The 144179-nt window shown below is 33.6% G+C and overlaps 2 protein-coding genes across 3 annotated transcripts; one reads left to right on the forward strand and one right to left on the reverse strand.

Annotated features, from left to right (window-relative positions):
- The first annotated feature begins 9675 nt into the window (after nucleotides 1-9675).
- Nucleotides 9676-104989, forward strand: LOC114336997 (tetratricopeptide repeat protein 5-like). Of its 2 annotated transcripts, none has more exons than XM_050651470.1 (8): nucleotides 9676-9835; nucleotides 35660-36010; nucleotides 48454-48696; nucleotides 53834-53887; nucleotides 55336-55521; nucleotides 75635-75810; nucleotides 76373-76517; nucleotides 99499-104989. In XM_050651470.1, the coding sequence occupies exons 1-8, from the start codon at nucleotides 9761-9763 to the stop codon at nucleotides 99616-99618; spliced, it is 1350 nt and encodes a 449-aa protein (XP_050507427.1). In that variant the 5' UTR covers nucleotides 9676-9760; the 3' UTR covers nucleotides 99619-104989. The 2 variants fall into 2 exon arrangements, with proteins under 2 accessions (XP_050507427.1, XP_050507428.1); XM_050651471.1 differs by lacking the exon at nucleotides 99499-104989 and adding an exon at nucleotides 82096-83286.
- On the reverse strand, nucleotides 80952-85278 carry LOC126885043 (uncharacterized). The gene is made up of 2 exons (XM_050651472.1): nucleotides 84469-85278; nucleotides 80952-82014 (listed from the first exon to the last, which is right to left on the reverse strand). The coding sequence occupies exons 1-2, from the start codon at nucleotides 84789-84791 to the stop codon at nucleotides 81132-81134; spliced, it is 1206 nt and encodes a 401-aa protein (XP_050507429.1). The 5' UTR covers nucleotides 84792-85278; the 3' UTR covers nucleotides 80952-81131.
- Nucleotides 104990-144179: the final 39190 nt, after the last annotated feature.

Here is a 144179-nt window from a genome sequence, read left to right on the forward strand (position 1 = left end):
GTTGTCATTATTTACAACATTGGAGATTTAAAAAAAAAAGTTATTTAATTGAACCGTATTTTACGGAAATTCTCAAATTAGTGATTTATTATTTTGATGATTACACACAGTTTACAATATAAATAACATTATTTTTTCCTTTATTTATGAAGGACATTTATTCATTTGACATACGGCGTTTTTGCAGGAATTTTTCATTAATTTATAGGAAAAACGATATTTATAGTAAGTAATAAACCAAAATAAAAAATGAACGAAAAATGGTGTTTACTTATAAAATCACACAACACAACTACATATTCGAAGGAACTTTAACCTATAAAAACCTACTGACAGCCAAGCGATAAAGTTTCCCGCAAAAACACTAATAGTCAACTATGGTTTTGAAGGGAATTGCGCTTTAGCCCAGTCGGGATAGCATTTGACCTTGGATTAGGAGCTGCTCCAAATTTTATTTTTCTAATCTTTAGGGAGGGTCAATATTAGTATAAATTTAAAATCTCGACTGAATTCCACCGTTGCGTTATCCGCCATCTTGATTTTAAACGAGAACCGTTTTTGCTCAATATCTCCGCCATTTTCAATTTTTTGACAAAAAGTGTAGAAACTGAAATTGTTGAAAATGCGATTTTCTGTAGTTTTATTTATTATAATTTTTTTCGTGCGGTCGATATTTTCCGAGTTATGAGGGGAAAATAGTGACAGTTGTAAGATAATTATTGAATTATTGAATTATCTCGTTTATTATTAGTTTTACAACAAATATACACCTATACAAAAATGAAGAGAATTAAATTTTGTATAATTTTGATGCCGTACATTTTTTTGATAAAATCAATATTTAAGGTAGTACGTATGTGGTAAAGGTGCGAGCGTAAGACCTGATTGATTTTGTAGCAATTGTTTTTGTTCAATATCTCCGCCATTTTCAACTTTTCGACAAAAAGTGTAAGAACTTAAATTGTTGCAATTACGAGTCACTACAATTTTTCGAGAGAACCAGTGGCGGGTATACAAGGGGGGAAATGGGAGAATTCCCCCCAACAGGGTCCAAAATTTAAAAAAAAATGTTGAAACATCACGATATATTAGCTGACATAAAACTTAAAATATCGACAGACAAATTCAACCAATCAAACCCGCTAGTTAATAAAATTAAGTGAACTTAATGCATATAATGTCTTATTATGTCTTTTATATACTTAGTTTGGTTGATGTTTCATTGGAAGTTTCAAAAATTGTATAAAATATAATTCTCTTTATTTTTGTTTATGTACAATTATGTCGTAAAGTTAATAATACATGAGACAATTCAATAATTATGCTTCCCCTCCGCTTCCATTATTTTCCCCCTTAACTCGGAGAATATTGATCGTATAAAAAAATTGTGCCAAATAAATTGTAGGAAATTGCATTTCCAACAATTTTCTTTCCCACCATTTAGGTTGAAAAGTTGAAAATGGCGGAGATATTAAGCAACAACAGTTCTCATTTAAAATCAATATGGCGGCTAATGCAACCGCGGAATTCAGTCGAGATTTTAGATTTACACTACTATTGATCTCTGCTAAAGGATAGAATTATAAAATTTGGGGCAGCTCGGAAACAAAATTAAATTCAATAATTATGCTTCCCCCACCACATTTTACTATTTTCCCATGTAACTCGGAAAATATCAACCGCATGAAAAAAATTGTTAAAAAGAAATTGTAGGAAATTTTATTTTGAACAATTTTAGTTGAAAATGGCGTAGATATTGAACAAAAACAATTGCTATAAAATCAATCCGGTCTTACGCTCGCGCCATTACCGCATACGTACTACCTTAAATATTAATTTTAGCAAAAAAATTAAAGAGATCAAAATTGTGTAGAATTTAATTCTCTTCATTTTTGTATAGGTACATATTTGTTGTAAAACTAATAATAAACGAGATAATTCAATAATTATGCTCCAACTCTCACTATTTTCCCCTCATAACTCGGAAAATATCTACCGCACAAAAAAAAATTATAAGTAATGAAATTATAGAAAATCGCATTTTCAACAATTTCAATTTCTACACTTTTTGTCCAAAAATTGAAAATGGCAGAGATATTGAGCAAAAACGGTTCTCGTTTAAAATCAAGATGGCGGCTAACGCAACGGTGGAATTCAGTCGAGATTTTAAATTTATACTAATATTGACCCTCCCTAAAGATTAGAAAAATAAAATTTGGGGCAGCTCCTAATGCAAGGTTAGGCCTGTTATTCGTCTAACCCGACTGGACTACTTGACATATGGAGTTTATGCGGAATCGCCTATATTTTTGTCGCTTATATTTTGGACTACTGTGATTTTAATGGAAGTTTCTTACGCAAGGAACGTAGGTAATTAGTCCTTCAATCCATAGATGGCAAAGTCCATTTCAGAAAAAAAATGACAACTGGGGTTTTTGCAAAGAACGCCTCAATTATTAACATGCTAAATTACATATCCAATAATTTTTATCCATTAAACAGATCGGTGCAAATCGACCTTATATCGGATCCTTTACATATAAATCAATTCCATGACAGTGTAGTCAGCCTTCAATTACCTACTGTCAAAAATTAATAGACCAGACAATACAAATTAATGGTAAATACGTACATTTAATTATAAAAGGTTATCTAAAATCGTATTCATTTGGTGATGTTTTTTGTTAAAAAAGAAAAAATGGTACCTAAGTAGGTATACAAATAACTACTTCCTGGTACACTTAAGTAAATAAATTTATTTTAAAATTTTTATCCTTATCAAAATCGATTTATGTCACAGCTGATACCGCAACCAATGCATAATCTGGTGTATAATAAAAAATAATATAGGAAGCAGAAAGTAAAATACAAAACAGTGATAAGTCATAGATGGATAAGGATTTAAAATGTGGTTTCAGGTGTATTTTGCATTTCGATACTTAGTCCATCCACTCACGGTAAAATATTACAAAACCTCCAAATTTTAAAGAACCCTTGGATTTACATGGAATTTGACATAAACATGGCAAACATGTGTGCTTTTGTCCTGGGGGTGAGTTTCGCCCCTTCTTGGGGGTGGAAAAGTATACGTTCAAAATAAGTCTGGAAATGGATAAACTGACTAATTCTAAGTAACTTTTTTTTATATACTGTTTTTTTTACTAAGTCGACACTTTTAGAGTTATTTGCGAGTGAATATGTTCATTTTTCAACAAAAAAAAACACGTTTTTAGACGGTTTTCAGAATTAGTCATTTTACCCACTTCCGGACTTATTTTGAACGTATATTTTCTCAACCCCGAGAAGGGATGAAACCCCCCCAGGACAAAAGCACACATCGGCACAATATAACATTTTTTCTTTGACATGTTAGCTATGTGTGTGTATGCCAAATTTTATGTGAATCCAAGTAGTGCTGTCGCCAGGGGGGTACAACGGCCTCCTTTATTCAGATGGACTTACCAAAGTTTTTTTTATATATTTTGACCCGGAGAACACGAATATTTTGGGTAACAGTTGATCCGGATGTCGATAAAATTGTTATAAACAAAGAACTTAAGGAATGACATAATAGCGATTTTTCGCAAAACAAAACATTTTTTTGTATTTTTTGGGTCATTCTAAGCAAAAAATGTTCTTACAAGTTTTTTCGTATGGTGCATAGTTTTCAAGATAAACGCGGTTGAAATTTCAAAAAATCGAAAAATTGCAATTTTTGAACCCGAATAACTTTTGATTAAAAAATAAAATAGCAATTCTGCCTACCGCATTTGAAAGTTCAAGTCAAATTATACCGGTTTTGATTATTTCCATTGCTAAAAATTAAATTTTTTATTGTAAAACAAAGCTATAAACAAATAGTGTTTTCCGTGCCCAATGCATGCCTTTTAATGCATGCTACGTAGAAATTGACTGTTTGTAGGCGCGCCTACTCGTTCGATTTTAAATGAGAGATGCATTGAAAACATCACTCAAGCACTATGTGTTTATAGCTTTGTTTAACAATAAAAAAAATGAATTTTTAGCAATGCAAATAATCAAAACCGATATAATTATTTGACTTGAACTTTCAAAATTGCTATTTTATTTTTTAATCAAAAGTTATTCGGGGTCAAAAATTGCAATTTTTCGATTTTTTTAAAGTTCAACCGCGTTTATCTCGAAAATTATGCATCCTACTAAAAAACTTGTAAGAACATTGTTTGCTTAGAATGCCCCAAAAAAATATAAAAAAAATTGTTTTGTTTTGCGAAAAATCGCTGTTAGGTAATTCCTCAAGTTCTTTGTTTATAACAATCTTATCGACATTCGGATCAACTGTTACCCAAAAAAAATCATATTCTAAGGGTCAAAATACATAAAAAAACTTGGGTAAGTCCATCTGAATAAAGTAGGCCGTTGTATCCCCCCTGGCGACAGGACTAAAGGGGTTCTTTAAAATTCGGAGGTTTTGCAATATTTTATCGTGAGTGAATGGACTAAATGAGACATTGTAGAGGGTGTTGAATACTGTTATTATTATTAGTACCTATTTACAATTTATACAAATATTTAGCAGCCACAGATGTTCTTTTACATAAACAGGCTAATTAATAGTCGTATCATTTGTATTCAAATTTTTTTCAATACCTGAAAACTAATTTGAAAAAACCAAACAGGTTTTTTTTAAATATTTATGTTTATTTATTGTGTTAGAAAATAAATATACATATTTTTTAAATAGGAATAATAATTCAATATCATCTGTCAGTTACATTAAAAATGTAATCATGAGAGTTTTTTTCTAATAGGGGTATAATTTTGTATGAAGGTATAATATTCTTTTTTAATTTTGGATTTTTTATGCCCTAATTGTGCAGATATTAGAAATAGAAATATTATTGTATATAAATAAATAATACACATAAATTAAAATTATTATTCCGTGACATGAATTGGGTAAAATAGTATTTGGACCAAACAAAACAAACTGAAAATAATAATGTGTGTCAAAATGTAAGTAATAACTAATAATTCATAGGAAACAACAGTATTCGTGTGATAGCCCAGACAGAACTGCAATAGAAAGTAGTTTGAGCGTTGGCAAGGCGAAGAAATATCATGTATGAAAGACGTTCTGTGGGGTAAAAAACTAGGTCGCCTTTCAATGTCTTCTTGTAATAAAGGGTGCGGTTGTCAATAGCAAAATAAACCTTACCTTATCTGCTGGAATATGCCTGCTCGACATGGTCTCCGAATTCAGTCGATCCAAAATCCCTAGTACTTCTGATATGACTAGAACTAGAAAATGTCACAACACTAACTCCATGACACAAAACGGTGCACCAACACTTTCGGAATGGATGTTAGCTAAACATTTTCATTCATCACTTTTAACAATGGAACACACCTTAACAAAACAAATCAGCACTGTACACAGAAATATCTCAACACAGGGTGCAGCCACTTGACTAGGGGGTTGATAAAATAGTGAAAATACAACAATGCAGAGCAAGGCAGGCCAAAGTAGCCTCTCTCGCGGAGCTTGCGCCTTCACCTTCCGTTAGCGACTACTCGGTTGGCTGGTGCTTATTTGTGTTCATTTTTGTCTTAGCAGGCTGCCTTCATTCCAATTCTATTTAATAAAAACCGCAGTAACAGAGCGCCATCTATCGACCGATACTAAAACTAGAAATATCGAATAGGTTAGATTTACAGTTATTTACAGTACCAGGAATAGTTGTTAATTTATTTAGAATGAAATAAATTGAAGATTTGATTTTACAACCATAAAATTATATTGTTTTAACCATTTTAAATATTTTCAAAATTCATGAAAACTGACGGAACGAGCATTATCTAAAATATTTATATAGACAAATGACAAACTCAGTAAAGTTTATCATGGAGTTGCACTATTGCACCAGCGAGACATACAGTGTTGCGCGATTTTCTATAACTGATTGAAATGCAAGATTTATAATTTACTTTACATTATGATTGATTATAAAGAGGGTGACAGAAGTTAGAGTAAGTACGCGGACTTGTGGCTCGACGATCTTTTTCGCTCGTGTGTCACCTTAAATATAGTAGGCCTGGATCCCGCGTACCAAAAAAAGTTTATTAATAGCAAGCTAAATTTGTTAATGGCTTAACGTTGTCTAGTCAGACAAACTTTAATGCACGCGGGAACACTGGAACATGGGAAGTTTTAATTGTGGAACTGGTTACAGGTTTCGAACATCAGACTACGAAAACGTCCCATGTACCTATTTGGTCGGACAGAACTTCCAATTGATTTGTTACCCTTTCATTAAACGCTCATACAAAAATCAGACTGCTAACTGCTATTTACCACTAATATAATTCATGTCATTTGACATGTTCTACGTATCGGACTTAGTAAAATTCCCAATATATTTGTCGGACAAACCTTTTTTCATATAATATGTACCTATGTACCATCATGTACCTATTTTGTCGGACAGAACTTCCAATTGATTTGTTACCCTTTCATTAAACGCTCATACAAAAATCAGACTGCTATTTACCACTAATATAATTCATGTCATTTGACATGTTCTACGTATCGGACTTAGTAAAATTCCCAATATATTTGTCGGACAAACCTTTTTTCATATATTATATAAAGTTTGCTATTGAATAAACTTAAAAACAATCTGCTAGTTTTCACAATCATAAACTTGTCAGGATGACACGTTACACAATTAAAATCATGTTCTACAATTAAAACTTCCCCTGTTCCAGTGTTCCCTTACATCAAAGTTTCTCCGACTAGACATCGTTAAGCTATTAACAAATTTTCAGCATGCTATTAATGAGCTTTTTTTTGGTACACGAGATCCAAGCCTATAGTACCTTTCAAGATACTTTAGAAAACCGTATCTTAATCCTATTACCAAGTCATTTGTATTTGAGTAGTATTGTTAAATTTCGAGTAGTGAACATACTGAATAGCATACATGTTACCATACATTTGATGTATGATGTATGGAAACACTGAAACATGGGAATCTTTAATTGTGGAATGTGATAAACGTGTCATCCTGACAAGTTTATGATTGTGAAAAATAGCAGGCTGTTTTAAAGTTTATTCTATTCGAAACCTGTAAGATATAGACAGTTGCGAACCTCGGACTACGAAAACTTACCATCAATTTTGTCGGACAAAACTTCCAATTGATTTTTTTACCCTTTCATTAAACTCTCATGCAAATATCAAACTGCTATTTATCACCAACATAATTCCTGTCATTTGACATGTTCTACGTGTCGGACTGGTTAAAATGCCCAGCATCTTGTCGGACAAATATTTTTTCTATTAATAGGTAATCTTTTATTTGGTACCTACATACACGAGATCCAGGCCTATACATTTTATAAGCTTTGAAACGTAAAAAACTATTCTATATGCAAGGTTTTTCAACTCTTAAGTTGAGTATAGAGCTTCAGTGAAAAAGCGCCATCAGGTTACGTTTTGCGCTAAGGCCTTCAGCCAGTCCCGGATTAAGAATCATGAGGCCCCTAGGCAACCCAAGCTATGAGGCCCCTTAAGAAGCCTCCCGCCTTCTCCCTCCAAATACCACATAATATAACCTCTCCATTTCTGAGCGGTATTCCATAGATATAAGATATAACGGTGACAGTTTTTAAAAATTTTATTTTTGAAAATGACCGTTCGCCTGTTGCATTTATAATCATTAGTGTAAGCTAAGTCTTAAAAGCTACAGCACGACCAAAATTCACTTTGTATTTGAGATTTAGATGCGCACTGTTGTTGACGTTGAGTTTTTCCATATTTTTTTAAATTGTATTTGGTACCTTGCAGGTATTTTACTTGGCGAGACGTTACCAAAAACAATTCAAAAAAATTGGAAAAAACCGAACGTCAATATCAGTGCTCATCCAAATCTCAAAAATAAAATTTGGTCGTGCTGTACTGACACATTTGGAAGCGTCGATTCGATTTGTTCTCCCAACAATAAATAACCCAAAATTAATGTGAGGCAGGAATAAATTGTTTTCCCTGCAAGTCTTGGAGTTGGCTATAAAATATTTGAACTGCACTAGTTCATCTTCAATTTCAGGATGAGTATCATCAGGATAGTTTTCATGTAGATTTGAAGCACAGTCCTTTACTTGAGTATCACTCATGTTTGGAAAAACGCAAAACACCAAAACACTGAATTTACTGACTCATACAACGTTCATACGCTGTCAACCGACGACTTAGCTCAGCAATTAGTTTATCAAAAATTGGTAGATACGTCTTAACCTTTAACTTTTCTCCGTCACAAATAAATCATAACATGTGATCTGTCTTTAAAAAGACAACCATACATGCAATGGTGAAAGTAAAATTCTCGCGCTAGAAATTCCATAGTAAATCACGAGGGAAAACCAGGAAAAAACCTCGTGATAGTATCCCGACATCGTAAGTATTAGGTCTTTAGTTTACTCTCAAAACTAATACCAAATTCTCACTAAATATTTCCCATCAAAACTAGTTAATTGAAAAAAATGCCACAAGAAAATAGCTTCAGAACAACATTAAGTATTTATTTAATTCTATTTTTTTTTTCGTTTTGGGCTCTGCGAGGCCCCCTTTAGAGCCGAGGACCCTAGGCATCTGCCTACTTTGCCTAATGGTTAATCCGGCACTGCCTTCAGCTCATTCCAAGATTTTCCTTGACCTCTTAAATATCTCGTCCATGTTGGATCTTCTCCAAGTCTGTACTGGGCGACCTCTTTTTCTTTTCCCCTGGGGATTCCACTCTAGCCCATTCTCTACCGATCGAAGAGGATTGAATTCGGCTAGCAGCCATTTTGATGAACGGCACCTAATTGAAGTAACCGTATCACTCGCTGGCGCGTGAACGGCCGCGAATGGGCTAGGGAAGTCCTTGAAATACTGGAACTATTTTTTCGGAGTGTGTGACCGATGACCGATCCAACCCGACTTTCTGGACTTTTTTCATTTTCTACTCTCTCCTGTTGGGTTAAGTGTAGTAGATCTTCGTTTCATAAAATATGAATTCTTTCCTAGACGTTGTTAACAAAGACATATAACTCTCTAACTGCGTGTAGTGTACTGGTAACAAAGGACAACAATTTTCCTTTTCAAAATGTGTAGGAAAACTTAAAATGTAGTGATAAAAAGAAACAAATATTTTACATATAGGGCTTTTCATCGATTGTCATTTGTTTCGAGCTTCTGTCATGTGTCACATAATATTAATACATCTACGTCATACGTCTTTGGTTTGTATTATTGTAGATATCAATAACGTATGTCGTAGATATATTAATATTATGTGACACATGACAGAAGCTCGAAACAAATGACTGTGAATGAAAAGCCCTATTGGAATAAAAGTTTAATTTGCTTATAAATGTGGATTGCAACGTTGCAACGCGAATTATAAGTTGCATATATATGGCACAACTCCAAAATGTTCTTCGGCATATGATTTAATAAATTGTTCGTTTAAAATATTTTTTATCTACACTAGGATAATGTAAATATAGAAATAATCCACATCTTTTAAAAATATATTTCCAATTTTGAATTTGCTGAATTGCAATAAATCGAATAAGCTCCCGATTATAATCGTAAACAAATCGATTCCAATGTACCTGACCTGACATTGACACATCTCTGTCACCGAACCTAACCTTATTTAAAAAGAACAACAAAACAAGGAACTGTAAATTGAAATGAACTGAAGTTATTTTATTTTAAAAAATAATAGTATTTAAAATGGAGGCTTTAAATAATTGTGCTCCGAAATGTAATTGTGAACGTGAACATGAAGACGTGGTCCAATTTCTAAATGTATGTATACTTTCTGTATTTTTGGGATATATTTTGAGCAGGTGTTAGAAGGTGTAGGCCATGTATGCAACACACCTACTGAATTTATCTCTTTCTTGACCTTATTAGGAAAGGTTTTATTAAACGATACTTAAAACATTAAGTATCAATCAATGTATTTGTAGAGTTCATGATTTGTAAAATATTGTATTTTAACAATGAGAAAAATGGATTTACATTGTAGTATCTGTTTTATTACTTTACAGAAAAATGTTAAAAGAGATCTTGTTTGTTTTAACTACATTTTTTAACACATTAAAAATTTCTAAGGAACACAAAGTTTTCTTGTCATATGTCCATAAATTTTACTTGGATTTTAAAAATTGATATACGATTGTCATGTTATCACATTGATGGACAGAACGTCTATACACATAGACGTCTTATTTCCATTGATGTAATGTGACACAACATCTATAGACAACATTTTTAAAATAACTAGTTGTGACAAAAAATCGGTAGACATCAACTTTCGGATATAAACATTATACAAACACATAAGGTCCATGGTCGTCGTCCACATGTTGTTTCCATAAACTATAAACGCTACGAAAAAACGAAAATTGTAGATTGGCCCTTTTTACTAATCAGGGCAGTATAGTGCTGTTTACTCCTGGTCTGGTGCCTGGTGGAATTGTCATGAACTAAAATATTTGTCTAACAGTGTTAGATTATTAAAAGTTGTACAATACAGCCATTGTTTAATAATTGCAAAATGGATCCTAATTCGTGTGGGAAAAGAATACTTTGTATATCTAACTTAGTAGTAGTGAATATCTTGAAAAAAATTTCCAGGACATTTAATAAAAGCTGATCAAAGAGGTAGACACATGTCAATCAATAAAAGTCCTACTGAAACCATAAATAGTATACATCAACAAATAAATTATTCCTTCCAAAGTATGAGTCATTACTCCAGAGAAAGGAGTTAGAGAAAAATATTATCTGGACGCAGCACTTACAATAGAAAAGATGTATCAACTGTACATTGATGAATGCAATGAAAGACATGTGACATGTGGATCCAAAGCTAAGAACAAAGATGTGGTTGTATGCAGATATTTTTAATAAAATATAAAGGAAAAGATTCCTCTCATTGGCTGTATACCATAATTAAAAACTTACTAGGGAAGTAAAACTTCACTTGTAGGTAGATGGTATATAAATTTATTAAAATTTTTATCTAAAATGATCCAAATTGGATTGAAGTGGGTACCTCTATAGTACAAAAAAGAATGTGTGTGTACTTTGTACGCACGTAAGAAGTTATACTTCTATTATAATATAATTTCAGTGAAATAAATATACCTACTTACAATACAAAAAATTAACAGTAATTACCAAAAATGAACCAAAACTTAACAATGCCAAATATTAAAAAAAAAGAAAATAATATGAATCGTCCGGGATTTGAACCCGCAATCTCGCGATTTTTTGATCTCTGGTCCAATGCTCTACCAACAAGGCCATCAAGCCGCATGCTAGTTACCTTTCAGATATACATAATTATACATCACGGTGACAAGTAAAATATAAAAATAGATGTTTTATTATTTTACGCCCAAGGAAGACAAATCCAAAGACACAAAATTATAATAAAAAACCTTTTAAACCACCTTTTTCAAATTGCGCAAGTTGTATTATTAATATTAATGTTAATAAATGAAATATAAATATTTTGACGTTTCACAATTTGACAATTCACTTTTAACTGCAGTGCCTTAAAAATTTTAAAGCACTAGTGCCTTAAAGTAGCATTTTTCATTTTTAACGCTCCTATGGAGTCCTAAAAATTGCATTTTTAACACGTTTGTAGAAAAATATATTTAAAAACACTAATATATTCTTTCCACACCTTTTCTGGACTGATACATACATAAATTAAAACATTTTGAAGTATAACTTCAAAAATATAATATGAAAACTATTTAAAAAGGCAGTATAACTATTAACTAACCTTTGTTGTTTCTCTTCCCACAAATTTTAAAACGCAACAACCATACATAACCAAACCGTCAACCGTCCAAACCACAGCTGCGCTACAGTTGCCATATTGGATAATTTTTGACATGTCATTTGAACATCCAATCAGAACAAAGTTATAATGCGCATGCGCCGGGATCGTAGGTTTTAACATATAAAAATTCACCCTCATATCGCGCGTAAAGAAGTATAACTTCAAAAAACACACAAACATTTTCGAACTGATCATTCCATCATCAGGTAGAAACTTTAGATCCAAAGTAGTTGGAACTAGCTACATAGTTAGGTCAAAAGACCTTCATATTACAATAATTAGGCCATTTCGGCTATAACAATGTCGACAATAAGTCGATGTTTAAAGAATTTATAAATGTAGTGGTACTATAGTGTGGTCCTCATCTTGGCTTCAAACTGACAGACTGAAATATAACATTAAACGAATATTGACAAGACCTTCTATTTGACCTAGAAGGTCTTGTCAATATTCACCAAAATTCAAGAAAAATGTTTGCTTTCACCACTAACAAATAATTGCATTAGCCTCTACAAAAGGAATCTTTGGATATTAAATTTTACATTATATGATGAAGATTCTTCCTCTGCAGCATGTATGATGTGGGATGAATAGAAAGGGGCTTGTAGTGCAAACAATACCAGGTGGTCAGCTGGAGGACATCACTCTTTGGACCCATAATTATTATGGTCAAAACAAAAATATAAAAAATATAAGTCAAAACATAAATAAGTATTATAATGTGCTATTTTTGGATACTGCATAATATGCAGGGTACATATATTTATGTACCCTCAAATAAAGACGATCACACAAAAGTTTTTACTGAAAGGGCACACACATATGTATAAAAGCAGACAGTATTCACGCTTTGATCGAGAGAAAAAGAAAAAAACTCCAATTTAGACATTCTAACACCATGGGACTGGCAACAGCTATACTGCGGTGCAAAAAAATCGATCCACTAAAAATTTGGTCATTTTTGATGTTTCGAATTTCCTAAACCTGTTGTCCGATTTAAGTGATTCTTTTACCACGTTATAGCCTTATTCATTGACAATATCGCTGTAATAATATTGTTGCTAGACAAAACTGTCATTGTATACCGGGTGTACGAATCACACTGTGTTTTTTCTTAAAGTTCGCATTACTCTCTGGACTATTCTAGCTTTTATAAAGTACTGAAATTAAAATCAAACTATGGCCTCAGGTTTTCTTAACATTTTGTCTTTCGATTCATTCGCTTATGTTGGATAATAAAAAAGTTAGGTACTTTAACAACTGGCCATGTCCGTCATCAGTACAGGGTATTTCTAAATAAGTGCGACAAACTTTAAGGGGTAATTTTACATGAGAAAATAATGACAATTTGCTTTATAATCATATGTCCGCAAACGCTTCGTTTTCGAGATACAGGATGTTAAATTTTTTTTTTACAAACTGACGATTTACTTATTGCTTTAAAACCAGTTGAAATATGCAAATCAAATTTGGTGGGCTTTAAGACGTAGTTATTGCACATTTTTTGACATACAATTAAGAATTTAATATTTACCATTGGCGCGCAAAGGGGTATTATGACCGATAAAATTATCCGTACGCACGCCAATGGTGAATATAAAATTCTTAATTGTATGTCAAAAAATGTGCAAGAACTACGTCTTAAAACCCACCAAATTTGATTTGCATATATCAACTGGTTTTAAACCAATAAATAAATCGTCAGTTTGTAAAAAAAAAGTTGAACATCCCGTATCTCGGAAACGAAGCGTTTGCGGACTTATGATTATAAAGAAAATTTTCATTATTTTATCATGTAAAATAACCTCTTAAAGTTTGTCACACTTATTTAGAAACACCTTGTACTGATGACGAACATGGCCAGTTGTTAAAGTACCTAACTTTTTTATGATCCAACATAAGCGAATGAATCGAAAGACTAAATGTTAAGAAAACCTGAGGCTATAGTTGGGTTTTAATTTCAGTATTTTATAAATGCTAGAATAGTCCACAGCGCGATGCGAATTTTGAGAAAAAACACAGTTTGATTCGTACACCCGGTATACAATGACAGTTTAACTGTCTAGCAATAATATTATTACAGCGATATTGTCAATGAATAAGGTTATAACGTGGTAAAAAAATAACTTAAATCGGACAGTTTTAAGAAATTCACAACATCAAAGATGACCAAATTTTTAGTGGATCGATTTTTTGCACCGCAGTGTAGTTAGGCAAACATCAGATAAATACACAGTGCACAATATGGAACTTGCAGATATCAAAAACTTCAAAACGCTGTTGTTAGATAAGAAACTGTCACCTAATCCTCATTTTGTAAATAGAAAAAAAAATTGTGCTGGCCACAGTAAAAGTGTAGTAATTCTCATTATGAAGCCAATCTCTTACTTTTACAACAGTCCTGCATGTAACGCAATCAGGACCTGCAGCAGTGGTAAAACAAAAGAGAACAGGTTCCCTAGTTAAGATCAATATATTGATGTTGATTCAAAGTGCTTTCCATAAAAACGGGAATAGTTCAATGATGTGAGTGTGTGTGTTCACAAAGAGGGGATGGCATTAGATGAACTTTTTGCCACAGATATTTGGAAGTTGAAGATTGAAGATGTCATATTAAATTTTTATTTTAGAATCTTTAAAAAATTATATGATAATATCATTAATAGTTTTGGTGTTGAAGCTTAGTAGGTGTGAAATATTCAGCGGTAAACCTACATTCTGCTCCTGAAGTCTAGCAATTAGTGCTTTCGTATGGTATTTATTAAGTTCACAATTAAATATTATATAATTTAAATCTGCAGTATAGTAGTTATCTCATGAACAGAGAGAGTTGATACGCATTCCTATTTTAGCTAAATGTGCAGGAAAATTGCCATGGTTTAATCTTAAGCGACTTAGGGATGTGGATTAAAATCGAGTAACGTGATAATCAAATATATGTGGGATATTTTGCGGAAGTTGTGGGTATATGTAAGTGTATGAATTCCTCGAAGTTTGTACAAATTTAAGCCAAATAGTTTCCCATTTCTTTCTTAATTTTTTATGCAATTCTGGAATGTAGTCGCTGGAGATTTTTAAATCTACTATTTCATTTAAAGTTGCTGAATTCTTTGCAATTTCATCCACTATCTCATTTTCTTTGATTCCGGCATGCCCTTTTACCCAGATAAAGACCAAGTCACTGCTATTATTTTTATATCGAGCGATTGTCTTTTTAATATGGCATAACAAGTCATTGTTGTGTTCTTTTGGTTATTGGTTGTGATATTGCCTCAAGAGCAGATAAAGAATCTGATAGTATAACCGTGTCTCCAAAGTTCTGTTCAACCGCGTAAGTTAGAGCTCTTTCAATAGCATAAAGTTCGGCAGTAAAGATAGATGTAAATTTAGGTAGTCTAAAAGAATTACCACTTTTTATATTTACCCCAGGCTGTGGGTGAAAAAACGTGATATAATTCAGGAATTTTTGAAACCTATCAGGTGCTGTAAAGGACGATGCCAGGAATAACTTCTACTAAAATGTAACCAAAAATATTATGCGCTTTTTTTTATTGCGATTTTCATTTGTTAAATTTGCAATTTTTAATGATTTTTAATTTTGCAGCTTAGGATATTGATTTTAGAGAAAAACTTTTTAATAGAAAGTTGTAGTAAATTAAAAAAACCTACCATTTGAGGTACGGTAAGTTTAATTTCGTTAATTGGTTATTGCAAAACAGCCTGCGAAAGGTCCAAAATGGCCGTTTTTTACAATTGCATTATTTATTGTACAAATAATTTTTTTTTATTTTTTAAAGCTTTAAAATGAAGATCTTTCAATTCCAAACATAAAAAAAAATTGTAAAGCCAGATTAATGAATTTGTTGCTTAGATATTATAAATTGTTTATCTCAAGAGGTCAAATGTCGAACGCTATAACTTTTTGAAAAAAAAAAAAAAATCGTAGAAAGTTGGTGAAACATCCAATCTCCTTCTAAAGAGTTATATTTTCATATTCTGATGTAAATAAATGCGTAAAAAATTTTTAAACCTCTAATTTTTGGGTTTGAAAATAAGGGGGCAAATTTTGTTATAAACATTTAGAGCTGAAGCGGCCCTGAACATCCTATGAGTTTTTAACTTACAGATTATTGTTGCTAAAGATGAAACAAAGATTTATAAAAAATATAAAAATTTCTACGACCAACTGAAGCCGAGATAATTTTTGGGTTTGAAAATAAGGGGGCAAATTTCGTTATAAACATTTAGAGCTGAAGCGGCCCTGTACGTCCTATGAGTTTCTAACTTACTGATTATTGTTGCGGAAGACGAAACGAAGATTTATAAAAAAATTTAAAATTTCTACAACCAACTGAAGCCGAGATAATTGTTTTTTTTCTTAAATCGTAGTGCCTTTATTTATAACAATTAAGAAATTATTTTACAGTCATTGACTAAAGAAAGACTATGTTATCTTAAAATAAAAATTATTATAAAATATAATTACATTTAATTATTAAAAATTATTTTTAAAATCGGTGCTTTTGCGAGCGGCCGAATTTTGCAAATCGCCCGGCTCGCTTCAAATCCGCACGCTCGGAAAATTTTTACGTAACTTGTATTACATTTTGACCGAAAACAATTTAATTTTATTACCATTATAATATACAGTCTATTTACCACTGTATTTGTTTTTCTTGATACTCTTTTATATGTGAAATCCAAAACGAATAGTCACTACAAGAAGAAAAAGTTTTATATTGTATATTATAGTAAGAAGTAACATTATTATTATTATGTTTATATAATAATAAAAAAATTCAAAATATAGTTATATATTTCATATATCTGTATCATTTTTGTAATATTATTTCTTCAGAAATGAAATTTCACATATAAAAGTTTATCAAGAAAAACAAATACAGTGGTAAATAGACTGTATATTATAATGGTAATATTATTTAATTGTTTTCTGACAAAATTTAATACAAGTTACGTAAAAATTTTCCGAGCGCGCGGATTTGAAGCGAGCCGGGCGATTTGCAAAATTCGGCCGCTCGCAAAAGCACCGATTTTAAAAATAATTTTTAAAAATTCAATGTAATTATATTTTATATTAATTTTTATTTTAAGATAATATAAGTCTTTCTTTAGTCAATGACTGTAAAATAATTTCTTAATTGTTATAAATAAAGGCACTACGATTTAAGAAAAAAAAACAATTATCTCGGCTTCAGTTGGTTGTAGATTTTTTTTTATTTTTTTATAAATCTTCGTTTCGTCTTCAGCAACAATAATCTGTAAGTTAGAAACTCATAGGATGTACAGGGCCGCTTCAGCTCTAAATGTTTATAACGAAATTTGCCCCCTTATTTTCAAACCCAAAAATTAGAGGTTTAAAAATGTTTTACGCATTTATTTACATCAGAATATGAAAATATAACTCTATAGAAGCAGATTGGATGTTTCAACAACTCTCTACAATTTTTTTTCAAAAAATTATAGCCTTCGAAATTTGACCTCTTGAGATAAACAATTGATAATATCTAAGCAACAAATTTGTTAATCTGGCTTTACATTTTTTTTTATATTTGGAATTGAAATATCTTCATTTTAAAGCTTTAAAAAATAAAAAATAATTATTTGTACAATAAATAAAGCAATTGTAAAAAACGGCCATTTTGGACTTTCGCAGGCTGTTTTGCAATAACCAATTAACAAAATTAAACTTACTGTACATCAAACTGTAGGTTTTTTAATTTACTACAACTTTCTATTAAAAAGTTTTTCTCTAAAATCAATATCCTAAGCTGCAAAATTAAAAATCTTTAAAAATTGCAAATTTAACAAATGAAAATCGCAATTAAAAAAAAAGCGCACAATATTTTTGGTTACATTTTAGTAGAAGTTATTCCTGGCATCGTCCTTTACAACACCTGATAGGTTTCAAAAATTCCTGAATTATATCCTGAAATCGACCTATTTTTCACCCACAGCCTGGGGTAATTAGAAACATAATAAGCGCTATTGTCCTTTTCATGATCATTTTTCAGTGCGTAACAAATGATAGGAAAAAGGGTAAGTCCGTGATAATATACATTTACGACATTTATTCTAACATGACATTTTAGTTAAATCTGACAGTTGTCACATTTTATTTTCAATTTGGAATAAAAACAAATTAAATGTGTTTCTTGCATTTATAAAATGGTATTTTCTTTGATTTGTATAGTCTTATAAATTATACAGATTATATTTGTAATATTATTATCTAATTAAAAAAAAAATATTTTTTTATTATGGCACCATCTATCGACAACTAGAATAACTAGAACAAATGTTATAAAAATGTCACCGACGAAATGTAATCACCGACGTGCCTTTTTTTCTGTCACATACAATTTAATGCGTTAGAAAGAAATCGAAAAACTGTGACGCACTGAAAGATGATCATGAGAAAAAGAATACCTACACTATTACATGTTTTTGAACCATCTGTATAGATGTATTTATAGAAAATTCAGATAAAATTAATTTTATAAATTTATTGTTTTGGCATGGTAAGTTTCTGTATGTAGGTTTTATGATCTTTGGAAAGATTGCGATTTCCTCAATAGAAAGGTTATACAGCGTGTCTACTTAAGTTGGAAACATATGGAAAACTTTTTTATTATTAATTTTACGAAAAAAAGTTATTTTTATAAAAAGTTCTGCATGCCCCAAAATCTAAGATTCAATCATCAGATATCAAATTTTCTCAATATTATACGAGGTATGTCAAAAAATATGAATTTCGGTCAAGGGTAAAGTACCTTTATTTCTCTCAATATCGAAAATTCTTATGATAAAAAGTTGTTTGTAATTAAAAACTAAGATAAAATATGCAATTACATGCTTCTAATTGAAAAAAACTTTTTTTCTCAAATTTATGGATACCCAACATTGTTTTTAATTATTACAAATATGATAACTCGTTTATTATTCATTTTACGAAAAAAAGTTATTCTTCATAAAAAGCTTTGCATGGTCTAAAATCTAAGACACAACCATGATATATCAACTTTTATTAATTTTATACGAGGTGTGTCAAAAAATATGAATTCGCTCAAGATTATAGTACCTTTATATTTCACAATATTTCAATTAGAAGGATGTAATTGCATATTGAAACATAGTTATTAATTCTAAACAACTTTTTTAATAACCGTTTTCAATATTGTGAAAAATAAAGGTACTTTACTCTTGAGTGAAATTCATATTTTTTGACATACCTCGTATAAAATTAATAAAATGTGATATCTGATGATTGCATCTTCGGTCTTAGGACATACAGAGCTTTTCATAAAGAATACCTTTTTTTCGTAAAAGTAATAATAAAAGAGTTATCGTATGTGTAATAAATAAAAACGAAGTTAGTATCAATACATTTGAGAAAAATTTGGAAAATATTTTTTTCCAATTAGAAGCATGTAATTGCATATTTGATCTTAGTTTTTATTTCCAAACAACTTTTCATAATAAGAATTTTCGATATTGAGAGAAATAAAGGTACTTTACTCTTGAACGAAGTTCATATTTTTTGACATACCTCGTATAATATTGACAAAATTTGATATCTGATGATTGAATCTTAGGTTTTAGAGCATGCAGAACTTTTTGTAAAGAATAACTTTTTTTCGTAAAATGAATAACAAAAAAGTTTCCCATATGTTCCCAACTTAAGTAGACACGCTGTATATGGGTAATATTTGTTTAGTGTTATGCTAAAGTTGTTAGTTTCTAGATAAGCGTCTGTAAGAGGGGGAGAAGTTTTAATTCTCCAATAAGAATTTGTTAAGTTATATTCAGTGAGACTGTTAATTTTACTTAATAATTTATGTGAGTCGGAAGTCCTGGTCTTTAATAGAAACTTATTAGACAAGAATTCTCTTCTAAGGTTTAGAGAAGGTTCCTGAGCTTCTGCTAGAATTGCAGCACATGGCGTTGACTTAAACGCACTAATACATACATATACGTATTGCCTTATACTGAATATGATCGATTTTTGATAAATTAGATTTTGACGATGAACCATATAAAAAGCATCCATAATCAATGATTGACCGGATATACGATTTATAGAACATTAATGCTATCTTTGGGTCGGCACCCCATCTAGCTTTACATATGCAACGAAGCATGTTTAAACCTTTTCCGCATTTGTTGATAATGTGATTCACATGGAGTGTCCAGGTTAGTTTTTTGTCCAAAACCACGCCCAGATACTTATGGTGAGAGGATACATTAATATCAACATTACTTAAATTTATACTGGTAGGGGAACTTAACCTATGTCTAGTGAAAAAGGTGATGCTAGATTTCTAGGGGATAAGGTGAAATTAAAAGCCATAGACCATCTTTTTACACATTGCATTATCAGTTCCAAATCGCATAAACACTCATCATATGATTTACGGCTGCTATATATATATATATATATATATATATATATATATATATATATATATATATATATATATATATAGTCCTTTCTTTAACGGTAAAATATTGCAAAACCTCTAAATTTTAAAGAACCGCTTGGATTGACATGAAATTTGGCATACACATAGCTAACATGTCAAAGAAAAAAAGTGATATTGTGCCGATATGTGCTTTTGCCCTGGGGGTGGTTTTCACCCCCTCTTGGGGGTGAAAAAATATTCGTCCAAATTAAGTCAGGAAATGGATAAACTGGCTAATTTTAAGTAACTTTTGTTCTATAGAGTTTTTCACTAAGTCAATACTTTTCGAGTTATTTGGCAGTGAATATGTTCATTTTTTCAACAAAATAACGACGCTTTTAGACGGTTTTTCGCAAATAACTCAAATAGTAAGTATTTTGTCGAAAAACATTCTTAGCAAAAATATAGCCTATAAAAAATTTAAAAAAATGGTGTATATATAGTGTGACCCACTCCAATTCAGTCCAATTCGGGACAAGGCTGAAAAAAATACCAGAAATCCGGGACTTTTCAATAAAAATCGGGCCATTTTTTTTCAGAACTTCAATATCATCATTTTATTGATTATTTAACATTTTTATGTTGTCAATGATATTTTTGATAGGATTAAGCCACAATTGGCTGTAATAATTACATTTTTCTTAGTTTTTTTTAAATCCGGAAATCGTTCTCAAAAAAGGAAAAATCAACTGATGTTGAATTTTCATGTAAATAGGTATTATAACCTTAGGTTAGTATAAAAATGTAAGTGTCATACAATTGTGGCTTCTTCTTCTTTTGGTGCCTATCCGTATCGAATATTGGCGATCATTCTGCCTATAATTATTTTATTAACAGATGCTTTAAATAGATTAGTTGTTGTGGTGGAGAACCATTTCTTCTGGTTCTTTAACCATGATATTCTTCTTCTTGCTATACCTCGCTTTCCGAATACTTTGCCTTGAAAGATTATTTTCAGTAATCTGTATTTATTTCCGTTTCTCATTATGTGTCTGAGATATTCTAACTATCTCTTTTTAAATGTAAACATCACTTCTGTTTCTTTCCCCATTCTTCGTAGTACGGTCTTATTGGTTATCTTGTCCGTCTATGAAATCCTTAGGATTTGCCTGTATAGCCACATCTCGAAGGCTTCAAGTTTTTGATTGTGGATTAATCCCATCAAATTATAATTGTCAAAAATTCCACAAGAAAACAACTTCAGAACATTTTTGTGTTGATTACTTCTATCATATTTGTCGCACGACTTAATTATTTGCTTAACAATGAGAAGAAAACCTCGTAATTCTTAGAAAAATACATAATGTACTAAAAATTTCAAAATAAAATTATTTTACCAAAACGTTGAAAATTCGGATGGCCCGGAAGCCTTGTCCGAGACGCCGGGACACTACTTCGTAATTCGGGCCATGTCCCGGATTTTTCGGGCTAGTTGGTCACACTATGTATATATCACGTCTCTATACCTAGTAGAAGCAGAGTTATAGCTAATGAAAAATAGGTTCATATTCGTCAAATTCCAAATGGAATACTTTAACGTGAAATAACCAAAAATGAAGCACATTTCGGGGAAAACCCATTACAACTTATTTAAAGTGTTTAAAAAGAGTTTCATTTTTGTTTTATAAAAAAATTTCTAGCATCAAAAGTAAACAAGTTACGCTCAAAATAAAGTTAGTCCCTTTTTGTTTTGGTAAAAAAATCGAGAAAATCGCCCCCTAATTAGTATCTTAAGTGAACTTAATCGTTACGACTTCACAAGTTTTTTGATTCGTGTACGTATTGTTTATATGATCTGTAAGCTTCATCGGTTCAAAGTCCTTATTATTGAAAGGGCTGTAGTTAAAAGGGGTTGAACGAGTCACTGATCACGAATGTATGCAAATTTAGAAACACCAAATCTTAATCAATTTTTGTCTAACAGAAAAACAAAAAAATACATGATATTCAGAAAAGCAATGCTGACTTTTTTTTGGATTTCGAGATTTTTGGTATCTCTAACAATTTTGAAGTTATTTTGAAAAAAAGCATATTTTCAAAATTAAAATTTTTAAAAATTTTACTTTGAAACCAAATTTTTTCAAAAATAAGCACTTTGAATCGATGAAATTTACAGATCATATAAACACAACATAAGTAAAATAATTTGTGGAGCGGTAACAATTAATTTCATTTAAGTTGCTAATTAGGGGGTGGTCTTCCCGATTTTTTTTGCCAAAACAAAACGGACCAACTTTATTTTGAGCGTAACTTGCTTAAATTTAATGCTAGAAACTTTTTGTAAAAATAGAAATAAAGCTTTTTTTAAACACTTTAAAAAAGTTATAATGGGTTATCCCCAAAAAGTGCTTAATTTTTTGGATATTTCACGTCGAAATATTCTATTTGAAATTTGGTGAATATGAATCTATTTTTCATTGGATATAACTCTGGTTCTACGAGATCCAGAGACCTAACGCGTACACCCTTTTTTTAATTTTTTTATAGGCTATATTTCAAGGTCCTCTTCAATGTCTCACTTCATCTGCACATAATATAGAACTCCATTCCTGTAAGCCCCAATACGCAAGTTGTGCCCACCTTAATCTGAGTCTACGATTTGAATGATGTAACATAGGAGGACATCTCAATTGACATCAGATACAGTAATGCTGTGGTCATTTTCTAGGTCCACAGGGTTCATGTGTAGATGCACATTTTGACTAGCTGCTCGCCTGCTCACCACATACCAATACTGTGGAGAGATACCCATGAGAGAGATGAGAGATGCCCTCGATGTCTTTCAGCAACATTACCAAATTGTTCATATTGATGCCCCAATTGTGAAATCAAGTTCCGAGGCATGTCAAAATGACATGCAACATCAGCTTGTGAAGGTCCACAGCGCTTACCATTTGAACTTGTGTTAAGTGCAGACCGATACTCCATGTCTATTGTTGCATTTAATAATCTTGTTGTAATACAGTTTTAAAGTAAATCAGTACAGATAAGATCTTTAAAATTTGAAGCACTTTTTCGTTACAATTAGAAGCATTTATAATCCTATGAATTTGAGGTGCTGTCACTTTTGCCTTAAGGCTATGGGTACATAATTCGCAAATATTTTACGTGTATCCCTACCTTTTCTGTCTTTACACGGCAAATTACGTGTAGTAAAATTCACACTGGTGTGGATATGTAAACATTACTAGAATGTCATTCTACTTGAAAATGTCATAATTAATTTAAAGAGATGGCTTTTGAATGTTCTTGGATAACTGTTATTTTTATAATTGCAAATTATTAATTCAGTTAATAAATGTGATAATTTTTTCACTAACTATGTTTTCAGTGATTGTAATAATTTATTTGTACAACAAAAACTAATAATCAATCGAGAAAAGAGGAAAAGTGTTAAAGTGATTTTTTAATAATATGTTGTTATTTTGGAACGCTTACAATTTTGAACATCTCTAACAACAAAATACTTGGATCACAGGATATATCTGATGTATTCTCTGCTTGGATCTTCCACAACTAATACACAATAAATAACTTTTTATTAAGTTCACGTCTTAAATCAATTATTTATCAAATACACTATATATCAATAATATTTAATCAATTTCTCAAAATATTCCCGATGCAATGTCAAATATTTAAAATTGTCACTGATTGTCAGTGTCTGAGTGACAATATATGCTGACAATATTATATTCGGTTGAGTGCGTTGTAAGACAAAGACAGATTTGGAAAATATTACCACGGCATTGTGTTCATTTTTTTCAAATCCTGAAAAAACCAATAAATATTTTTGAAAAATTTAAACGCAGAATGAAAGACTAAATTATTACCGAGGGCCGAAAGTCCCTTAGAATAAATAAAAAGTTTATTTTGAATGAGATATTTGAAATTAAAAATCACACTAAATTTTCTCTTAGTTTTTTCACCCCTGTAACTTATTAAAATAAACATTATAGAAGTTCTCAGGGACTTTCGGCCCTTGCTAATAACGTAATATTTCATTCTGCGTTTAAATTTTTCAAAAAGACTTATTAGTTTTCTCAGGATTTGAAAAAAATGAATCCCCATTTGAATAGCATTGCAGCCGAAAATACGTACCGATCCTCTTAATAAAACAGTGTCATTGGCAGATTAACCTTCATGACTTGTAGAGAACAAGTTTTCAAATCGAAAGGTATGCATTAAGGGGGTAGGCGCAAAATCTTGGTCCAATGTTATTTAAATGCATTAATTTTTTTCGAATCCTGTGAAAACTAATAAGTATTTTTGAAAAATTTAAATGCAGAATGAAATACTACATTATTACCAAGGACCGAGACCGAAAGTCCTTAAAAACGTCTATAATAGGGGAGTGCAATTAGAACGAAAACAAACATGCATTGTTTCCGAAAAATTCAAACAAGCTTATATTTTTTTAAAACTTATTTTTGTTAGTTTATATACACATTATAGTAAAAAGTTCTACTCGCAGATTTGGCCGCTAATTGTTTATTAATTGTTTAAACAATAACAATTGTTTTGTATAAATAATTTTAAAAATATCGTTAAATTCATCATTTTGCTTTGATCAAACATGTTTCTATTTTGTTTTTGATTATGCTGAATCCGAATATGGCATTGCAATTTGAAAATTCTTATACAGAAGCTCTTATACAGTATGTCTGCGTAGCTAGGAACCACATGGAAAACTTTTTTATTATCTATTTTACGAAAAAAAGTTATTCTTCATAAATTGCTCTGGATAGTCAAAAATCTAAAATTCAACTATCAGATATCAAATTTTATCAAATTTATACGAGTTATGTCAAAAATATGAATTTCGTTAAAGAGTAAAGTACCTTTATATTCCAGAATATCAGAAAATACTATTATGAAAAGTTGTTTGAAATTAAAAACTATGTTTAAATACAATTACATCATTCTAATCGAAAAAATTTTTTTCAATTTTTTCTCAAATTACGGATACTCATCATCATTTTATTCCAATTATGATAACTATTTTATTATCACTTTTACGAAAAAAAGTTATTCTTCATAAAATGCTCTCACTGGTCTAAAACCTAAGATACAACCATCAGATATTAAACTTTTTTTATTTTATACGAGGTGTGTAAAAAATATGAATTTTTCTTAAGAGTTAAGTGCCTTTATTATTCACAATATTTTAATTAGAAGGATGTAATTGAACAACTAAAACAAATTTTTTAATTCCAAACAACTTTTCTTAATAACAATTTTCGATATTGTGAAATGTAACGGTACTTTACTCTTGAGAGAAATTCATATTTTTTACATACCTCGTATAAAATTAATTAAATTTGATATTTGATGATTGCATCTTAGATTATATACGATGCAGAGTATTTTATAAAGAATAACTTTTTTTCGTAAAACTGATAATAGAAAAGTTATCAATAGGTTCCAAGTTACGCAGACATACTGTATAAGAGCTAAAAAAATTTTTTTTGCTGAACATTTAATATTGTTGAAGCTTATTATTAAATGTATTTTAGGTTAGTTTTACAGAAAAAAGTTTTGATCACTTTGTATAAACATTTTTTTAGATGGTAATTTTCGGTTTTTGTATTACATTTTTGTTATCTTTCTTAATTTTCTCAAAAAGAAATAGTCTACTTCATTTCTAAAGTAAAATAATTTAGTGTATTTTAAAGATTACATCCTAAGCTTTAAAAAAGCACTTATAAAACTGTAATAGATCTATACAAACTTGAGTAATACCGTCTTAAAGTGGTGGTAATTCTGTAAAACTACGAAGATTTCAAAAATTACATTTTTTGAGACGTCATATCATTTGAATTAAATTTTTGAGATATTTTTTGAATGAAACATCATTTAGTAAGATCCTTTTCAAGGCTAGTTGTGCAAAATTGAGGGTTTTATAAGATAAATTGTATTAGTTACACATTTTTAAATCATTTTTAAACAAAATTCATGTAAGGCTCATTTTCCGCCCCCACCGTACTTATGCCCATACATTTTATTTCTTTTTATTATAATCATAAGATAGCTTAGTTATTCTTCTTTCATGTTCAATTTGTAAAATTTCATTTGATCCATTAGTTAAAGAATTACATTAAAATAAGTCAACCGTGCACTTCGCCGTACGCTAGTTTACAGTGAACCAATGTTTGTGAGAAGGGTGACTTTAGCGTTATAAATAAAAAATTATAGAAGTTACCGATTTAATTTTAGAAAATTCTTTATATAAGGTTTTTTTTGTAAAATTTCCTGAATTTTTCAATGGTCAAGTCAGTTTTTTTCTAAAATTTATATTTTCGGAGTTATTTAAAAAAACATCTAATTTCGCAGTTCATTTGTTTAATAAAAAATGAAGCACTCACTTCTCGAGTAGAACTTTTTGATATGTTGTTTATTAAACATTTCTTACTGAAATTACAAAAAGTTCTATGTTTGGAAAAGTATGCCAAGTATTTTAATATTTTACTTTATTAGTTTACTTTTATATATAACATAGGACTACTTAATTATGTACTACGATTAATCTCTTTTAAAAATCCTACCTATAATCTTATTTGATATTTATTTTATTTAATACCTCCCTGTGAAGATACCCACTGGTTGTTTCATATCTTGGGTAGATATTTCGGAGAAAGGTCACTTTCGCCACACACGGAGGCATCTTTGAAACACATGCCCTTCAATGTGTCATATGCGTTGATAATTTATTATCCCGACGCTTCGCTGGTCCCTTAGGAAGACAGCGGAAGAATTTGGCATGGCAGTACCAAGACACAAGTCGAGCGCGTTGCATCACCTCAATTCTTACGATAGAATACGCTTTCGTCGCGACCACGACCACAGCGACGCCAAGTTCAACATTACGTAGCATTCCCTAGGGACGCTCTTCAGCTAAACATTAAAGGTATGTGCCGATCTCTTGAATATTAATACAATTTATGAATATAGCCAGATTAATTTCTTCACATTTACGTACGAACACACATAATTTCTTCACGTTTTCATACTAAATGCATTATTTTATATCATATATTTACTTTTCATACTACAGTCCACTGCCTTGTTTTTAATACTTAATTAATTAAACCCAGCGGCCATAATTATCAATCAGAAGACATTAGACGCTTCATTTTGGTCATTTATCGAGCCAGGATTTTCATTTTTAATAATTTATTTCATCTTTTGTTTTACTTCACTAATATAATATCTTAATATCAATTAATCGGTCCTTCGAAAAATCAATTCATATTTAAATTACATAATTAAGTGTGTTCAAAGTGCACAACAATTTTAAATTTATTTCTTTACATATACAAAAGAAAACTTAGATTCATTTTTTTTTATTATTTAGTATACACAAACATTTCAAATTTCTATTAGTACATTTATCACTCATTGTTTGATAATATAATATTTTTTATTATTTATTGTGCCATATGATTTTATTATTGCGATTATTTTTTATTTTAATCTGCTATTAGACGCATACTTTTCTTACACGTTCTTCTTCTATTAGATTATTTAATATTCTATCTGTACCTACCTGTTTCGTTATCTTTATTTTGCTTATATCTTTGTTGTTATTTCTGCTATCGTTTACTATTGTTATAATATTATTATATTAGTTCTATTGGCAATAATATTATTACTTGTTTGCAATTATTCGAGTCTCACATCTAATAGTACGGGTGTCTTATCCACTTCTAGAGCATTTATTGTTCAAATTTTGACTGCATTGACGCTTTTACATACGTTCTTACTTCTCCTTATCTTGCAATGTCCAGCAAAGTAAATAAAGCCAATTTATCACGGCAAACGGCCTATTCCCGATTGAAGGAAGCTCATGAGGCCGGCATTCAAGCATCAAGGAATGATTCTCTTAAATCAATTTTTCTAGCGAGGGCAGAGGAAATCGATGCCATCTATCGAGATTTTCATACAGCTCACAATCTCATCATCGAAAAAATAACCGATGAGGAATTTCCGGAGCAGGATAAGATGAGGGTGGCCGCTGACCAGGCATACTATGGTGTAAAATCCATTAAAAGTGATCTTTCAATTAAAGATTCATCATCCTCGTCTTCCTCTATCTCTTCACATTCTAATCCGTCATCTATAAGACCTTCAGTTAGACTGCCCAAGCTTAATCTTCCGAATTTCTCCGGGAACTACCGAGATTGGCCGAGTTTTTTTGATTTATTCAATAGTTTAATCCACCACAATTCCGATTTGTCCGATGTGGAAAAGTTCCGTTTCCTCATCACATCAATTAGTCAGGAGCCTCTGGCTCTTATTAAAGGCATTCCTCTGACTGATGCAAATTATCAAATTGCTTATGACATCCTAGGAAAAAGGTATCAAAATAAACGAATTCTTGCTACTCAATATTATAATGACATTTTCAATGCTTCAGTGATTCAAGATTCCACCTCTTCTAATTTAAGAACTCTGTTAAATACATTCACGGAAAATGTTGCGGCTTTACGTGTCTTAGAATTCCCGGTTGAGCAATGGGATTTCTTATTATTCAATATGTTGTTGAACAAACTGGATACCAAAACCCGTACAGATTTCGAACTGGAAAATAGTCGGAACTGCGACCTCCCTACTTATAGGCAATTGACTTCATTCTTAGAAAGACAATGCATAGCTTTGGAGTCGGTTCAATTCAATTCATTAAACCTCTCTACGCACCCGAATCAGCCTCGATCATCTCGTCATTACTCGAATAAAAAATCGGTTACCTCAAACTTCGCCGGTGCCACCAATCAACCTAATCGAACTAATCAAGAGGTTAATTGTGCTTTGTGTTCTGGGCCTCATAGGTTATCTCAATGTCCGTCATTTTTGGATAAACGGCCTCAAGAGCGCTCCTCGTTAATTAAACGACATAATTGGTGTATAAACTGCTTGTCTCAAACTCATTTCACTTCGAATTGTATGTCGGTGTATAGGTGTAAGTATTGCCAATCAATGCATCATAGTCTTCTCCATTTTGACCGACAGTCTAATAATTCGCGCTCTCAACCGCTGCCTCAAACATCCTCATCGAGGGAGAACGTCAACCTTGTATTAGAGACGCCTGAAACCACTCAGCCTAGTTCTGTTCCGACGTCTCTAATGAATACTAACTTTTCTGCACAACCACGATTATCGTCCTCGTGTGTCTTGTTATCCACATGTCTAATACACGTCAAAGATGTCTACGGCGATTTTCAAACGATTCGTATCCTGTTAGATACAGGTTCCATGGCTAATTTCATTTCAGATAGTTGTGTTCGGCGCTTAGGTCTTTCCCGCAACAAGGTAACAATCCCCGTGGAAGGTCTAAATGGAATGTCGACGTGTGCAACTCAGGGTACTACGTTTTGTCTTATCAAACCGTGCGATCGTGACGGTCCGATCTTTTCGTTGGACGCCATAATTGTAAACAAGGTGTGTTCCAATCAACCCAAGGTACAAATAAATCCGCACGATCTCACTCATATTCGTGGCCTCAAACTAGCAGATCACACATTTTATCAACCAGGCCCTATAGACATGCTCATAGGTGCTGAATTGGTTCCTCTTTTCTTAAGATCTGGTCGAATTCTCGGCCAGCCCGATCAACCTGTGGCACTAGAAACTGTTTTCGGTTATGTGCTACAAGGGCGAGTCTCTACAGCTCTTCCTAACTGTCATTTCACGTCGTTGCATACGTCTGTGGATACAAGCATAGACATTCTTTTACAAAGGTTTTGGGAAGTCGAAAACATTTCTAAACCTGCTATTTTGTCCCCGGACGACAAAGCTTGCGAGGATATTTATAAATCTTTAACTTTCCGAGAGTCAACAGGCAGATTTTCTGTTCCTTTACCGTTTCGACAACTCAATCCTCGTTTTTACGATACTTATTCTCAGGCATATCGTCGTTTTTGTATGCTCGAGAATCGTTTCAGGAAAATCCCGAATCTCAAAGAGCAATATGTTGAGTTCATGAATGATTATATTACTTCCAGACATATGATACCTGTTCCTGAATCCGATTTTAAATCGCCCACGTCTTATTACTTTGCCCATCACGCAGTTTTCAAAAAACAAATTGTGAATTCATCACTTGTTTCCAAAATTCGTGTTGTCTTCGACGCCAGTCTACGTGACGTTCGAGGTGTGTCTCTCAATGACACTTTATATACCGGTCCTAAGCTTCAAAAGGACATCTCTTCTCTACTGCTTAATTTTCGATATTTTCGATATTGCTTCACTTGCGATATAAAGCAAATGTATCGACAAATTAATGTCAATAAAGAATTTTGGAATTATCAAAGAATTCTCTGGAGAGCAGATTCTTCTAAACCTCTTCAAGAATACTTCCTGCGCACAGTTACTTACGGTGTTTCTTCTTCACCCTATCTCGCTTTAAAAACTCTACAAGAGTTAGCCAACTCAGCAGAGTCGCGATTCCCTAATGCCTCACAAGCGTTAACGCGACATTTTTATATTGATGACGGTTTGTTAGGAAGTGACTCACTCTCATCTACTCGCTCCCTACAATTAGAGCTCATTCAATTGTTAAAGCTCGGTGGTTTTGAGCTAGGCAAATGGGCCAGCAACCATCCCAGTTTACTACAAGACTTTGGCTCAGATATTTTGACATCCTGCTCGTTTGACAAAGAGGAACCTTCCGTTATTAAGGTGCTAGGCCTAAAATGGGACCCTACGACCGACGTTTTCTCTTACTCTTACTGTCCTCTCGACAAAACATTGTTACTCTTCGCCGATGTTACCAGTTTTTATTGAAGGTATGCGAAGGTAAATAACTAGTTTTATTTTCTACCAAACAAAAAAATAATAATAAGAAATAAAAAAAATCGGAGAATTCACAAACTATTTATTCTTATTAACCAAAACTAAAATAATTCATATTAATCTTAATTGAAAATATAAAAAAACCCAAAAGGAAAAGGTAAAAAGCTCAACTAAAGTTTATATTTGCCTCTAAGAATATTCTTTTCAGCGTACACCCATATTATAATTCTTAAAACTATGTAATATTATATTTAGGTACTATTTACAAGAAAAAAAATACAAAACCAAGATATTTGTCAGACTGCTGTATGGTGTGGTGGCTTAGACAGGCAAAACAACGTTCTTTTAAGAGAAGTATTGGTTTAATCCTACCTTATGTTTTCTTTTGTCGATGTTATACACGTGGACGATGTCGTACGGCATTTACATACTTGGATACTTCACAGATATACAGGTTATATAAATATCGACCCTGGACAAGGGTGTTTCAAAAAAAACTCACAACATCAAAATGAATTGGAGAGAAAGAAAAATTGTTGGCCTTAAAGATAGCGTATGGCCAAAAAGAAAGGTCTTGGGGACCTAAATATCCAGATATTTTAAATCCTTGCTGAGCAAGACAATCGTCAACTTCATCAAATTGAATATTTCTTAATTAGTTATCTGGATTACTTCTGATTAAATATCCTCAAGGAGTTTCATAGGACAATACTAACTTGTCCTCATGAAGTGTAAATCAAAAGTGAGTAAGATATGACACTAGACAGGTAAAGACAAAGAGATGACACTTACTAGACAGGTAGCAATGTATACCTAAAGCCTACTTCATGCCTGATTTTCTATATGATTTCGGACTTAAAAATGGCTTGATAGCCGCTAATGTTCAAGACAATATAGAAGCCTGATTTTTATAATTGTTTAGGCCAGTACTTGTGACAATAAAGCAAAAATTATGACAATCTTATTTATAAGAATCGTTTCTAGTTGCTTAGCGACTTTTAACCCGTAACAACATGTACAAAGCGGGCTATTCTTTCGGAAATCAGTCGTATTTTTGATCCTCTGGGTTTTATATCTCCATGTCTTTTAATGGCCAAACGTTTGCTGCAACAATTGTGGCAATCAAACATATCTTGGGATGACGAACCACCCGAACAAATACAACGGGTATGGCATCAGTTCAAGACTGAGCTGCCAGACCTTGCGAACATTCAAATCCCTCGACATTTCGGTTTTAGTATATCTTCTGAAGTCGAGCTTCACGGATTCTGCGATGCGTCAGAGTTGGGATACGCGAGTGTTGTCTATTTCCGATTCATAACCCCTAATGGATTTAAAACTATACTTGTGTCAGCTAAATGTCGAGTGTCTCCTTTGAAGACACAATCTATTGCAAGATTGGAACTCTTGGCTGCCGTATTACTAGCCGATCTGGTCACATTTGTCAAAGAATCATTTAAACATATTTTCTGTTTTTCCGACCTTCATGCTTGGTCTGATTCCACGATTGCTCTTACTTGGGTTAATTCTTCTCCCCATAAATGGAAAACTTTTATTGCTAATCGTGTCAGACACATACAAGAACTGATACCATGTTCTTCTTGGCATTATGTGCCATCTAATCAAAACCCAGCAGATTGTGCTAGTCGTGGTTTGACTCCAACACAACTGTTACAGTTTTCACCTTGGTGGAGTGGTCCAGATTTTCTTTCAGAGTCAAAGGAATATTGGCCGTCTCAGACTAATTTCTGCTCTTCACACCCCACGGAAATCTTAGAGGAAAAGGTGCCCACGGTGTTGTCATTGATACCGGCCACTACAGAGAATATCGTCTCTACTTTACTTTCAAAATTTTCTTCCCTGATAAAAATTCAGAGAGTTATGGTGTACGTTTTAAAATTCCTGTCTAAACTGCCAGTGAAAACCAGTGCTGCCTCTTCAGATTTCCAGGTCTGTCCTTCAGAAATGGAATTTGCGTTACTATACATTGTTAGGCAGGTACAAGCTGACATTTTTTCGGATATTTTATTCAAAATTAGACAGAATTCGTTGTTACCCAAACCCTTTCGTAAACTCGCACCTTTTATTGATGAATACGGTCTTTTGAGAGTAGGGGGCCGATTACAAAAGTCTCAGCTAGCTTTCGATGTTAAACATCCTTTACTCTTACCTAAAACTCATCGTCTAACTGATTTAATCATAGAGCGGACTCATCGTACTCACCTGCATCCTGGTTTAAAGGCTATGCATTATTTGTTACTTCAGCGTTTTTGGATTTTGTCTCCTAAAAGTGCTATTTATCGCTGTTTGTCAAAGTGCATTCGTTGCTTTAGGTGTCGGCCAAAATCTTACAACCCCTTTATGGCAAATTTGCCAACGGTCCGAGTTACTCCATTGCGTGCTTTCTTGTCTGTTTGTGTTGATTTTGCAGGACCATTTTCTTTATTAATGTCGAAACATAGAGGTGCAAAAACATACAAAGGATACGTTTGTGTCTTTGTGTGTACTAGCACTAAGGCCATTCACTTGGAAGTGACTTCAAGTCTTAGTTCCGAGTCCTTTTTGGCAGCATTTCGTAGATTTGTATACGCGGTAAATGCCTAACAATTAGGAGTGATCAAGGTACGAATTTCAGAGGAGCCAGCAACGAAATCATTAAATTAGCTCACGCAGCTGCTGAGACTCTTTCGATTACGTGGGATTTTAATCCACCCGGGGCCCCTCATTTTAATGGATTAGCCGAGGCCGCCGTCAAATCATTTAAGAACCATTTGTATCGTGTTCTGGGTACACAGGTTTTAACCTATGAAGAGTTCTATACCCTTATGACTCAAATCGAGGCAGTCCTCAACTCTCGTCCTCTTTGTGCAGCCAGCTCTGACCCTAATGACTTACAGGCACTGACTCCTGGCCACTTTTTAATTTTTGAGCCCGTAGTGGATTCCGTTCCTGATCCCGATCTAAGTGCCTTAAAGATTAACCGTCTGAACCGGTGGCAATTAATCCAAAGGATTCGAGGAGACTTTTGGAAAAGATGGTCTAAAGAGTACATTCATTCTCTTCAAGAACGCTCTAAATGGAATAGTCTTACCCCTTCGCTTGTTAAAGGCTCTCTTGTTCTCATAAGAGATGAACAACATCCTCCTCTTCGCTGGCAACTAGCTCGAATAACTGAGTTGCATTGTGGCACCGACGGAATTGTACGCGTGGTTAGTCTGAGGACAGCCTCAGATGGCACCCTCCAACGTCCAGTGGTCAAAATATGTCCACTGCCTATTAATTAATAACTTTTGACCCTATTTTAGTATATTATCCTTAGATTTATAGTCTTTATACTTAGTTGTACTCGTTCTTAAAAACATTCGTTTTTAGAGGGGGAGAATGTTTGGAAAAGTATGCCAAGTATTTTAATATTTTACTTTATTAGTTTACTTTTATATATAACATAGGACTACTTAATTATGTACTACGATTAATCTCTTTTAAAAATCCTACCTATAATCTTATTTGATATTTATTTTATTTAATACCTCCCTGTGAAGATACCCACTGGTTGTTTCATATCTTGGGTAGATATTTCGGAGAAAGGTCACTTTCGCCACACACGGAGGCATCTTTGAAACACATGCCCTTCAATGTGTCATATGCGTTGATAATTTATTATCCCGACGCTTCGCTGGTCCCTTAGGAAGACAGCGGAAGAATTTGGCATGGCAGTACCAAGACACAAGTCGAGCGCGTTGCATCACCTCAATTCTTACGATAGAATACGCTTTCGTCGCGACCACGACCACAGCGACGCCAAGTTCAACATTACGTAGCATTCCCTAGGGACGCTCTTCAGCTAAACATTAAAGGTATGTGCCGATCTCTTGAATATTAATACAATTTATGAATATAGCCAGATTAATTTCTTCACATTTACGTACGAACACACATAATTTCTTCACGTTTTCATACTAAATGCATTATTTTATATCATATATTTACTTTTCATACTACAGTCCACTGCCTTGTTTTTAATACTTAATTAATTAAACCCAGCGGCCATAATTATCAATCAGAAGACATTAGACGCTTCATTCTATCTTGTTTGATTTTTTCCGAAGTGAAAATCTATATGCACTCCCCTATAAATCTATGTTTATTTTAATAAGCTACAGGGCTGAAAAAAAAAAGAGAAAATTGAGTGTGATTTTTAATTTCAATTATTTCATTCTTTATTCTAAGGAACTTTCGGTTCTCAGTAATATTGTAATCTTTCATTCTGTGTTTAAATTTTTTTAAAATATTTATTAGGTTTCTCAGGATTCGAAAAAAAAATGAATGCATGTAAATAGAATTGGACCAATATTTTATCCCCTACAAAAAAGTTTTTATTAAAAAAAGTGGAATAATAGTCCTTAAACATTTTGATGTGTGTATTTGTAATTTAGAAGTGCAGTCATGAATGAAGTGATAAAATGAATTATTTTCAAATGAATTTGTTATTTTCAGAATGAAACCGATTCCCTATATACATTCAGAGACAGATACTTTGAGACTCACAACATAGAAGAAGCTATCAAGAAGGAAGAGGAAACAGAAAAAATTCTAGCAGAAAAACTCAAAATATTTAAACAACATGAGCATTTAGTTTCAGATTTGAGTAGAGCCAAATATTGTTTCTTGAAAGGGAAACTACTGAATGTGGTTCCAAACTATAATAAAGAAGCCGAAAGTTTATTATCCAAAAGTATTAAGTTAGATCCTAAATTAGTTGATGCTTGGAATGAACTTGGAGAATGCTACTGGAAAAATGATGATTTGAAGAAAAGTATAAATTGCTTTGAGGGGGCCTTAAAAGAGGTTAGTACTTTATAAGTTTACTGTCATTTACTTCTTCTTCTTCTTCTTCTTGACTGACTTTACAACTCGGGGTGAGTCTTCGCCGCATCCACTATAGCCCTCCATCTTCTATGATCTTGTGCTTCCATTTTACATTGTTGTACCCCAATCCTAGATAAATCAGCTTCAACATCATCCTTCCAACTTTTTCTGGGATGGCCTACTGATCTTCTACCGTCTGGTCTCTCAGAAAATACTGTCTTTAACACTCTGTCTTCCTCTGATCTTACCACATGACCTGCCCATCTTATCCGTTTAGCTTTTATATGTCTGACAATGTTTTCAGTGCCATACAGAGTCGCCAATTCAGCATTACAGCTTTCTCCACTCTCTTGCCACTTCATCTCTTTGAGAGCCAAATATCATTCTGAGAACCTTCCTTTCAAATACCTGCTGTTTATTTATTTCCTGTTGATGTAGAATTTATGTTTCACTTCCATACACAGTAAGCGCCACACTACTAGATACAGGTAGGTATACAGTAGGTACTTAATTGCTATGCTTATGGGCTAATCCGGTACGTTCTCAGATGTGACTTTCATCTCAATCATCTCTGTCATGTTACTGTCAAGAAACTATTCAAAATAATTGTTTTTCCATAGAAAACATACATTAATTAATAGTATTGTTACTCTGTTTTAATAGTTATTTATGATATAAGTGTTAAAAGTACACGTTTAAGGCACGCATGTGAAAGTTTGCAGAATGAGCGAAAGCGAGTTCTGAAATTCACAGGAGTGCCTTAAAAATGTACTTTTTAACACGCATATCATACAATATTTTTTCTACAAACGTAATTACAGGACAATATCTACAAAAAATTTTACTTGAACTTGACTGACATTTTATTTTTATATTTTTTTGACATTACATCAAAATCGCCTATACGGTCAATACGAACTGCAGTGCCTTAAAAATTTTAAAACACTAGTGCCTTAAAGTAGCATTTTTAACGCTCGTAAGGAGTGCTAAAAATTGCATTTTTAACACGGTTGTAGAAAAAATAACTTTATTCAAACACCAAGAATATTACAATACTTTAAAACTTTTACAACTTCAACAAAATGACAACTAGAAGCGTCAAATACAGTTAATCTATTAATTGTTAACTTTCTATGTTAATATTCAGTTTCTATACATTTTCTGTCGTTCTAAACGTCACTAGACATAAAAATAAACATTGCAACAAGTGAAGGGTCCAGGACTGTAATAGCTCAATGTTCCTATGTGTCTAGTAGGGTGACGGTTACTGTATAACAACTGGGTGAATAATTGACATGTACAGTCTTAATTTAGATTTTCTTTTTAGCAGCTTAGATCTTAATGTCATTTATATATCTCCTAAATAGATAGCATGCACACAGAGGACAATGTTACATTTATTGTAATTGAAGGGCTAATGCAAATAAAAATATATTATGTCAAAACAGAAAATAGTAAAAATACTAGATTTATTGTAAAAGGTATATTTAAAATACCCTAAATATGGGTTACATTAAAACAGAACGTTTTCGGATTAAGAAATCCATCATCAGGCATGCTATTTTTTGGCTTTTTGGTAACACTGATGATGGATTTCTTAATCCGAAAACGTTCTGTTTTAATGTAACCCTTATTTAGGGAATTTTAATATACCTTTTACAATAAATCTAGTATTTTTGTGATTTATGGTATACAGCCAGCTACAGGAAGTTTATTTTCCTCGTGGATTTAGAAAATAGTAGTTTAAAATGAACCTGAGGAAAAATCTTAATACCTCAATCTTATAAAATATGAGCTGATCCTAAAACTGCTCTGTATCTGATTTTATCATGAAGGAGAGGATCAGGTATCTTGGCACAAGAAACATTACATCACAATCTGTTTTGTGATGTGGCTAATAAAGAGCTACTATTTGTTTACCCTTCTTTTCTTTCTAAAATCAGACAAAACTCGTTAGTCTCTGTTACTTGGTCATAAGACCTTATATTTTTTACCATAAACTCTAATGAGTCCTGTGGCCTCAACGAAGTTTAACAGTTTTCTTATTGGTAGAGTTATTATCTCTTCTGGTTCAAACATCAGTTGATTAGTGAATTTCTGCCTCACATCACTTAGCAACTTGTAATGGCATATGATGTGTGTGGCAATCTCTTCTTCTATTTCACACTTACTGCACCATGGTTCATTTATATTACCTAGTTTGTATAGATGGTTTCTTAAACGGCAATGTCCAGTCACCATTTCAGTGATTGTTTTGATCTCTTGTTTATTGAGGTTTATAATTTTTTTTATGTGAGTTTTTTTATCAATCATCATCATCCAGCCTCAAAAGTCCACTGCTGAACATAGGCCTCCTCCCCTCGTTTCCAACCCCATCTATCCTGCGCCGCCCTCATCCAGTTTTTATTTACCTTTCTTAAGTCGTCAGTCCATCTTGTAGGCGGTCGACCGACGCTTCTCTTGTCTTCTCTTGGCCTCCATTCCAATAACCTCTTCGTCCATCGCCCATCTGTCATTCTGGCTACGTGTCCTGCCCATCTCCACTTCAACCTGGCTATCCTCTCGATGACGTCAGTCACCTTTGTTCTTCTCCTGATTTCTTCGTTTCTGATTTTGTCTCGCAGAGTTATTCCTAACATTGACCGCTCCATTCTTCTCTGCGTGACTCTTAGTTTGGTAGCCGAGGCTTTAGTTAAGGTAAGTGTTTCTGATCCGTACGTCAAGACTGGGAGGACGCACTGATCGAATACCTTTCTCTTTAGACATGTGGGTAACTCACTTTTAAAAGTTTCTCTCAGTTTTCCAAATGCTGCCCACCCAAGACCGATTCTTCTCTTCAGCTCATGAGTCTGGTTATCCCTGCCAATCGTAATTTCATGTCCCAGGTATTTATATCTATCTACGAGTTCTATTTCCTTCCCACCAATACTGATGTTCTGGTTGGGTACCAAATTTGTCATTATTTTTGTATTCGAGATGTTTATATTTAAACCTACATTTTCTGTAGCTACAACGAGTTCTTGTACCATCTCTCTTGCCATACCTAGATCCTCAGCTACTATGACTATATCATCGGCGAAACGTAAGTTGTTTAGGTATTCTCCATCTATTTTTATTCCCTTTGTCATCCAATCCAAACTCTTGAAAGCATGTTCTAAGACCGTATTAAAAAGTTTAGGTGACATTGGGTCTCCTTGTCTAACCCCCCGTTCTATTTTTATGCGATTACTGTTAGTATGTAATTTGACAGTGGTTGTTGCCTGTAAGTATATTTTGTGTAATAATTTTGTATACCTATAATCTAGCCTGCATTCTTTAAGCGCCTGTAATATTTTGCTAAGTTCAACTGTGTCAAAGGCTTTATGAAAATCGATAAAAAGTAGAACTAGGGGTTTATTGTATTCCACTACTTTCTCTATCAGGGTTTTTATACTTTGTAGATGGTCATTTGTTCCGTAATTTTTTCGGAATCGCCTGTTCTCTTGGTTGATAAGTCTCTAACTTTCTATCCATTCTCTTAACTATTATTCGCGTAAATAACTTATATAAATGGCTGAGGAGGCTAATCGGTCTGTAATTCTCTAAATTGGCTTTGTCTCCTGCTTTGTGTAATAGAATCATAGTAGCGTTGTTCCAGTCTGTTGGAATATTGGCGTTGTGAAGGCAGATATTGAAAAGTTGTTTAATTTTTTCAAGTAGTATATTTCCTCCAATTTTTAGTGCTTCTGATACTATTCCATCTTCACCTGGGGTTCGATTATTTTTCATTTTCTTCAGAGCCTCTTTGATTTCTGATTTTGTTATATCGGGCATTAAATCCGATCCTTGATTTAATACCCCAGTTTTTACTGTAATTGGAGGTTGCGCATTGTCATCTTTTTTTCTTGATTTGTATAACTCTGTGTAGAACTCTTCGACTATTGTTAATATTTCATCTCTGTTTGTAGTTTCTTTTCCAGTTCTGTTTCTTAGTTTGTTGATTTCTATTTTTCCTTTTTGTACGCTTACGTTCTTCAAAACTTTCATGTTCTTATTTTGCTCTATTGCTTGTTTTGTTTTTTCTACATTGTAGTTTCTTATGTCTTTTCTTATTGACTTTGTGATAGTCTTATTTATTTGATTTAGCGCTTCTTTGCTGGAACTTGTATCTCCTTTCATCTGTCGTCTTAGTTCTATAAGGGTTTTAGTAGGTTGACTTAGTTTTTCATCTTTTTGGTTTGTTGGACAGTATTTAGTTTGAGCCTGTTGTATTGTGGTGATTATTTGCTTGTTCAGTATATTAATGTCTGTTGTTGTTGTATCTTTCAATGTATCATTAATATATTTTTCGAACTCCTGAATATTAGTTGGTTTTACCCATTTCTTTGTGTGTTTCTTATTTATCATTTTGAGTCTTTCCTTTTCGATCGATATCGTTATTTTAGCTCTTACTAACCTGTGATCACTGCTTGTGCTGAACTGGTTTAACACATTTACGTCTTTAAATAATTCTTTTTTATTTGTTAAGAAATAGTCGATTTCGTTCCTTGTTTTTCCATCTGGACTTTCCCAGGTCCATCTTCTGTGTTTTTTCTTTTTAAAGAAGCTGTTCATTTGATAGATATTGTTTTCCAAAAGAAAAGTTAACAGTTGTTTGCCTCTATCATTTCTGCCTTCGCTTCCAAAATTTCCCAATATTATTTCAGAGGGGTCTTCCTTGGTACCTATTTTGGCGTTGAAATCACCGCCTATTATTAAGAAGTGGCCAGGATTTTCCTTGATTGCACAGGATATTTGGTCGTAGAATATTTGGACTTCTTCATCTGAATGGCCTGTAGTAGGTGCGTATACTTGAATGAACTTTAGGATATATCTGGTGCTCATTTTGATGTTTAAGTAGACCACCCTTGTTGATATTTGGTTTATTGACACAATTCTGTTCGCAATTCTTTTGTGAACAAAGAAGCCGACTCCTCCGACTGTCGATTCCTCTTCTCCTTTGTAGTACCACAGATGGCCTGATGGGAGTGAGATAAGATTCTCTCCTTTTTTTCTAACTTCGCTGATACCCACAATATCCCAATTCACTTTTGAAAGTTCTTCCTCCATTTCTTCGAACCTTTCTTCGGTAGAGAGCGACCGAGCATTATATGTGGCGATGTTGAGGTTTATATTTTTGACGCACTTTGAATAGGGTTGGTTTACACTGGTCGGGTTTGTGGCATTTAAACACCGTGCTTGCCTTGCATGTTGGTGAGTATTCATATTTATTCCCACGAGTAGCTGGGGATCGTTGTCGATTCCTGTAGAGCCCCGCGTACAGGAACAAGGCTAATTTTCAATGGGATTTCGCCCGGTGTCCCAAGAGCATCGTTAGCGGCCGCGTGACGTGCGACCATTCAGTTTTTAGCACGATAGCTTCCACCTTAACTTACGGATTTTTTGCATCTGGTTTTCTCCATATTTTGTTGGGTAAGATGGGGAGGGAAAAAGGTGTATATGGGAAGAATCTGTAGTAGAAAAAAATATAGTGAAAAAATATAGTATTTTTATCAATACATATTCTTGATTATTTTTTAGTGTAGATTTGCCCTTGGGGGCTCTCCATTTCTTGTGATGATTCCTTATCAGCCATTTCTGAACCTCGTTTTTCGTAGCATCTTTAGTGATGACCAGAAAAGTTCTGGGCCTACAAAGGTTGTTTTGCCAACAGATCTGCTAGTTCATTCCCATGCACCCCTTCGTAACCTGGCACTCATAGGAGATCTTCGCAGTTCTTCACCAGTTTTGATTTGGTGAATGGGTTCTTTGAATTGGGTGAGTGGGCCAGAATAACCCTTGGCCTGTGTAAATGTTGATTCTCGTATCTTTAAAATCTCCGTATATGATTTCATTAATGCAGGCCGCCGGTACCCCGTCAAAATAGCCCCGTCAAAAAAGCTCCGACAAAATAGCCCCGACATAATATTCCGCACACAAAATAGCTCCGTCAAAATAGCCTGCAGACAAAATAGCCCCGAAAAACAATCACCCTTCAGCATTCATCATAAAATAATTCCTTAAAAAAAATTTTTTTTCGGAAATGGTAATTATCCTCTATTCAGATGTTTATCTTAACCACATTAAATAAAAATTGTCTTTTCAGAGAACTCGAGTCCTGTCTTTCCGGCCTCTTGGAAGTTTGAACATTTAAGTTAAGCGAAAATCAATGCTAATTTATGATATAAACATTTTTTTCTGTTTTCGGGCAACAGTAAAATGCATTTTAAATTAAATAAATTAAATACATTCTTCCTTTTTGTCAAATATTTTAAATTAAAAAAAGTTTTTGGACACCTTGTATAAATAATTATGTAGGTAATTGTTTATAAGAGGCTGTTTTAGCCGGGGCTATTTTAGCCGGGGCTGTTTTGACCGGGGCTATTTTGTGTGCGATCTATTTTGTCGGGCCTATTTTGTTTGCGGGCTTTTTTGTCGAGGCTATTTTGTGTTGGGGCTATTTTGACGGGGCTTTTTTGACGGGGCTGTTTTGACCGGGCTATTTTGACGGGTCACGCAGGCCGCCACATCAAAAACTTAACCTGTTCATCTTACAGTAAATATTAAAATATGCTTAGCTACTTTTCATTGTTCTATCTAGGTACATATTTTATATTTTAGTTTAGGCATTTCATTAATGCAGGCCACCACAGCAAAAACTTAACCTGTTTATCCTACAGTGAATATTAAAATATGCTTAGCTACTCTTCATTGTTCTATCTAGGTACATCTTTTATATTTTAGTTATATGCAATAAAGGTTATTTTATTGATTACTTCATATTCCTATTACGCAAAACAATATGTTATAACGCAAAAACAATACAATAAAAAACAAATATTTTTATTAATATTACAATTAGAACTCATCATCATCATCTTTGGTGATTTGTGGATCTTAGCCTGCTCCAAGATTTCTTTGGAACTAGCCACCTGTTGGGAACTGATGTTGAATAAATTAAACTTTCTTTATAGGGCCATCTAAAAATATTGCATGTTTCAAACTTAATATCTAATTAGAGATGAGATTTGAGTGTTCCTGCTTATTATGTTTTTATCAAAAATTCTTGATATTAAATTGTTTCTTTAAGTTGTCTGCTGTTTGCAATTCTACATACTAGGGCCATTCGTAAAATAAGATTCCCTTCGCCTCTGAGAAAGAAAACGACGTGCTGGAAAAAATCTGGCAACACTGCCTTACACATCAACTCTCCCACTCTCTTACCCCACCACTTTCGCCTCGCTACATTGCTCAGTGTCGTCATAGCAGCCTTCAAATATCAAGCTCCCGGTCGCTGTTACCGCTAAGGTCATTCGCAAAAAGGTTCCCCATGCCGCTGAGAAAGAGTGCCACGTGCTGGGAGAAATATGTCAACACTGCCTTACACACCAACTCTCCCTCTCTCTTTCTCCTGTCAATGTGAAATTCATGCTGTGATACGTTTTTTAAATGCGGAATGTATTTAACCTATGGAACCATCTTTGAAGGCTAGGCCGATACTGAGCAATGCAGCTTGGCGAAAGTGGTGGGGTAAGAGAAAGGGTCAGTTGATTTGTAATGCAGGGTTGCCATATTTCTTCCAGCACGTCGCATTCTTTCTCAGCGACATAGAGAATCTTATTTTACGAATAACCCTCGTATAATGATTTAAGTTCCACCCTGTAATGTTTTGCAGCAGTAAGTGTGCAGCAAAAAAATTGTATCAATGTCCATACATTTCTTTGATAACAACTATTCTCAGTTGTCCATTGGAAAAGCTGCATAGAAGTTGATATTTGTTAAATAGCTTGTTTCCTTAATTTTCTCAAACATCTTTTTAAAAATATGTAGATGTTAGTCCATTGAAATGCTACATTTAGGGTTGCATTTCTTAGAGCAGTCAATTTTATTTTTTTAATATGTAGGGGGGTTCAGTAGAAGCTTAAGTTCAAGTTGTTGGGGTTGCCACCCTTGTCCCCCGCCCGCCATATTGGAAAAAGGGGTGCAAAGTGCTTTCGCGCTGTATCTCCTAAACTAGCAATCCTACAGAAAATTTAATTACACATAAAATGTAGCAAATTAAATTTTCTACAATTTTATATCTATTACTTTTTATCGTCAAGTGACCAACAAAAAAGTTATAAACAAAAATAAGAGAACATTTTGTAAGAAGTTTCGTTTTGGAGGTTATAACTTTTTTCCGTTCATTTCACAATAAAATAACGTCACAGCGATTTTGTAGAGGATTTTTCAATGAACAAGTTTCACTATAAAGTTGTTTAATTTTATTTATTATCTAGGTTTTACAGCGCTCCAAACTTGACCAGATTCTCGAATTCTCATAGAAAAACAATACTTTTCTATCTATATATTAGGCGAGCGGCATCAACCGTTATGCCGACCACGAAAATCAAATTTAAGGTGAATGACCAATTTTGGTCTATTTTTATGTTTTCGAGGTTGCTGAATCCGAATATGAAGTTTATTTTTATCTAGAGTTGGTGAAACATGTTCAAAAATCAAATATTATACAAAAATGCCAAAAATAAATTTCGATTAATTTTCAAATTTACCTCGCTGTATCTTTGGTAGTTGTAAATATTTCCTTTTGAAAATTTTACTGTGTCATCTTTGAAGTATGTACATAACAATGAAATTTGTCCAAAATGTTTAAACACATTAAAAAAGGAGTTGTTAATTATTAAACATTTTGTCATCATATTTCGTTAGTTTCATGTTTACTTAAAAAAATTGAGTGACAAACTTTTTAGTTTATAATTTTAACCAACACAATACTAAAAAATAATGCATGAAGAAGTTTTTTGGAAAATTTTAAGTCAAAATATACAATAGGAAAAATGTTATGTTACTTTATAGACAAGCGGCTCACCCCAAAAAACGCTTATATCTCGAGATACTGACCACGGTGTGGTGAATGGCTAATTTTGATTATACTTTATGATTTTGATATCAAAAATCGTTTTTTGCTCTTCTTAAGAAATTTGCATTTTGCGGTTGCGTCATTCTTCTTCTGAACCGGCGAATTTGTCCTCAAACAACTTCTTGGGCCTTTTCTATATATGCTTAGGGTTATAAGTTTTATAGTGGGGAGAAAGGTCAAAAACAGAATAATAATAGCATAGGAATGTTAAAATCATAATAAATTGTATGAATAAAAAATATATATAGATAGAAAAGTAAGCCTATAACTTTTGTTTTTATTGTATCCCTATGAGCATTCGAGAATCTGGTCAAGTTTGGAGCGCTGTAAAACCTTTATAAATAAATAGAATTAAACAACTTTATAGTGGAAATTGTTCGCTGAAAAACCCTCTACAAAATTGCTATAATGTTATTTTATTTTAAAATGAACTGAAAAAAAGTTATAAGCTCCAAAAGGAAACTTGTTAAAAAATTTTTACATATATTTTTGTTTATATCTTTTTTGTTGGTCACTTGACAATAAAAAGTAATAGAAACAAAATTGAAGAAAATTTAATTTGCTATATTTTATGTTTAATTAGATTTTCTCTAGGGTTGGTAGTTAACGAGATATAGCGCGAAACCCCTTTGCACCCCATTTCTAAGATGGCGGCCGGGGGAAAAGGGTGGCAACCCCAAAAACTCGAACTTAAGTTTCTACTGATGCGCCCTATACATTAAAGAAATAAAATTGACTCCTCTAACAAATACAAGGTACGGCTTAAAAAATGTAACATTTTAATGGACTATGTCTAGAAAATAAATAATAATCCAAGTATCCACAACTATCCACATACTAAATCAGGGGTGGGCAAATACTTTTAAGCGCGGGCCAAAATGAAATTTTCAAAATGTTTCCCGAGTGTATGTACGCTGTGTAAACTGAGTATGTACGCTGTGCATATTCGAATTTTTTTGCTGTAATTTTTTCCCTGTCCAAGAATTTTTTTTGACAAATACTATAAGTATCATTTTAAAGCAGTTGTACAAGGAAATTTTACTTTAATAGATAATTGTAATAGAATAGAATAGAATAGAAATATGCTTTATTGCCATGAAAAATTTTACAATTTTATCGACAAAGCTTATAAATAGTAAAAAAAAAACAAAACAGTAACAATCCAATTTACTAAAATTACATAAATCGTCAATAAGTTAAATAAAATAAATAAATAAATCGAAGGTAAAACAGAAATAATCAATTGCAAAAATTTAAATAAATTGCAAATCCATAGTCTACCTAATAATTAATAAAAAAGGTTTAAAAGTTAAAAAGTTAAGCTGCTGCATATGACACCCAAATATAGATAAAAAAATAATAAAAATATGTACTACTTGTGCAAAGGGTACTGTAATTTCTTAGTTATTGACTAAAATAATCTTCTACTGAATAATATGGTCTTTCAGACAGGTAGGCTTTTGTCAGTTTACGGAATTTGGGAAAAGATGGTGCAGATTTTAGTTGTAGGGGGAGATGGTTGTACATTTTTTTTGCGGAATATAATATCGATTTCTTTACTAACTCCGAGGACGGGGTCGGCAAATAGACGTCAAACGTAGAATTTCTCGTGAAGTAGTGATGATTAGGTCTTGGTGGAAAGACATGTAGATGTTTACGAATTAAGCAAACAGTTTCTAAAATATACAAAGATGGAAGGGTTAAAATTCCGTGATCTTTGAAGTAACTTCTGCAGTGTGTTGTTCTTCTGAGGCCAAACAGATATCTTATAGCTCTTTTTTGTAATTTGAAAATAACATCGAATTGGGCAGCTGTACCAGAACCCCAAAAAGGAAGACCATAACGAAGATGTGACTCGAACAAAGAAAAATATGTTATTTTGGAAGATGCTAAATTGAGTTCATTCGAAACAGATCTTATAGCATAGCAGGCTGAAGAGAGTTTCTTCCGTAACAAATCGATATGGAGGGACCATTTAAGGTTGCTGTCTAAAAAAATGCCAAGAAATTTTACAGAATCAACGGTACTGATCTGGCTGTTATTAAGAGGTAAGGGTTGAAGAGCTCCTTTATAAGACAATGCTACTGTTTTATCTACGTTAAACGAGAGTAAATTTGAGTCAGACCAGGTTTTTATTGTAAGTAGATCAGAAGTTATAGTAGCATGAAGAGTTGCAATATTTGAGTTGCTCCAAGTGATACTGGTATCATCAGCAAAAAGAAAGATGTTTCCATCGATTTTTAAATTAGTGATGTCATTAATAAAGATAAGGAAAAGTAGAGGACCCAATACTGAACTTTGAGGTACCCCACATACAATAATAAATTGTCTTACTTGGGTATATGTACATGCGAACAATTTGTGCCCTGTAAAATATGTCAGTAATTTTTAAAGAAATATGTTCCATTATATTACTCGTAACCAGGATCCCGATAAAAAATAAAGATATTGAACAAGTGAACAAAATAAAATACTTACGAATCTGGATTAGGGAATATCTAAATTCCAAATTATACATTCGGTCAAGAAAAAAACAGCCTTTTTGAAGATGAGAAAATTTCTGAGTAACCAAAGACTCAATCTGCAAATCCGATATGGTAAAATGTTATATCCACTCTATTCTTCTTTATGGTGCCGAAGATTCTGAGTAACCAAAGACTCAATCTGCAAATCCGATATGGTAAAATGTTATATCCACTCTATTCTTCTTTATGGTGCCGAAGATTGGACTGTTAATGTTAACTTAATGAGTAAGTTGGAAGCTTTTGAGTTGTGGCTTTTTAGGAGATTTTTGAAAATACCATCAGGAACCAATCATATGACCAACGAAATGGTGTTGCACAGAATGGAAAGAGACAGAGAACTTTTGATCACCATTAAAAGGAGAAATACAACATATTTGGGGCACATACTTGCAAATGATAAGTACGAGTTGTTGCAGGAAGGAAAAGGGGGTCCTAGTAGACGATAAATATCCGGGTTGAAAAACATTCGCGACTCGACCAGGTTAAATACACAGACACTACAAGAAAAGCAGAAGATAGAGACGAATCTGCCGCGAAGAATAAGAGAAATGCGCGTATTTATCCCCCGCTTTATAAAAGTATGTTGCATATTTTAAAGTAGGCATGTGGTTACAGCTGTTCTGAATTATAGTACTCTCTATTATTTATAATATATCTCATTATTTATATGAACACTACATACACTAATACTGTTTATTTCAGCAAAATCGCATTTATTGTAAAAAATTGCTTGCTGGTATTTTTCAACGGGCCGGATAAAGTAAGCAAAAGGGCCGGATCCGGCCTGCGGGCCCGGCTTTTGCGCACCCCTTTACTAAATGCACAGAAGTTTTTTTTGTTTAGTTCCTATTGAAAACAAACCTGTATTAGAGATATTCCCTTTTCAATTACTTATACTACATTGAATTTATTATATTTATATATTCATAACTATTCCTTAACCATTGTTTTTGTTTTAGAAAAAGAATAAAATTTCATTAAGGAGTCTTTCAATGCTTGTCAGGCAAGAGCCAGCGAAAACAAGGGAGGAAAAGGTAAAGAATATTGAAAAAGGTTTAACCTATGCAAAAGAAGCTGTTCAGTTGGATCCTCAGGATGGTTTATCATGGACTGTGCTGGGTAATGCGTACCTCTCTTCCTTTTTTGGAATCCAACAGAATCCCAAGATTCTAAAGCAATGTTTAAGTGCTTACAGTCAAGCAGTAAGTACTTAGTCATAATTTATATTCCTAAAAATGTATATAAAATTTAATGCAACTGATGATTAGCACCATTCTTAACATGTTTTAACTTAATATTGCTTCTTCTTCTTCTTCTTCAACCTGTGTTCGTCCACTGCTGGACATAGGCCTCTTCCATTTGCTTCCATCGATTTCTACACTTGGCAATTCTCATCCACTGTTTGCCCGCGACTTGTTTGATGTCATCTGCCCACCTCTTCTGCAGTCTGCCTACTCCTCGCCTGTTCTCTCTTGGTCTCCAGTTTGTTAGTCTCTGTGTCCATTTTTCGGGATTATCTCGGGCAACATGTCCGACCCATTGCCACTTGAGCCTTGCTATACGTTCTGCGACATCAGTAATCTTTGTTCTTTCACGAATGTCGATATTTCGAATTTTGTCTCTCAAACTAATCCCTAGCATGGCCCTCTCCATCGCTGTTTGAGTTGTACTGAGCTGCCCTAAGGTTTTCTTTGTAAAGGCCATGGTCTCCAGTCCATATGTAGTTACAGGCAAGATACATTTGTCATAAACTCTACGTTTTAGACACATTGATATATCTCTATTCTTCAAGATAAAGCTTAACTTGCCGAAAGCTACCCAAGACAATTGTATGCGTCTTTTTATTTCGGCTATTTGGTTTTCTTTGCCGATTTTAATGGTATGTCCAAGATATATATATATATATAGTGGTCTACATTTTCAAGACTGACGTTGTCAATAACAAGATTCGTTTGTACATTACTCATTATTTTTATTTTCTGAAGATTCATTTTGAGACCTATTTTATTTGACTGCTGGTTTAGTTCCTTCATCATTTGCTCCAGTTCTTTGATATCTGTACTGAATAATACTATGTCGTCCGCAAACCTCAAATGACTCAAACGTACACCATCAATGTTTAGACCTTTTTCCTCCCAGTCGAGCTGTTTGAATACATTTTCCAATGCTAAGGTAAAAAGTTTTGGTGAAATAGTATCACCTTGTCTAATACCTTTACCAAGGCGTATTTTTTCGGTTTTTTGGTCTTCATTGATTTTGATGTGGAATAATGCTCATAAATGTTTTTAATGCGTGTAGTGTACCGTGAGTCTATTCGAGCATCCCTTAGGGCTGACAAAAAGGACCAGGTTTCAATACTATCGAAAGCCTTGTGAAAATCAATAAATGCCATATGTAAGGGTACATTATATTCTGTGGTTTTTTCTACCAGTGTTCTGTACCGTAAGTAAGTGATCGTTAGTACCAAACCCTTTTCGAAATCCCGCCTGTTCAACCGGTTGATATAAATCAAGTTTTTGTGTTATGCGGTTGGTTATTATTCTTGTTAGCAATTTGTATAAATGTGACAACAAACTTATAGGCCTGTAGTTTTCAATATTAGTAGTGTCTCCTTTCTTGTGTAAAAGTATTATTTCGGCGTTTTCCCACAGATTGGGTATTCTTTCCTCTATTAGACACCTATTCAGCAAGCCTTCCACAACCTCTATAACGGCGTTGCCACCCATTTTTAACATTTCAGACGTTATATGATCCTCGCCAGGAGCTTTTTTATTCTTCATTTGCTGTAAGGCATGTCTAATTTCCGAAGAAGTTATTTTAGGGAGAGTTTCCGAGCCGACGTTTAGAATTGTTCTATGGTCTGTTCCGGGGTTCTGTATAGCGGATGTATAAAGATTCTTGTAGAACGTTTGTATTTTCTTGATTATTTGAGTTTTTTCCGTCACCGTATTCCCCTGTTGGTTTTTGATTTTAGTTATCTTCGATTTTCCTTTAGTTAAATTTGATTTCAATACTCTCATGTTTCTATTGTTTTCGATGGTTTGCAATATTTGTTTTGTTTTATAAGCCCGCAAGTCTGACCTTATGCTCTTTTTAACTTTATTGTTGATAGCCTTATATTCTAGTAATTCTTTAGATGTTCTTCTTCTTTCTTCCATTAAATCCAGTGTTGTTTGTTTAAGTTTCATTTTTCTCGGATTTTTATTTTTACCACAGATCCTTTTTGTAGTTGATGTTATGTCATTCGGTAATTTTTGTGTTATTATCAAGCGAGGGGAAATATTAGGATTTTTTTGTTTTTTTCCTAAAATTATTTTTTTTGTATCGAACAATTCGATTTTTTTAGGTTTTTTGAATCATTCCAAGCAGAAAAGTTCCTTAGTGATTTTTTTCTTAGGTTAATAGTTTTTGACATATAAGCGATTAAACATTTAAAAATATGTGAACCCAGAAATAAAATATAAAAACCCAGAATTAATAGGGAACATTGCTTTAATAGGGAATCTTTTCAAGCAAGATGGTAAAAAAATTGAATCAGAGTATTTTTCCGCACACATATTTACGCATATTACATATTATACTACATACATGCAACAGTTAAAAATAGTGTCGCGCCCGCTTGATTAGCAATTAAAAAACAAAGGGGTTTTCGATACTGTATTGCAAAAACTCTTTGGGATTTCATCAATCGATGTTTAAAGAATACCTTCCTACGGCAACATTGAAATTTTCAGTTTTTCACATAGTTTTTGAGGGTTAAAAATGGTCGATATCGCAATTTTTAAATTTTTAATCGCTTATATGTCAAAAACTATTAACTTTAGAGAAAAGTCACTAAAGACCTTTTCTGTTTGGAATGATTAAAAAAACCTAAAAAAACTTTGTTCGGTGCCAAAAAAAAAATTTAGGAAAAAACAAAAAATCCCTAATCTTTCCCCTCACCTGTCAAGGTCTTATGCTGTTCAGAACCGCCTGTCATTGTACACATTTCTTCTAAATGACTTACTCAAACACATACTTAAATTTAAACTTTACAGGAGAAAGCTTATTTTATCCCCTAAACCAGGACCGCGGTCCGCATCCGGACCGTAGGCTAGTTTTGTGCGGACCGTGATTAAATTCAGAATATAGTGTTTTGCAATTTTGAAAATGTTTGGGCACGAAATTGTGTAAATTGTGTACTATGTTTGGCTCAACTTATGTGTGCGAAGCAGCTTCTTCAATAGTGAACTTTATTAAAAATCTCAGTTAACAGATGAATATTTCAACTCCCTATTGAGAATCAGTTGCCCTAAACTCATTCCAAACTTCAGACAGGTTGTACATTTCTTTAGACAAATTCAAAATTACCTTTTTGCCCCGAAAAATGTATTTTTAGGTTTTCTGGGCACTTTTGAACTAAAAAGGTCTCTTGTTATTTTTCTCAAATGTTGATAGTTTTCGAGTTATAAAGGATCTAAAATCTGAAAAATGCGAAAATATGCATACGGTTTTTCGAGGATTGAAAACTCATTAAGTGTAAATTATTAGTGTTCAGGATGACATCATCATCAGTGGTGCTACAGCCCTATGAAAGGGCCTCGACCTTCCCAAGTCTATTACGCTGTCAGTCCTATCCATTGCCAACCGTTGCCAGTTTGCTGCGCCTATTTTTCTCCCATCCTCATCTACACCATCCTTCCATCTAAGTTTTGGCCTACACCTATTTCTACTTCCCACAGGTTGTGGTATAAGGATTCTAAGGTTCAGGATGACAAGTGCCTAAATTAAAGCTTCTACATTTAACTTCAAGATTCTAACGAGTAATCGGGGCTTATTTCAATATAGACCGTTGGTTTTTAATTGTTAATCGTCGCTCGTCACACTTTATATGTACGTACTTATGCGAAAATTTATTAAAATTTTATAATAAGTTATTAACATAGTTTTTTTTTTAAATAATTTATTTATTTATTCAGTTAATTATTGCCAATGTTCTAATTAAATACGCCAATCATATAGCGCGATACGCACCATATAGTGTACTGCCGCCGCGGCGGCTTAAGAGTCAAGTGGACGCGCATAATTAACAATTAAAAACAATGGTCTACATTGAAATAAGCCCCGATTACTCATCAGAGTCGTGAAATTGAATGTTTAAACTTTAATTTAGGTACTTGATAACCACAAAAATAATAATTTACACATGGGCAACAATGCTAAAAATGCTATTTTCGTTGGCAAAAAAGGTGATGTTTTGAATTTGTTAAAAAAAATGTTATGTAATTTCTGTCTGAAAATTTCGCCCGGCATCCTTTTGATTTGTTTAAAGGGGATATTTTTTAACAAGAATCCGCAAATAAACCGAATCAGAACCACCAGACACAGGTAGCATTCAATCCGGACCCCGCAAGTGTCATAGGTTTGCGAAACGGACCCTCAGAGAACATAATTGGTGACCCCTGCCTTAAACTATGCACCTTTCGATTCATCTGCTGGATACCCGTGCAGGGCTGATGCCTGCCAGGCAGTGCCGTGTCATGGTTTTAGCCTTGGCGTGTTATGACTTATCACTATACAAATTTCTAGCCTTACAGGAAGACCGTTACACGGAGGGTTCACTAGCTCTTAAGAGAAGCAAGCTTTTGTGGAAATATTGAAAACAAAAATTTTCAGTGTTTTATTGTTAGATAAAATAAATTTCCATCAAGTAACGGTCGAATCCATCATTTTTTCAAATTCCGTTGTTATCTTGAGATATGCGGAGTTCTTATTTGATTTTTGTGAGCGTTATTTCTCTTCTCACTTTCACTACTGTATCAGTATGTTAAATATTTCGATGTTTTATTTTTAAGTCCTGTATTTGAAAACAATTCGACTATATTTTCCCATGTCAAATCTTTGGTTATTTTTAATTTTTCTTTCTGTTTCAAATTGATTATTTATGTATGTATATTTGCTCATACCAGTCTATGGTGACATTTAATGATAGATTTGTTTCTTGACAAGATTTAATTGATTTCTTTTAATGTTATCATCTGGATTTATACATATCCACTTTCTTTATTTGTTGTTACAAAATGAATTCATCGCAAAAAAGTTTCTCTTTTAAGTAGCTCATCAATCTCTGTATCATTTTTATGGTGACTGGATACATACAACATACACTGGTTGGCAGGATAGGCTTTAAAGTAGGGGATCCTGATTTGGATAGAAAGATACTATAACCAGATCTGGGGTAATATTGCAAAAATGTTTCAGGACTGAAGACCCACATATTTATATAAATTTTAATTTTTTTACCATTGATTTATAACTTATTTAATAGTTCTCACGCTAATTCATATTTTCTTCATCCAGGAAAAAGATTTTGTGGCCAAAAGCACTCCAGACCTGCATTACAACAAAGGAGTGGTAAGTACATATTATGTAATTTTTTCCTAAAAACCGATTTGTTAATTTACAGAATAAGAACCCAAACCCACATAAGCCCCATAATGGGGATTTGTTTATGTTTCTTCCTAACTAAAAAATTAATTTAAAAATAGGTATTTGATGTTTGTAATTCAAGATCACGCGTGTGCCCTTTTTGGTACTAGTATGCATAAGGATCCAAAAAACCTTTTTATAGTAGTCATATTTTGTGAACATTTTGTTTTTTGAAAACCTTGGATATCTTTCAAAAGTAAAGAAAATAGACGGTTTTATTCTTTAAATGTATTTTAACTGAAACAATACTAAATTAACAATAAAAAATAATAACCGTTTAAACTTTAAACACAAAACAAAACTTTAAACACAGAAAAACACATAACATAAATAGTTCTGATCGACCCTTATAAGAGTTATTTGTCGACCAGGTGAGTGGTATGTAAAGCGCAACATAAAAAACATTGTTTAATGGAGGCTCTGTGATGTTTTGGCGTGGAATTTCCTTGACAGCAAGAATGGATTTAGCGGCTTTACATGGAGGCTCTTAAACAGCAAAGGTGCATTACCAGAAATTTCCTTTCTTTGAACCCTTTGTTCCTTTCGCACCTTATATAGTAAATAATTTCATCTTAATTCATGATAATGCAAGGTCTCCTCACTATGTCTCGTTACTCACTATTTAAGTGATAAATATTCAGCTGTTGAATTGGCCCCCTCACAGTCCAGACATGAATCCTGTTGACCAATTATGGAATATTGATGTAGAAACTATGGTTATTGCTATCTGAAACTCCATAGACCAAAATCAAATAGCTTGCTTAATATCCAGCATGCCTAAGCGATGTGAAGCTGTTATTAGAAGTAGAGGGAGAACACGCGATATTAGATTACGTTATGTTTCTTTCTTTTTTAAAAGTTTTGTTAACTACTGTTATATTTAATGTTAATTTAGTATTGTTTCAGTTAAAACACAAGTTAAAGAGTAAAACCGTCTATTTTCTTTGTTTTAAAAAGATATCAAGGGATTTAAAAACAAAATGTTTTTACCTTTCCCTTCCTACAAACTGTCTCAAACTTAACAGAAGAAAAACATTTCTTTTCTTTCACCCGGTATGAGTTTAAGAAAGAAGTTTGAGTAAACCTTTGCTCATTCACTAGAAAATCAACTTTAAAAATGAGCCTAATGTTTGGTGGTACAAAACGTTTGCGGTTAAGTTTATTATATAATTATAAATAAATTGTAGGCTTCAATACCAGTCGTGCTAAATTTTGTTAGGCAATTTGTCATTAAAAATGTGAATTTTTACGTAGAAACTTTATTTAAATATGGAATGTCCCAATTTTGCCTTAGGTATCAATAATTAAGGTCAATGTCATTGTAATTTTTGTCATGCTGTTTTTCCTACGGTAAAAATACATATTTCTTGTAGACTTTGAAATACGAAGAAGAATTCAAAATGGCTCTAGAATCTTTCAATGAAGCATCAATGTATAATCCCACATGGGATCCTCCCAAAGTGAAAGAAAAACAATTAGTCCAATATTTGAATGATATTAAGGAGTTCGTTTCAACATCTGGAAAAATGAAGGCGAAAAGGTTACAACAAATATTGCAGGTAATTTTTTTAGCATATCCTACTATTATAGTCCTGTCGCCAGCGGGGGTACAACGGCCTGCTTTATTCAGACGGACTTACCCAAGTTTTTTTATGTATTTTGACCTGTAGAACATGAATTTTTTGGGTAACAGTTGATCCGGATGCCGATAATATTGTTATAAACAAAGAACTTGAGGAATTACATAACAGCGATTTCTCGAAAAACAATGTTCTTACAAGTTTTTTCGTAGGTTGCATAAATTCCGAGATAAACGCTGTTGAACTTTAAAAAAAATCGAAAAATTGCAGTTTTTGAACCCGAATAACTTTTGATTAAAAAAGAATAGCAATTCTGCTTACCGCATTTGAAAGTTCAAGCAGTGGCGACGCGTGACTTTTTCGAAAGTGTTACCAAAACCAGATGTAAAAAAATCTTGTTTAAAAAAATTATTTTGAACCTCCCACATATAAGTTTTTGTTTTTAATCCTGTGGGATAAAATTAAACAAATCACTATTCCCAAATTATATGTATGTAATTATGTATATGTAATAGGTATAACAATAAATAATAAACAAACTAAACATATTATTCTACCAAAAAATTAACATAAAAAAATGAACAAGTAGGAAAAAGAACATATTTTGAAAACTTTTGTTTATATTTTATGTCTTCCATTTTCAATAATCCCATTTTTTTCTTCAAAATTATATATAACAAAATATACAAGGAGAATGACTTTTCAAGTAGTTGATCGATTACGCAATACGCAGCAACACTCTTCCATGTTTAAATTCACGCACACTGTAATCTGTAATAGGTACTAAACCAACGTTACCAAACCAAAATATGGTTACAATACTGATATAGACAGCGTGCCAACGCGCCGTCTATAGAGCCGTTGCTCCTTCAAAATTTTCAGAAACGAGCTAGTCCCGAGCGATAGCGAGGATCCTCCTGCTATAATAACGTGCAACGGTTCACATACTATCAAGCAAGCAAGCATAGTGATTTAACCCAGCCTGAGAGACTTGCTCACCCCTAGAGAATGACATTCGGGTGATACAATTCATTGAGGCGAGGAGGATTAACTCCCGTAAGCAGGAATCACTCCACCCCGCTTCAATGCTCCAGACCATCCACTTACCCTCCGATAGCACTCTAATGCGCTATTGGGGGAAATAGGGGCTTTCAACCAGCAAAGTGCTTATCATATGGGAGTCTTGGGTACACGGACTCCCATATGAAATCCTACCCCGATCAATGCAGGCCAGCGTGAGGCGCTCTTTTCCCGCTATCTCTAGTGACTTATCTTCGATCTGTTTTGCTTGCTCGGGCGCCGAGTCCCCGCTCTGGGCTATGTCCAGTTCGGCGACTCGGCGCTCGAGGATGTGGGCCCCTCATGCCCGTTTTTTGGGTTTTGTTACTAATATTTTTTTTGTGGCTTTCGCCTATTGTTAATATTTTATTGATTTGTTTAGTGGCCGAAGCCGTTTTTAAGTTCTTTGTATAATTTTTTTTGAGGGATGTCTGAAACGTATAAAAATCAACATTAATAAATATAATGAGATGCCAAAGGTGAGCAAGTTGTCTTCTTTTGATAGAGCTACAATTATCTAGTCTTTATTATATATTTACTAATATTTGCTATTTGGGTCTCCTGTGTTTCCATCTATGGTACACATCATACCTTAATATCTCTTGCAGGATCCGGTTTGGGTGGTCTTCTAGCTCAGCAAATTTTGTTCTGGCTTTTTCCTCCATAATATCCAGTACTCTTATTTGTTTTAGGTCTCGACATAAAAACCGTTCGGCGACGTATCTGGGCACGTTTGCAGCTTCTCTGAGGCAGTTGTTGTGTGCCGCTTGTGTCTTATTTTTGTTACTTTGACTTGTGTGACCCCATGCAAGAGATGCGTATGTAATTATTGGCAGTATAATGCTATTTATCAGTCTTAATTTTGTTTTCATAGCTAATTTGCTTCTTCTTCCTGTGAGTCCTCTTATTGCCGCTCTGGCCGCTGCTGTTTTCTGGACTGTTGCGTTGACATGTGATGTGAATGTTAGACCTTGGTCCATTGTGACTCCTAAATATTTAGCTTCGTTTTGCCATTCGATGGGTCTGTCTTGCAATGTTAGTTGTTCTTCTGGGTTATCTCTTCTCTTTTTGAAGATAATCGCTTGGGTCTTATCTGGATTTATTACTATTTTCCATTGGATACTCCATTCTTCTATTGTATCCAATGCCGTCTGTAGATTTCTTACAGCTATATCTAGGTTCATGTGTTTTGCAGCAATTGCAGTGTCGTCTGCATAAAGGCTGATCAATGTTTCGGGTGTTCTTGAAACATCTGCTGTATATATGCTATACAGAAGGGGTGATAAAACTGCCCCCTGTGGTACTCCAGCTTAATATCATATAATATCACATAATATCGCCAATATTTTCGTGCGTCTGGTTGGCTATTTACTGAATTAGGTACTATTAACAAATATTTCTGTTAGTAAAAAATATAAATGGATATATTTCATAGTAGTCATAAAATATTTATTTGCAAGATTTTTAACTGTTACCAATGGTAACAGTGGTTACATGGACGCTTCGCCAGTGAGTTCAAGTCAAATTATATCGGTTTTAATTATTTGCATTGCTAAAAATTTATTTTTTTATTTCTAGACAAAGCTATAAACACATAGTGTTTGAGTGATGTTTTCAATGATCTCCCATTTAAAATCGAACGAGTAGGTAGAGTGGGTACAAGTGCAAGCGAGTCAATTTCTACGTAGCATGCGTTAAAACGCATGTCTTGTCCACGGGAAACACTGTGTGTTTATAGCTTTGTTTAACAATAAAAAAATAAATTTTTAGCAATGCAAATAATCAAAACCGATATAATTTGACTTGAACTTTCAAATACGGTAAGCAGAATTGCTATTTTCTTTTTTAATCAAAAGTTATTCAGGTTCAAAAATTGCAATTTTTCGATTTTTTTTAAGTTCAACCGCTTTTATATCGAAACCTATGCATCCTACGAAAAAACTTGTGAGAACATTGTTTGCGTAGAATGACCCAAAGAATACAAAAATTTTTTGTTTTGCGAGAAATCACGTTATGTACTTCCTCAAGTTCTTTGTTTATAACAATCTTATCGACAACTGTTACCCAAAAAATTCGTGTTCTACGGGTCAAAATACATAAGAAAAATTTAGGTAAGTCCATCTGAATAAATGAGGCCGTTGTACCCTCCCTGGCGACAGGACTATCTTCCTATGTTGAATATTGTTATAGTCATTGGTGGAATTTTATTTTTATCTCTACTAATTATTGTTGAGAAAAACTTTAATGACTTCCTTTTCTGTGCATGTGCTTCTTCTTCTTTTACTTCTTGGAGATCTTGCGATCTGTTTAATTCTGAAGTTGCCTCTGGTTAATTTCCTGGGAGGTAGATTGCCAACTATTCCCCCATATTTTAGGTGGCCTTCCGGGGGGCCCTGAGTTGGGCTGGTTGTTTTCTAGGGCAATTTTTGGGAGTCTATCCTCATACATTCGTCTTAGATGGTTGTACCACATCCTCTTACGCTGCCTTCCCCATCTTACAATATCTTGAATTTTGCATTGCTCTCTAATGTTTGTATTTCTCACCATGTCTCTTCTTGTTTTCCCACTATTGTTCTTAGGGTTTTGATTTCGGCAACCCTTGCACCCTTAGCGAGTGCAATACCAAATATTTAAAGACCATGATACTGTGAAAAAGAGATCTATACCACGCTAAAAGTCGCTACTTTTCTATACCACATACATTCTTTCCTTAGGGGACTATGACATGCCGCCATTTGGTCACTAAAATAATATTGATGTATCAATTATACTAAACAAGTTACGAATTTTTCAACTTACCTAAATTTACATACTTTTGTTGTATACAGGGTGTTTCATTAATAATTGTCCATGTAGTAACTGGAGAAACCTTAGCACAAAATACGAACATTTAACCTAAAACACTTAAATAAAATGTGGTTCCTTACTGAGTTACAGGGTGTTTTATCTAAAAATTTAAAAACTATTTTTGCTCAGCATTTTAAAACTATGCGACGTATCCTTTTCATACTTGGCAGGAAGTATGGGTACTGTACAAACTACTAAATTACGTTAAACAAACGTTTCTGGCTATTACCAGAGGCGTACGACGGGGGAAAGTGAATGTTTGACCCTTTCCAAATTCTACGCCACTGGCGGAATTGATATTTTAGTTCAATTTTTGGATTCTCCAATACTTTCTATAAAAATAATATACTCTTCATTCGTAACGATAAAGTCATTAGTTTTCGAGATCTTTGAAGTTAAAAATGAAACGACACGGTTATTTTGATTAATGTATTGTGTCGCTTCATTTTTAATTTCAAATATCTCGAAAACTAATCATTTTATCGTTACGAATGAAGAGTATATTATTTACATAAAAAGTATTGGAAAATCAAAAAATTACAGTAAAATAGCAATTTCGTCAGTTGCGTAGAATTTGGAAAGGGTCAACCAGCAACTATCCCCTGTCGTACGCCTCTGGTAGTAGCTAGAAACGTTTATTTATCTTAATTTAGTAAGGTGTACAGTGCCTACACTTTCTGACAAGTATGATAAGGATACGCCAAATAGTTTTAAAGTACTGGGTACAAATAATTTTTAAATTTTAGTCATATGAATCATATCATAAAATAATCAAAATAACTGTGCCGTTTCATATTTAACTTCAAATATCTCGAAAACTAATAACTTTATCGTTACCAATGAAGAGTATATTATTTACGTAGAAAGTATTGGAGAATCTAAAAGTAGCACTAAAATAGTAATTTCTCTAGTGGCGTAGAATTTGAGAAGGGTCAACCATTCACTATCCCCTGTCGTACCCCTCTGGTAGTAGCTAGAAACGTTTGTTTATCATAATTTAGTAGGGTATATAGTAGTCGCACTTTCTGCCAAGTATGAAAAGGATACGTCGAACAGTTTTAATATGCTGAGCAAAAATAGTTTTTAAATTTTTAGATAAAACACCCTGTAACTCAATAAGGAACCACATTTTTATTCACGTGTTTTAGGTTAAATCTTCGTATTTTGTGCTAAGATTTCTCCAGTTACTATATGGACAATTATTAATGAAACACCCTGTATTATCTCTCCACGTGTAATATGTCCGAGATATTCTAATTTTCTTGCTTTCATGGTATTTAAGATTTCCAGTTCTTTATTCATCTTTCTCAGAAAATCTTTGTTTGTGACGTGTTCTGTCCACGATATTTTCAGAATTCTTCTGTATACCCAGATCATGAATGATTTTTTCGTTGATACCACATTTAAGGCCCAAGCTTCCATTCCATAAAACAAAGTCGAGAAAACGTATCACCTAGTTAACCTCTTAGCTCTAACTTCAAATCTCTTGTTCAGAGCACTTTTCTGATTTTGTTAAAATTTGCCCTAGCCTATTTACTTGCTCTATTCTGATTTTGATTTCCTAGAGGTAATCATTTGTGGAGTAGATTATTGTTCCAAGATAAGAATATTTCTCGTTCGACATTGGTTCCGTTTATGAACCAATAAAGTCATGGTCACTTGTTGTGAATAGTCGTGTATATGAGTGCTCCCGAAATTTTTAAAATAAGTAGTAATTCGCTTCAGTAATAAAGTTCTCATCTTTGTTGAGTGGTGACAACTGATGTTGCAGTACTTAGTGAAGGTCCAAGTAAGTTAGAAATATACTAATTAATAGAGACATTTGAGCAATTACAGTAATACAGTGTATTGGTGAATATTAAATTAATAACTGCTAAAGGGATCCATACACGTATAATGGCAACAAAAACTAGAAGCGGAATCTTATCAAGTGGTGCTTCTTTGGACGAAAACAGTTTAGAAGTCATAATATCAAAAGTATGTCAAAAGTTTATGACAAAACTGGACCAGAATTTAGATAATTTGGAGAAAAAATTTGATGATTTGGAGAAAAAATTTGATGCAGTTCAGGATACACTTAATGATGTATCACAACAAATATTAAATATGAAAACAAACATAGAAACACACACAACAGAAATTAGCAACATAGCAAAAACAATTGATGCCATAGAGGCACTTCAAAAGAAAAGGAACCTGCGTTTTGATGGCATTAATGAGACTAATAATGAAAATTTGATGTCCGTTGTCATAAATATTATAAACAACACATTGAAAATAAAATGCAATTCCAGCGAAATTTCTAATTTATACAGACAAGGTAAATTAAACTTGCAAACTAATAAATCGAGAACAGTGGTGGTAGACTTTAGTTCTTATTTGAAGAAAAAGGAAATTCTAAGTGCTAGAAGACAATTAAGAGAAACAAAAATATTTGTGAATGAAGATCTAACGAAACATAGGTATTCATTATTGAAGAAGGCAAGGAGTAAGTTCGGGAAGACTGAGGCATGGAGTTACGATGGTAGAGTATTTATAAAGAAGAGTGATGAAATTAAAGTGATTACTTGCGAATCGGATCTTGACAATTAACGTGTGTGGGCTACTTTATACTCAAAGTTTCTGTAATGTGTATATTAGTGACTGATAAGTTTTTGTTGATAGTAATTTAGATATATTAATTTGGAACTTAAATTCGTTGATTTTGGTTTGTAGTGTATAAGAGGATAAAAATATTGATGTTGTTAATGAGTTACTTATAGAAAAACTGGATGTTTTAAATTATTTCAATTGTTGTTTTAAGTTATTTGGTTTGTCAAAAATTTATGAAAAGAATTTACTACGGTATAGTAGAAATAAAATAGGTGTAAAAAAATATATATTAAATAATAAATATAATATGATTAGGATTTGATATCAGGGGACAACTCAATTCATGACAGGGATTCACATAAACTTTCAGAATTGTAGGGGACTGAACACGAAAACTGCGGAATTCTATAAAAATTGCTTGGAAGGTAATTATGATGTAGTAGTAGCTGTAGAAACATGGCTTCGGGAGGATATGGTTGATGGAGAACTAATTGATATAAATGTATTTAACTTATTGAGATCTGACAGAAACCAGGAGATTTCTGGCAAAACTAAGGGAGGAGGAGTATTAATGGTAATAAAAAAGGAGCATAAGATTTTAAAAGTAACACAACATTGTTCATCTTTTGAAATTTTGGTTGCGGATTTAAAAATTAATAACAAATTAAGTATAAAATTAATTGGAGTGTATATTCCACCAGATTGTAAATTACATGACTATGCGAATTGCTTCGAATTGTTACAAACACATATTACTGATATTAATAACACGTTTATTTTTGGCGACTTCAATATTGCAGAAATTAAAGGAACCGAAAATCTAGATTTTACTATGGAAGTGCTAAGTTTAAAAGTATGATTGAGTTTTTAAATTTTAATTCATTTTTGCTTTATAACAATGTAAAAAACTGGCAGGGCAAAACTTTAGATCAAGTAGTAGCATCTGCAGATAATATAAATAGTTGTAAGGTATGTCAAGAGCAGTTACCGTTAGTAAAGGAAGATAGGTTACATCTATCTCTGGAAATTCAACTTTCATTTACAGTATCAAGTTTTAGACAAACAGATAAGTTAGTTGGTAATAGATTTAATTTTAAAAAAGCAAATTTTGATTTGATGTGTGATTTGATGAGAAATATGACGTGGGAAGCTGTAACAGAGGAAATAGAGGTAGATAAAGCTCTAGATATCTTTTACTCAAAAGTACTTAATGTATTTGAAGGATCTGTACCACAATATAATATTTATAAGAATTATTCTAATTTTCCGAAATGGTTTACGCCTGATATCAAAAAGTTGCTCAAACAAAAAAATAATTTTAGAAAGTTAAGACATGTTTCAATTTATTTTAACAATCAATTTATAGAGACCAGAAAAAACTGAAATCATTAATTAACATAGAGCACAGGAAATATATACGGCAAATTGAGGAAAATATAGAAAATGAGTTTAACAATTTCTGGAATTTCAATAATAATAAGAATTCTAAGTCTAATCAAACAGAAATATTTTATTTTGGGGGTAAAGAAATAAATCAGAGTGATACTGCTAATGAGTTTGCGAAATATTTTGAATCTGTTTATTCTACCGACATTTCTAGCTATAACACTAATTTTACAAATATTATTAGTAATATCAATGTTTTGAATTTACCATCAATAACAAGCGTAGATTATGATAATGCAGTCAAAAAGCTGAAACCAAAGAAAGCTGCCGGTATAGATGGCATCCCCCCGTATATTTTAAAGGCATGCCAAGAGTGGTTAAAGTTACCATTATTACATATTTTTAATCTAATAATAACTTATTCAAAATTTCCAGAAAAATGGAAACTATCTTCAATTACTCCAATATTTAAGGCGGGCAACAAAAGAGATATTGAAAATTATAGAGGAGTCGCTATTATGTGTGCTCCATCAAAGATTTTCGAACAAATATTGCATGCTCATGTATATAATCACGTCAAAAATAGTATTAATGATCATCAACATGGTTTTATGTCGGGTCGCTCGATAAACACAAGTTTTATTTCATTCACCGAGTCTGCAAACAATGCGTTAGAAAAACAATTGCAATTGGATGTAGTGTATACGGATTTCGAAAAAGCCTTTGATAAAGTAAAACACGATGTTCTTTTAAGAAAGTTATGTAATTTTGGCTTATCTGATAATCTAATAAAGTTATTTAAAAGTTATTTGCAGAATAGAAGTTTTGTTGTAAAACACAATGGAAATACTTCTGGTAAATTTAAGGCTAACTCGGGAGTACCACAAGGGTCTAATCTTGGAACACTTTTGTTCTTAATGTTTATAAATGATTTAGCAAAAGTCATCCAGTATTCAGATTACTTATTATTTGCAGATGATTTTAAGTTATTCAAAATAATTCAAACTGTTAGGGATTGCGTAATGATTCAAAGGGATATTGAGAACATTTTATTATGGGGTGACAATAATAAGATCAAATTCAATATAAATAAGTGCTACGTTATGTCTATTACCCGTAAAAGAGAACCAATAGTATTTGATTATTTAATAGGACTGAATGTTTTAAAAAGGACCAGTGAGGTCAAGGATTTAGGTTTGATTTATAATAAACAACTGTCATTTGCTACACATATTGGTAAAGCTGCAAAACGAGCGAACCGTATGCTGGGTTTTATATGTCGACAAACTTGCGATTTTACTAGTATTAAGGGTATAAAAATATTATATAATACTTTAGTTAGACCAATATTAGAATTTGGTTCCATTATTTGGGGACAACAACCTCAAGTACATTTAGAGGCACTAGAAAAAGTTCAGAATAAGTTTCTTCGTTATTTGTATTTCAAAAATCATCATCGATGGCCTATTTATGGAACCATAAGATCAAACATGCTAAGGAAAAAATTTGAAGTTTTGTCTTTGACTAGTAGGCGCAAATTTGTAATGGCAATGATTTTATATAAAATAATTAATAATATTTCAGGTACAATTGATTTACGAATGCGGATACCATTTAATGTTCCTCGAAAAGCAACGAGATATCAGTTGTTGTTTGGAAAAATAAGAACATCTGTTTGCTCTCCTCTAGAGGCCATGTTGAAACTAGCGAACGATATAAATTTAGTAAAAAACATTGATTTTACAATGTCAGTTGGTTGCTATAGACATATAGTGCAAGAGCACTTTAAACTAGTAGATGGATAATAGATATCATTAGTCTAGCTGTTTTTGTGTTAAAGTCTTCTATATCTGCCTATCAATAGTTGTGCTAATGACTGTATATATTAGTTATATTTGTTATATAAAGTTTATGATTATAACTGTCCATGTAAAAAGGTTTTAGGACCTGTTTGGATTTTTATAAATAAATAAATAAATAAATAAATAAATAAATGAAAAGATTCTCGTTATTTCTTTGAGTTCTCGATATTCTCATACATTTTTTCTTCTTGACGTTCATTGTTAAACCGTATTCTTGTCCATCATCATTCTCTTTGCCTTATCCCTATGCGGGGTCGGCTTCCCTAATTGCATTTCTCCACACAATTCTATCCTGGGTCATATCAATATTAGTCCCCTTTACCAACATGTCCTGCCTAATCCTCTCCCCCCGTCTTCTTTGGTCTTCCTCTCCTACTCCATCCAGGAATCTACATTTCAGCTACTCTTCGTATTGGATGATTAACGTCTCGACGTTGAACATGACCAAACCATCTCAACCTATGCTCTCTCATTTTGGCATCAATTGGTGCCACACCTAGACTTCCCCTAATATACTCATTTTTAATTTTATTCTTTCTTGTCACTCCACTCATTCATCTAAGCATTCTCATCTCCGCCACATGCATTTGTTGTTCCTCTTTCTTTTTCACTGCCCAACATTCAGTTCCGTACATCATAGCCGGTCTTATGGCTGTTTTATAGAATTTTCCTTTCACTTCATTGGAACTTTTCTGTCACACAACACACCACACGCTTCCTTCCACTTCATCCATCCAGCCCTAATTCTACTGCATGCATCTCCATCTATTTCTCCATTACTCTGTAATACCGATCCCAGGTACTTAAAACTATTGCTTTTTACAATCAGTTCACCATCCAAAGGTACCATTTTATTTGTAGTAACTCTATCTTTAAATGAACATTCCAAATAAACTTTTTCTCATGAGCATTTTTCAGTGCGTCACAGTTTTTCGATTTCTTTCTAACGCATTAAATTGTATATGACAGAAAAAAAGGCACGTCGGTGATTACTTTGGTAATTATTCTAGTTCGGTGATTATTCTAGTTGTCGATAGATGGCGCTATAATAGAAAAAAAATTATTTACTGATTATATAATATATCTACGAATATAATCTGTACAATCTATAAGACTATACAAATCAAAGAAAATACCATTTTATAAATGCAATAAAGACAATTGATTTGTTTTTATGCCCAATTTCAAATAAAATTTGACAACTGTCAGATTTAACTAAAATGTCATGTTAGAATAAATGTTATAAATGTATATTATCACGGACTTACCTTTTTTTCTATCATTTGTGACGCACTGAAAAATCCTCATGAAAAGAACTATACTATGTCTTTGTCCTACTAAGTTTTAAACCTTTTTCCTCCAGAGCTCGTGTCCACTGTTCCAGTTTTTGTTTTAAATCTCTTTCACTATTTCCTACTAACACGACATCATCAGCATACATTAAGCACCATAGAATGTTACTCTGTAGTTTCGCTGTTATCTGGTCCAAAACTAATGAGAATAAATACGGACTAAGCACCGAGCCTTGTTGCAATCCTACTTTCACTAGAAATTTATCAATCTCTCCCACGCCTGTCCTAACACTAGTCGTTACTCCCTCATACATATCCCTCACAATCTTTACATATGCACCAGGGACTCCTTTCTTATTGAGTGCCCACCACAGAATCTCTCGAGGAACTCTATCATATGCTTTCTCAAGATCAATGAATACCATATGAGCGTTTGTTTCTTTACTCCTGTATTTTCCATCAACTGCCTTATAATGAAAATTGCGTCTGTTGTTGATCTGCCCTGCATAAAGCCAAATTGATTCTCGGATATGTCGGTCTCTTCACGTATCCGTCTATCAATTACTCTCTCCCATATTTTCATGGTGTGGCTAAGCAGTTTTATAGCCCTGTAGTTTGTACACAGCTGTATATCACCCTTGTTTTTGTAGACAGGTACTAGTATACTGCTTCTCCATTCGTCTGGCATTTGTCCAACTTCCATAATTCTATTAAATAAACCTGCTAGCCACCTTTTTCCTGTCGCTCCCAATGCTTTCCATACTTCCCCAGGAATATCATCTGGTCCTACCGCTTTTCCTTTCTTTATTTTTTGAAGCGCTTGAGCCACTTCCTCGTTTGTTATTTTGGTGACCATTGCTGCTACTGTCTCCGTTAACTCCACAGGCTGTCTGTCAAATTCTTCATTTAATAAGCTGTCAAAGTACTTTCTCCATCTCTTTTTGACATCCTTTTCGTGAACTAGTATTTTATTATTTTCCTCTCAGATACATCTAATCTGATTAAAATCTTTTGCTTTCTTTGCTCTCTGTTTGGCTATTTTATATATAACTTCGTTTCGCCTTACCCGGTATCGAGTTGATCGTATAGGTTTGAATACGCTTCTGCTTTAGCTTTTGCTACTGCTACTTTCGCTTCCTTTTTCGCGACCATATAGTTTTGAAGATCTGTGTTGGATCTGGTTTCTTGCCACGTTTTATATAATTTTCCCTTCTCTTTTATTTTTCCTTGAACTTCATTTGACCACCACCAAGTCTCTTTATCCTCAAACTTTTTTCCTGACGTTTTCCCCAGTATTTCAATAGCAGTTTCTCTAATACTACTGGCCATTTTTCTCCAAATTGTAGTAGGGCTTCCTTTCATGTTCCAACATATTTTCTCTACTATTCTAAATAGATCTTCTTTCTCTTTTAGCATCTACCACTTGATTTTTTGTGGTCCTCTCCGATATTTTGGTTTAGTTTCACTTTTTACTTCGATGTCCAGAACAAGCAGCTTATGTTGTTGGCTTACTGTCTCACTAACTATTACCTTGCAGTCCTTGCATTCGCGTATTCTTCTTTCCTTATCATGAAATAGTCTATTTGGGATTGATGTTGTCCACTTTTGTACGTAATAAGTTGAGTTTCTCTCTTTTTAAAGAATGTGTTAACAATCGCCATATCTAGTGCTGTTGCTAATTCAAGCATAAACCGGATTCTCGTCCATACTCCATTATTTTGGTCAACCAGCTTCTGAGGATGCTCAATATTTTAATGTTGTTAACAGGAACTCCATTTACCTTTATTTCAGCTCCAGATGGTTCCCGAGTAGGCATTAAAAAGAATTGGCGACAACACGTATCCCTGTCTCACCTCACGACTGATTTCAATTTCCTCTGGCAGCTGTTCGTTAACACGTACTTTTGCTCGCAGCTTATAGTATAATTTCGATATAATCCTGATGTCCCTGTAGTCTATCTTCTTTGATTTTAGGACATGCATTAATGGTTCATGTCGGACTTTGTCGAATGCTTTATTATAGTCAATAAAATACGCATATATATCTTGATTGCCGTGAATGTGATTGACGTGATGATATCTTTTAGTTATAATTGTGGTTTTTTAATTAGAAGTAGGTTTGATAGCCAGGAGGTGTTGTTAAATTTGAAACAGTTTTTTGTTGCTGTGTCTAATTATCTTTGAGTCGTTTTAGTCCAGGGTAATAAGGATTTTCTCAGGACACTCAAAGAACCAGGTAGCTGACTACTTTTTTAGTTATTGTAGACCTATAGGAAGAAAATCTACCTGTTTCCTGCCTAGAGTTCGCGTCCGTTTTTAATTATTATCAATTTATTGCAAAAATCGCGATTTTTTCGATTTTTTGCACCCTATTCAAAAGCTAAACAATTGACATAAAACTACAAAATTTAATTTTTTAGAACATTGAAAAACCTTCAAAATACCGATTTTTGAAAGTGAAAAAGTTAATTTTTGCTTCACAAATTGCAAAATAAATGAAAATCGATATTTGTTAATAACTTTTACTGAATTTAACTTAGAATTTTAGGTTTTCACCCAAAGTTGGTTATTTTGGTACTTAACAAACCCTAAAAATTTGAGACCGATCCATTAATTAGTTTAAAAGTTATTCTATTTGTTTATCCCAGAGACATTTATTTTGCCATAACATAAGACAGAAAATAATAAACATTGGGCAATTCTGGGTATGCCAAACGAAAGTAGAAGACTGATAGTATCAAAATGTATTAAAAAAGATGAAAAAATTAATCAATATAATCAAAAATCCTAATGAAAAATTTTTGAAATTTTGCAGTTTATGAACATTTGGAATAACTTGACAAATATTGACCGTAGGAACAATCTTTTTATATATTCGGAAAGCTAGTATTTTAACACGAATTTTCATATAAAAAAATTTAGCCTGGGTTCATTAGGGACAAAGTTAGCCATTTGTTTTTTTAATTCACAGCTAATTTGTTTATAATAATTAAGGAATTTCTTTGATGCCATTTTAAATAATGGGATTTATATTTTTTCTTAAAAATTTTGCATAAACATTGTATCTTCACAAACGGTTACTAGGGGGAACCTACGAATCCACCGAGTTAAAATACCGAAAAAGCAATTTCAAACTAATACAATTTTCTGTATCTCCGGATCAACTCAATGGATTTTCATCTTTCTTTTTTTAATTTGTATGTAATTTTTACGTACATTACAAATATGCAATTTGTTTATAAATTTATTAATTAATAATCAGTCTAATTTGTTTAAACAATTCTTGAAAAAATATTTTTTTACAAAAATCTATTTTTTTAATTTTAGTATCATTAATGATCATACAAAACGTTAAAGTTCACTTTAACGAATAAATTATTTTTATTAGATAATTATTTATTGAAGATAATTTATTTATTAAAGTATAACTTAACTTTTTCTATGATTAATAATGATAGTCTGATTAAAAACATGGATTTTTGGGGAAAAATTATTTATTCAAAAATTGTTTAAACAAATTAGATTATTTATTAATTAATAAATGTCAAATTGCAAATAGACAAATTACATATTTGTAATGTACAGAACAATTACATACAAATTAAAAAAGGAAAGATCAAAATATAGTCAGTAGATCCCGAGATATAAAAAATGATAGTAGTTTTAAGTTGCTTTTTTTTAGTTTTTCAACTCGTGCATTTGTCGGCTCCCAGCTCCCCCTCCACTTACCACAACGAGTCACCAACTGAACAACATTTTTAAAAATTCGTGTAGAATACCAACTTTTCGAATATGTAAAATGATTTTTTCTACGGACAATATTTTTAAAGTTGTTCTAAATGTTTATAAACTACAAAATTTCAAAAATTTGGCATTACTATTTTTGACTATTAGATAAGTTTTTTATCTTTTTTTAGTACATTTTGATAGCATCACTTTTCTACTTTCATTTGACATACGCAGAATTGCATTATCTTCATTATTTTCTGTCTTATGTTATTGCAAAATAAAGGTCTCTTGGATAAACAAATAGAACTTAGCTTTTAAACTAATTAATGGATCGGTCTCAAATTTTAAGGGTTTGTTAAGTACCCCAATACACAACTTTGGGTGAAACCCTAAAGTTCTAAAGTAGTTTTAGTAAAAGTTATTAATAAATAACGATTTTCACTTATTTTGTAGTTTGTAGCAACAAATTAACTTTTTAACTTTCAAAAATCGGCATTTTGAAGGTTTTTCAATGTTCTAAAAAAATAAATTTTGTAGTTTAATGTCCACTATTTAGCTTTTGAATGGGGTGCAAAAAATCGAAAAAATCGCGATTTTTGCACTAAATTGTTAATCATCAAAAACGGACGCGAACTTTAGGCACGAAACAGGTAGGTTTTCTTCCTATAGGTCTACAATAACTAAAAAAGTAGTCAGCTACCTGGATCTTTGAGTGTCCCGAACATGGTCTATTTCCAGCTTATTACCCTGGTCTATTTCTTTGCTATCCATTAACTTCTTTATATTTAATTTCGTACATTTAGGTATCACTTAGCTGTTACTGCTCTGGTCAGGTACACTAGTTGTCGCCATTTTAAATGAAGGGTTCAAAATGTTCCCTTTTAGGAACATCTCTAATCATCGACATTATCTCATTTTTTTATACATACTTAAATAAGTTTTAATACATATATAGAACAAAGATTTTTAAACCTCTTTGTACAGTCCATACAATATAGATACCGTTACACGTCATTCACGTTATAGCACGTGACGTCACATGATACCAACACGAAATATTTACGTCGTAGGTATGTTCCTTTTTAGAATTTTTTAGTCGAGTACACTGAAATTACAGCCACTAGACATATTTTATTACATATAGTCCAAGCTTTGGGTGAAAATTCGGATTTCAGGATATAAATCGATTTCAGGATATAATTCAGGAATTTTTGAAACCTATCAGGTATTGTAAAGGACGGTGCCAGGAATAACTTCTACTAAAATGTAACCAGAAATTTTGGGAGCTTTTTTCTTTATGACGTATTTCATTTGTTAAATTTGCAATTTTTAAAGATTTTTAATTTTACCGCTTAGGATATTCATTTTGGAGAAAAATTTTTAAATAGAAAGTTGTAGTAAATTAAAAAACCTACAATTTGAGCTATGGCAAGTTTAGTTTCGTTAACTTGTTGCAAAACAGCCTGCGAAAAGTCCAAAATTGCCGTTTTTTGCCATTGCATTATTTATTGTAAAAATATATATTTTTTTATTTTTTCCAAAGAGAAAAAACTTAAAAAGTCCGATTGGTGAACTTGTTGCTTAGATATGATAAATTGTTTATTCCGAGAGGCCAAATGTCGAAAGCTATAACTTTTTGAAAAAAAAATCGTGGAGAGTTAATCCTAGACCCAATCCCTCTCTAAAGACTTATACTTTTATATTCTGATGCAAACAAATGCGTAAAACATTTCTCAACCTTTTAATTCGGCTTTGAAAATAAGGGGGCAAATCTCGTTATAAACATGTAGAACTGAAGCGGCCCCTATACATCCTATGAGTTTCTAACTTGCAGATTATTGTTGCTGATTGGATCCTAGTGGAACCACTGATGATGGTCTGATACAACCGAAAACCAATGGACGTTTCAATAAATCATTTTGGATAATTTTAAAATATAAAATATGCTTTCTTTTTCTTTAAGATTTTTTAATATTAAGTGCGTTCGCGGGTGCCTGTCGACGACTAGTCGGCGACAAATTAGCAGCAAAACGCATGCGCACTTTAAAATGATATAAATAATATCGTTAATAGATACATATACAAGGTATATTTACCTAGTATAATTTAATAATTGGGGAAGGCAACGGGAAACCACTCCAATTATTTCTCCCGAGTAAAGTTAACATGGCGCAATCTAAACATAATCAGAGTATTACTGATCATGGATCTCGGAAACCAAGATCCGGCAGGGAAGGGTGCGCACCAGACTGTAGGGCCTTCCCGGTCGTCACCACACGAAAGCCCTACAATTTAAAAAGTACGACAACTTTAAAAATGTCTAGCAGTACAATCAGATTAGGCACATGGAATGTTAAAAGCCTCTATGCAGCAGGCAAGCTCAGTAACTTAGTTCAAGAGGTTAAACGCTTAAAAATTGATATAATGGGCATAAGTGAGCTCCGCTGGCCTGGAGCGGGAACATGTGAACAAAATGAAGGCACACTATACTATTCTGGAAGTGTAGAAGATGACGTACATCATAGTAAAATTTTGTACCTGTAAACGACAGACTAGCGATACTCCAATTAAATAGTAAACCATTTAATGTCAATGTTATCCAGATATATGCCCCTACTTCAGAAAAGAAATATGACAATGATGTTGAATCATTCTACAGTCAATTAAAACAGACACTTAACAATCTAAAAAGGAACGAAATCACATATATTATTGGAGATTTTAACGCGAAAATTGGTCAAGGACGAAGATCTGACCTGGTAGGTGAATATGGACTAGGGGAGAGCAATGAAAGAGGCGATAGATTATACCAGTTCTGTCAAGAACATGACATGATAATCGCAAATACATGGTTCAAATTACACAAAAGAAGATTATATACATGGAAGGGACCAGGAGATAACTCACTTCATATAATTAGAAATCAGATAGATTATATTCTAGTAAACAAGAGATTTAAGAATGGTGTCAAGAGATCAACGACATATCCTGGTGCAGATATCGGTTCAGACCATAACCCTCTAATAGCTGACATCCAAGTGAAGCTCAAAAAAGTCGAAGAAAGCCCCAAAACACCAAAATTACATATATCAGCATCCAACAAAACGCTAATAGAAAATGACCTGAATAATCAGCTAAAGAATTCAACAAATGAAAACAATACAGAAATATGGAACACGTTTAAAGATCTTACCTGGAAAGTAATGGAAAAATATACAACAACGATGCAGAGGCACAAAAAACAACAATGGATGACTGATGAAATCCTGGAATTGATGGAGCAGAGAAGAAAACTGAAATATAACAAAACAGAATACAAAGAAAAACAGAAACTAATTAAACAAAAAATAAAGGTAGCTAAAGAAAAATGGATGGAGGATAAATGCAAGGAATTAGAAAAGTTGAATGAAAAACATGATACGTTTAATATGTTTAAAAAAGTTAGAGAAGTAGCTGGTCTTTATTATAAGAAAACTCCACATACTATAACCGATTCGTCGGGAAAAATGATAATAGATGAACACGAAATTCGAACTACCTGGTATAATTATATAAATGAACTGTATAATGATGATAGACCCGAAGAACTGGACACTTTAGATGAAGGTGAAGGACCAGAAATACTAAAATCAGAAATACAACATGCTATAAAATTGGCAAAAAACAAGAAAGCCGTTGGTCCCGACAACATACCTACAGAAATGTTAAAGCTCATAAATGAGGAAAACATTGGAATACTAGTCAAACTTTTCAATGATGTTTATTCGACTGGTGATATCCCTGAAGATTGGTTAAAGTCCGAATTCATAACCCTACCAAAAAAACAACGTCCGAAAAACTGTAGCGACTATAGAATGATAAGCCTTATGAGCCACACCTTGAAAATCTTTCTACGTATCATCCACAGTAGAATCAGAGATAAATGTGAAGAAGACCAGGATGAAACACAATTTGGCTTCAGAAATGGACTGGGAACCCGGGACGCACTCTTTGCACTAAATGTGTTATTGCAGAAATGCCGAGATCAAAGGAAAGACGTCTTTGCTGTATTTATTGACTACGAGAAGGCCTTTGATCGAGTACAACATCACAAATTAATTAAAATATTAAAGGATAAAGGAGTTGATAGTCAAGATGTGCGAATCTTAGAAAAATTATACTGGCGTCAAACAGCGACAGCTTGCATAAATGGAAAATCAACAGAAATATGCAAAATACAAAGAGGTGTCAGACAGGGTTGTATACTGTCCCCACTGTTGTTCAATTTGTATTCAGATAGAATATTTAAGGAAGCGCTGCATAATTTGGAATGGGGTGTGAAGGTTAATGGAATTCTGATAAACACAATCAGATATGCAGACGATACAGTTATTTTAAGTGATGATATGAATGGATTACAACACCTTTTAAATGCCATTGACACAGTGGGAAGAGAGTTTGGCCTAAATATAAACTGTTCAAAAACAAAATACATGGTATTTAGCCGTTTGGCCCATCAAGATTCACGTTTATATGTTGATGGTCATATAATTCAAAGAGTACCCAGTTTTAAATATCTTGGTTGCCATATTACTGAACAACTAGATCCAGATAAAGAGATAAAATGTAGAATCGAGATAGCCCGCACCACATTTTTAAAAATGAGGTCATTCTTCTGTAATGATACCTTGCAACTTCAACTTCGAAAGCGCATGATTAAATGCTACATTTGGTCAGTCCTCTTGTATGGTGTCGAAGCATGGACATTAAAAATATCCACCATTAACCGTTTGGAGGCCTTTGAAATGTGGCTGCACAGACGTATTCTGAAAATACCATGGACGGCTATGCTGACAAATGTGGCAGTCCTTAAGAGAGCAAATGCTACCCGCGAGCTGCTTGATAACATCAAATATAGAAAGATGGCCTATTTTGGACACGTAGTAAGGGGAGACCGGTATAATATTCTTCAACTTATTATGATGGGTAAAATCGAAGGACGCAGAGGAATTGGTAGAAAGCAGGCCTCTTGGTTGAAGAATATCCGGGAGTGGACAGGAATAAAGAAAGCAGAACACCTATTTAGAATAGCTCGAGACAGAGACAGTTTCGCCGTGTTAATCGCCAACGTCAAGGGGACTTGATAGGGCACGTTAAGAAGAAGAATTTAATAATTACTGTTAAATATTAATTAAAAGTAAATATACCTTGTTTATTTATCTTTTAACAGTATTATTTATATTAAGTGAGGTTAGAAATTGTCGGCGACAATTTGTCAACTGTACCCGCGAACGCACCTATTATGTCTGCGTCGCAATTTTTCTGATAATAGTAATTTTTCTTCTAGTCCATTGACTCCAAACAACTTGGTCCATATGGCGGTGGTACCTACACATCACCGAATGGGACGAAAGTAAAATTGGTTGAAAGTAAATTAAAACACTTAAAAGACGGTATAAATGAAGAAATCGTGGTTTTAGGAAAAGTAGTATGTTCTGTTAGAAATGAAGATACTGTACCTTTGTAAGTAAAATATTATAATAATTATTAGTTTGTGTTTTCAGAAATACTTACGCGCCATAGCAGGTGAAAAAATGAAAAGACGCCGGGACCAGATGGAATATAGATAGAGGTTTTAAAAACTCTGGAAGAAGATGGACCTTTCGCACTTCTGTTAAATTTGCTCCACTGTATATATTGTAAGAGAGGAATTGTCCCTAAAGACTGGCTCAAATCAACTTTTGTGGCAATGCCAATAAGGCCAACAGCAAGTATTGCCAAGAATACCCGTGAGGGCCGTGAAAACGACCATAAAAAGTTTGGCTTCGTTTTGCTTCAGAGGTGTGCACGCTATCTCTACTAAGCAAGTCTGTAAGAGAGAAACAGCTGTCTAGGGATTGTGCATTCCTCTGAATCGAAAGGAAGCAAAAACTGTCTTTTTCTTAAGAATTACTTTATTTAATTTTGAACGTAACAAACCAAGATATATCCTTAAAAAATGTATTTTTAAAATAGTGAGATATTTAAAATCTAACATTCTGCAAATTTATGTTTCAGTACATGCATTTTTATCTTTTATTTTTAGTACCTTTTGTATGGTTGACAAAGATGGAACATGTGTAGTGGTGACAATATTTAATATAGCTGACGGAAAAGGTGTTATCATAGGCGATTCAGTAGCTATAGCAGAACCATTTGTGACTGATGTTGATTTTAGTTATAAAAATATTGTAAGTAAATAATATTGATACTTATTATACTTAACCTCAGTATTTTTAGAAGATCCCTAGAATATTTATTGTATATGAGTAAAGTAGTACCAGCTATCTAAGAGACTCATTATATTCAGCTCAGAGGGGTGGTATTTTTGGAGGCGTGGAATTCCATAGACGAGATATCTACCTGTTTTATAAAATGATCCCTTGTTTATGTAATTTCACACCTCCAACAATAGCACCTAGCTGAGCTAAATATTAATGAGTCTCTTAGATACCTGGTACGGATACACAGTATGGTGCAAATGAAAGGAATAAATTCGTTATTTCGTAAATATTTTGGCATATATATCACACGAGTGACGTCATCCATCTGGGCGGGATGACGTAATCAATGATTTTTTAAATGAGAATAGGATTCGGGTGATACCTTATTTGAAAGATTATTTAATTCTCTATTCAGTAATATAAGCATTAATATCATTATTTATACAGGGTGTCCAAAAACGATTTTTTTAAATTAAATTAATTGACAGAAAAAGAAGAATGTATGTAATTTTTTTAATTTAAAATACATTTACTACTGTCAGAAAACAGGGAAAAAATGTTCATTTGAAAAATAAACATTGCTTTTCGCTTAAGAGGATGGGTACGTATTTTCGGATGCAATGCTATTCAAATGGGGATTCATTTTTTTCGAATCCTGAGAAAACTAATTAGTATTTTTGAAACATTTAAACGCAGAATGAAAGATTACGTTTATGCGAGGGCCGAAAGTCCCTGAGGACGTCTATAATGTTTATTTTAATAAGTTACAGGGGTGAAAAACTAAGAGAAAATTTAGTGGTATTTTTAATTTCAAATATCTCATTCAAAATAAACTTTTTTTTATTCTAAGTGACTTTCGGCTCTCGGTAATAATTTAGTCTTTCATTCTACGTTTAGATTTTTCAAAAATATTTATTGGTTTTTTCAGGATTCGAAAAAAATGAACACAATGTCCGTGGTAATATTTTCCAAATCTATCTTTGTCATACACCACACTCAGTCGAATAGAATATTGTCAGGATAATGTCAGTCAGACACTGACAATCAGTGACAATTTTAAATATTTCACATGAATCGGGAATATTTTGAGTTGTTGATTAAATAATATTGATATATAGTATTTGATAAATAATTGATTTAAGACATGAACTTTATAAAAAGTTATTTATTGTGTATTATTTATGGAAGATAGAAGCAGAGAATATATCAAGATATATTCTGTGATCCAAGTATTTTGTTGTTAAAGATGTTCAAAATTGTAAGCGTTCCATAGTAACAATATATTATTAAAAAATCACTTTAACACTTTTCCTCTTTTCTCGATTGAGTATTAGTTTTTGTTGTAGGTACATATAAATTATTACAATCACTGAATACATAGTTAGTGAAAAAATTATCACATTTATTAACTGAATTAATAATTTGCAGTTATACAAAAAATAACAGTTAGCCAAGAACACTCAAAAGCCATCTCTTTAAGTTAGTTATGACATTGTCAAGTAGAATGGCATTCTAGTAATATTTACATATCCATACCCGTGTGAATTTTACTACACGTAATTTGTCATGTAAAGACAGAAAAGGTAGGGATAGCCGTAAAATATTTGCGAATTATGTACCCATCGCCTTAAATTAAATGTTCAAACTTACAAAAAGCAGGTGCCTAGCGGGTGCTGGCTTGAACATTGAATTTAAGCGAAAATCAACGTTTATTTTTAAAATAAACATTTTTTTGTTTTATGATAAGAGTAAAAAGTATTTTGAATTAAATAAATTACATACATTCTTCTTTTTTGTCAATTAATTTAATTTAATAAATTGTTTTTGGACACCCTGTATAAATAATTATGTTAATGTTTACATTACTGAATAGAGAATTGAATAACCTTTCAAATGAGCTAGCACCTAGCACATAGTCCCTAGTCTCATTTAAAAAAATCATCGATTACGTCATCACGCCCAGATAGATGACGTCTAAAATATCAAAATTTAAAAATAAAAATTGACCTGTTCGGGATTTTTCCTTAATGTCGCCGGTTTACGAAATATCGAATTTATTCCTATCATTTGCACCATACTGTATACATATTAAATTATTATTTGTAAAACGGCGGACCGTGTAGCAGACACTACAGGAAACACGTCGCGCATTCTTTAAGGCCGCTATTATATTAGGCCACTGGTGACGCCACCAAGTTACTCTACCAGTGACTTATTACGTCACGGGGCATTTAAGTAAATGAGACCTATTAAACTACGGCCACTGGTTGCACCACCAGAAATTGTTGCCGTTCTGGTGACCCAACCCGACCACCAGCCGGGTAACCAGATCTGGTGGCGTCACCAAGCCGGGGCATTGTGTCATATGGGCCCTATTTGACTAAGCAACTGGTGTCGGCCACCAATAATTCATTTGTATTGTAATCGAGTAATCGAGTGCTTCGTATTTCTTTTTTTATTTAACTTCTATACTGAGTGATCTTGTGATTTTTGTAAAATCTATTAAAATTCAAAATGCAACAAGTAAATAATGAAGTAAATAGTGAAGAAGTTAACCCTTCCGAAGTACAACAGTTGACAGCAACGGTAGAAAAAATAAACGGAGAGAACAAAATAGACAACAAATTGCAAATTTTGTCAAAGCTAATTGACAGAAAAATGAACACGGAAGACCTAATTTCAGAGGTACAAAAATATCCACCAATATGGGACAGCAAAAGCGAGGAATATAGCAACAAGTTTATAAAACTCAATGCTTGGAATGCAATAATGATGGCATTTCTATCGGATTTTGAAGAGAAACCAATAGCTGAAAGAAATATGCTCGGTAAGTGTTTATATTAATTTTATTATTTATAGGGGAGTCAATGTAGATGGAAAACTTGCATTGTTTAGAAAAAATCAAACAAGCGTATATTTTTCTAAGACCATTTTTGTTGGTTTATAAATATGTTAGAGTAAAAAGTTCTCGCAGATTTAGCCGCTAAGTGGTTATTTTTTATTGTTTATACAATAAAAAGTGTTTTGTATTAAATATTTTACAAATATCGATGAATTCATCATTTTACCTTGATCAAAAATGTTTCTATTTTGTTTTGATTATGTTGAATCCGAATGTGACGTTACAATTGGAAAATTAAAAAAAAATTGAGCTGTGATACTGTATGTCTGCGTAACTTGGAACCATATAGAATATAGGGAAACTTTTTTATTATCAATTTTACGAAAAAAGTTATTCTCTATAAAATCCTCTGCATAGTCTAAAATATAAGAAGGAATCATCATATCAAATTTTGTCCCTTTTTTATACGAGGTATGTAAAGCACCTTTATATTTCACAATATCCAAAATTGTTATTATGAAAATTTTTCAATAATTGTGAAATGTAAAGATACTTTACTCTTGACCAAAATTCATATTTTTTGACATACCTCGTATTAAATTCTCAAAATTTGATATCTGATGGTTGCATCTTAGATTTTATACTATGAAGAGCATTTTTTAAGTGATATTTTTCGGTTTTTGTATTACATTTTTTTATCTTGCCTAATTTTCTAAAAAAGAAGTTAGATATTTATTTCATTTTGAAAGTAAAATAATTTAGTGCATTTTAAAGATTACATCTTAATCTTTAAAAAACACCTATAAAATATTGGTAATATATCCGTTTAAACTTGAGTAATATCCTCTTAAATTGGTAGTAATTTGGTAAAACTACGAAGTTTTCAAAAATTACATTGTTTAAGACGTCACGTCGTATCATTTTGATTAAATTTTTAAGACTTTTGAATGAAACATCGTTTAGTACGATGTTTGAAAAGTAAGTTGTACAAATTGAAGAGTTTTATAGGTAAAATTGTATTAGTAACACATTTTTAAATCATTTTTAAACAAAATTTATGTAAGTCACATTTTCCGCCCACGCTGTACTTATGCATATTTTTTTTGTTTGTATTATAACTATAAGATAGCTTTAATGTTCTTCTTTCATTTCCAATTTGTAACATTTAATTTGACAATTAGTTATTTTACATTATTTTACATTAACTTAACCGCGCGCTTTGTTTGTGAGAGGAGTGACATAAAAAATTATAGAAGCTGTAGATTTAATTTTAGATAAATCTTTATAAAAGTTTTTGCCGGTCAAGTCAGTTTTTTCTAAAATTTATATTTTCTGTAGGTATTTAAAAAACAACTAATTTCGCAGTTCGTTTGTTTAATAAAAAATTAAATATGTACTCACTTTTCGGGTAGGTATGTTTTTTTTGATATGTTGTTTATTTTAAATACATTTCTTAATGGTATTATAATATAGAAAGTTCTATTTTGTTTGATTTTTCCCTAAGTAAAAACTCCATTGACTTCACTATTACTTTTATTTATTATTAAAAAGTTGTTGAGGTTGTTTTATTGGTAGACAGAAAACCGTAAAATTTTCATTAATAATTAATTTTATTTTCTGAACTTCTATGATTACAAATACTTATAGTGTATACACATTTAGTAAAAATATTTCATAAAATATTCACAAGCTGTGAAGCAATAGATAATGTTACTCTTCCATATTATACATTTTTCAATTCATATACGGTCCATTTGCCATGGAACAGCTCCTGCTTCACTTAGAAAGTATTCAGCAAATTTGTCTCTTAGCACAGTTGCATTCTTCTGTGATGGTTCATTTACAAGAGTTGAATCAAACAAACCGTCTATTTTTAGAGTATCTTCTGTATGAAATCCATCCCTATCTCTTACAAAGTTATGTAAAACACAGCATACTTTTATTATTGACTCACATAAAGTTATATCTACATTAAGAGGCCGATGAAAAATCCGCCATTTATTTGCGAGTATGCCAAAGGAACATTCAATATATCTCCGCGCTCGGGACAGTCGATAATTGAACACACGTTTCTTAATGGTAAGGCATTTTCCTCCATAAGGTCGAAGTATCTTCGTTGACAATCCAAATCCTTCATCACCTACAAAGACAAAAGGCATCGGCTCTGAAAATCCGTGAAAGGATAACTGTGGTGCAGGAATATTTAGCAAATTCTGTTCAAGTTTCTTGTAAAATGTACTCTCTTTGAAGACTGTAGAATCTGATGATTTTCCATATGCTCCTACGTCTATAAAAGTAAACTTGTACGATGCATCACATATTGCTAGTAGCGATATGGAAAAGTAGTTCTTATAATTGTAATATAAAGAGCCACTAGCCTCGGGCTTAATAACTCTCACTTGTTTCCCGTCGATTGCTCCTAAGCAGTGGGGAAAATTAGTTCTCTCGTAGAACTCTTTTGCTGTTGTCAGCCAAAATGTCTCATTAAAATCAGGAAAACTTATTGGTCTAACTTTTTTCCATATTGCATCACACACTTGTCTTACAATTACAGATATTGAGGGCTGACTTATCCTGAATTGGTATTGTAAGTTGGTCATCGAATTTCCTGTTGCTAAATAGCTGTAACAATAAAAATTAATTAAAAACTAATAAAGCGGTTTACTGCATGATTATGAATTAACATGCATGTTTTATTTTTAGTGACAATTGCTCAAAAAAGATGGAAAGGAATCCGGTCATGCTACTCAAGGGAACTGTTAAGAAAAAAAAATGTGGCAAGTGGTTCAGCTGCTGGTAGGCACAAAGTGTACGAATATTTCGAACAGTTGCGTTTTTTGGAAACATTTCCAAAAAAACAAGTGACAGTATGGCGGATAGCGAAACTGCAGATGGCAGTACCAGCCAGTCTACTGCCACATGTGAAGAAGATAATGACAATAAGGTCACAGTCAAGTCAAACAAAAAAAGAAATAGAAATGGTGATGATGATGAATTAATTGCTATTTTGAAAAAGAAAGTTTCTAGCGACCAGCAAGCTCGTACGGAAGAAGTGGATGAAGACAAATTATTTCTGCTGTCTTTATTATCAGAAATAAAAAAAGTTCCCTCAGAAAAGAAATTGAAGCTTCGTGCAGACCTAATTGCAGCTGTTGCTGCCGCTCAATCTCAACAAGAGTGGCCACTAAGGAATTTTCCAATTCCACCCTTGTCACAATATCCACCTCTGTCACACTATCCTCACAATTTTCACTACTCTTCCGCCACTCTTCCGCAAAATTCACAACATTTTCAAATGCCCTTTCATCAATCTACACATCAAATTTTACAAACTCCACCTCTCACATCCACATCATATCATTCTTCTCGAATGCTGTCTCAGCTACCTCAAAATCACGTTCCCCAAATTCATGTTGCCACAAGTAATTCAACATCTCAGCAAATGTCCTCTCAGGAAGGGCCAAATGAATTTGAACAAACACATTTTCCTTCACCCAGACTTGAAACACCTACAACATTGGCAAATGACTCAGACTCAGTCAATTGGCAAATAACTCAGACTCAGAATCAATCTGACTCAGACAGTCAGATGAGTGACTACGTAACATTCGCCTGAATTTTCTAACGTATGTATAATTACACCTGTATCATCCATTTCTTCTGTATCATCATCATCATCATCAACTCATATTGGGAGATCTCGGTTGGAAATCGTTATCAAAACACAAATTAAAATGCATTATTGTTGTTTTGTTGCTTGGAAATAGAAAAAAAAAAGATTTAATATGTTTTATTTGAATTTATTTCTATTTCCAAGCAATAAATCAAAAAAATTGTATTTTAAATTTGTGTTTTGATAACAATTTTCATCCTGGAGATTAAATCGTCAAATATAAGTTATTTTTAAATAAAATTGTGGTTAATTCCCATTTACTATGGTTACAATAATATAAGTAATATAGTTATGTTAGGAATATAGTTAATAAATAATATTATAGGTGTGTATGTACATATGTATATATTATTAAAAATAAATTTTTAAATTGATAGAGTTTTTTGTTTATTTACATTGCTTATCCATGGTGAAAGTTCCCAACCTCCTATGTAAATTTTTGGATATTTTGTTTTGTTACCCTAAATTAAAGAGAAATATGTATTTTTACTGTTTACAAGCTCCTATGTTGTTATTTCATATATGGCCATCTAGAAGCCAATTATAGAAATAACGACATAGGAGCTTGTAGACATATTTGTAGACAAATACATAATATGCATTTCTTGAAGAATATTATTCTCTTTAATTTAGGGTAACAAAACAAAATAGCCAAAAATTGACATAGGACGTTGGGAACTTTCACCACTATTATGTTTGTAAAGTCTGGCTACCTATCTAAGAGAGTCATTAATATTCAGCTCAGCGGGGTACTATTGATGGAAATGTGTATTTAAATAAACAAAGGATTATTCCATAAAACAGGTAAATCCTTTTTCCACCTACCTCTACTGAAAGTATACTTTTCCGGACCTGATCGTAGGGAGGAAAGTTGTACTTTTCCTCCCTAGGGAGTAAAAGTAGAAGTGACGTCATGGTATTTCATTTATGCAATATAACTTATTGACGCCCTGTACAATATCTATTTTCTATTACGTAAGTATTTATACATTTTAACGTTTATTTATAAAGCACCCTGTATTTTGCAGAATGGTAAAAAACAGTAAATTGTCATTTTGATTTAACAATGTTTACATTAATAATTTGACTTATATTTGACAGTTGACAGTTATATTGTACCTACTTGTTAGTTTTAGTTCTAATAAATTTTGTTGGTTAGTTACATAAATAAATTAAGTAAAAATGAAAAAATGACTTGTTATTTGAGGAAGGTGGAAAAACCATATGTATAACATGGGAGTAAAGTGCCTTTTCCTCCCTCGAATGATTACTGCCCTCCGCTACGCGTCGGGCAGTAAACTTCATTCTCGGGAGGAAAAATAGCACTTTCCTCCCTTGTTATACAAATAGCTATTTCGAGTTAACCTAGCACATTAAATTTAACACATTGCAAGAAAACCTACCTTAAAGTCACTACCAGCTTTTCTTCAGGTGGAATACATTTCTTCGTTTTTGTATCAATTCCACGTATGTCTTCTTTAATGTAGTTGAAGAGCTCCAAAAATGACGATTTTGACATGCGAAAATACCGAAAAAAATTTACTTCTTCGGCACAAAGTTCAGGAAATAACGTATAATACATCCCTTTTTCTTCTCTAGAAGCTAACATTGTATGTATATGTATTTTTCGAGTCCTTCTAACTCTCTTTTTCTTTCTTAATAAAAGGGCAAGAAGAAGCATCGACTCGTTTGATGTCATATTCTCAACTAAACTACTAAACAACATTCACTATGAGTTTTATTATTTTTATTGGTGGCTATTCTCGGCCACCAGTTGCCCGTGCTCACAACTTGGTGGGCCCACCAGTTGCGCCACTAGTTGCGCCACCAGTTACCTAGACTAATAGAGCCCTAAAAGGTTACATTTTAGTAGTATTGGCTCCGTGCGTCTCCCCTCTACTTACAGTCACGTGACACGCTGTCAGATTTTGTAAGGACGTTTTAATATTGAGTCTTATGAGATTATTTTGTTAAACTTGAATATTATATTTTGTAGTGATAATAACCGAATACATTTGTTAGAATTCATTAGTTATTAATTTATACCGTAATTTATAGTGCAACAAAAATATTTTCTTTTTCGTTAATAAAGATTTATTGACATAAACTGCGATAGTGAGGTTATGTATACAAAATCAAACTGATAATCAATATTGGAAAGTGAAGAATTTATATCAGATTAAGTGCGTTTTTATTTTCTGTTTATATTAATACATAATATAGTGCGGCAGATTCGTGCAAATATTATAAGAATTGCACTTTTAATGATACAAGCATATAAATTGGGCCACATATACTGCACATATAAAGGTTCAAATTTAGATATGAGGCCATCTCAGATTTTGCTTTTTACAAAAATGGCGGTCATTCAAAATGGGCGACTGTACATATGTGACTAATAGCACGATATCTTTTGAATGAAAAGTCCCATTTCAACCAAATTTGGTACATAGGTTCTTTTTGTGATTTATAAGATCTGTTTCGTTAACTGGAAGAATCGGTTTACCAGAAGTTGTGTTTTTCCTGGTTTTTTATGTAAGACTATTTTATATTATATAAATAATTTATTTTCAATTTTTTCACCCTGTATATATTAATTTTTCAAAATGGTAATACCACCATTGTAAAGAGCGTAAGAATATGTTTTTGGAAAATATTTTGAACTTTTTAGTTATGTTAATTACCATTTAATAAATGCATAACGTATCTTCACATGTATCTATGTGTGGCAAATTCGTGCAAATATTATAAGAATTATTGTGAATTTAACGGTAGAACCATATAATTTGGACCACATATACTACTACAGATACAAAAGTTCAAATTTAGATGTGAGGCCATCTCAGATTTTGCCTTTTACAAAAATGGCGAGCATTCAAAATGGCGGCTATACATATGTGAGTAATAGCACGATAGCTTTTGAACGAAAAGTGCGATTTCAGCCAAATTTGGCATCAAGGTTCTTTTTTTGAGGAATAAGATCGGGGTCTTGAACCGGAAGAATCGGTTTACCAGAAGTTGTGTTTTTACTGTTTTTTCTGTAAAACTCTGTTGTTTTTTTCAATTCTTTCACCCTGTATATAATAATTTTTCAAAAAGGTAATACCGCCATTGAAAAGAGTGTAAAAATAATTTTTACGAAAGATTTTGAACTTTTTGTTTATGTTAATTACAATTTAATACATGCATAACGTATCTTCACATGTACCTGTGTACCTCAAATTCATTTTGAATGCCCGCCATTTTTGTAAAAGACAAAATCTGAGATGGCCTCATATCTAAATTTGAATCTTTGTATGTGTAGTGTGTGTGGTCCAAATTATATGCTTTTACCATTAAATGCACAATAATTCTTATATTATTTGCACGAATCTGCCGCACATAGGTTCATAGGTACATGTGAAGATACGTTATACATTTATTAATTGGTAATTAACATAACTAAAGTGTTCAAAATATTGCCTAAAAATATTTCTACGCTCTTTTCAACGCTGGTATTCACTTTTTGAAAAAATATATACAGGGTGAAAGAATTATTAAAAAAACAACATGTTTTTACATAAAAATCAGGAAAAACACAACTTCTGGTAAATCGATTCTGCCGGTTCAAGATTTTGGTCTTACACATCAAAAGAAGAAACTATATACCAAATTTGGTTGAAATCGGACTTTTCGTTCAAAAGTTATCGTGCTATTAGTCACATATGTATAGTCGCCATTTTGATTGCACGCCATTTTTGAAAAAGGTAAAATCTGAGATGGCCTTATATCTAAATTTGAACCTTGATGTGTGTAGTATATGTGGTCCAAATTATATGCTTCTACGTTTAAATGCACAATAATTCTTATAATATTTGCACGAATCTGCCACACATAGGTACATATGAAGATAAGTTATGCATTTATTAAATGATAATTAACATAACTAAAATGTTCAATATATTTTCTACAAAATATTTTTACGCTGTTTTCAATTGCGGTATTACCTTTTTGAAAAATTAATATATACAGAGGGAAAAAATTGAAGAAAACACATATTTTTACATAAACAACCAGTAAAAACACAACTTATGGTAAACCGATTCTTCTGGTTCACCACATCCATCTTGTAATTTAAAAAATAACCTATATACCAAATTTGGTTGAAATCGGACTTTTCGTTCAAAAGTTATGGTACTATTAAACACAGATGTATAGTCGCCATTTTGAATGCCCGCCATTTTTGTAAAATGCAAAATCTGAGATGGCCTCATATCTAAATTTGAACCTTTATATGTGTAGTATATGTGGTCCAAATTATATGCTTGTATCATTAAATGTGCAATTGTTTCACATATCGGCCGCACTAATATCACTAACGTGACACGGCATTTTTTTAAATGTCTCATTTAAACATACACAAAGCGTCCTTATACAATTTCAAAAAACCGCCGCCATGAGCAGGTCGGTCGATTTTGCTTTGACACTTTGTTAACGCTCGGAGCGAATTGGTTAAGGAAATCATTGCAATGAAACAATGACGGACAAGTCCGTTTGGATTGCATATAACTCTAACGCTTCGCATGGTTGACATCATGATGGACTGATGACATCAAGCGAATGGCTGGCTACGAACGGATGCAAAAAACAGCAAACAGATATGAATGGACACACCTAAAGGCGAATTTAGACTATTCACTTTAGATGTACACTGTGGATGATTCATCTGCAAGGAAAGGTATAAACATACTCTTCATCTACATTTCATCCAATATGCACATACAAAGTAAACAGTGAACAAAGTAGAAGGTGTTCCTACTTTTGATGAAATGGTTGGATGATTCTTCCACAATGAACCACTAGTGTAAAGCGTAAACTTGTTTTTTTCGGTATTTTTGTCAGAAATTTATATTTTGATATCTACGTAAAATGACTTTTCAGTAGAAAGATGAACATATGCATATATTTCTAGAAATATATCGTAATCATGAGTGCCTGTGGAATAATAAATCTGAGGACTACCATAAAATAAATATTTTTTGTGAAAATGCAAACCGGTCCCTACTAAAACAGCTACAATTATCTGGATTAAATCCACAGAGAACGGCAGTTCTCACCAGTGGCGCACAACACCCCTACAAGCGACACTATATATAGACGAAATTTTCGATTTTCTAAACCTGACTGAATGGAAAATTGGGCCACATCCCATCTTAAAGTTTACGAAAAGACTCGTCCAAAACTCCCAAAAATTTCAAAAATTTAAGCCCGACCCTTGCGGCTTCTGATAGCATAGATCATTACCTTTCCAACGCATGTTTAATTTTGAAAATCGGTTGTACCATCCAAAAGTTATCGAGCTCAGAAATATGACTCAATTTTTATTTAAAAAATGGAAAATGTTTGTGGATATGTATGTTTGTATGTATGTATGTGGAAAAGTTAAACCGATCTGAATTTTTTTTCTGTGTTTCAAGAGGGTGTGAGGGCCGATTCAGAACCGGTCTAATTTTTGACTTCTGACTACCCGTAAGTTAGCTAGAGGACTAAGTAGATACAAAATAGCATATTTTTTGGGCGTATATATCTTAGGTTCAAGAAAAGACAGGAAAACCGCAAATACACCAAATTAATAGGGTTGAGTTAAGCTTTTAAATGGCCCTTAAGCGATCAAGCTGAGACATACGCACTGCTCACCATAGCCAAAAAACTGAAAAATTAAACTTTGAAAATTTTGGTTTTTCGACAATTACTCAAAATTTAAACCTACGAATTGCGCCAATAACTGAGCGTTTGTAGAAGGACTCAGGACGCGTCTAACGGTGTATACCTTATATCTGGGAAAATTAGAATTTTTAAGTTATAGGGTTCATAAGTATGATCAAATCTATTTCTTATGGGAAAAACGGTTTTTCAAGCTCAATAATTCCTGTAATACGTTCAGTTATCATACTCGATCTTGGATGCATCAGATACTACTTGTCAATACGTTTCAAATTCATGTTTAGTGATCAACATCAGGTAAGCCGTTCAGAAATTATAGAGCTCCAAAAGTATAATTAGTCCAGGAACTGAAATTTTTCACTTCGCAATTTTTACAGAATGGATAGATTTGTTTAAAAATTTGACAATAAGTAGTGGATAGTCCAAGGATCAAAATCTATATGATGCCGAAAGACGCTTTTACCAAGGGGGTAGTTGCCACCTCATCTCGAGGGTGGAAATTTTTTTTTTTATATTTTGACCGCAAATGCTGGTAAAAATATTAATTATAAACAAAAAATGTTCATTATATATTTTTTTGATAAAATTAATAGTTTTCGATTTATTAGTTATCGAAGCTGTTAGTTTTATATCGGAAAGATTACCAGATTACGGCAGTTCTCGCCAGTGGCGCAGAAATACACCTCCCTACACGCGACACTATTATATACACGAAATTTTCAATTTTCTAAATCTGACTGAATTGAAAATTGTGCCAACTCCCATCTTCAAGTTCAGAAAAAGACTCACCCATTCATATGTCAACCATCCATTTTGGTCCAAGGGTGTCGATTTTACGGCCCTTCCTATTTAGGGTCTGTTTTTTGTTCTGGTCCCCAAAACTCCCAAAAACTTCGAAAATTTAAGTCCAACCTTTGCGGTTTCTAATAGAACTGATCATTACCTTTCCAACGCATGTCTAATTTTGAAAATCGGTTATACCATTCAAAAGTTATAGAGCTTAGAAATGTGACTCAATTTTTATTTAAAAAAGGGAAAATGTTTGTGGATATGTATGTATGTGTGTTTGAAAGTTAAACCGATTTGATATTTTTTCTCTGTATTTAAAGAGGGGGTCAGGGCCGATTTAGAACCGGTGTAGTTTGTGACTTTTGACCACACATAAGCCAGCTATAGGACTTTGTAGGTACAAAACGGCATATTTTTTGGGGGTATATATATATTCGGATCAAGAAGAGGCATGAGAACCGCAAATATATCAAATCAATAGTGTTGACTTAAGCTTTCAAATGGTGTCCAAGCCGTCAGGATCAGACATACACACGGCTCAGTATAGCCGAAAAACTGAAAAACTAAACTTTGAAAATTTTGGTTTTTCGACAATTACTCAACATTTCAACGTACGAATTGTGCCAATAACTTAGCGTTTGTATAAGGACTCAAGACGAATCTAACGATGTATACCTCATATCCGGGAAAATTCAAATTTTTAGGTTATAGGCTTCATAAATATGATACAATCTATTTTCTGTGGGAAAAACGGTTTCGAAAGCTAAATAATTCCTGTACCTAATAGCTTCAGTTATCATACTTGACCTTAGATCCATCAGATACTACTGGTCAATACGTTTCAAACTCATGTTTACTGATCAAAATCGGTTAAGCCGTTTAGAGAAGTTATTAAGATACAAAAGTATAATCCAATTAACGATTATTCCCCAAATGGTTTATGAGTTGTAGTGGTTACGACGCTAAATTTGATCTGGCAACGGGCAATCCGACTTCATTTACCGGCCATCCCAATATATTTTTTTTTCAATCTATTTCGAATAGAAAAAAATCTAGTGTACATTCGATGGACACTAGATGATTTGGGAGATAATGCAACAAAGGTGACCATTTATAAAGCTTGACGTGTAATAGAGGAACATTGCATTCAACTTCATACATTTAATTTATAAATAACTTTGAAAAACTCCTGATACAAGAATAAAAAACCGCTAAACGCCGTAAAAATGAGTGGCGCATAAAATATTCCAGCTACAAAAGATCTGATATGAATGTTACGTGGCGCGAAAATGGATTTTCATTTTATGCAAAACAAAATTCTAGTTTTATTTTAAAAGATTTTTTCATAATATTTGCTAAATTTGAAGTAAACGCGCCACAAAAGAGTTTCAAAATTCAAACTGTATCAAAGTTACTCTTTTGTGGCGCGTTTACTTCAAATTTAGCAAATATTATGGAAAAATCTTTTAAAATAAAACTAGAATTTTGTTTTGCATCAAATGAAAATCCATTTTCGCGCCACGTAACATTCATATCAGATCTTTTGTAGCTGGAATATTTTATGCGCCACTCATTTTTACGGCGTTTAGCGGTTTTTTATTCTTGTATAGGCGACATAAAATCAAAAATAAAAACTATCCACACTCGCTATTATTGTTGAGTTGGCAAAAATTAGGAAGTCAGAAAAGAGTGGAGCAGAAAGCGCTGATGCTGATGTTTATACTCCTCGTTTATTGTGGTTGAAAGAGGCAAACTCCCTGATTTTTTTCTAATTTTCGACATTCTTCTAGTAATGCTTTACTTATTAACTCCACGCCAGGACTATTCGCCATTTTGAAAATACTGTGAAATGAATTCTGTCAGTGAAAATGTAAATTGCTGACCTTTTCAATCTAGGCTTTTACTATTCATCTATCATCCGCAGTGTACATGTAAAGTGAATAAGTCTAAATTCGCCTTAAGGCAGGCTTACATCCGACGATGAATGGAATATCTGTTTATGATGATGATACTGTCCTAATGGCTTGCCACGAAAATCCGACCCTAGCTTCACAGATACTACAAAATCACTTAAATAGACTTGAAATATGGTTTAAACTGTGGAGAGTCAAAGTTAATAGCTCCAAGTCAACACACATTACGTTTACACTAAGGAAGGGGATCAATCCAGCTGTAACCTTTAACAACACACCACTGCCAATAAGAATTGACGTCAAATACTTGGGGATTTACCTAGACAGCCGCCTAACATGGCAAAAGCATATTTGGAACAAACGACTGCAACTGGGACTCGTTTATAGAAATATGTACTGGTTCATGAATAAAAAATCACGCCTAAGTCTAGACAATAAACTTCTGATCTACAAAAGTGTACTGAAACCCATCTGGACGTATGGCATCCAAATCTGGGGAACTGCCAGTGAAACAAATTTACTCAAGATACAGCGCTTTCAATCAAAAGTTCTAAGGCAACTGTGCCAAGCTCCTTGGTACATTTCCAACGATAATATACATAGGGATCTCCAAGTCCAAACCGTCAAAGAAGAGATTGTTTCTCTGTGCTCCAAGTACCACAATAGACTACAGGTTCACCCAAACATATAGGTCACCAATCTCCTGACACCCCTACAGAACAGAAGACTAAAAAGAACAGACACTCTTGACCTCAACACTAACTAATCATTCCCACTTATTAATTACTATCGTCAATACTATTGTATTACTATTCAAATTAATTCAATTAATTTATTAATAACTGTACTAATTCAATCATTATTGTACTCTTTTAGGTATTCACCACTGGGTGAATACTGGCTGTGTCACATTCTTAAAACTTATATGTATTGTTTATTATTTTTTATAAAATAGATTGCAATAAAATGGATGTCAAAAAAAAAGATGATGATGATGATGAACGCTTCGTAAGGCGAATTTATACTTATTCACTTTAGATGTACATTGCGGATGATTCATCCGCAATGAAAGGTATAAACATACTCTTCATCTACATTTCATCCAAGATGCACATCCAAAGTAAACAGTGAACAAAGTAGAACGTTTTCCTACTTTCGATGAACTGGCTGGATGATTCATCCACCGTGAACCCCTAGTGTAAAGTGTAAACTTGTTTTTTTTTGGATAATTGAACATTCCATGCCATCAAAACGCAGTTGGATAAATTTTGTTCATACTTAAAATGGCTTTCCAATGGAAAGACGAACATATGCATATATTTCTAGAAATATATCGTAATCATGAGTGCCTGTGGAATATTTAATCTGAGGACTACCATAGAATAAACATCCGTGAAAATGCATGCTGGTCTGTATTAAAAGAGCTACATTTATCTGGATTAAATATAGGCGACATAGAATCAAAAATCAAAACTATCCACACTCGCTATTGTCCAGAGTTAGCAAAAATTAGGAAGTGAGAAAAGAGTGGATCAGTAAGCGCTGATGTCTATTCTCTTCGTTTATTTTGGTTTAAAGAGGCAAACTCCTTCTGATTTTTTTCTAATTTTCGCCATTCTTCTAGTAATGCTTTACTTATTAACTCCACGCCGACACTTACAATCGTATTCGCCATTTGGAAAATACTCTGAAACGAATTCCGTCAGTGAAAATGTAAATTGCTGGCCTTTCAATCTACACTTTCACTATTCATGTATCATCCGCAGTGTACATCTAAAGTGAATAAGTGTAAATTCGCCTTAAGTACGCTACTGAGTGAATGTCAAGATTCCAAAAATTTCGTCGGGCAAAAGAAAGAATGTACATACAGATCATCATGAATATCAAAGAGTGTAACGGTGGAAATTTTCACAACGAATAAAATCGAATGGGCTATCTATAGCCTTAAGTCCTACAAGTCTGCTACAGCAGTGAATTGATCGCCTGGCAAAATATTTAAGATGAGTTTCATCTTAGGTTATATTCCAAAAGAATGGTGACAGATTAGTATAGATTAGCTAACATACATATTATCTCTCCAGATGATATCCCTCAGACATCCTGACACGTAATTGGCTTTATTTGCTTGCTTTCAGACGCTCTTAACATCCCCATAACTACATATTTCGACTCCCAGATATTCGAATCTCGAGACTTGTTCAAGTAGTTCGTTGTTAATTACTATTTTTCATCTTATGGGTTCCCTTGACACTACCAGGAATTTGGTCTTAGCTGTTGATATTTTTATGCTGTAGTTCTTCGCCACTGTGTTGAAAGTCTGTGCCATTCGCTGTAGGTTATCCTCGTTATCGGAGATCCTTTTATTCTGGTTCAGTTCGTATTAATGTCTTTAATTATCCTTATCATCTTGTTGGTCTGATTTTTCTCCTTTACCAATCATCGCACATATTTTAATATTACACAATCGAAGGCTTTAGCCAGATCTATAAAACATATAAATGCAGGTTTATTATATTCCAGTACTTTCTCTACAATTTGTCTGGCTATGAATATGGCGTCTATTGTGAACCTATTTTTCCGAAAACCTTCTTGTTCCTCACTAATTGTGTATTCATTTATTTTATTTTTATGTAAATAATATACGAAAAGGAATATTCATACCTTTGTCTCTTCTACCATTCTGTTGTAGCTAACCAACAGTAGGTTCTTTTTCGTCAAATTCAAAATCGAATATTTCAACGTGAAATAACCAAAAAAAAACGGAGCACTATTCGGGGAAAACTCATTTTTGGTTTAAAAAAAAACTCCAACATTAAAAGTAAGTGAGTTACGCTCAAAATATTGTTGGTCCTGTTTATTTTTTCATAAAAGAATCGCGAAAATCACCCCCTAATTAGCATCCCAAATAAAATTAATCGTTACCGCTTCACGAGTTACTTTGCTTATTTATTCTTTTGATCAAAAAATAAAAGGGACCAACAATATTTTGAGCGTAACTCACTTACTTTTAATCTTCGAAGTTTTTTTTAAAAACAAAACTAAACCTTTTTTAAATACTTTAAAAAAGTTGTAATGAGTTTTCCCCGAAAAATGCTCCATTTTTTTGGTTATTTCACGTTGAAATATTCTATTTGAAATTTGACGAAGAAGAACTTACTTTTCATTAGCTACAACTCTGCTTCTACTGGGTCTACAGACTTCATGCATACACCATTTTTTTGACCTTTTTATAAGCTATATTTTTGTTAAGAATATTTTTTCGATAAAATACTTACTTTTTGAGTTATTGCGAAAAACGGTCCAAAAACATGTTTTGCTTTGTTAAAAATGAACATATTTACTCGCAAATAACTCGAAAAGTATTAACTTACTGAAAAAACTCTATAGAACAAAAGTTACTTAGAATTAGTCATTTTATCCAATTCCGGACTTATTTTAACTGTATATTTTTCACCCCCGAGAAGGGGGTATACCGCTTCATTTCTGTAAAATGGAGGGGATGTAGAATTGTGAACTTTTTCTCATATAATAATAGACAATTTTAACGACCTATTCCCAAATTTTCATCCTTCCTTTATTTTTTTTTGGTCAGATTATTCTTTGATCGGGCTTTGAGGGCACTAGATAGCGCCTGATTTTTATTACAAAATATCTAGGACGCCAGTCAATAAATAAATAAATAAATAAATAAATAATAGCTTTCTTGTCCAACAGGTATCCATTTATTGGGACCGTGCAAGTTCGGCAAAGCGACCTCTATTTCTACGCTCTGTACTTTTATTCGCACTTTTAATTATATTGGCCAATTATATTAGTCCTGGTTGCTGGATAATTGTCAAGACCATAGTCCAAAAAAATAATAAGAAGAAAAAATAAGATGCAGGTTATGTTTAGCAAACGTAAACAATTGTATGTAGTAAATAAAATCAGTTATTAAAATGCAGTACTGCAAGCAAAATACAATTAATTAAATTTACCTTTATATAATAATTGCATATCATATCAATATTGTGGAGCAATATATAATTTTTCTGCGACAATGACAGAAGGTATGAAATATACGTCAATTTGACAATTTCAATTGACAATATGAATTATTTAAGATAGATGCAATATTTCTCCGCGACTCGCGCACGGTCGTTTCTCGTTTCCCTTTCCAAGTACTTGCACACCGCGAATAGGACAATTTTACATTAATTATAAACTAAATTTTAGATTTTAAAGAAAAGAAAAAAGAAAAGATAATTACCAAGTGAATTAAGAATTCAAATGAGACTTAGCCATTCTGACAAGTTGACTTATACTACAGTTGAATATATCACAATAGTTTACCAAACAATTATAATTTTCACACATAACAAATATGGGGGAGTTTAATATCAGGTTTGTTCTGGCTTGTGTAGTTCTGAACGTGGAAACATTTCTAACAGGATAAGAAGGTACATTAAAATTTATTTGTTTGAGAATATCGGGGCAGTCAATTGAATTATGCAGCAATTTAAATAAAAATATTAGTGAAGCGCAATTTCGCCTCATTTCTAATGAAACCATATCTGAACTATTACACAACTCACTATTTCTGATACCTCTCTCTGGATATATGCCGTTAATCTTAAATGATAAATATTTCTAAAATTTACGCTGCACCTTTTCAATCAACTGAACATGTGAATTATAAAATGGAGACCAAATTATAGACGCATATTCTAATTTACAACGTACATAAGAGAAATTTTTTATGTTAGTAATATTTCGGCTATATCCATATGATTTAAGTGCTTCAGAAACTTTTAAAGATATATGTTCAGTAAATGAAAGTTTACAGTCGAAAATTATGCCAAGATCTTTAATTTTATTCACATGTTCCAGTTCGCTACCATCAATAGTATAAACATAGTTTATACTATTATATTTCCTTGAGTAACTTACAACTTTGCATTTATTTGCATTAAGATTTAAATAGTTTTCTTTACACCATTCATGCACACCACTCAGTTCATTCTGGATAGTGTGACAATCATTGATATAGTTAATTTCTAAGTAAACTTTTAAATCATCTGCATAACACAAACAGGGCACAGAAATTTTCTCACATAAGTCATTAATAAATAACAAAAACAAGAGTGGACCTAGATTTGATCCTTGTGGGACTCCAGATGAAGGTATGTATTTGTGAGAGTTATAACCATTATAAGATACAAATTGAGTTCTACCAGACAAATAGGATTTTATGAAAGCGACAGCATCTTTAGAAAAACCAAAAAGGGACAATTTAGAAAGAAGAACTCCATGATGAATTTTGTCAAAGGCCTTTGAAAAATCAGTATATATAACGTCAACTTGGGATCTCATATCCAACGCCTTAGATATGTACTGTGTTATTCCCAATAAGTTTGTAACTGTGGATCGATTAACAATGAATCCATGCTGATATTGTGAAATTTGATTACGAATGAAAGAGTATATACGATTATAAAGTATGATTTCAAAAATTTTGGATAAATTGCATATAATAGATATGGGCTTATAATTGTCTACACAACACTTTTCCCCATTTTTATAAACAGGACATACCTTTGATTCCTTCCAGATACTTGGATACTGTTTGTATAATAAACACAAATTGAAAATTTTTAATAATGGCTTAGTTAAAGCACCTATGCAGTCTTTAATAAAAAAAGAGGGTATTTTATCAGGTCCAGAAGTCATCTTATTTTTTAATTTTTTGCTGGCTAGAATTATTTCAGTTTCTTGAACAGGATAAAAATCTAGACATTCAGTGTTGACCGCTAAGACATTATTGCTGGTTAGTACATTATCTGCTTGATAAACATCATTAAAGTATTCAGCAAAGATATCAATGATATTTTGTGGTTCAGAAGTAGCAATGCCTTGATATTTCATTTCACCAGAAATCCGTGAAGTGTTATTTTTAGCATTTACGTATGACCAAAACTTTCTAGGGTTTACAGAAAGGGATAATTGTATATTTTCGATGTATTCGTTGAATGCCAATTTAATTTTTAGTTTTGAAAGATGTCTTAAACGCTGAAATTCAAGCAGATCAGACTGGTTTTTATGTAATCTAAATTTTTTCCTGTGCTTAATCTTTAGTTTGATACAGCGAATAATATTGGCATCAAACCAAGGTGGATATGTGTGGCTGAAGTTTTTGTAGACAGGAACATACTTATTAAATAAAAGAAAAATTCTATTATAAAAAGTGTCTACAACTTTATCAACTTGAGAAGAGTCATCTAGAAAAGCCCAATCCGTTTCATACAATTCCCTATATAAATCACAAAAATTTGCATTTTTGAAGTTGTAACTTACATGGTCAGAACCAAACCTAAACCTAGACTCCTTTACAAAAATATTCGTAATATTAATTATAAGAGCTGGGTGGTGGCAATCTTCATAGACTAACGGGGACATGTCACGCATTACTTCGCAGGCAAAATGTGACATTATTAGATCTAACGATCTACCTAAGTGATTTACAACCCTATTAAATTGACCAAGACCAAAAGAGTGCAAGAAACTTAAAATTATAGAAGTTATATCATCGGAAGTGTGATTGTCTATAAATTTAGGGACGTTAAAATCACCTAACACTAAGACATCATTATGTAAATAATAAAGTTGTTCCAAGCACTCAAAAAATATTCAAATTCTTGTAAACTCAGTTTGTCCGGTAAATAAATCACGAGTACATAAAATTTCTTAAATTTAATTTGAGATTTAACAATAAGTAAATCAATTAACGGAAATTGTAAATCAAATGCAGAGGTGTCTATAACTTCCTAAATAATAAAATCCTGTAACCCAAGCAATAACCACGACCCGGTTCTTATTTACCTCCTGAAATTTGCGATCTTTTCTGAAAACAATATAATTACTAGGAAATAATTCAGAGTTTAATACATCACTGTGTAGCCAATTTTGCTATTTAAACCGCGAATTTTTTGGTAGTAGCAGGTGAGTTCTCGGTGACCTAGATCAGATGTCCTAGAGCTGTTGGAAATATTCAGTTTAAATGTTTCTTTACAATGGTGGATTTGCCTCTTATAAACTTAATAGTCAGATCCTTTTCTCCGTTATCCGTTCTTTGATTCAGCTCAGTATGAAGTTCGTTTAACTTAGCTCTTTGCGGTTGTTGCTAATTTTTTCTTGTTACGTAAAATAAACTTGGCATGTAATGATGATGAAAAAGTCACTTTAATTAGACGTGCTTTGTTAGAAGGTTTGCCAATTCTGTGTAAATTTATTGAATTGCATTGATTCCCATCATTACCTTGTATTGACATTAATATTTCATCTACTTTTTTTTTGTCTTCAAGAGAAGAGTTGGTTTCTGGGACATTATGTAGAATTATAATACGTGAACGATTTATGCGATCAACTGCCTCCTGAATTATGTCTTCATGAGCCTCTGATGTTACCGATGAATAAACTGAAGCAAATTTCTTTTCCAATTCCTGCATTTTATTTTCAATAAGATTTGTAAGAAATTCTTTTAATGCTTCGAATTTGTCATCAGTGGTATCACATATATTGCATATTACTTTTATATTTTTACTTCTCATAATAAGAAACAAGTTGTCTCTCAATAAGAAACAATTGCAACTTTCTACTTTAAACAAAGCGTAAAAATAATGTGTAACTAATATTATCATCATTACATCATCATCAATCAGCCAATCGCCTCCATTGCTGGACACAGGCCTTCCTATTCTTCTCTCAGGCCTACGTAAATAATATACGAAAAGGAATATTCACACCTTCGTCTCTCCCATTAATCGTGTTTGGAAAATATTTCATGGAACTGCTCGCCACTACATTTGAAACCAGCTGTATATTATTTTACTATGCAGACAACTGATGAAATAAAAATTGTAAACTTTATTTGGCAACAGGGCATACGGGACAATTTTTATTATTCTTCAAATTCTTAGGATTGTCTTTTTAATTATTTTGTAGGATTATACGTATTCAGTTGTTTTCATCTTGATTAATGTTTTGTTTTAGGATTACAAGTTTAGACTGATACGTGTTGAAAATCCCGTGATATTAGTGGTCAATGGTAGAAAAGTGAGCAAAGATCTACAAGCAGAAGTTCAAATGTCGATATTCAAAAAATATGACTGACACCTACTAAAAACTCTAATGTAGTTAGGAGGTGCTATTAAACCACGGAAAAATAAGACAGCAGCTTTAAATCTAATACGAGAAATCAAAATCAGTGAGATAGTTGTAATGTGTGAAGCAATTCTAAAGTTGCGAAAGTATATCGGAAGAAAAACAAAGTTCAACAAAGTTGTAACATTTTTTCTCATGAGCGAGTTTCTAATACATTCACAAGTATTCACGTTTGTTTGAGTATTTCACAATTTAGTGCCAAAAATAAACTTCTCCGAGAAAAATATTGTAAAATGTTTTGGTTTGCAAAAATGTTTCGCTTTATCATCACACAATTTATATATTTTTTAAATCATTTTATCACTTGATACTCGACATCAACATGCAACGTTAATAAAAACTGAGATATGGGAAATGGAATTAATCACTAAATTAAAAAAAAAACAGATAAGCATTGTGAGAATATCATCATCATCATGTCATCTCTGGCTTTTACAACTCTTCGTGAGTCTTTGCCGCGTCTTCCATTCATTGGTTCCGATCCTATGCTACTAATTCCCATGTTTTCACCTCTATCTTCTACTTCTCTGACTGCATCTTTGCACCTTTTTCTAGACCGTCCTACCGGTCTTCTACCGTCTGGTCTTTCCCAAAACACATTTCTGATGAGTCTGTCGTCATCACTCCGTACCACGTGGCCCATCTTAGTATATTGGCTTTTAACACCCTGCCCGAAGAGAGTCTCTAATTCATTGTTGTATCTGCTCCTCCATTCTTTTGTCACACTGTCCCTGCAAGGGCCATATATAACACAGGATTTTGCGTTCCCATACTAATTTTTTTTATTTGTTTTTAAATACAATCTGTTGCACCACAAAAAAAGTAACACTTTGTTGAACGAACAAATGTGAGAGGAGTTTTAGTCCAATGACTATCAACTCCTAATAGGTTTATTACTAGTAACTACACTAAGTCACTTATTTTCACTTAAACCCTTAAAACACTTTAAAACACTTATGTTCCAAATGGCAAGTCAAGAGGAGTTCTAATATTCAGTCTATTTAGTTGTGTAGAGTCCAATAAATTCACTGCTAATTCGTTGGGGTACTTTTCCAGTCGTTTGAAATATTTATCACTGCATTTGATGATCATCTGCTTCAGTGTCTCGATCTTTAAGTTCCTGTAAATGTCTGCATTTGGAATGAACAACGGTGCATTTGTGATAGTACGAAGAAGCTTGCATTGAAACCGCTACAGTATTGCTAGGTTGCTGTCTGCTGCAGTTCCCCACAGTTCAATCCCGTATGTCCAGATGGGCCGGATGATTGCTTTATACACTAATATTTTGTTAGATAGAGATAAGGTGATAGAGATAATTGCTTCCTCTTCGTCCAGATGGTGTTTTCCATGTTAGCCCCTTGTCAAGGTTTAATCCGAGATATTTTACAGTACCATTTTTAGGAATATTCTTGTTATGCACTAGGATATTCGGTGTTTCTTTGTGACATTTAGTGAATACTACGTTAACTGATTTTGCTTCGTTGATCTTTATCTTCCATTTCTTAGCCCATATTTCAATTAGATGTATGTTTTGTTGGAATATTTCAGCTGCCTGTATGGGATCTGGGTTTTTTACCAGAATTGCAGTGTCATCTGCGAATGTTGCGATTGTAGATTCTTCTCCTGTTGGGAAGTCAGCTGTAAAGATTGTGTAGAGAATTGGTCCCAAGACGCTGCCTTGCGGGACCCCAGCATTTATGTTGTGAATTTCAGACACACTTTCTTCCTATCTTGTGTAAAATAGCCTTTCTTCGAGATATGACTTTAGTATTGTATATAGCGGTGGGAGATTTCTTTCTTTAGTTTGAATATCAATCCTGGATGCCAGACCTTGTCAAATGCTTGACTTACATACAGGAAAATGGCATTGCAATAGCTCTTTTCCTGGAAGGCTGATTGTATCTTTTCTACCACCCTATGCACTTGTTCAGTTGTGCCGTGGTTTTGGCGAAAACCGAACTGATAATTTGGTATAATATTGTTTGTCTGTATATCAATAATTAGTCTACTTGCAACGATTTTCTCTGCAACTTTGGACATAATTGGTAATAGGCTAATGGGTCGGTAGGATGTAATCTCATGTGGAGGTTTTCCTGGTTTTGGAATCGTTATGATTTCTGCAGGACAGTTCCTGCATAACTTCCATTGTGCAGGAAAGTAGCATGTTCTTAGTATCGAGTTAGTGATCTGTGCTAAACTTACTATTCCTTTCCTAGGTAGGTTATTTAAGATGTTGGCCGTTATCACATCATATCCAGGCGACTTCTTTTTATTGAGGTTTTTTATTAGACCTTTTACTTCATTAGGAGTTGCCCATTTGGGTGGTAGATTCATTTGATTAGGACTATCTAAATATTCATAGATGTCGTCATCTTCATTGGATCTGTTTGTTAGTGGCTGAAATACCTTTTGTAGGTGTTTTGCGAAAGCGTCTGGTTTTTCCCGATCTGTCTTTAGCCATTTTAAATCTTCTGTTCTGATAGGTGGAATTTGGTTTTGTGGACGCTTCAGCTTATTTGTGGCCTTCCATAATGAGTAATCGCTGTCTGAATTAGGTGTCAGATTTTCTAGGTTCCCATACTAATAGTTTATTAATTTCTTTCTTTCTTGTTCATGTTTCACTTCCATATGTCACTGCTGGTCGTATTATGGTTTTGTACATTTGGGTTTTGACACGTCTTGAGAGAAGCTTTGACCTCACTAGATGTTTAACGGCAAAGACAGATTTGTTCCTAGGTACTTGAACTCTTCGACCACCTCAAAATTATGATCGCTTATGGTAATGTTTTGTCTTATTCGTTGTCGTTCCTTTCTTGACACGACCATGTATTTAGTTTTTCTTTGTTTATTTTCAGGTCTACGTTTAGTGTTCTGTCTGGGGCATCTTGTGCCTTCTACTTTCACCATTAATCTTATTAATGTCAGTATTAATCTTAATAGTTCATATATTTTTTATATCTCAGAATATGCTGATAGATGAGACTTGTTATTTCATCGAAAGAAGAAATTCTAGCTCAATTTGAGCTGTACTTTTTATTTTCTGCCGTGATCTGTCCATGGAATTCGGAAAGCCATTCGTATCATTCAAATTCCAAAAGGCCCTATACATACGATACAGACTTCTTAGTTCCATTATCTTTGTTTCAGTGCAGTACGTGATTATAGGCCATATGTAATATTTGACTATCGCTCTAAATTTGACTAAATCATCTTTCTTGGACATAAGTATTTAGTGAATATAAGAAAACTTCCCGCTATTGATATTTTGATCCGTATTTCTTCATCGCAGTCCTATTATACAGTAAAATTATTTAAACTTTTTAGGTTTAAATCCTGTCTGCTTATGGAGTTAATTTGATTTTATTTGTGTTAATTTTTATGTCATAATGTTGCTATGTTTTTAAAAGATCTTGGGGTCCTTTACAGGCGCGATCTAGAAATTCATAATAGGGGGGCAAGACTTACCGCAAATATTATATTGTCCAGATTTAGCCATACGACTCACACTTACTCTAAGGATAAAATTCACTCATGCCAGATATCTACGGTATCAAAAGGATTGAGCTCTGATGGGACTCTTTTCGTGTTCTCAAGCCGTAGGTGACTTGCTACGTCGCGTCGGAGTATCTCCCAAAAAATTTCATATACATCTGAATATTGAGAGTAACACAGCTTTATTATTTCAGATTTAGCGATACAGCTCTTCTTCTTCTTCTTCTTATGCAATCCACTAATGGATGTTCGCGGTCACGTTTGACCATTTTTCTCTATCCCTTGCAGTATGTATTAGGTCTCCTATGTTTTTTAGTCCTGTCCATTGTTTGACATTACGGAGCCATGACATCTTCTTCCTGCCCACTCCCCTTCTTCCTTCGATCTTTCTTTCAATTAAGGTTTTCAGAAACTGGTATCTTTCATTTTTAATTAGGTGCCCCAGGCATGCCGTTTTTCTCTGTTTAATTGTGCACATCAGTTGTCGTTCTGTACCAATTCTTCTCAGGATTTCTTCATTTGTTATTCTTGCGGTCCAGGGAACTTTAAGGATTCGTCGATAGATCCACATCTCAAATGCCTCAAGCTTATTCATTGTGTTTATTTTTAAAGTCCATCCTTCCATGCCATATAGAAGCACCGACCATATATAGCATTTTGTGAATCTTAGTCTTAGGTTTAGGTCAAAGTCAGAGTTCGTAAAGACGTTTCTGAATTTCATGAATGCACTTCTGGCTCTTTCTATCCGACATTTAATTTCCATATCCGACATCCAGTCTTCACATAGCCAGGTTCCCAGGTACTTAAACTTTCTTACGCACTCTACATCTTGGTTGTTATATGCTAGTCTTGCATTTTGATGTTGACATAATTGACGGCTGATTATAAGGAACTTCGTCTTTTTTATGTTGATGCCAAGTCCCATGTTCTCGCTATGCTCTCCAATTTTATTAAGAAGGTTTTGGAGGTCTTCTATATTGTCTGCTATTAAGACCGAGTCATCCGCATATTGTATATTATTGGCCCAGGTACCATTTACTTTAATGCCGCTTTCGCATTCCTCAAGAACTTCCTGGAAGATACTTTCTGAATATAGATTGAACAGTAGTGGGGAAAGAATGCATCCCTGTCTTACACCTCTGAGAATTTTTTGAGCTTGCGTTGTTTCATTATCCACCTTGACGACAGCTGTTTGATTCCAGTAAAGAGCCTCTATGCAACGAATGCCTTTTTGATCTATGTCGAGTTGTTTTAGTATATGTACGAGTTTATGATGTTGTACTCGATCGAAGACTTTTTCATAATCTATAAAGCACATCATTACATCTTTCTTTTGATCGTAGCAGTTCTGAGCTAGCACTTGGGTTGCAACTAGTACTTCCCTGGTACCCAGGCCTTTTCGAAATCCAAATTGTGAGCAACCAATAACCTTATCGCATTTTGTGGAGATTCTGTAGTGAAGAACTTTGAGGAATATTTCTAAAGACTCATCAGACTTATCAGTCGGCGCTCTTGACACTTTGTTGCGTTGTTCTTTTTTGGCCAAGGGATAAAGGTAGATACAAGCCATTGGACAGGGAATTTTCCTTTTTTATTGATTTGGTTGAAAAATCTTTGGAGTATCGTAATTCCCTCTTCATCTAACAATCTGAGTAACTCAACAGGAATTTGATCAGGTCCAATTGCTTTCCCGTCTTTCGAGGCATTTATTGCTCTAGTAATTTCTTCAATTGTGATCTCGAGACCAGATAGGTTGTTAATATCTATCACTTGTTCCTGAACGACTTATATCTCAGGCTTCTCGTATGCAAAGAGATTTTTGATGTATTTTTCCCCTATAAGTTTCCTCTCTCTATCATCTTGTGCCATTTTTCCTTGTTCATTTTCTAAGTTAGAAAACTTCTTTTTTCTGTATATTCCAGCTACCTTCTTTAGTTTCTTATGTAGATTGTGGTCATCATGTTGTTTTTGTAACTGTTCCATTTCCTCACACTGTTTGTTTAGCCACTTATTTTTTGCCGTTCTTATCTCTCTTCTTATGAGCTGTTGTTGTTCTCGATATTTGTCTCGGTTCCCTTGGTTTTTATGTTTTCTTCTTTCTTCGAACATTGCCAGGATTTCGTCAGTCATCCAACTCTTCTTTTGTATTTTTTGTTTATAACCTAATTCTTTTTTAAATGTATCCGTCATTGTTTTCTCTATGACTCTCCATGTGTTATCCAAATTAACTTCTCTTTCTAGTTCTACTTTTGTATTCTTTGTTAGTTCTTTGTTTAATTTCATACTTAATTCTCTTCTGGTATTCTCATCTTTAAGTTTAGCATAGTCTCTTGTTGGTTCTGGTTTGCGTCTCCTCATATTAGTGATTTTTATTTTTATTTCTGCTAAGAGAAGAACATGGTCTGATGGAACATCGGCGCCAGGGTATGTACAAGTTGTAGTTATTGATGATCCAAATCTTTTGTTAACCATTATGTAATCGATCTGGTTTCGAACTATACTCTCGGGGCGGTCCGCTGGGGCTTTCCATGTATATAAGCGTCTAGGTGGTAGCTTGAACCAGGTATTAGATATGTTCATATCTTCCTCTTGGCAAAATTGATATAGTCGTTCGCCTCGGTCATTTCTCTCTCCCAGGCCGTACGGGCCTATTAAACCGTCGTCTCTACCTCTCCCTATCTTGGCATTAAAGTCGCCCATTATGAGGTTTACTTCATGTCTCTTAACGTTACTAAGCAGTTGTTTAAGTTCTGCGTAGAACATTTCTATATCTTCTTCTGTTGAGTCCGATGTTGGGGCATGAACCTGAATTATGTTGATATTGACTGGACTGGCTTTCAGTTTGAGTAAGGCCATACGGTCTGAGAATGGGAAGAATATACGGATCACACTCCCTCAAAGGGGAAAGTTCATTCATCCCAGAGACCTTCGGTGTCAAAAGGATTGGGCTCTGGTGGAACTCTTTTTGTATTATAGGGCCCTAGGTGACTTGATACGTTAGAGTATCTCCCAAAAAATTTCTTAGTTGTTGAGACCGGTATCGCTTTCTGCATGGTCTTATAGAGACGTTCATTAAGTCCTAGCTGTTTTATGTTCTCATAAGCTAAAGGCTCTTCGGGATGAATTTGTTTTACTGTTGTGTTGATGCGTAGTTTTACTTATAAGCGTTGAATTCTTGGGAGCATTTTTGAGATGATGTTCCAGAATCTGATCGCTTGCATCAACTTTATATTTAAGGGGTTCCCTGACGTTCCCTTCGATTGAAATATTTGTTGATTCAGACGATTCCATTTCCAAATCAATAGCACTATCATCTCTGTGCCCTCTTAAAGGAATATTTTGTCGACCACACAAAATAGGTAATTGTTTTTACAATCTGAAAAAGTTTCATTCGATTTTCGTTTACCGTTTTTGCAACTTCATTATTCAATTGAAAGATAACGTTTTTTGTCTTACCTTCAGACACTCTTTTTGAAGTTGCTACATTTTAACTGAACTGTTTTATGATACTTATTATCAGAATGGCTCCTTAATATTTCACACGCTTTCTTGAATTTCCGAAGGGATACCGAACTAAGTTTTGTAACGCGATTTTGCTTTGACCCCTCTTTAGGCCCAAATAAAACACACACACGGCAGAAAGTGTTCTACTAATCGCTTGAAGTTTAAAGTTAACAGAAAAAAATAATAAACAATAAAAAATACTTATAGACTAAATACAATAGGGAGGTCCATGGCCCCGTTGACCCCCCTCTGTATCCGCGCCTGGTCCTGTATGTTATTTACCAGTGTGGCTGTGTGAAACGTAGATTATATTGAAAGTATAGATAATTCAGATTTGATTACAGAACAGGGCTTCCACTATGTGCTCATACGTATTTCAGCTTTAACTTAGTCTCATCGGAGCACCTGTGTAGAGGCACTGAACTGGATTCAAATCTCTTCGGTGTAATTATTAAAATAATTACCAAAGATGCAACTAGCACCATCTATGAATAGTTAGTCAAAAGAGGCAGGAACTAAAATTGGAATTGTTATCCTCTGCGCTTTTTAAGATGGAAAATACGAAGCAGAATAGAGTGGAGAATTAGTCGACAAGGGATCTATAATTGCATCCACGACTTGCCGTTCACCGTGATAACAATCTTTAGCAAACTAGTTCCTTTTATACCCACAAAAGTGAACACAAATAAAATGAAAGTAAAGGTGATTCAGGTTCATTTGTATTATTTGTATTTATTTGTATTCACTTTTGTGGGTATAAAAGAAACTAGTTCGCTAAAGATTGTTATCACGGTGAACGGTAAGTCGTGGATGCAATAATTATAGATCTCATTGTAGACTAATTCACCACTCTGTTCTGCTTTGTATTTTCCATCTTAAAATGCGCCAGAGGATAACAATTCGAATTTTAATTCCTGCCTCTTTTGACTAATTGTAGATTATATTATTTGTTGGTATTCCGTTCACTTTTATTCTTTGAGTTCGGTTGTTTAAACGCTGTTAGAACATATTTTTACGCTTGTATTAAACAACATAGGGTATAATGATACATTCTTGCCGGACACCTTTTGTTATTTTTTATTATGTTGGTTGATACTACGTTATTAAATAGGTTGAATTATGAGTATTAGTGTCATGATATTCTGGAACATCAAAAATAAAACACATTCTCAATTATTATCCAAGAATTATTAAAAACAAATATGGCATTATTTTTAAAAATCCTATGGCAATATAGTTAAAACTATCACTTTTTGACGATATTTTAGTATAATGCTACTTTTTCAATATACGTTTCAACAAATACGTTGTTGGGTTTAAAGAGTGACTTGTGATGTTGAAATTGAACAAATTTAATTTTCTTTAATTAAAAATGTGATTATATGTATAGATTTCCTATAGTAATAAAATTTTGTATTTTTTTTAAATATCCTACGAAAAATATAGGATAGAGCAACTTCTTTGTATTTTCATTTTTGTAAATAAACCTCATATTAAAAATTATTATATGTGTTTTATTGTGCTGATTCATGAATATGTAATTATTAGACTATTGATTATGTACTTTAGAAAGGAACTAAAACGTTCTTCTTTACGTGCCATTTCCTCGACGAAGGTTGGCAATCATCATTGCTATTCTCACTTTCGACACTACAGCCCGAAAGAGTTCAGTTGAGCTGCATCCAAACCATTCCCTTAGATTTCTCAGCCAGGACATTTTTCTCCTACCTATGCTGCGCCTTCCTTTAATCTTTCCCTGCATAATTAATTTTGGGAGTTCATATCTGTCACCACGTGTTATATGATCCAAGTATTGAAGTTTTCTTATTTTGATGGAATCCAGTATATCCCTGCTGTTCTGTATTCTCCTTAGTACTTCCTCATTGGTTATTCTGTCTGTCCAGGAGATCCTCAGCATTCTTCGATACGTCCACATCTCAAATGCTTCCAATCTATTGAGGCATTGTTTATTGAGAGTCCATGTCTCCACACCATACAAAAGAACAGAAAATATTGTAGCGTGATTACTGTTAAAATAATACTCTCGGTTCGTTTATACGAATTTATTTATACAAGTTACAGACGAATTTATATTATACACTTTATTATTTATTTTACAAGTTTTCTTTACAAATATCTAGCTTCGACTAAACTCAAATAAAAGCGCGCTCCCCTTAAATAGCAAATAGGTCCTGTTCTGGAAATGTCTACACATCTCTCGGCCTAACGAATATTCTGGAGATCATCGCTCACAGCGCCATCGCTTCTGTGACGTCACGTCTACTGTTATTCAGACGGTTGGAATTCGTTAATCGTGGGGAATGTGTATTGCGCCGACTCGAAACTCTTTCGTTACACTGCTCCCCTCTTAAGATCTGAGCGTCCCGATCAGCAACTCTAGATGGCCCAGGATGGCGGAATCTACAGGATTCTCCAGCTCTGCATACACCCCTAAAAAAGAAGTAACAGTCTACTGTCTTTGAAGGGTATGAGATCTTCGGGTTCATGCAACACACAGTAATTCGTACGCCAGTTTCTCTGAAGATCACTTCAAGCATGCTTCTCACAATCTTCCAATCCAGATTTTCTACTGCATGGCCTGTTTTTGGTAAAGCCAAATCTTTGATGTCATAATTACGTACGATTTTCTTCAAATTAGTTAGAGCACGCCATATGTTCTCGTAGCTTGGCGTGTCCGTATAAGAATTCCTGGTCACCATATACAGCAAAGATCGAGGACCATCTTCCAATCACAGTACTCTTCCAATTTAAGGCTGCTGATTTCTTAACTCGTCCAGGCGGCCGAACTTTCTATTGAATACGGACGAGATTCCTTTAGTCATCTCGAGGTTTTGGGCAACACAGTGGGCTAGAGATACGTTTTCTGGAACACTAAACAGATCTTGCTGAACTTCTGTGGTCACGCCGAATCTAGCACTCTTTCTCTCTGCGTAATTTGACATAAATTCCTTAAAACTTAGTTGTGCGGCATCTTTCATCTCCTGTTGGAGGACTCATGCTTCTTCTCTTTCATTTAAGCCAGCATATGGTGCAAGACGATTTATGTGAATAACTTTTGGTTTACCGTTTGGCAACTTCTTAATTCTGTATATTACGTCATTTATTTTCTTCTTAACTTCATACGGACCTTCCTATTGTCTTTGCAGTTTAGGACACAAGCCTCGACGACGTTGTGGATTATAAAGCCAGACAAGATCACCTACTTAGACGCTTTCATTCTTGCATCGAGAATCATATTGATCTTTCATTCTGTCACTGGCTATCTGGATGTGTTGTCGGGCAAGTTCATGAATGTTGTTCATTCGTAACTTCAGGCGGTCGACGTATTCTTCGCCTGCAACATGTTCCTCGGAAGGTCTGCAGCCAAACTCTAGGTCGCAGGGCAAACGAACTTCACGACCCAACATCAGGCAGGTTGGTGTTTGACCTGTAGTTTCATTCACGGCCGAGCGGTAGGCCATCAGGAATAAATGAATGTGTTGGTCCCAATCTCGCTGATGTTCAGATACAACTTTGGACAAGTGTTTACCCATCGTTCGGTTCATCCTCTCGATCATCCCATCTGATTGAGGATGCAGGGGTGTTGTTCTGGTCTTATTGGCACCAATCAATTCACAAACGTTTTGGAAAAGAGCTGATTCAAAGTTTCGCCCTTGGTGGGAGTGGATCTCCAAGGGAACACCAAATCGACTGAAGAATTCTTTAACAAGTACCTCTGCAACGGTAGCAGCTTCTTGATTCGGTAATGCATAGGCCTCGGTCCATTTGGTAAAATAATCTATGGCTACCAGGATGTATTTATTTCCAGCATCGGTTTCTGGAAATGGACCTGCAATGTCGATTGCTACTCTTTCCATAGGACTGCCAACATTGTACTGTCTCATGGGTACTCTCTTTTTACCAACTGGACCATTACCGGATGCACACAGTTTACATTTCCGGCACCATCTTCCTACATCATCTTTACAGTTCACCCAATAGAACCGTTCTAGAACCTTTTGCAGAGTCTTCGTAATACCAAAGTGTCCACCTGATGTACCGTCATGAAACTGACGCAATACTTCTGACACTTTACTTTTAGGTACAATCAACTGAAGCTTAGATTCTGTACCATCATCGTTCTCAAAGGTTCTGTACAGAAGATCATCTTTTAGTACCAGGCAATTCCATTGGCTCCAGTAGGCCTTGACTTCTGGACTACATGTACTAATGTTCTGCCAACTAGGTCTCTCACCTTGCCGCATCCAATCCAATACTCTTTTTATACATGGATCATCTTCTTGGGCGTCTTGTAACTGTTGGGGCTGCCATTGCTCATTAATTACGGTGGTTCGTCTCACGGGGCAAAATCGTTCCTCTAATTTGGCACAGTGATTACAATTTGCACTGCATGGTCGTCTCGAAAGGGCATCAGCATTTAAATGAACTCATCCGGCCCTGTGTTCTATCTCGTAATCATATTCTTGTAATCGTTCTAACCATCTTGCCATCTGTCCCTCTGGATTACGGAATTGTATGAGCCATTTTAGAGCAGCGTGATCGGTGCGAAGAAGGAACTTTCTGCCATACAAGTATTTATGGAAATGTTCGCAAGCCTTCACTACACCCAGCAGTTCTCTTCTGGTAACGCAATAGTTTCTTTCTGGTTTCGACAGGACTACTTTGCTGAAATAAGCGATGACTTTTTCCTGCCCCTCCTGGATTTGGGAGAGAACAGATCCTATGGCACTGTTGCTAGCATCGGTATCCAAAACAAATTTTCCTGCCTGTCTCGGGTAGCTTAATATCGGTGCACTGATCAGAGCCATTTTTAGTTGTTTGAAAGCTTTTTGGCACTCTTCACTCCATGTATATTCTTTGCCCTTTTCTGTCAACTTTGTTAGGGGCTTGGAGATATTGGCAAATCCTTTGACAAATCGTCGGTAATATGTACATAGGCCAAGGAAACTTGTAATTTCATGTTTATCTTTTGGTACTGGCCAATCTTTAATTGCTTTAATCTTTTCAGGATCAGCTGTTACACCATTACTCGATACAATATGTCGCAAGTACTTAACTTCTCGTCGAAACATGTGACATTTCTTCGGACTTAACTTCAAGTTCGCTGCCCTTAATCGTTAAAAAACTTCTATTAGATTCTTGGCATGTTCATCAAAGGGCCTTCCAACCACAATTACATCATCCAAGTAAACCAGGCATGTTTGCCATGTTAGACCTCTTAAAACTGCCTCCATTAATCTTTCAAATGTGGCCGGAGCATTACATAAACCAAACGGCATAGCCGTGAACTGCCAAAGCCCTGATCCTATCGAAAATGCGGTTTTCTCCCGATCGGCTGGCTCCATGTCTACTTGCCAATATCCACTTTTTAAATCGAGTGTGGAGAACCAACGAGAACCGGAGAGAGTATCCAATGTATCGTCTATTCTGGGCAAAAGATAATTATCTTTTTTGTTACCGCATTGAGCTGGCGGTAGTCGATACAAAAACGCGTTGAACCATCTTTCTTCTTTACCAGAACTACTGGTGATATCCATGGACTGTTCGATGGTTCAATTACCCCTTGTTTGTCCATATCCTTGATAATCTCATCGGCCTCATCTCTTTTCGCAAATGGAAGTCGTCTAGGCGGTTGTCTGATTGGCTGAGCGTCTCCGGTATTTATTTTATGCGTTACTATGCTTGTTTTGCCCTTATCCTTCTTATCAATAGCAAAAACATCTTCATACTCTATCAGCATAGACCTCACTTTTTCCGTTCGTTCATGATCAAGATCTTGGCATATTTCAATGATCATCTCGACAAGATCTTTTGGATACTTTGACTTCGATGATTTCTCATTGGTATTCATAGAGCAAATTGAAGCCACGGGAACACACTGTCCGATCAAAGCTCCTCTACTTAACTTGATAGCAGTTTCCCTTAAATTCATAACTCTTACAGGGATGACATCTCGAACTCTTACGAAAGTTTTCGCCGTTAGGAACTCGACATTGTCCACATCTTCGACTATCCTTAAACTTCCATCTCGGCAGTGTCCATCAAGCGTGGTCATCAGAATTTTCTCACTATTACCGGGTATGGTTACGTCGCATGTAGTTAGTAGGCGGATGACATCTTCTTTGTCGTCGTGAAAGGGCAACTCTTCATCATTGATGCTGAGAACTCCATTTTGAACATCCAATATTGCCCTCACTTTTCTTAGTACGTCCATCTCCAATATGAACTCGTCGGAGATCTCGGCAATTATTAATATTTGATGTTCAACTGTCGTCTGCGGCCAATGGATATTGACATATTAGCCTCGCCATATTATGTATTAATTAGCTCACCAGTCGCTGTTCTAAGCATTACTGTTGCAGGTGATAACTTATGATGGCCTCGTATTACGTCTGGACGTGTGATAGTTCTTGTTGCACCTGTATCCACCAAAAACGATATACATCTATTATAATTGATACGACCTTCGATGTATAAGTTGTGGATTCCACCTGAGGACGTAAGATTGACAGTTACTATGGGGGCTCTAGTTCTCGAGGTCGGCAGTTGCCCCTTGGTGTCGACCCGCTCTAGTTTTCCGACGGCTGTACGATCTTCTTACAATTACGACGAATGTGGCCTACGTCGCCTCAGTTCCAACATCTAGGCTCGCGTCTCTTTGGTATCTCGTTACGAAATACTCTCCGTATCATTTCCTCCAGACGTTCATCGTTGTGTTCGTCACTTTCTTCAATGGTTCTTACTCTATGGCTTCGTGAAGTTTGACTAGCCGTTTCGTGTTCCAATGCAATAGCAAGTGCTTCATCTAAAACTTTTGGTCTTGCTAGTCGTAAAGCTTTCTGTATTTCTCTATCTTTCAGCCCATTGACGAAGGTATCTACCGCAATTTCTTCTAAAACGCTGTCTGGCACCTCCGGATAAGCCAACCGCACCACACGAGCCACATCTGCTTTAAATTCTTGCAGATTCTCACTTGCTCTTTGACTTCTACTTCGCAGTTGTGCTTTATATACTTATTGTAGATGGGCATCTCCATAGCGTTTTTCTAGACGAGTGAACAAGGTCTGGTAAAATTTTTCTTGACCCTTAGGAATCGATCTTAATATATCTGCAGCATCACCTCGTAAAGCAGCAGTCAAGGAAACAGCCTTTTCTTGTTCGGTCCAATGATTGGCGGTCGCAATAGCTTCAAACTGTCTAAGGTATATGGACCAAGAAGACTTTCCATCAAATGGTGGTAATTTGAATCTCATATTATGCGACGTTTCGTCTCTCGGTAGTTCATCTTTCACTACAGGATCGAAAGCTACTGCATTAACTGACGGATGCACTTTTGTATCGGTTATCATGCTCTCTAATTCTTTGATCTTCTTTTCTAGCATTTCTTTATTGTCGTCTACACTTTTCTGCATCTTATCGAATGTTCTAGAAACTTCTTCGAATTTCTCATTGTTCTGTCTACAAACCTCTTTAATTACTTGAGAAGTCTCGTCAAATTTTTTAGCAACGTTTTCGAATTTCTCGTCGCTTTTTCTACTAACTTCTTCAAGTTTCTCGTTGTTCTGTCTACAAACTTATTCAAGTTTTTCGTTGTTCTTTATAGAAGTTTCATCAAACTTTTGAGAAACGTCTTTAATTATTTGAGAAGTCTCGTCAAATTTCTCATTATTCTTTTTAGAAGTTTCATCAATCGTTTGAGAAACAGTTTTTAATTTCGATAAGATTGCTTGTTCTGCTGACTGGAAGTGGAACGTCTCTGGATAATTTCCGTTCTTTGTGATGACTTCCTCGAGTCGTGCTTGTAGGACTCTCTTGATCCCACTGCTATCTTCATCGGTTCCTCTAGCTGTTCACGGAGCTGTTTTACGGAAAGTCCTTGTAGCAACATCTTTGGTCGGCACACACGTATTTTTCAAAATGTCTTTTAAAAGTCTTTCCGAATATCGAACAATCAACTCACTTTAATTATTCTCGACGAATAAAGTCCAAAAGTCTTTTAGAGTCTCTGTAATTCACTTAGGTACTTATTTATATCGCACTAAGTTTACCGAACACCGACACCACTGTAGCGTGATTACTGTTAAAATAATACTCTCGGTTCGTTTATACGAATTTATTTATACAAGTTACAGACGAATTTATATTATACACTTTATTATTTATTTATACAAGTTTTCTTTACAAATATCTAGCTTCGACTAAACTCAAATAAAAGCGCGCTCCCCTTAAATAGCAAATAGGTCCTGTTCTGGAAATGTCTACACATCTCTCGGCCTAATGAACATATGCTGACTAGATCTGGAGATCATCGCTCACAGTGCAGTCGCTTCTGTGACGTCACGTCTACTGTTATTCAGACGGTTGGAATTCGTTAATTGTGGAGACTGTGTATTGCGCCGATTCGAAACTCTTTCGTTACAATATATAACATTTTGGTACTCGCTTTCTAAGATTTAGGCTTAGGTCTCTACTAAATAATATTTGTTTCATATTAGTGAATGCACTTCTAGCCTTTTCTATTCTAATTCGGATTTCTTTGGTATAATCGTTTGTTTCACTAATGTTCGTCCCTAAATAGTTATAATTCTGAACTCGTTCTATCGTCTTATTATTTACGTGTAGATTGATGTTTCTAATATTTTTCTTTGATATAACCATGAATTTCGTTTTCTTTATGTTTAGTGACAGACCAAATTCTTCACTCGTTGCAACAACCTTATCTAAAATTCTTTGTAGATCTGTAATAGTTTCTGCTATTAGTATTGTGTCATCGGCGTATCTAATTTCACATATGGGTAGGCCATTTATTTTTATGCCTGCTACTTAATCTTCTAATGCTTTTTTGAATTCTAACGGGGTTTTATTGTTTCGTATGGTCAATGGACCCCTAAATATAAAAAACCGAGGAGTGCTACCATTCAAAGGGGTGCGTTTGTGAGAAAGGGGTGAATTAGTCCTGAGGCAAAGGGTGTATTAGGGTGACTTACATGCACTTTTGGTCTAAACACGTCTACGGAAAAATTATTCCAGAATAAAGGGCCTAGCCGGGTAAGATGGTGAAAAGTGCCCCCAACCCAATTTAAATTCCATGTAGGCCACTTTTTAGCACATCTAGAGGAACTCACTTTCTGAAATTTTTAGCCCCCTAGGTGGTCACGTGACCCCCTTAGAGCCTAATTAGGCTTTTTATGTTTCTATTTTTTCTCTCAGCCGCATCAAGAGCTAGCCAAAAACTTTATTTAAAAAAGTTGTAAGTTTCAAAAAGATCTAGATGAAATTTTTTTTTTATTTTTTTGGCGGGAAATTCGAATTTTTAGAACAATTTTAAACTTTTAAATACCTCTGAAAAAATACTAAGACACTCGTTTTTACGAAAATTAATTATAATGTGTATTTTTGAACAATCTTTCACCCTTAATTTTTTCAGATTTTTAAAATTGGTGAAACGTACCTTTAAAAATAAAAAACCGCATTTTTCGGTTTTTTTTTTCGTTTTTTGATACAATTTTATACATATTTTTCAAAAAATTTAACACCGTCACTAGAATAGGTAAAAACTGAAAAATAATTGGGGTTTGCTTAATAAAAATTTTTTGTAACGATATCCATTTTCAAGATACAGGGCGTTGAAGAAAACAAAATTTTACATATTTTTTACGATTTTGCCGAAACTACTGGCAACATTGTAATAAAACTTGGCGGGTTTTAAGAGGTAGTTATTGTGCATGTTTTGACATACAACTAAGGATTTGATATTCATCATTGGCGCGCATAGGGGTAATGGTCTGAACTTTTCAAAGAAAAAAAGATAGTACGCCACTGACATATTTCAAATTAACAATCATTTTTGAATTCCTCGTTCAATTTTCAATAAAAAATCTATCTTCTCATTTTTTCATACGACGCGCCGTTTTGCTGCAAAAAATAAAATATCTTAACGCTTCCAAAGTATTCGAATTAATTTTGATAATAATGGATGTACGAGTTTATTATGTAGATGTAGAAAGTACTAGAAGTTCGAATACTTTGTAAGGGTTAAGATCTTTTATTTTTTGAATAAAAATGGCGCGTCGGATGAAAAAATAAGAAGATACATTTTTTGTCACAAATTGAACGAGAAATTCAAAAACCCTTGTTAATTTGAAATATGTCAGTGGCGTACTATCTTTATTCTTTAAAAAGTTCAGACCATTACCCCTATGCGCGCCAATAATGAATATCAAATCCTTAATTGTATGTCAAAACATGCATAATAACTACCTCTTAAATCCCGCCAAGTTTTATTACAATGTTGCCAGTAGTTTCAGCAAAATCGTAAAAAATGTGTAAAATTTTGATTTCTTCAACGCCTTGTATCTTGAAAATCGATGGCGTTACAAAAAATTTTTATTAAGCAAACCCCAATTATTTTTCAGTTTTTACCTATTCTAGTGACAGTGTTACCTTTTTTGAAAAATATGTATAAAATTATATCAAAAAACGAAAAAAAAAAACCGAAAAAACGCGGTTTTTTATTTTTAAAGGTACGTTTCACCAATTTTAAAAATCTGAAAAAATTCAGCGTGAAATATTGTGCAAAAATACACATTATAATTGATTTTCGTAAAAACGAGTGTCTTAGTTTTTTTTCAGAATTATTTAAAAGTTTAAAATTGTTCTAAAAATTCGAATTTCCCGCCAAAAAATAAAAAAAAAATTTTCATATAGATCTTTTTGAAACTTACAATTTTTTTAAATAAAGTTTTTGGCTAGCTCTTGATGCGGCTGAGATAAAAAATAAAAACATAAAATGCCTAATTAGGCTCTAGGGAGGTCACGTGACCACCTAGGGGGCTAAAAATTTCAGAAAGTGAGTTCCTCTATATGTGCTAAAAAGTGGCCTATATGGAATTTAAATCGAGCTGGGGGCACTTTTCACCATCTTACCCGGCTAGGCCCTTTACTAAAATGTTACTTTTTTAAGTCAAAACTATAATTTTTTACAAAATATATTCAAAACAAAAATAAAAAAAAACACGAAAGGAGTCAATTTTGTTTTTGTCCCATAACTTTTTCCACGGAGATATAGGTATGGTGCTTCTCATAGGCTTTTTCCAGTGCGACACAAGTGTGACAGAAAAAGGTACGTCCGTGATACATACACATTTATAACATTTGTTCCAGTTGTTGATAGATGGCGATATAATGGGAAAATAAATGATTTAGGTATTTACCCATTATTTACCTATTACATACTTGGGCGGATCCAGGGAGGGGGTCATGGCCCCCTCCCAGAATTTAAAAGAATATAAATTTAAATAAATGCAGTTCAAATGTTTTTAGTTTCAAACACATGTATATGTGCAAAACAGAGAATACATATATTTTCTGGGCTAAAATTGAATAAAAGCAGTAACAAAACCTTCAAGAATGAGACAGGATGTTTTATAAATCAAAAAGTTGATTATTTTACAAAGTGCCAATTGTTAGAACGACCTTGGCAGCCATCAATTTCCATACTCTATATTCACTTATTCTTCTTCTTCCAGTATCCTGTCCGCTTATCGAACTTTGGCGATCATATTGGCAATAATAACTTTATTTAAGGCAGTTCTAAACAGATTAGCGGTGGTCTCTTGATACGACTCCCAGAGATTTCGGACCCAGGATATTCTTTTTCGGCCTGAGCCGCTTCTTCCAGCGATCTTGCCCTGTATTATGAGGTGTAGAAGGTTATACCTCTCTGAATGTCTCATTACATGGCAGAAATCTGGTAACTTTCCTATAACAACTTTTATTTCTTTTATATCACTCTATACACACAAAGAATAAAAAAAGAATGTGTGTGTACTTTGCACGTACGTAAGAAGTTATACTTCTATTATATGATTTCTTAAAAATAAATATACTTTAAACAGTTTGTTTTAATTTTTAAACGCCAAACTAATTTTGTGCTTACCGCTTTCAAAAAAATAAAAAAAAGTATAGGATTGCTCCGGACTCGAACTCAAGACCTCTCGATCTCTGGCCGAATGCTATACTAAATACGCTACGAGGACTGTGTCTGTATCCGTTCGGACTTACCTAATGACAATTCACGGTAACAAACAGATAAGGTGAAGTATAATAAATATACAATAAAATGTTTTAATAATACTCATCTTACTCCCGAGGAAGACAAAGCCAAAGACACAAAAATTATAATAAATATATTTACTAAAAACACTAATATATTCTTTTCACACCTTTTCTTGCACTGATATATTTATACATAACTTGAAAGATTCAGCAACTAAACGCCATACTGTCTGTGTGCGCATGCGCGCAGTATTATAAAATTTTACTCTTAATCGCGCCTAAAGAAGTATAACTTCATAAAATGAAACGTTACTTGGGTCAACAGCACTTAGAACAAAGAAGTTGGTTGGTATATTCGCACAGTCAAAAGCCATTGTTTTACAAGCATTGCGTTTTATTTTTCTAATGAAAAATATGGTCAGAATAAAGGAATGACAGCCCAAAGCTTTGTCATGAAACCTTTAACATCTTTCGCCAAACTCTTAACCAGATAGAGTCTCAAAGATCTAAACAGATACAAGAAAATAAAGAAATACTACGACCAATAGTTAACCACACGCGTAAGCGATCTAGAATACGCCGACGATATCTGCCTGTTAGGACAAAGGTTTCAAGATGTGGCCGACCAATTGGAAACACTTTCCACTGAAGCCAATAAAATAGGTTTGAAAATCAATATTCGTAAAACCAAATCCATGAGAATAAATGCAAGGAACAACACGCTATTTACTATCGACAACATACAGATTGAAAATGTGGAAAACTTTATGTATCTTGGAAGTGTCAACAAGGAACAACACGCTATTTACTATCGACAACATGCAGTTTGAAAATGTGGAAAACTTTACGTATCTTGGAAGTGTCATTACAGAAAACGGAGGTATAGAAGACGATATTTGTATGATGATACAAAAAGCTCAACAATCATTCAGCATGCTCAACCCTGTTTGGAGATCTGACGAATATACTACAAGGACAAAGTTCCGAATATTCCAGTCAAATGTCATGTCTGTTCTACACTATGGATGTGAAACTTGCAAAGTGACAAAAACCCTTACAGACAAATTGCAGGTATTTGTTAAAAAATGTCTACGAAGAATTGTCCGTATTTTCTGGCCAAACATCATCATAAACAAAGATCTGCTACACCTGACCCAACAAAAGAGGGTAGAAACATATACTTATATCAATACTACAGACTGTAATACATAAAACTCTTGACATTTCCCATTAATTTTGAGGAAGCAAAAAAATAGCGCCATCTAGAGGTATGAGTAGTATAACCAGAGCAATCTAACCTTACATTTATAAAATTGCTTTATTATTGTTTTTGTATAAGTGTTTGAACTATTTTTATTTTAATTTAATTTAGCAAAATAAGCTCGTTATTCAAAAATTTATAAAATTAAATTTGAACGTTTATGTCAAATTTTACGTTGTCAAAACGTAATTCAATTCAAGCCGACAGTGGCGCTAGTGGCAACGTGCTTCCAGATTTCGGGTGGGAGTTGGATGTATTACAGTCAATAGTATTTGCTTATATATATTATTATCATCGACAGAGTATCCATTCAGAGCGAAGTGACGACACCATCTTTTTTATTTGGATTACGGATTAGTGCTGTTTCACTCTTACGCATAGTAAAGCTGCGACAGTTGTCCTCCCCTTCCGTGCCTATACTCACACTTAATGTCATCTTAGTTTCTCGATAGAAAAGAAGTGTTAGAAAGAGATACCGCAAACCAGTCCATGAGATCTTGTAAGGTAGGCTCACTCTATGTTAATATATACCTCTATGAGTAGAAAATTAAATTAAGTCCAGAAAGTGGGGTCGGCTCGCTCACGCACTCAAAAAAAAAATCAAGAAAGAGGGGAAGAACAAGGCCTCAGAGGAGAGGCATTGAGAAAAATAGTATTAAATTTGTTGAAAGAACTGCACTTGGCTCTGACGAAATGTGTATGAGTCGGTACTGACTTTATAATAACGATAAGATTTGAATGCATGTATAGCACTCGAAAAAGTGTGAAAACTGCCTTTAAACTCACCATCCCTAATTTTTAAAAATTACTCCCTGACACCCCGGTATCTCTCCTTAACAACGGCGTAACCAGGATGATCCTAAGGGGGGGGTTACAACTTCAAAATGGCTTGATTTTTCAACAACACATATTGGTGTTAAGCGTATAAAGCCCAAAGTAGGTCCCAATGGGGGTTATAACCCCCAAAACCACCCCCAGGTTACGCGTATGCTCCCCTAAAAAGTTCATGGCCCCTCCCGAAAATCGGTCCTGGATCCGCCCTTGATTACAGATCTATACATACAACTATAATTTAAAGTTCTTCTCATTTAGATCATAGATAAGGTATATATTGATTTAGATTTTAAGAATGTAGAGCATTAGACAAGACGAAAACGGCGGGTTCTTTGGAGAAAATATTCCCATGAGATTTTTTTGCATAATCACATCCAGAATAAGATTCAAGAAGTCGCCCAGGTGAAAAGTGGTCCATTTTTTTTTTAATCAAATTGCAAAAATCAATATTTTCGGCCGGAACATTTTTTTTAGGTTTTTTGGGCCATTCTGGATAAAAAGGTCTCTTATAATTTTTCTCTAAAGTTAATCGTTTTCGAGGTAAAAGCATTTTAAAATTGAAAAAACGAAAAATTGCGATTTTCAAGGCTTAATAACTCGGTTAAAGATTATTACTATGAAAGTCAGAAAATAACTAAATGAAAGTTTAAAGCCCCCCCCCCCCCCCTACAAGATCCTGAAGAAATTTTTGTCATTATTTGATTACTAAGCTTCTCTGGTAACACCTCCGAGGCTTCTACAATTCGCAAGCCATAACGGATGCTGAGACTAAGGAAGATGAGGGAATTTTACAATTTATAATTCATGTCCCATCTGCTCAGCACGATAAAGTTCCAACGAGAATGGTTCCCTTCGTACTCCAATCAGAGTAAACATGTAAATCAAAAATGAATAACCATTTTCAATTTCGTTGTAACACGAAACTACAGCCGCATCATTATTTCAGTTCAATCAAAGAGTGCAGCAAGCACCTCTACCGGTTTCGAAACTTATTAGTCTCTCATCAGGAGGTACATATGCTGCTCTCTCTGACCCAACTAGGACAAACCCCGGCGTGCAGTCACGGATTGCAACGAACGAAATGGCAGGGATGCCGTAGCGGCAACTGCTAGCAAAAGACTAAGTTTTCAATCTAATAGCACATAAAACAACACCAAAAAACTGTAAAATTCTCTCATTTTCCTTAGTCTCAGCCTCAGCATCCGTTATGGCTCGGAAGTGTTACCGGAGAAGGTTCCCATTGTTTTCAGTCTGGTAGGATGTGGAACAACATTTTTTGGTGTTGTTTTATGTGCTATTAGATTGAAAACTTAGTCTTTTGCTAGTAGTTGCCGCTAGGGCATCCCTGCCATTTCGTTCGTTGCAATCCGTGACTGCACGCCGGGGTTTGTCCTAGTTGGGTAAGAGAGAGCAGCCTATGTGCCTCCTGATTAGAGAATATAATAAGTTTCGAAACCGGTAGAGGTGCTTGCTGCACTCTCCGATTGAACTGGAATAATGATGCGGCTCTAGTTTCGTGTTGCAACGAAATTGAAAATGGTTATTCATTTTTGATTTACATGTTTACTCTGATTGGAGTACGAGGGGAACTATTCTCGTTGGAACTTTATCGTGCTGAACAGATGGGACGTGAATTATAAATTGTAAAATTCCATCATCTTCCTTAGTCTTAGCATCCGTTATGACTTGCAAATTGTAGAAGCCTCTGAGGTGTTACCAGAGAAGGTTCCCATTGTTTTCAGTCTGGTAGGATGTGGAACAACATTTTTTGGTGTTGCTTTATGTGCTATTAGATTGAAAACTTAGTCTTTTAAAAGTGATTAATTGTAAGAAACTTCTACATTGTAAATTCAGTTGCAGACTAGTTCTCAGATTATCGGTAATAGAAGTTAACTTGTTTTATTACTTTACATTTTAGGTATACTTTTTGCGTAGGTAAGGCAATAATAAATGTATTGTAAGGAAATAATACTTTGTAACGCTTCAAACTTCACATGGTTGTTTCAGTGGCGGATCCAGAAATTTTTTTTTGGTGGAGGGGGTGGGGACATGGATCTTGAGGTGATTTTGATGAAAGGTCACTTAGTCTTACCACCCCTAGGATAACTGGGTTTTTTTTTATTATTTTTTGGGTGGGCCTAAATTTTTTGGACATCTTGGATTTTAAAGCACCCTAATATATCTGTGTAGATATTGACATTGAATCCGACCCGGGCCGACCGTCACATGTAACACCGTTGCCGTATCCTCTATTTTTTCATACTATCACGTTACAATTTTTTGTGATATTATATTTGTGTGTGAAATGTATCATTTTTGTGTATTTTAGGTATATTCTAATATGTTATGTATATATAGGTTTTTACTTGATTATTTTAAATCATTCTGACGTTTAACTTGCTAGAAACCTTGTAATATTGTGTACCTAATGTGTTAAAAGTAAGTAATTTTGAAACACCAATTAAGTAAAGTTTATTATGTTGTTGTTTTCACCAATTTTGAAAAAATGTGAAAACATTGAATTGTCCCCGTCCGTCCGTCTTGTCTGTCTGTTTGCAAACTCAACTCCTTCGTCATTATACCAGGTAGAATGACAAATGAGGTGTCAAATGAAAGCTTATCCAAGGATGGTACTAAAGGTGAGAAATTGAACCTAGGCTGTCTGTCCGTCTGTCTGTCCGACCGCGTATATGATTCCTTCGTCACTGTACCAGGTAGAATGACAAATGAGGTGTCAAATGAAAGCTTATAATCCAAATATGGTACTAAAGATGAGAAGTTTGACATAGGCTGTCTGTCCGCCTGTCCGTCCGACCTGGTATAGTGACGGATGAGTTATATTCGCGGACAGACAGACAGACGGACAGACAACCTAGGTCTAATTTCTCACCTTTACTACTATCCTTGGATTATAAACTTTCAGTTGACACCTCATTTGTCATTCTACCTGGTATAGTGACGGATGAGTTATACTCGCAGTCGGACGGACAGACGGACAGACAGCCTATGTCAAATTTCTCACCTTCAGTACCATCCTTGGATTATAAGCTTTCATTTGACACCTCATTTGTCATTCTACCTGGTATAGTAACGGATGAGTTATATTCGCGGTCAGACAGACAGACGGACAGACAACCTAGGTCTAATTTCTTACCTTTAGTACTATCCTTGGATTATAAGCTTTAATTTGACACCTCATTTATTATTATACCTAGTATAATGACGGAGAAGTAAATGTTATTATTCTATTATTCTTGTAGGTATATTTAACATTGATTGAAATTATGAAAGAAATATATAGAAAACAGCATGGCAACACTGTGATGCACAAACATAAAAATGCAGCCACATTCAGCTGTGCCAGCTGTGCGTTACATAGGGTGCTTTAAAATCCAAGATGTCCAATTTTTTTTGTTTGACTGCTCTCGGTTTTTCTTTTTTTTAGGATTATTGAATTGATATTTATTTTCGCTTCTGGATCCGCCACTGCTTTGTTTTTTTTATATACATACAGTCGAACCCGTTTATTGAAATAGCCTTCGTTCCAAGCAAAAGTATTCATATAACCAGGATATTCTAATAAATAACCGATCATTGGTGGCCTGTAAAAACCTTTCGGGGCCTCAAATTTCTATTCTTTAACGGGGATATTCCCAGGGACGTATCTTGCCATTCCTGCGCCCTTGGCGAAATTCAATGCTACCGCCCCCTTAAGTTTTGAAGCTGTTTCGTATTCAATTAATAAGACTGCCAGATTGCTCATGCGTGTTTGGCCAGTTCTCGACCGTAAATAGTTCTTAATAAGTTTAAGTTTACTAAATGTCCTTTCACACGATGCAACGCTAACGGGCATTGTAAGGTAAATTCTGTAAGCAATTTCAATATTTGGGTAAGCATCTCTTAGCTGGTACTTATGAATTGCCTGCAAAATTTCCAAGTGGAATGCCGAGCCCAACTGTTCAAACAGCTCGTTCATATGGAATTTGAAACTTCTAATTTCTCTTACTATTTCAACAGCGTCCACGTCTCTGCTGTATTTGAGGCCAGAATCTTTTGCACAGTTTTCCAAATCAGAGTCTTTTGTTTTTTGCAGTGATGACCCTGATAAGAATCCAAAATCATTGTGTAGGCCTCTGATCTTTTACTCATTTCGGTTATTAATTTGTCATAAACCAAAAAACATTCTCGTTGGCATTCTTGTCTTTGAGGTATGAGGCAGCTCTCATCCATGGAAATTTCTGATGATAAGGCTTTAACTCTCTTAGTTCGTGTATTTGGAAATTAATTCTCAATGCCAATTACATTACATGTTGATACAGCTTTGGAAATTATATCGTCCACATCATCATCACGCCGTTTCTTAATCTTCTTGGACAGGCCATTCAACAGTTTTGATGCAATGTCAAGAGACGTGTCTTTAGCTTGTAATGACTTCTTTGTACAATCAATTGATATTAATATTTCAGACCACAAATAGAGCAGGCAGATAAACTTAAAATCAATGTTTTTGATTATGCTTGAAGCCCCAAAAACAGTTTCATTATTCCATTCATGATCGTTGGTCATCTCCTTTAGAGCAGTGTATAATCCCTTAATGTTTTCCTCAAAAGAAGTGATGATCTGTCTTTTTGAAGACCATCGTGTGTAACTGTGTACCTTCAGAGTGCTATCCAAACACTTGTTAAAACATTCCCATCGTATCGTTGAACCACTGGCAAAACAGAATATACTCTGTACAATACCAAAAAAAGTGATCATCATTGGGGATACTTCTGCTGCATGAACACCAACCAAATTCAAGCTGTGCGCGGCACATGGCCCAAATCTAGCTAAGTCATTGATGTTGTCAATGTGAGCTTGTACGCTGTTGTAAATTCCTGACTACTAGAGAAATCAGTGTATCTTATGACTTGACTCGTTTGTTCGGAATGCGAAACGTCTGGAGTACCTATAGTCAAAGATAGCACAGATAAAGTACAAATACAGTAGCTACTTCTTCTAAATATCTCACAAATATTTCGAGCAAGAGAACTAGCAGTCGCCAGTCTACGTCTTCTTCACAACTCACGAGCCGTGATTCATAGCCTGAACTGAACTTGACGTTGTGTGCAGCTCCGCTTCGCTGCTCGCGCACTGAGAGCATGATCAGTTCTATCTTCTGCCGCTCGACGCACTGCGCTTCTTGTGCCACCTGTAATACGCTGCCGTATTAGTATTAGTTTGCAACGCTGCAAACCATCCAGTTAACAAAACTTCAAATCCTTTATATATTACAATTATTTTTATAATGTTACTGACATCGTACCGGTATTTATGTATTCTCTTCTTTTTAATTTTGCTAGAATACGGCATCATATTTTTTTCATCGAAATTAGGAAAAATGCTTAGTTTATAAAATTAAAATCTTGGATTTCCTAAAAGTTTTTCTTCCGTTAATTTTGCGCCCCCTCACTCTTGCGCCCTTGGCGGGCGCCTCTTTCGCCAACCCCTAGATACGTCCCTGGATATTCCTATAAACGGTATTCTAATAAGAGGGTTGGACTGTACTTTTAAACACTTTCAGTTATTTTCGGTCGGCCTATGGTATTTAATTTTTGTTTGCAATAATTTTCTTTAAAGATTCTAATTAAGAATTCTTAATTTTCACTGTTATTCCTCCGTTTCTATATTTTCCTACTTCTATCTCCTATAATAGTAATTGCTCTGACTAGTTTCTAAAGTTCCCTCGTATAGGGCTTTTCATTCACAGTCATTTGTTTCGTGCTTCCGCCATGTGTCACATAATATTAATATATCTACGTCATACGTTATTGGTATATATCAATACAAACCAAAGACGTATGACGTATATATATTATTAATATTATGTGACACATGACAGAAGCACAGAAGCTCGAAACAAATGACAATCGATGAAAAGCCCTATTCTACTCTACTCAGTGACAGTGACTATTCTGCTTCGGCGCTGTCACTTGTCACATATACAGTCCGTCTAAGGCCGCTATTATATTAGGCAACTGGTGACGCCACCAAGTTGCTCCACCAGTGACTCATGACGTCACGGGGCATTTAAGTAAATGAGACCTATTAGACTACGGCAACTGGTTGCGCCACCAGAAATTGTTGTCGATCTGGTGGCCGAACCAGTCCACCAGCCGGGTAACCGGGTCTGGTGGCGCCACCAAGCCGGGGCATTATGTTATATGGACCCTATTAGACTGAGCAACTGGTGTCGGCCACCACTAGTTCATTTGTGTTGTAATCGAGTGCTTCGTATTTCTTTTCTATTAACTTCTATATTTTCTATTAACAAGTGTATATTTTTCTAAAACCTTTTTTGTTGATTTATAAATATGCTATATTAAAAAGTTCTTCTCGCAGATTTAGCCGTTAATTGTTTATTCATTGTTTAAACAATAAAAGCTCTTTTTATATTTTAGAAATATCGGTGAATTCATCACTTTGCCTTGATCAAAAATGTTTCTATTTTGTATTTAATTATGCTGAATCCGAATGTGACGTTAATTGGAAAATTTAAAAAAAATTGAGCTTTTATATATAGGTACAGTATGTCTGCGTAACTTGGAACCATATGGGAAACTTTTTTCTTATCAATTTTCCAAAAAAAAAATATTCTTTATAAAATGCTCTGCATAGTCTATGTTATACGAGGTATGTCAAAAAAATTGTATGTAAAGTACCTTTAGATTTCACAACATCGAAAATTGTTATTATGAAAAGTTGTTAAGAATTAAAAAACTATGTTTTGGGACGCATTAATTTTATTACATCATTCTAATTGAAAAAAAAATGCAATTTTTTTTAAATTACGGATACCCAACATCATTTTGTTACAAATATCTATAAGTATTTTATTATTAATTTTACGAAAAAAGTTATTTTTTACAAAAAGCTTTATATGGTCTAAAATCTAAGATGCAATCATAATATATAAACTTTTATCAATTCTATACGAGGTATGTTAAAAAATATGAATTTCGTCCAAGAGTAAAGTACCTTTACAGTTCACAATATTTCAATCAGAAGAATGTAATTGCATATTCAAACATAGCTTTTAATTCCGAACAACTTTTTATAAAACATTTTTCGATATTGTTTAATATAAGGATACTTTACTCTTGAGCGAAATTCATCTTTTTTGACATACCTCGTATAAAATTCACAAAATTTGAATCTGATGGTTGCATCTTATATTTTATACTATTAAGAGCATTTTATGAAGAATAACTTTTTTTCGTAAAATTGATAACAAACAAGTTTCCAATTGCATTTGATTATTTTTCCAATTCCAATTCATTTTATTATTTTTGCTGGTGGCTATTCTCGGCCACCAGTTGCCCGTGCTCACAATTTGGTGGGCGCCACTAGTTGCGCCACCAGTTACCTAGACTAATAGAGCCCTAAGGGGCTGTCCAATAATCACGTGAGGCTCGAAAGGGGGGGGGAGGGTTCCATAAAAATCACGAAACATCACAAGGGGGAGGGGGGTCTAGTAATAATATCACGTGTATTTATTTTTTAAAGAAAATGCCCGAAACTCAACTGAAAAGTGGCGTTACATGTATTTATTTTTGTGGCAAAGTGGCATTGGTGTGACTGATAAAAAAAATCATTTCTTATTCTAATATTATATAAACCTGTGGTTCAACCCAAATTTCTGTAGCGACACGGGATACTTTACACTTTACATGGTAAATTATTTTAAGTGTTAAGGACTCTCACGAATTCTTTTGTTTTGAATGCACCACCAGATGTTTCCACTTAGAAATACTGGTCAGGACTCTGCCGTCTTCAATATGGGCATTTAGTCTTAATATTATGTATTATACCTACTATCTAATGAATTGATGATAAAGTGGTGGGAGTTATTCTGTTGTTTTGGCACTGAATATCTACGAATCTATGTAAGAATCGGAGGCACATTTCTTCTTGGATCTTCATCTTCATTCATTTCATCTTAACAATAGAGTATTTGACATATTCAAACATATGTTTATTGTTACAAAATTTTGTACAGGGTGATCAAAATATTATACTATTCTATTAACCACAGAATAGAAAACAAGCAGAAGGCCCACTCTCGGATGCCGCCTTTGATGTTTGCGAGTACGCGCCCGCCATTTGTATTGAGGAAAAGCACAGGTTCGGATTGAGAAATTTGTGACAAACTACGACAGAACCGTAATTTAAATATTCAGACCTTAATTTAGTAAATTTGAAATAATTTCATGTGTATTCTTCAAGTAAAAGTAGGACATGAAATATTGTATATTATTATGTCTATGGTTGCTGTAAACAAATTTAATTTAAATCAATTTTGGTTAATTTTTCTATTCCTGGATAAACATATAATTGAAATGTACTGAATTAAAATATAATAAATAATACAATAAAACATTTTGTTATCCCGTTAATAAACAACGGATAATTGAATTTATTAATTGACTGGAAAATTAGTATAAATAAAAATGACAAATGACATTCATAAATTGTTTATTTTAATTTTAAATTTTCACATAATTAGGTAATAAATAAATACAAATAGCCCATTAAATGAACGGGAAATTCGGCGATACCGTGTAATTTTCAGGCGCAACTCCGAATTGCATGAAAATTTGGATTTAGGTTCTCTCCACTTCAAAGTTGAAATTGCGCCGTTGGTTGCTTTAACTTGGGGGGTGACAGTCACCCCTTCTAGGGGGTGAAAAAACATGTTCAAGATAAGACGGGAAATGGATAAATTGACTGGTTTTAAGCAACTTTTGTTCTATAGAGTTTTCTACGTAAGCCAATACTTTTCGAGTTATTTGCCATTGAAAATGTTGATTTTTCGACAAAAATATCTACGTTTCCAGACGGTTTTTCGCAAATAACTCAAAAAGTAAATATTTTATCGAAAAAAATATCCTTAGCAAAAGTGTAGCTTATAAAAAACCCAAAAAATGGTGTATCAGTAAAGTCTATCAATAAAATAAAAACAAAGTTGTAACCCATGAAAAGTACGTTCTTATTCGTCTAATTCCAAATCGAATATTTCAAGGTGAAATCACCAAAAAATTTAGCACTTTTCGGGAAAACCCCATTTAACCCATTAACGCCCAAGTTTTTTTTATTTAAAAATCTTTACTTTTAGGGTTAATTTGATGAAAATGTTAATAATTTAATCCAAAAAAACAAGTTTTTCGGTTTCCTGTCTTTTTTTAAAAAAATTATATGGCGTTACCATATAGTAACGCTGGGCGCTTAAGGAATTTTTAGGATCGTTGAAACCAAAATTTTTAATTTTTTTAAATATTTATTTGAGAATATTTTCATCGTCTGGTGTGGTATCCTATAAAACAATTAACACACAAACCAACGTTGCATTTTTTACATATTGTTCGTCCAGATGTTGTACATCTGTCTCCAGCACATCGCCTTCTACTGCTTGATGTAACAAATGTTCAAAGCGATCAAAACGAAGATCTGGCAAGCTCTGTTTATGTAGACTAGGTCTTCCTGTATATAAGGGACGACTTCCATATCTTGCGAGAAGAACTTGGGCCAATTCTCTCCTAAAGGATATATTTTTTTTATATATAAATGCCATGAATTATGGACTGCGACATCCAACAACCATGTTACAATTTGCCAGTACCATTTTTTACTGCAAATTGCTACTCGGTAGGTTGAAACACCTTGATCCATCCAGTCGGTACCCACCATATTTTATTGTATTCAGCAATATAGCGAGGCCGACTTACTTGAAGGTGGCCTTTTTCTTCATGAGAAAATCTTTTTACCGTACCCAAGGCTGAACCACCACAACTCGTAGATGCTATTGTAACAACAGAGTTATCTTTCCATCGCACCAGTAACACTATCGCTTCTGCTAACAAAAATCCACGACTGAAAAAAAAAATAAGATTATGACTCCGTAAGCGCCCACCGCAACCATATGGTAACGGCGTACTTTGACTATTCCTACCGAATTCGCTACATTTAATTGTTGATAAAATACAACAATTTATAATAAGTTGGGGTATAATAAATTTATTTTTTTTTAATATGCAAATATAGTTACTAGAAGACTATCAAAAATTGCTTACGCAAAACGGACGTCCATCTTTTTCTATAAAGGACATCGCACACATCTTATGGAAAATATAATGTCACTCAAATTCAATAAAATTTATACCAATAGTTTCATTTTACATTAACGATCAAATCTTATCATTGCGCCAACTCTCTATTTTCAAAAATAAGAGCAGAAATTGATATACATAAATCTGAAATCAAATGGGTAGGTACATAAGTTAGAGAGAGAAAAAATATTTAAAATACCCAGATTTTCGGTACTCCATAAATCAGCGGATTAGTTTCACTAATCCGCTTAGGCCCAGCGGGATTTAAGCTGTTATGAATAGCACTCAGAGCAATAATGATTGTAAACTAACATTTTATGGACTCCAAAAATGTGATTTCGATAAACTTTAATTGCAATTTGCGCCGTAATTAATCATAATTAAGAGTTGGCGCAATGATAAGAATTGATCGTTATATTAAAACGAATCTAATCGTATAAATTTTATTGAATTTGAGTGACATTCTATTTTCCATAAGATCTGTGCGATGTCCTTTAAACCACACTGTCATATGATTATCTCTCGACGGTTGAGAAAAGGCTAAAATACGAATCCGTTACGTTTTATGGGTGCCTGAAGTATTCCTAGAAACGATAGTTCTCAAAATATGTGGCTGACTAATTCCATGGGAATACCGCAGAATTTTTAAAAATCATGTGTTTTACGTTACCATATGGTAACGCTGGGCGCTAATGGGTTAAACTTGTTTAAAAATGTTTATAAAAAGCTTTGTTTTAATCGTTAACAAAAGTTTTAGCATTAAAAATAAGCGAGTTACGCTCAAAATAAAGTTGGTCCTCTTTTTTTTTGTAAAAAATCATGAAAATCTCGCCGTGTTTAGCTCCCCAAATGAAATTATTCGCTACCGCTTTACAAACAATTTACTTACCTATCTATTTTTTATATGCTATGTCAGTCTTACCGGTTTAAAGTGTTTATTTTTGAAAGGGTTATAATTGAGAAAGCTGGAATACTAATCACGAGTGTATGCAAATTTTGAACAGCCATATCTTAACCAATTTTTGTCTTACGGAGAAACAAAATGAAACTATCATATTTATAATAGCAAAACCTACATTTTTTACTCTTTAAGATTTTTCTTATCACTAATACTTTTTAAGTTATTTTGAAAAAATGAAATTTTTCAAAAATTTTTAGAAGTTTTTTTTAATATAAAACCAAATGTTTTCAAAAATAAGCACTTCAAACCAATCAAACTTACAGATCATATAAATAAACAATACACACACAGTTAAAATAGATGGTAAAGCCAAACGATTAATTTCATTTAGGGTGCTAAATAGAGGGAGGTTTTCACGATTTTTTTACAAAAAAAGGGGCCAACTTTTTTTTTCAGTGTAACTCGTTTATTTTTGATGCTGTAAACTTTTGTAAAAAACAAATAAGCTTTTTTTCGATACTTAAAAAATGTTAATAAGGTTTTCCCGAAAAACGCTTCTTTCTTCGGTGATTTCGCGTTGAATTATTCGATTTGGAATTAGACGAATAAGAACGTATTTTTCATGAGCTATAACTTTGCTTCTACTCAATTTGTAGACTTTACTGGTACACCATTTTTTTCGTTTTTTTTATAGGCTAGCTACACTTTTGCTAAAAATATTTTTTTCGATATAATATTTACTTTTTGAGTTATTTGGGAAGAACGGTTTGAAAACGTAGTTTTTTTGTCGAAAAATCAACATTTTAAATCACGAATAACTCGAAAAGTATTGACTTACGTAAAAAAACTTTATAGAACAAAATGTTCTTAAAATAAAGGCTGTATGACACTATACATTTTCTTGTATCATTTCTAATATCGTTTCTGATATGTCAAAAAAATGCATAGTGTCATACACAGATACAAGAAACGATACAAGAATTTGTGTCAGGCACAGATTATTGTACAAGAACTGCGCCAATTTCTGCGCAAAGAGCAAAAACGTAAAACCTGCTGGTAAAACATCTAAAATGTCATAATTACTTACTCATAATGGCGGCTGAAATGAAAATGGGATAATGTATTGATGAATTTATTTGTGCTTTTGTAGGTATTATTTATAAATCTTTTATTGATACTTAATATACCGTTTGGTATGGACTACTGTTCTACTAATAACCATATATTTAGCTCCTAGTAAAGTTCAAACTATAAATTTAGGTTTCATGGTGCATAATTTTTTAATAGACGAAAATACAATAGTTCCTAATTTGGATCAAACTGAAGATAATTCTAATGCAAATATTTTAGCACAAATATCAAAACAAAATAAAAACACAAATAATCAACCTCAGCCAACGTAAAATTCTGGTTAACATTAAAATGTTAATTATATAAAAGTTTATAAATTTTATAAAATATTTAAAATCAGCTGTGTCTGTAGATGCAGTACTACCATAACGTGACACAGGGTGACAAACAAAATTTCGACCAATCACGTGCCGAATTTCATACAATTTTCGATACAAGAACTTGCATAGTGTCATACAGGGCACAAATGTACGTACAAGAAATGATACAAGAAAATGTATACAAGAAACGATATCAGAAACGATATTAGAAATGATACAAGAAAATGCAGAGTGTCATACAGCCTTATGTCAATTTATCCATTTCCGGACTTATTTTAAACACGCGTTTTTCACTCCCCGAGAAGGGGTAAATGTCACCACCTAAGTAAAAGCAACCAACGGTACAAATTCAACTTTGAAGTGGAGGGTAAGTAGAACCTAAATCCAAATTTTCATGCAATTCGGAGTTGCCCCTGGAAATTTCACTCCCAAACGGTCATTTATTGGGCATACGCATAGGCGTAACCAGGATGATCCTAAGGGGGGGTTACAACTACCTAAAAGGGGGGGGGGTTACAACTACTGGAAGGTCTCTGAGGGCTATGGTGTTAAGCGTATAGAGATCAAAGTATATCCCAATGGGGGGGGGTTACAACCCCCAAAACCCCCCCCTGGTTACGCCTATGGGCATACGACACTTGACAGAAGCTCGAAACAAATAAGAATCGTTGAAAAGCCCTATTGCAAGTTTTTTGACTATTTTAGAAGTAAAGTGAATATAAGTGGAAAAAAGGGGTGGACGCATATTATGTGCTGCTAAAAATTGTAAAAAGACCCGTTTGAAATGTAATGAAAGTTTTTTACTTTTCCTATGGATCCAGAAAGGTGAGAAAATTAACAATTATAATAAAATCACAATAAAAATGAACTAGAAATAAACAAACCAAGACACGTTGAATGTTACGAGGAGCACTCCCGAATCATTATTTGGGATTTACAATGTATGTACATTGTAAATCATGTTTTGGGAGCGCTCCTTATTGTAACATTCAATGTATTTTGGTTGGTTTATTTCTAGTGGATCTTTATTGTGATTTTAGTATAGTATTCAGATATTCGAAGTTGAAATATATATTTAAAACAAATTTAAGAATTACAGCAGTAAACTTCAATCTAATAATAATTATTTGATAATTCAACTTAAATTGCCATCTGCATTATATTCAGTATTCCTTGTCTTTCGGAAAACCGAAAAAAGACAAATTGCAATTATATGCTTTGCTATCGCAATTTATTGCTGCACATACTAGATGTGACTTGCCCATTTTACCTAAAATTTGATAAACAATTTATAATTATTATTAAAAATATAAATATTATTAATAATAATTATATTATATTATTAATAATATATGTACTTATATAATATATTTATTTATGTATAGCACACGATAACTCCACAATAACAACACAACACAAATTAATGACAGTGAATACACAATACACGCTACCACTGAACTTTCTAATGCACACGAGGTGAAATTCCACTGAACAGCACTGCTTCCTCTCAACAAATGGCCGATTCCTCAGACGCAAACGAGTTGCGCGTACTTTTCCCGCCAAAGAGAGTGGGCCTTCTGCTTGTTCTTTATTCTGTGCTATTAACAAACTCAATATTTTAGCTCATGTATCAATATCTCAAGAGTATTCCCCATATCTTACACAACTTTGTCAAGCATGATCAAGAGCAATATTTATCTTTACAAATGCACCTGGTATAGCGCGTTCAATCGGGTTGAGAGAAGAATGGCGCCTTTCAGCCGGGAATTATCTGGACTTACAATTGATTTGGATCTTATGGCATGATTCTTATGGAACCCATTTGGATGAACAAGGGAGAACAAAAGATCATGACCTTGAAAAGAACTTTCAGAAGGCTGGTGAAGTTCTCTCAGAAGTATGGAGTAATATGGTTATTGACGGCCATGGCGTCGTAGCTGAGTATGTCAAGCCAGATAACATTGTTGAAAGTTTTATTCCAGATCTGTCTTCCCAGCAGCGGTATAGCGAGCATGTGTGAGAAAGTCAATATTTGCTTAGATATATAATAATGCGGAGTTCTATACGATTTATTCTTTCAGAACGCTTCGTTATTACCTCCTTACCTGATTTTGCAGTCGTCCGGTGGCCTAAATATTCCAGAGCCTCAAGAACATGATGACAACTTCTGTGACGGTTTCTCGAAATTACTCCAACGTATCAAGGCTTCGGCAAATTGATTTATATGCCCTGTAGTGCCCTAGCCTGCAGAAGGATCATCAGATACTTTTGAAAGGACATGTCAGCTGTGTGCACTGGACTTCTGTACAAAGAAAATAGCTAAAGCGCGTGTGAATACATGTCACAAGCAACTGAATCTGAGCAACAACACTCTAGAGATGCACAATGTTCGTCCTTCCTGCATACTCACGCGACGATTGAATGGTAGATCGAGAGATTCTCTGCGTAGTGCGCGAAAATAATGACGCCGAGTGGCTTGATGAAACTGATGTTGATCTTCAACAACGCACTGTGCCAACCACTGACTTGCTAGATGCTTATCCAGTTATTGGTGTTAAATAAAGTCTTGCTCATTAGTGATCCGAGGATACCGTACATTAAATAATGTTTATGTATAATACATCTAGTATTTAATACTAATTTAGTACAAAAATGTTATTCGCATTTTTGTCATTATTTTTGTCAGTCAAAAACGACCTGCAACCTTTCTGTCTACCTCTAAATGTTCTTTAATTTTTTATAAAAAGAATAGATGGTAGTTATCTACCTACTTATACGTGTATTTTATAGATATTAAGAAAATAGATTTTTTGTAGATCCTAAAAAATACACGTGATATAGGGGGTAGGGGGGGGGTAAGTCTTAAACCTCACCATGTATCACCAATGGGGAGGGGGGGGTTAAAAAATGCCAAAAAAAACATCACGTGATTAATGGACGGCCCCTAATTTACTTACCGTTGCACGTCATTATTTACGTTAGAGATCTAAGTTGACATTGTTGCCCAATTACAAAAAAATCTTGAATTCATTTTAAATCAAATACATCACACAATTTTTGCGGAAGTGCAAAACAGTAAAACAAATTAATATTCAATGTAAATAAATAAAATTTTTAGAAATAGAAAACAAGAATTAAGATATAATCTTACGTTAAAGTACATAATAAAAACAGTAAATATAATGAAACAAATACTTGTAGTAAAGAATATAAACAAATATGAAGTGTTATCACCGCAACTGTCAAATAAATGTTACCAATGTATGCCAAAATATCACCTGCGTTCGATTATAGTTACAGTGTATTCCGAACAAATATGCTTCATAAAAACGCTTTATAATCCATTTATACAAATTATTGAAACATATTATTGTGTATTTCTTTAAGTTAATATTAATAGAAATCTTTAAATATTATTTCTACGCGTATATAATAAAATATGCCTAGTGGCTGTAACGCCAGTGTACTCGGCAAAGTGATTCTAAAAAAGAACACACCTACCTCCTAAATATTTCGTGTTGGTATCATGTGACGTCTCGGACTATGACGCGGATGACGTGCAACGGTAAGTAAATTAGATGGAGTATACACACTATACACATCCCTTTGCGAAATTTCTTGCCCAAAATCTAGCATGCCTGTGGTAAATCCGAAATACACAACCACAAATATCCACTCACAGTATTACGTATAGGGCTTTTCATTCACAGTCATTTGTTTCGAGCTTTTGTCATGTGTCACATAATATTAATGTATCTACGTCATAGGTTATTGGTATATAAATGATACAAACCAAAGAGCGTCATAAAGTTAGAGAAACGGTTTTTTCAAAGTCGTTATTTTGACTTCTACCATAGCTAAAATAATTGCACCTCATTTGCGGATAATTGCACCTTTCAAAATTTCATTTGCGGAATTTCCGTTTTCGAGATATAAGCAAATCAAAAGTGGAGATTTCGGCGCAGCGCTAAAAATAAATGTTGATTTTCAGGGTATAAAATGCCGTAAGGTCGCTAAATAACCATATCACCTAATTGCACCTCGTTTGCGGATTATGAATAAACTGGTTTTAATTGAAAATTGTGAAAATTGAAAATGTTATAAAGTAAAAACGATATTAATGTTGGTTGCCTATACTGTAGGGGCAAAGGAATGCCAGAATAATTTTTACTTTTGGTAGACCTAAACTGTATGTATGTATGTACCATAGTCAAAATAACTCCTCCTGACTTACTAGTAAAGGTAACCCCTCCTTCGAAATTTCATTTGCGGATATTCCATTTTCAAGTTATATCAAAATGAAATTTCTCGGGACAGCGCCAAAGTATATATTTCCATTATCGGGATATTTATTAAAAGCTGTAAAAATAACAATAACTATGGCTGCATTCAGCAGAAAACTGCGATGACTAATCGATTACTTAGCGATGTGTAATCGCTAACGATTCTTCTGAATGGTATACTTTCATGTACATACGAAATAGGTTATGACAACTGTCACATTTTTCAAAATGATTTGCAAATACGTGAAAGACACCCCAAGAACAGAAATAAAAATTATTATGAAATGGTAATTTATAAATAACCCCATTTAATTCATACATAGTTTCAAATTCTTGAATTTCTTGCGACATAGGTAAACCTAATAGGTACATACGAATAATCCAACAAAGCAGCTCAGATATTTATCAGCGTGATTTATATGCCTTTCAGCCTTCCTTGCCTTCAATTCATGTTTTTTTAAGATATATAACTTAAAATATACGTATTAGACACACGTCATACGTCAATCATATTTTGATTTGCTAAGAAATCATATTTCAAAACCGATGTTTAAAATGGCGACCGATAAGTCATCGAATGATAACTAATCGACAATTTATGTGGCATTCAGCAGAAAATCACTAAGCGATTAGTCATCGATTGAGTCTGCTGAATGCACCCTATATCATTTAATTTCTCCTGGTTTGAGGATTACGAATAGACCTGGTTTAAACTAAAATCATAAAACTTAAAAATTTTCCGAAGAAAAAAATTTTCCATTTTGGTGGTCCTGTATTTGCAAAAGTATTATCTGTATTATAATGTATATCTAAAATGATTGCTTCTGACGTAAGAAAATCCCTCCATTCGAAATTTCATTTGCGGATTTTCCGTTTTCGAGATATAACCAAACAAAAAGCAGCGCTAAAAATAAATTTTCATTTTCTGGGTATAAAAAGCCGTAAAATGGCTAAATAACCATATCACTTAATTGCTTCTCGTTTGCGGATTATAAATAAACTGGCTTTAATTAAAAATAATGAAAATTGAAAATTTTGTAAAGAAAAACGATATTAACGTCGGTTGTGGTTGCCTACACTCTAGGGGCAAAGGAATAATGTCCATCATAGTAGTGATGTTGATTATAGTTACTTTCGAGGATTAGTTACAAATCGTTACTTTTGTATAAAGTAATCATTTACAGCTGCGGTTCTCAATCTGTGGTACATGTACCACTGGTGGTACATATCATTATTTGCGGTGGTATACGAAACGCAAAACTGTCAAAATCACCACTATTACACAGGGACCCGGACCGTACGCTAAAACAGAAAACCGAACCGAAACCGATATTTTTAGTGGACCAGAATCGAAACTGAACCCTTATTTGATATTAAATATAATTTTTGGAACAGAACCGTAACACTTAATTTTTCAAACGGTTTTATCGTTTTTTTTTTCGGTTTTGTTGCTTACAAATATTGTTATTTTTGTTTTTGTTATAAGTTAATGCAAACAATTTTGTAGTGTTTTCCACTTTTGTTAATAAATAAAAAATACATTTCGAGATGTTTTATTATTTTTAAAATCAACTCAAAACCCATAAAAAACTATGTTATAATAATTTCTTCTTTTAATTCTGGTCAACAAATGTTTCTGAAGTTGTTGAGGAAAATAAATTTTTTTGTATTTCGGAATATTGTCAAATATTTTATTTAACTAAATCGATGCCGTTTTAGCAAATTCTAAAATAATAAAATTAATCTATCCATTGTTAACTGTTGCACCTGATCAGTGGTCCCTAATTGATAATCGGTGATAAATCTTTGGAGTTGGTTTTGATGGGAAAATATAATTTTAATAATGTCAAAAATTGTTAGATTATGTAATGACATACAGAGATATAAATGAATTGAGCCATATTGGTAGGGGAGCCCAAGCGGGGATTTTTGCAGTTACTCGAGCGCGTCAGAAAATCATATGGGGAGAAACATTATACCTACTCTGTAAATGTACCCCTACAATATATTGGATCTTAATACAGGGGAGTTCGTTAAGGGGATCCGAAAAAAAATCTACCCTGAGAATAACTCGAAATTGTCAGATTAAGATAAGGTAAGGTAAGTACATGCAGGACAGTGCATATTTAAAAAATCTGACGGTTTGAGCGGGGCGTAAGGAAATGGGTGAGTCACAAAGCTTCACAAAAAAAAGCGAATATTACGAGAAATAAACGTCAGATCGAAAAACTAAAAATTACGTGTTCAATATTTTTCAAAAATTTATCGAATGATACCAAACACGACACCCCACGGCCCACGAAGAGGAGTGGGGGATAAATTTAAAATTGTATTCATTGTATTGAATCGTATTCAATATTTTGACACCAAACACGACCCTCCACGGAGGTGGGGGGTTACTTTAAAATCTTAAATAGAAGTCGCCATTTTTTATTGCAGATTTGGATTTGTTTCATAAAAATAAGTAACTTTTATTCGAGATATTTTTTTCGAATTATGGATAGATGGCGCTATAATCGGAAAAACGATTGTTGGAAATGGAAAACTAAATTAAAAAATGGAAAGTCCCCACTTAAATAGAAAACTTTACTTAACTTTTTTGGTTTTAGGACCTAATCTTCACAACCCAATAGGTCCCCATATCGCTAGAGTAAATGAAAATTTAGCATACTTTCCTCCCCTACTATATATCTTACATAAAAAAAAAAGAATGTGTGTGTACTTTGTACGCACGTAAGAAGATATTCTTCTATTATATAATAGGTAATTTAAACGAAGTAAATATACTTAAAAGGTTATTTGTATTTTATTTAAAAATCAAACTAACTTTCTTATCTACCACTTTCAAAAAATTTTTATTAAAACAACCAAAAATAAAAAAAAATATGAATCGCCCAGGAATTGAACCCGCAACCTTAAAATCTCAGTGCTAACGCATTTTCCACTACTCCAGCGAGGCCCTAGAAATAGACATGTAAGTTTCGGATATAATTACACAACACGGCGACATATAGTGTAAAAATGTTATGCTTACATAATATTTTATTATTTTACTACAGGGAAACACAAATCCAAAAACACAAGAATTATAATAAATAATACATTTCGTAAAACCACTAATATATTCTTTTAATGACTTATTTGCACGGTTACAGATACATACATACCTATCTTGAAAGATTAGCAATGAACTACAACTACATACTGTCAAAACTACATACTGTCAGTGTGCGCAGGCGCGCGGATCATGTACAATTTTATCCTCAATCGATTCGCCGCTAAAGAAGAATATGTTAAAAAATTTTATATAGAGAAATTACGCCATATTTTTACTTGTTTATCAGACTGTGAAATTGAAAAATTTGAAGGAACCGAAAAAGACCGTTTGGACCGAAAAAATTGCTCAGAACCGAATCGAAATATTTTAAGAAAACCGGAACCGGACCGGACCTAAAATTTTGAATTTTGTTAGAGCCGGAACCGGACCGGAACCTTTTATTTCATTTTGGTCCAGGTCCCTGCGAGTATTAGGAAGCTCTCATACCAAAAGCGATATCCGATCGATATATGTAACACGCAACATCCCATATAGTCCAGTGTGTATCGTCGCCCCCGTTAGGTAAATTATTTCGATCCGTCTTTTTTTGCACAAACGTTTTTACTTAAATAAAGGTCCTTATAACAAATACACGGTGCCGGGAGGTGCCGCGGTCGGATAATTGTTTAAACAATTTTTTTAAACAAATTTAAAAAATCAATTTTTTCACTTCGTACCAATTTTTTTAGATTCTTTGGGACATTATGAGCAAAAAATCTCTTATGATTTTTCTCTAGAATTAATTGTTGTCGAGTTATACGCGATTTAAAATTTGAAAAACGCGAAAATAGTTATTTTCAAGGCTTTAACTCTGTTAAAAATTATTATTATGAAAGTCAGAAAGTGACTAAATCAAAGTTTAAAGCCCCCTTACATGATCCTGAAGAAATTTGTGACATTAATGTATTAAAAAGCTGTTATTTTTAATTATTAACAATGAGCGCTAACAGCGTATTGAGGCGGCCATCAATGTGGGTGCGAGTAAGATGCACCATTGGACTGCCGGAATGGTGCATTTCTTTTGTACTCACATTGACAGCCGCCTAAATACGCTTTCAGCGCTCATTGTTAATAATTAAAAATAACAACTTAGTAATAAATTAATGACACAAATTTTTTCATGATCATGTAGGGGGACTTTAAACTTTTATTTTTTCACTTTCTAACTTTCATAGTAATAATTTTTTCCGAAAATCGGTCAGAAATTTAGATATTTTTGAAAGAAACGTTCGATATTTCCTTATACTTAGCCATTGCCTGGAAATGAAAAATCACTGTACGGAAATGTTATTTTCCACCCACCTCTACCGAAAGTATACTTTTCCGGACCTGATTGTAGGGAGCAAAGTTGTACTTTTCCTCCCTAGGGAGGAAAAGTAAAAGTGACGTCATAGTATTTCATTCATGAAATATAACTTATTGACGCCCTGTGCAATATCTTTTTTTATTACTTAAGTATCTATACATTTTAACGTTTATTTATAAAACACCCAGTAGTTTGCAGAATGGTAAAAAACAGTAAATTGTTATTTTGATTTAACAATGTTTACATTAATAATTTGACTTATATTTGACAGTTGACAGTTATGTTGTACCTACTTGTTAGTTTTAGTTTTAATAAATTTTGTTGGTTAGTTACATAAATAAATTAAGTAAAAAAGAAAAAATGACTTGTACTTTGAGGAAGGTGGAAAAACCATATGTATAACATGGGAGTAAAGTGCCTTTTCCTCCCTTGAATGATTATTACCCTCCGCTACGCGTCGGGCAGTAAACTTCATTCTCGGGAGGAAAAGTAGCACTTTCCTCCCTTGTTATACAAATAGCTATTCCTTACTATACATAAGGAATAGTATATTGTACAACAGGGAGAAATATGTCATTTTCTCATGTGTTGTATACTGTACTTTTTCTATGGATGCGGTTGTGTCATGACGTCATGAGTTTAAACTTCAAAATTGAAGAATTTAGGTGCTTTTACGTATATTATATACATAAATTGAAATAAAATACATATACATGTAGTTACTTAATATTCTTAAAATTTATATACTTACCTTATTTATTTAAAATTCTAATTAACAGTTATTTTCGAACAGTTTTGAAAGGTAATTCCTGGTAAGTTTTGCTCCAACACATTTTATTTGACAATATTAAATTGTGCTTGTATTGTGCATGTTACCATGGAAACGCCGATCATATATCGTCGCCTTAGTACTATAACTTAATAACTCCAAAATTGATGTTTTTGAGATAACTAGTTCACAAGATGTATTTTATTTGCCTTCATATTGTGTAAAAACTTGATAGCTCGCTCCAAACGGGTTAAGTATTTATTTATGATTGACGAAAGTTGATAAAACTCAAATGCCCCTAACATTCAGTGCTAAAAGTTGACAAAGATAAGTTATCAAGCTATTATTTAATCGAAATAATCGTGAATACGACATACACTGAATGCTATAACTAGATAACTCGAGTTATCTAGTTGTAGCACATGTTTGTTCTGAAACCATTGAGCTTACCACATAATTGCTATCTGTTTATTCGGTTCATTTTAATGCAAGAATTGTTAGCAGATCTGGTAACCCCCATGGCAGGGGGCTAATTTTCAACAAAATAATGTATAAAATATTAGTTGTGTTAAAAAGTTCACTTATATGCAACTTGACACAACATGCGACATTACCAAATGTTAACATTATGGTAGTGCTAAAAGTTGATAACTTTAATTTTTCATGGTTTTTTCCATATTGGAAAACAAATTCGCACCGTATTCCTAAATAGATCAGTTGCCAAAAAGTTAAGGAACAGTATTTGAGAGCCGCAGAGGGAATTCCGTATTTACCAACATCATGGTAGCAGCACAAATATCTTTAAAATCTTTAAACTCGTTTATCTCAAAACTACTAATTTCGTGTTATCAAGTTATAGTATTAAGACGACGATATGGAAAACCGTACGAGAACCCGTGAGAAAAAATATTTCCCACTGCAATGGCCGACTTTTCTCACTACATGAGAAATTGTTCGTTTTGAATGTATGTAAGTAGTGAGAGAAGTTGCACATTGTATAACATCCATAGAAAAATATTTTTTCCTTAGAGCAGATTCAGAACAAATTTATTATAAGCACTGTCAAAAATAAGCAAATACGTCAAATTTGACAATTCAATATTTTTGTTTCTATAGTTACAAAACATGTACTTGGTGGCATCACGAATATTTGAGTCAGAATATGTCTATTTGAAAATTTTAACATATTTATTTTAATATAATTTAAATGTTAGATTTTCGAAAAAATAGTATGTATACCTTGCAGGAAAAGCAACATTCCCGGACTCTGTATTCCCTTGTCTCGGCTTGCGCCTCGACAGCAATCTTTACATCGTCCGGGAATGTTAAGCTTTTCCTACTAGGTACACAATGTACATTAACCGAGTTATTAAGCCTTAAAAATGGCCA

The sequence above is a fragment of the Diabrotica virgifera genome, chromosome 5, assembly GCF_917563875.1.
Source record: "Diabrotica virgifera virgifera chromosome 5, PGI_DIABVI_V3a".
Taxonomy (NCBI): Eukaryota; Metazoa; Arthropoda; class Insecta; order Coleoptera; family Chrysomelidae; genus Diabrotica; species Diabrotica virgifera.

Excerpts from the sequence above, each read along its gene's own strand:
- LOC114336997 (XM_050651470.1), top strand. The coding sequence starts at position 9,761 with ATGGAGGCTTTAAATAATTGTGCTCCGAAATGTAATTGTGAACGTGAA. Across the intron at positions 75,811-76,372 it reads AATGAAGATACTGTACCTTT|TACCTTTTGTATGGTTGACA; the intron begins GTAAGTAAAATA and ends TTTTATTTTTAG. Across the intron at positions 76,518-99,498 it reads ATTTTAGTTATAAAAATATT|GATTACAAGTTTAGACTGAT; the intron begins GTAAGTAAATAA and ends GTTTTGTTTTAG.
- LOC126885043 (XM_050651472.1), bottom strand. The coding sequence starts at position 84,791 with ATGTTGTTTAGTAGTTTAGTTGAGAATATGACATCAAACGAGTCGATG. Across the intron at positions 82,015-84,468 it reads AAGCTGGTAGTGACTTTAAG|CTATTTAGCAACAGGAAATT; the intron begins GTAGGTTTTCTT and ends TTATTGTTACAG.